At 41.9% G+C, this 142,142-nt stretch overlaps 2 protein-coding genes and 1 long non-coding RNA gene across 14 annotated transcripts in view; all 3 read right to left on the reverse strand.

Annotated features, from left to right (window-relative positions):
• Positions 1-280: 280 nt before the first annotated feature.
• On the reverse strand, positions 281-73,429 carry LOC133613256 (uncharacterized). 10 transcript variants are annotated; one of them, XM_072914432.1, is made up of 7 exons: positions 73,284-73,429; positions 60,658-60,948; positions 53,520-53,768; positions 53,320-53,415; positions 53,067-53,084; positions 7,758-7,994; positions 7,506-7,681 (listed from the first exon to the last, which is right to left on the reverse strand). In XM_072914432.1, exons 1-7 carry the CDS (start codon positions 73,324-73,326, stop codon positions 7,644-7,646), a joined length of 972 nt encoding a protein of 323 aa, XP_072770533.1. In that variant the 5' UTR covers positions 73,327-73,429; the 3' UTR covers positions 7,506-7,643. The 10 variants fall into 10 exon arrangements, with proteins under 10 accessions (XP_072770529.1, XP_072770526.1, XP_072770530.1 ...); XM_072914424.1 differs by lacking the exons at positions 7,506-7,681; positions 7,758-7,994 and adding exons at positions 44,209-44,914; positions 48,710-49,209; XM_072914433.1 differs by lacking the exons at positions 7,506-7,681; positions 7,758-7,994 and adding exons at positions 48,721-48,896; positions 48,973-49,209.
• A 21,697-nt stretch (positions 73,430-95,126) lies between these two features.
• LOC133614007 (uncharacterized) overlaps positions 95,127-142,142 on the reverse strand; it is a 65,699-nt gene continuing 18,683 nt past the window's right edge. For all 3 annotated transcript variants that reach the window (XM_072914434.1, XM_072914436.1, XM_072914435.1), the window contains exons 6-7: positions 99,527-99,713; positions 95,127-95,864 (exon numbers count right to left, since the gene is read on the reverse strand). In XM_072914434.1, the coding sequence (XP_072770535.1) occupies positions 99,676-99,713 (38 nt within the window). In that variant the 3' untranslated portion in view covers positions 95,127-95,864; positions 99,527-99,675. The remainder of the gene's footprint in view (positions 95,865-99,526; positions 99,714-142,142) is intronic.
• LOC140679318 (uncharacterized) lies at positions 103,134-104,353 on the reverse strand. The gene is made up of 3 exons (XR_012050761.1): positions 103,587-104,353; positions 103,387-103,482; positions 103,134-103,151 (listed from the first exon to the last, which is right to left on the reverse strand). It is a non-coding gene; the product is annotated as an uncharacterized lncRNA (long non-coding RNA).

Genomic DNA, 142,142 nt, shown 5'->3' on the forward strand with positions numbered 1-142,142 from the left:
AAGCCATAGTCCAAGTCATGACACACTTGGGGCAAGATCTCTAACCCAACCCGGAGATGGCACTCCACCCTTTTACGGGCGATATAATTTTACTTTTTTTGAAGTCCATTAACATACATGTAATTGGGTTGCTCGTATATAACATGCCGCCATGAACTCCATACCAAAGAGCATTCAGTCTCCCATTCTCAGTTAACACCTTTGTACTCCCACTGCTTTCTGGGTATTCAAACGGCACCATGAGTCAAAGGAGCTTGGTATATATCTTTCAAAAGTTTTTATTCTGAACTGTGTAGCCTTTTAACATTAAAATTCATATTAAGTTTTTAGCTTTTGTTTCCCCCCAAAATGGTGCCTCCGTAGTGGCTGCTGGTGGCAGGAACTCTGTGCTCTTGTGTCATTCTTTGGTGTTCCTGGTGTTTCCCTCTTGTTTTCATGCGGTTTTTTTTTTGCCTTTCGGTTCAGGACCCTTTGGGACTGTGTGACAAGGGGTGGCACTTTTGTGACTTCTGTGGTGCTTTTTTTCTGGACTTCTGGTTCTGCCTCCCGGGTTTGGAGAGACTGGAGGAGATGCGGATGAAGAGACATGGCTGCGGAGCTGGCGCTGAGCGCCGGGGGGGGACACACTTCACAGTGTCTTGGCTGAATGAGCAGGTATCGGACACCTCAGTCTCCTTGGACGTATCCATGCGGACTGGACACTGGCCGAGAGTTGGTGGGCGGCCGAGGGTGGAGTCGACTCTATTGGTTGCTTTGTTGGGTCAGCTCCTGTCTCTGGCCATGCTCCCCCCACCCCAGCAGACGATGGCGTGGAACACCGCAGAGGCCACCACAGTGTATATGATTTTTTTGTGTTATTTTTGTTGTTTTACTTTTGTGGCTGTGTGTAAAAGTGGCTGGTTGCATCAGCTCTGCTCTTTTAATGTCTTTAATGTCCTTTGTGTTCTTTGATGCCCCCCCTTGTAAATGTGGTCTTGTTGTCAAACTGTTGTACACAGTTTATAGATTTGAGCAAACATGATATGAAATATGATCAATCATGCAACACAAATTTAAACAACTTATTTCCGCGTCCCCCTCTCGAGGTCGTCTATCCCAGCGGGATACACCCTGGAACAATCGCCACCTAGTCTTCATATAATACTATTTATGACAATCTGCCAAATGTATAAATATCTAATATGATTTATCAATTTTTAGCTACATTATATGGTAACAATTGTAATAACTAGAGGGTACGGTGTCTAACTTAAACTCCCCACCATGCTAATGTTATTATGCACATTTTTTTTTTTTTTTTTTTTTTTTTAGCTAATTTTTAACCTGAGAGTCAATTAACTTGGTACTTGATGCATGCCAACTTTAACAAAGCAGCAAAGAAACTTCCGGTTACGCCGGAAAACAGATGTTACTTCAAAATAAAACCACAGTTTATTTGCCAAAACAACAGTGCCACAAATGAAAACAACAAAGCGTTTTTTAGTTGAGCCGGAAAACAGGATGTTACTTCAAAATAAAAGCAAATGGGACCTGGAAATTTGACTCAAGTGTTCACTGAGAGTTGAAAACTATAAAGTGTTTTACAATCTATATTCACACATTTAATGAACTAGTAAAGTATACATATAGCAATGTTAATATTTGGTTACATGCCATGTTACAACCTGTAGAAAATGGATGGATCATTTGATAAAATCATTCATGTGGGTTAGCTTCCTTATTCTAACAAACCTGCCGCCTGTTCTTCCTCATCATTACATGTTTCCATCACAACTTCATCATCTTCATAAGTCTTCTTTCTTAAATCTAAATACAGTTTTCGAGCTGTACATTCGTCCACTGGAGCTTCCCAACCATTTTCAGTCCTAATGAGCTCCCAGCGCTTGAAGAGTGTTTCATCACAGGGGTACCTCCCTCTTGGGGTACACCACCACCTCCTGCACTCATCAATATCCTCTGGGAGAACAGTTTGGAGTTTGTCCTCTGCTGGTCCATCACGTTGTGACGTGAGTATGTTCCTATTGAATTCTCCAACAAACTCCTTCAGCTGATCCTACAAGACAAAACATGAGAATATTAGCAGACTTTTGGGAGAGGGGAAATGGATCGGATGGTTCTTGGGACTGGATCGCTGCTCCGCTGGCTTATGTATGGATTTGTTTGTTCATATATTGGTGTGTGTGTGTATGTATGTATGTGTGTGTGTGTGTGTGTGTGTACATGTGTATAGCTGTATATGTGTGTGTACGTGTGCGTGTATGTGTATGTATGTATGTGTGTGTACATGTGTATAGCTTTAAATGTGTGTGTGTGTGTGTGTGTGTGTGTGTGTGTGTGTGTTTGTGTGTGTGTGTGTACGTGATCGTGTGTGTATACATGCGTGTATATATTAATATGTGTATGGATGTATGTACATGTATATATGTGTGTGTGTGCGTGTGTGTGTATATACATGCACGTATATATGTATACATATATATATATATATATATATATATATATATATATATATATATATATATATATATATATATATATATATATATATATATATATACATACAGGTAAAAGCCAGTAAATTAGAATATTTTGAAAAACTTGATTTATTTCAGTAATTGCATTCAAAAGGTGTAACTTGTACATTATATTTATTCATTGCACACAGACTGATGCATTCAAATGTTTATTTCATTTAATTTTGATGATTTGAAGTGGCAACAAATGAAAATCCAAAATTCCGTGTGTCACAAAATTAGAATATTACTTAAGGCTAATACAAAAAAGGGATTTTTAGAAATGTTGGCCAACTGAAAAGTATGAAAATGAAAAATATGAGCATGTACAATACTCAATACTTGGTTGGAGCTCCTTTTGCCTCAATTACTGCGTTAATGCGGCGTGGCATGGAGTCGATGAGTTTCTGGCACTGCTCAGGTGTTATGAGAGCCCAGGTTGCTCTGATAGTGGCCTTCAATTCTTCTGCGTTTTTGGGTCTGGCATTCTGCATCTTCCTTTTCACAATACCCCACAGATTTTCTATGGGGCTAAGGTCAGGGGAGTTGGCGGGCCAATTTAGAACAGAAATACCATGGTCCGTAAACCAGGCATGGGTAGATTTTGCGCTGTGTGCAGGCGCCAAGTCCTGTTGGAACTTGAAATCTCCATCTCCATAGAGCAGGTCAGCAGCAGGAAGCATGAAGTGCTCTAAAACTTGCTGGTAGACGGCTGCGTTGACCCTGGATCTCAAGAAACAGAGTGGACCGACACCAGCAGATGACATGGCACCCCAAACCATCACTGATGAATGATTAGCAAATCCTTTTCAAGCCATATTCAGTTGAATATGCTACAAAGACAACATATTTCATGTTCAAATTCATAAACGTATTTTTTTTTTTTTTTTGCAAATAATCATTAACTTTGAATTTCATGGCTGCAACACGTGACAAAGTTGTTGGGAAAGGGCATGTTCACCACTGTGTTACATCACCTTTTCTTTTAACAACACTCAGTAAAGGTTTGGGAACTGAGGAGACACATTTTTGAAGCTTCTCAGGTGGAATTCTTTCCCATTATTGCTTGATGTACAGCTTAAGTTGTTCAACAGTCCGGGGGTCTCCGTTGTGCTATTTTAGGCTTCATAATGCGCCACACATTTTCAATGGGAGACAGGTCTGGACTACAGGCAGGCCAGTCTAGTACCCGCACTCTTTTACTATGAAGCCACGTTGATGTAACACGTGGCTTGGCATTGTCTTGCTGAAATAAGCAGGGGCGTCCATGGTAACGTTGCTTGGATGGCAACATATGTTGCTCCAAAACCTGTATGTACCTTTCAGCATTAATGGCGCCTTCACAGATGTGTAAGTTACCCATGTCTTGGGCACTAATACACCCCCATACCATCACACATGCTGCCTTTTACACTTTGCGCCTATAACAATCCGGATGGTTCTTTTCCTTTTTGGTCCAGAGGACACAACGTCCACAGTTTCCAAAAACAATTTGAAATGTGGACTTGACCTGAGAACACTTTTCCACTTTGTATCAGTCCATCTTAGATGAGCTCAGGCCCAGCGAAGCCGACGGTGTTTCTGGGTGTTGTTGATAAACGGTTTTCACTTTGTATAGGAGAGTTTTAACTTGCACTTACAGATGTAGCGACCAACTGTAGTTACTGACAGTGGGTTTCTGAAGAGTTCCTGAGCCCATGTGGTGATATCCTTTACACACTGATGTCGCTTGTTGATGAAGTACAGCCTGAGGGATGGAAGGTCACGGGCTTAGCTGCTTACGTGCAGTGATTTCTCCAGATTCTCTCAACCCTTTGATGATATTACGGACCGTAGATGGTGAAATCCCTAAATTCCTTGCAATAGCTGGTTGAGAAAGGTTTTTCTTAAACTGTTCAACAATTTGTTCACGCATTTGTTGACAAAGTAGTGACCCTTGCCCCAACCTTTCTTGTGAATGACTAAGCATTTCATGGAATCTACTTTTATGCCCAATCATGGCACCCACCTGTTCCCAATTTGCCTGTTCACCTGTGGGATGTTCCAAATAAGTCTTTGATGTGTGTGTGTGTGTGTGTGTGTGTGTGCGTTCCTGTGTGTATATATCCATGCATGTATATATATATACATATATATATATATATGTATGTGTGGGGAAAAAATCACAAGACTATTTCATCTCTACAGGCCTGTTTCATGAGGGGGGGTACCCTCAATCATCAGGAGATTTTAATGGGAGCATTCGCATACCATGGTTTATATAGGGCACAGAGTGGGTGGGTACAGGCTGGCCTAGGGGCGTGGTGATTGGCTCATGTGTTACCTAGGAGGTGTTTCCGTCTATGGCGGCATGTTGTTACAATTTCGCTGCGCTTGTTGAGGGATGACAGGTCTGGACGGTAAATAATAAACAGTTTCTCTTTCAAGCATAGGTTGCATCTTTTATTACCACTATTGTAAGGTGTGCTGGATGCAAGAATTTGCCATGTTATTAAATATTCAACATTATTGTCTTTGAGGTCCCAAATGTGTTTGCTGAGTTCTGTGGTATTTCGCAGGTTTTTGTTCCTGAAAGAAGCCTTGTGATTGTTCCATCTGGTTTTGAATTCTCCCTCGGTTAATCCTACATATGTGTCGGATGTGTTAATGTCCTTGCGTATTACCTTAGATTGGTAGACAACTGATGTTTGTAAGCACCCCCCGTTGAGAGGGCAATCAGGTTTCTTTCGACAGTTACATCCTTTGTTGGTTTTGGAGTCGCTCTGTCTGGGGGCCGACGGCTCATTTGCAATTGTTTTGTTGTGGTTTGAGATGATTTGTCGTATATTGTTCATGCAGCTGTAGCTCAATTTAATGTTGTTCTTGTTGAATACTTTTCTTAGGGTGTTGTCTTTGGGAAAGTGTTTGTCAATCAGATTGAGGAATTTGTGTCCAATGTTCGTTGAGACGTTTTTGCTGTATGGGGGGTTGTACCAGATGATGTCGTTTCGTTTTCTGTTCTTTTTTGGCTGGTTTCCTGGCGTGGGTTCATAGGTGAGGGTGAAATTGTATCCGCTTTCATCAAGGGCTTTTTGGTACGGGGGGGTTGCTTGGTCAAATTCAGCTTTGCTAGATGACAGCATCGATAGCCTTTTATTGATTCCGGTAGGTATTCTTTTCGTGGTGGTGGGTGGGTGGTTGCTGTCATGGTGCACGTATTGGAGTGTTGTGTTGGGTTTCGTGAATGGTTGGTAGCTGTTATTTCTCAGGTTGAAAGTGACGTCAAGGAAGTTGACGGTTTGCTTGTTGGCTTCAATCGTGATCCGTAGGCCGTTCTCTTTGAAAATTTGGCATATGCGCTTCTTGGTATTCTCGCTGCTCCTTGGCGAGGCGCGACACACTGCCAGTCCGTCATCACGGTAAATACCAAGGTTCAGATTGAGGCTAGCGAGCTGGGAGAGGAGGAAACTCCCAACGAGTTCACACGTTTCTGCTCCGTCAAAACTTCCCATAGTGACGTCAAATGTTGCATTGTTCTTTTTTTGCCATGGTGTGCTGTTGTGGATGAGAATGGAGTTTTTTGCGTGGATGATGATGTTTCTTTCGTTGCCTGTGATTGAGTCGTAGTCTGAGGCGAAGTCTAGTGCTTGAGTCAGTAGGTCTTGCGTGATGGAAGGGTAAAATTCCTCGATATCAAAGGAGATAAAGTTGTGCTGTTGTTTGTCTTGGATGTTGTTGAACCATTTGATTACTGCTGCTGTATTTCTCCATTGGTTGAGTGGTGTTTTGTCCTTGATTTTTGTGTTGACTCTGTCCAGGATTATTTTGCTGATTTTTCCTATTTCAGATTTAGTTGGGTTTATTAGTCGGCATGTTGGGTTATTTGCGAAGTTGGGTTTGTGGTCCTTCAATGTGATGAAGGCTTCCTTGTTGGCTGTGGCGTCCACCCTGTCCTCAATGTCCAGTTCAACCGCGAACACCACACCTTACTGGACAGAAGCATCACCAAATCATACAAAAAAGCGCAACCCAACACCTTACAGAACATCCACCTGGAAAATAAAAGGATCGCGGCTGAACTGGACATTGAGGACAGGGTGGGGCGGTATAGCTCGGTTGGTAGAGCGGCCGTGCCAGCAACTTGAGGGTTGCAGGTTCGATCCCCGCTTCTGCCATCCTAGTCACTGCCGTTGTGTCCTTGGGCAAGACACTTTACCCACCTGCTCCCAGTGCCACCCACACTGGTTTAAATGTAACTTAGATACTGGGTTTCACAATGTAAAGCGCTTTGAGTCACTTGAGAAAAAGCGCTATATAAATGTAATTCACTTCACTTCACTTCACTTCTGTATAGGAAAATAAAATGCTGTACTTTAATCAAGTGATTCTTTGTTGTACCACTAAATGGAGCCTGCATACCACTAGCAGTGAACATACCACCATTTGAAAATCAATGCTCATTTGCATGTTTGTTGTTGTTGTTGTTGTTGTTGTTGCACGTGCCGTTCACAAGTAGCGTGTTTTTCAAAAAAAAACTATAATGTCAATATTGTGTAAGTGCTGAAAGATTATATATATTATGATATTACTGTAAATGGAAAAACGGTACTATAGTTTTTTTATTTTAACTGTAAAATCCTGTCAACTGAGCTGTCAGCTTTTTTACTGTACAATCTATTGTCATTTCTACTGTGTACACTTTGATGAATAACTTGCTTTGATATAACTCAAACAGATACTTATTTTGTTTTACTATTAAAAAGTTTGAAATGAATGATAGTATTATATTTGTTGCATTATTAGTTAATAAAGTTTAAAATATACTCAATAGCATGCAATACATGTTTTTTTCTGTCCGTCACAATGAAAAGATTACATTTAGTAAATGATCAAATGTTTTGACTCGTATTATTTCAGGGTTTAATGAAGTGTTAAATGACGTGGCGGGCCCCCGGGCTTTGAGTTTGACAGCTGTGTTGGAAGACATTTATTTTATATTTACCTGGATGATGTGGAGGAAGCAGAACTGTATGAGCTTCTTGTCCGAATCTTTTCCTGTGAAATGTCCTAATTCTCTGAGATCTGCAAAACAGGACTTCCATGGCATCCCTGTGTGTAACCACCTGCGACGTCTCACGCTGAATTCCTCCATCACACTGTCCTCCCCAGCATAACAGTCTGTATGATTCCTACGCAGGAAAGTTTGTGCTGTTATGATGTGTCTATTTTCTCTACTTGGTTTGAACAGCAGTCGCTGTGGACAACCTCCAATACGAGTCACTGTGTCCAGGAAGTGGTTGAGAAATACTGCAGGATCACCGTCATTATTGTGTGCTTCAATCCACAATATGGTGCCACTAAATATGTCAGTGCAGGCACTAATTGTAATACCATACGGCTTCAGTTCCTCCTCATATGACTCCAAAAACCATAACCTGTTGGAATTCTTCATGTTGTATAACTCCATCCTTCTCTTTTTACTTTGTAAATATTCTTGATATGCTGTGGAAACAAAATGCATCAGTTAGTGTAATCACTGATCTACAAAAGCCAAAAGCAGTGAAGTTGTCACGTTGTGTAAATGGTAAATAAAAAGAGAATACAAAATTTGCAAATCATTTTCAACTTATATTCAACTGAATAGACTGCAAAGACAAGATATTTCATGTTCACACTGAGAAACTTCCATTTTTTGTTTAAAATAATCATGAACTTAGACTTTAATGGCAGCAACACATTGCAAAACAGTTGTCACAGTGGCATTTTTACCACTGTGTTACATGGCCTTTCCTTTTAACAACACTCAGTAAAGGTTTGGGAACTGAGGAGATACATTTTTTAAGTGGAATTATTTACCATTCTTGCTTGATGTACAGCTTAAGTTGCTCAACAGTCTCCATTTTGCTATTTTAGGCTTCATGTTGCACTACACATTTTCAATGGGAGACAGGTCTGGACTACAGGCAGGCCAGTCTAGTACCTGCACTCTTTTACTACAAAGCCACACTGTTGTAACACGTGGCTTGGCATTGTCTTGCTGAAATAAGCAGGGGCGTCCATGATAACGTTGCTTGGATGGCAACATATGTTGCTCCAAAACCTGTATGTACCTTTCAGCATTAATGGTGCCTTCAAAGATGGGTAAGTTACCCATGTCTTGGGCACTAATACACCCCCATATCATCACACATGCTGGCTTTTCAACTTTGACCCTATAACAATCCGGATGGTTCTTTTCCGACACGACGTCCACTGTTTCCAAAAACAATTTGAAATGTGGACTCATCAGACCACAGAACACTTGTCCAATTTGCATCAGTCCATCTTAGATGAGCTCAGTTCCAGCGAATCCGGCGGCATTCCTGGGTGTTGATGATAAATGTCTTTGGCTATGCATAGTAGAGTTTTAACTTGCACTTAAAGATGTAGCGACCAACTGTAGATACTGACAGTGGTTTTCTGAAGACTTCCTAAGCCCATGTGGTGATATCCTTTACACACTGATGTCGCTTTTTGATGCAGTACCGCCTGAGGCATCGAAGATCACAGGCATTCAATTTTGGTTTTCGGTTTTGCCGCTTACGTGCAGTGATTTCTCCAGATTCTCTGAACCTTTTGATGATATTACGGAGCGTAGATGGTGAAATCCCTGAATTCCTTGCAATAGCTGGTTGAGAAATGTTGTTCTTAAACAATTTGCTCAGGCATTTGTTGACAAAGTGGTGACCCTCGCCCCGTTCTTGTTTGTGAATGACTGAGCATTTCATGGAAGCTGCTTTTGTACCCAATCATGGCACCCACATGTTCCCAATAAACCTGTTCACCTGTAAGATGTTCCAAATAAGTCTTTGGTGAGCATTCCTTAACTTTCTCAGTCTTTTTTGCCACTTGTGCCAGCTTTTTTGAAACATGTTGCAGGCATCAAATTCCAAATGAGCTAATATTTGCAAAAAATAACAAAGTTTCTCAGTGTGAACATGAAATATCTTGTCTTTGCAGTCTATTCAATTGAATATAAGTTGAAAAGGATTTGCAAATCATTGTATTCTCTTTTTATTTACCATTTACACAACGTGACAACTTCACTGCTTTTGGCTTTTGTGTACAGATGTCTTTAAATAACGACAAAGTAATTCTGACATTTTATTAAAATTATTTGAACACATTTGAATGCCATTAACTTGTTTGTTAATATTAACAATACTTTATTACATTATAGTGAATTGATTGGGATGATATCATCTGTTTAGGTGAAAGTTAGATAGGAGATGGATTATAGGCTGACTACAAAGAACACATTTGATTTTGGTGTGGATAAAAGGTGCTCCACTGAATTTCTTACTGTATGATTTTAATAATTACATTTTTCTGTCTTCTAATACAGTGGGAGAAATACTTATCTGATCCCCGGCTGATTGTGTAAGTTTATCCCCTAACAAAGATGTCAACACTCCAGAATGTTGTCTATAATACTTCATCAGAGAGATTGATATCAACAAAACATCCAAAAAGAAGAAAAATAAAAGTACAGTAAGATTTATTGCCATTAAAATTATACTGTGCATATATTTGTAATTAAATACATTTACAAAATCAGGACAGTATCTAGTCTTGGACTTAGATTGGTCAGATTTAGTCTTAGACTTAGATTAGTCATATCGAGTCTTAGACTAAGATTGGTCACATCTAGTCTTAGACTTAGATTGGTCACATCTGGTTCAGATTTATATTGGTCACATCTAGTCTTAGACTTAAATGGGTCACATCTAGTCTTAGACTTATATTGGTCACATCTAGTCTTAGACTTAGATTGGTCACATCTGGTTCAGATTTATATTGGTCACATCTAGTCTTAGACTTAGATTGGTCACATCTGGTTCAGATTTATATTGGTCACATCTAGTCTTATACTTAGATTGGTCACATCTGGTTTAGATTTACATTGGTCACATCTAGTCTTAGACTTAGATTGGTCACATCTAGTCTTAGACTTAGATTGGTCATATCTAGTCTTAGACTTAGATGGGTCACATTTAGTCTTAGACTTAGATTAGTAACATCTAGTCTTAGACTTACATTGGTCACATCTAGTCTTAGACTTAGATGGGTCACATCCAGATTTAGACTTAGATTGGTCACATCTAGTTTTAGGCTTAAGTTGGTCACATCTCGTCTTAAATATTTATTTTCTTACCGTATTATGGATTTCAGATGATCATACATGATATCTAACATGTTGTATTACTAACAAGTTAACTCAGTATGGAAACTACTAACATTGCAGTAAACAAATAAAAGAAGAAGAAATAAGGTAGATTTCAACCAAAATAATTCATAGGATTAATTGTTAACAATCACCAAGACACTGCATGCAGATCTACAACCAGATCTTACCTACTCTTTTACGGCGTTCTGCAAGAGCAAAGAGAGAAATTTGTTTTTTTGTACAATGTTCATGAAAATGTTTGCACAAAAACGAGGAGAGAAAAGTTTGATGTTGCAGTTGATGAATTAGCTTTGATTGCACCAAGAGATCAGCAGATCATCATCACTTTAATCTCCCTCATGGGGACAAGAGTGTTACATTTCACTAATCATTTTTGTGAATTTGTGTTTTTAGAGTGTGACTTTTTTTTTCTTTTCTTACCTTGACGTTTTATGTAGAATCCCAAAAAGATGCAGAGCCCAATAAACACAACCATGGAAGTCATGATGACAACAATTTCAGCAACAGTTAATTTGCCTGAAAAGGAACACAAAAGTCATAGAAACATTTCTGTGTGCATTCATATCAAAATAACGTTGACATTTCAATATATCACTTTCATTATTATTGATTATGTTTACCAGATAAGCAGTCCTTAGCAGTGAATGTAGCCATTTCAACGGTCAGAGGGTTGCTGACCTCACAAATATAAACTTGATGATTAAGAAACTTCCTGAGAGTTATTGTTAAAATTGGTCCAGTTTGCTCATTTCCACCTGATCTCCACTTAAACTTTAATAAAGGAGAAAGTTTGGACTCTGTTGAGCACATGAGCATCGCCTGGTATGTGTCAATCATCACACAACTTATGTTCGGTTTGGATATTTTGTCTGAAAACACAATAAAGAAAATGGATCAGAGTACAAAAACAGAATTCTATAAAACATTCTGTCCCCTTTTGATTTGGAGTGTAATAGACTTAGACTTAGACAAACTTTATTGATCCACCAGGGACATTTTTCAACACAGTAACTCAGTTGCAAAGGGTAAGGATGGAAAGGATAATACAGGTATAAGGTAGACTAAAAATTTACCATAGTAGCAATATAAAATATAACATATATGTAATATTTACATATTATATATACAGTATATGATGTATACCATCTATCCATCCATCCATCTTCTTCCGCTTATCCGAGGTCAGGTCGCGGGTGCAGCAGCTTCAGCAGAGAAACCCAGACTTCCCTCTCCCCAGCCACTTCGTCCAGCTCCTCCCGGGGTATCCCAAGGCGTTCCCAGGCCAGCCGGGAGACATAGTCTTCCCAACGTGTCCTGGGTCTTCCCCGTGGCCTCCTACCAGTCGGACGTGCCCTAAACACTTCCCTTGGGAGGCGTTTGGGTGGCATCCTAACAAGATACCCGAACCACCTCATCTGGCTCCTCTCGATGTGGAGGAGCAGCGGCTTTACTTTGAGCTCCTCCCGGATGACAGAGCTTCTCACTCTATCTCTAAGGGAGAGCCCCGTCATCCGGCGGAGGAAATTGATTTCAGCCGCTTGTACCCGTAATCTTGTCTTTTCGGTTATAAACCCAAAGTTCATGACCATAGGTGAGGATGGGAACATATATCGACCGATAAATTGAGAGCTTTTCCTTCCGGCTCAGCTCATTTTTCACCACAAGGGATCAATACAGCATCCGCATTACTGAAGACACCACACCGATCCGCTTTTCGATCTCACGATCCACTCTTTCCTCACTCCTGAACAAGACTCCGAGGTACTTGAGGTATACCGATATATTATATTATTATATTATATTATATTTTTAAATAATATATCCAATATAGAACAAATCCCAATTACCATGTACAATATTATAGTATATGTAACAGCTGCAGCAAAAAAAGGGCAGCATAAAATAGAGAGTAGATCCAGCAGAAAATGTACATTATAAATAAAGAGAGGTAGCTAACATGTCAGGTGTCAGGTAATAGACAGATATCATCTATTGCTATATGGCGAGTGATTATACAGCTGGATGGAGAGCGGAATGAAGGAGTTATTGAATGGAACACTGTGAGAACGTAGATGAAGGAGCCTGTTGGAGTATGAACTCCGCTGTCCCTCAATTGTCTGGTGGAGTGGCTGGGCAGGATTGTCCATGATGGCGAGCAGTTTGTCCCTCATTCACACAAACGCTTCCAATTGCGTGCCAATAGTTTGGCCAGCTTTCCGGATCAGTTTGTCCATCCGGTTTTAGTCCCTTTTGCTGGTGCTGCTCCCCCAACAAACCACTGCAAAGTACAGAGCACTGGCCACAACAGACTGAAAAAGATCTCCAACAGCTTGCTGCACGCATTAACTTATTCAGGAAAAAGAGTCTGCTCATGCCCTTCTTGTATACAGCTTTGCTGTTGTCCTTCCAGTCCAGTCTGCTGTTCAAGTGGACTCCCAGGTAATTGTACTTCCCCACTGCTGCCACCTCCCGGCCCTGGATGTTGATGGGTTCCACGAGGGTAATTTTCTTCTTGAAGTCGATGACCAGCTCGTTGGTCTTGTCCACATTCAGGAGCATTTGGTTTGCCTGAGACCACTTCACAAAGTCAGCGTTCCGTGTCCTGAACTCCAAAATCTGTCCCTCTCCAGCAGAGTCATCAGAGTATTTCTGCAGGTGGCAGGACCTGGAACAATACTGGAAGTCTGAGGTGTGCAGGGTGAACAGGAAAGGAGACAGGACAGTCCCCTGTGGAGCACCTACACCACTGGCCAAAGTATCCGACAGGGAGCTCCCCAGTCGCACACATTGGGGCCTATCAGACAAGTAATCAGTGATCCAGGAGACAATGGATGAACTGACACCCATCCTGAGCAACTTGTCACTCATCAGAATTGGTGTTAAAGGCACTGGAGAAATCAAAGAGCATGATCCTCACAGTGCCCCTCCCACCATCCAGGTGAGAGTGAGCACGATGCAGCAGGTAGATGACAGCATCATCCACTCCTACATGGGGCATATACGCAAACTGTAGAGGGTACAGAGAAGGAGCCACCAGGGGTCTCAGCTGAGCCAGCACAAGTCTCTCGAGGACATTCATGAGATGAGACGTCAGGGCAACCGGTCTGAAGTCATTCAAGCCCGATGGGATGGGCTTTATGGGCACCGGCACTATAGAGGATGTTTTCCATAGCGCTGGTATCCTTTGTAACTTCAGACTTAGGTTGAAGATGAAGTGCAGAATCTCAGTCAACTGAGCAGCACAAGTCTTCAGGACCCAGGGGTTGACTCGGTCAGGGCCTGCTGGCTTGGCTTGGTTGACTCTCTCCAGCTGTCGTCTCTCGTGGCCAGGTGTCGGACACACCGTGCTGGCCTTCTCAGTAGGGGTGGAAGTGGGAATGAGAAACAGCAGCGGCAGGCAACAGTGAAAGAGTTTGTGGATTGATGGTCAGGGGAGGTGTGACGACCGGAGTAGTGGGGGGAGGGCCAGTAAGGAGTGCATTGCTAAATCTATTGAAAAACAAATTCAGCTCGTTGGCTCTTAACCTGCTGGTCCAGAGTTGTATTGTCCCGTGTTGCACTATGTACATATTGGTAGAAAGTGGGAAAAATTGAGTCCAAAGAAGCATGATTAAAGTCACCCAAAATGAGAGCGAGGGCATCGTGGTGTTTGGCCTGTTGCCTGAATGGTAACACATTCCCATGTACACTCCGATGAAGATTACAGAAGTAAATATGGTCAAATTCTAACCGTCAGAAGTTCGAAGTCCGGCATACAAAAACACTGCTTTACAGTCATATGTCCAGGATTACACCACCTCTCGTTCACCAAGATGGCAATCCCATCGCCTTTCTTCCTCCTGCTCAGGAGTGTGTCTCTATCCGCCCGTGAGGTTGTGAAGCCGGGTAGAGACGCGTGTAGCCAAGTCTCCGTCAAAGACCGCTTCTCTGCTCCTTCATCTTTGTGCCAGCACGGCATCCCCGGCGCTTTTTCTGTAGTTCCACGGCAGTGTCCAGCCGCAATCCCCATAGCGCTGGCAAGGAAAGCGCTAACAACTCTTTGCATGTGTAAACAAAGGGCCGGCTGCTCAACTGATCAAAGCCAAACACAAAACGGCCCAAAAAGAAAAAGAAAAGTAATGAAAACACACAAAAGCACCCAAGAACCATTAGTGGTTTATAGAAAAGATAAGTAATAAAAAAAAGCAAAGAAAGTTGAGAAAAATACCAAAAATAAAGCAATATGAAGGACGTTAAAGAAGCTACTCTGATGTGCTGCCACTCTTTCAAGCGCATCAAACATTGTCAGAATAACTTCATAATCAGGAAGACACATCTATCCATCCATCATTCAACCGCTTATCCGGAATCGGGTCGCGGGGACAACAGCTCCAGCAGAGACCCCAAGACTTTCCTCTCCAGAGCTACATTGGCAACTTCCTCCTGGGGAATCCCGAAGCGTTCCCAGGCCAGAGAGGAGATGTAATCCCCGCATCTGGTCCTTGCCCTGCCCCGGGGTCTCCTCCCAGTGGGACGTGCAACGAGGACTTCCCTAGGGAGACACTCGTGAGGCATCCGCACGAGATGCCCGAACAACCTAAGCTGGCTCCTTTCCAAGTGAAGGAGCAGCGGCTCTACTCGGAGTCTCTCTCGGGTGACTGAACTTCTCACCCAATCTCTAAGGGACATGTCAGCCACCCTTCTGAGGAAACTCATTTTGGTTGCTTGTATCCGTGATCTTTTTCTTTCAGTCATGACCCACACTTCATGACCATAGGTGAGGGTAGGAGTGTAGATACCTCGGTAGACCGAAAGCTTTGCCTTCTGGCTCAGCTCTCGTTTTGTCACAACAGTGCGGCAGTGAGACTGCAATACTGCCCCAGCTGCTCCGATTCTCCGGCTGATTTCCTTCTCCATCTTTCCCTCACTCGTGGACAAGACCCCGAGATACTTCAACTCCTCCACCTGGGACAGAGTCTTGTTCTCTACCTGGACTGTACAAACCATCGGATTTCTGCTGAGAACCATTGCCTCAGATTTGGAGATGCTGATGTTACGGCGCGTGCACAGTCTGCTGCTTTTTTGTCAGCACGCCCCAGAGGACACGCCCATACACGCTCTGCTTCTGCTGCCACGCGCCGGCACAGCTGTGCGCAATCATCAATCGACACACCTGCTGCTGATGACACCACTCCCCATAAAAGCCAGCGTGTCCAGAGAACCAACGCTGGAACGTAGTCTCTGCTTGCAGTAAGCTTTCCACTCTGGCTCCTCACCTTTGTTTGCTTGCTCCAAGTGACATTCCGACCTTGTGCTCATTTTGTCCTTGTCACTTCTCTTGTTTTCCCCAGAATTCCCTCCGTCGCCTTGGAAGTGAGCTGTGCGCCTCACTTCTCTGGATCCCTCTGGATTCTGACTGCCTCCCTCGATCCTTGTAACCCACTTTGGACTCGGACCTCTTGACGCCCCTCTCAGCCCCACGGATCTCCGCTTGTTTCACGGATTCTCCTACCTGCCTCGCCCTACTGGACTGGTCGCCTTCTCACTCAACACGCACTTACAACAACCACTGGTAAATAATCATTGTAACGCTTCACATAGTCCTGCAAACATACACCGTAGCATACACACTCCACCGCATCATCAAGCTCACATACAAACCCTGTTTCCATATGAGTTGGAAAATTGTGTTAGATGTAAATATAAACGGAATACAATGATTTACAAATCATTTTCAACCCATATTCAGTTGAATATGCTACAAAGACAACATATTTGATGTTCAAACTCATAAACATTTTTTTTTTTGCAAATAATCATTAACTTTAGAATTTGATGGCAGCAACACATGACAAAGAAGTTGGGAAAGGTGGCAATAAATACTGATAAAGTTGAGGAATTCTCATCAAACACTTATTTGGAACATCCCACAGGTGAACAGGCAAATTGGGAACAGGTGGGTGCCATGATTGGGTATAAAAGTAGATTCCATGAAATGCTCAGTCATTCACAAACAAGGATGGGGCGAGGGTCACCACTTTGTCAACTTTTTATTTTATTTTTTTATTTTTTTTTATTATTATTTTTTTTTTCATGTTTATATTCATTTCACACCATATTCATTGCACTTCTACATTTTTTATATTTTTATATATTTGCACATTGTTTTTCTAGCATGCACACATCGCACTGTATGGAATGGCCTCAATCTCGTTACCTTGCGTAATGACAATAAAGCTGATTCTGATTCTGATTCTGAAATGCGTGAGCAAATTGTTGAACAGTTTAAGAAAAACCTTTCTCAGCCAGCTATTGCAAGGAATTCAGGGATTTCACCATCTACGGTCCATAATATCATCAAAGGGTTCAGAGAATCTGGAGAAATCACTGCACGTAAGCAGCTAAGCCTGTGATCTTCGATCCCTCAGGCTGTACTGCATCAACAAGCAACGTTAGCGTGTAAAGGATATCACCACATGGGCTCAGGAACACTTCAGAAACCCACTGTCAGTATCTACAGTTGGTCGCTACATCTGGAAGTGCAAGTTAAAACTCTCCTATGAGAGGCGAAAAACGTTTATCAACAACACCCAGAAACGCCATCTGCTTCACTGGGCCTGAGCTCATCTAAGATGGACTGATACAAAGTGGAAAAGTGTTCTGTGGTCTGACGAGTCCACATTTCAAATTGTTTTTGGAAACTGTGGACGTCGTGTCCTCCGGACCAAAGAGGAAAATAACCATCCGGATTGTTATAGGCGCAAAGTTGAAAAGCCAGCATCTGTGATGGTATGGGGGTGTATTAGTGCCCAAGACATGGGTGACTTACACATCTGTGAAGGCGCCATTAATGCTGAAAGATACATACAGGTTTTGGAGCAACATATGTTGCCATCCAAGCAACGTTACCATGGACGCCCCTGCTTATTTCAGCAAGACAATGCCAAGCCACGTGTTACATCAACGTGGCTTCATAGAAAAGGAGTGCGGGTACTAGACTGGCCTGCCTGTAGCACAGACCTGTCTACCATTGAAAATGTGTGGTGCTTTATGAAGCCTAAAATAGCACAACGGAGACCCCCGGACTGTTGAACAACTTAAGCTGTACATCAAGCAAGAATGGGAAAGAATTCCACCTGAGAAGCTTAAAAAATGTGTCTCCTCAGTTCCCAAACGTTTGCTGAGTGTTGTTAAAAGGAAAGGCCATGTAACACAGTGGTGAACATGCCCTTTCCCAACTACTTTGGCACGTGTTGCAGCCATGAAATTCTAAGTTAAGTATTATTTGCAAAAAATAAATAAAGTTTATGAATTTGAACATCAAATATGTTGTCTTTGTAGTGCATTCAATTGAATATGGGTTGAAAATGATTTGCAAATCATTGTATTTCGTTTATATTTACATCTAACACAATTTCCCAACTCATATGGAAACGGGGTTTGTAAAACTGTTGAGCTTTACGCCTGTTGCTGTGTCGTCTCCTTCCCCGCCGAACATAACAGCTGAGCCTCATTCCAGCCTGCTGAACACTTGGCTGCGAACCGATCCAGCATCATCTCGTTTTTGTTATTCAGAATTACATATTGATTTGTGTAAGCACAATATTTCTGTTTCATGGATGAAAAGATAAACTTACCTATAACCTCAATTTTATACGCATTGTGATAGACCTTCTTGTTGACTGTGACTTCCTGGTCATAGTTTCCACTGTCTTCATAAGTGGCCTGTTTGATGGTGAGTACTGCAGAGTTCCTGTCCAGAAGGATTTTGTTCTCATATGCAGGGGCCACAGTCTCCATGGTGCCATCAAAAGATACAATGTTGTAGACATGATGTGTCCAGTATATTTCAGTTGGCTGTCGATAACTTGAAGGTCCCAAGGTTATCTCCTGACCCTTCAGTACATATTTCACATCCCCTGCAGAAACTGGGAAAGATGCATAAATAAATGGATGAACATTTTTTCACACATTGAAACATGGACATTAGATCTACATTTTAACAAAAATTTTAGATCAAGGTATTATAAAACATTCATTTTGGAAAGTAATTTGTAAAATGTGTGCAGTCAGGGGGAAAATGAAATTATTACTACTGTGGAATATTATTATTACTGTGAAATATTAATACTACTGTAGAATATTATTATTACTGTAGAATATTATTACTACTGTCGAATATCATTATTATTGTAGAATATTCTCAGGACATATAATCCATCGCAACTGGACTGTTTGGTTTGTAGACTTAGATTGGTCAGATCTAGTCTTTGACTTAGATTGGTCAAATCTAGTCTTAGACTTAGATTGGTCAGATCTAGTCTTTGACTTAGATTGGTCAAATCTAGTCTTAGACTTAGATTGGTCAGATCTAGTCTTTGACTTAGATTGGTCAAGTCCAGTCTTAGACTTGGATTGGTCGGATCTAGTGCAAAAATTAGATTGGTCACATCTAGTATTAGACTTAGATTGGTCAGATTTAGTATTCAACTTAGACTGGTCACATCTAGTTTTAGATTTAGATTGGTCACATCTAGTCATAGACTTAGATTGGTCACATCTAGTTAGACTTAGATTGGTCGGATCTAGTCTTGGACTTAGATTGGTCAGGTGTAGTCTTAATCTTAGATTGGTCAAATCTAGTCTTAGATTTAGATTGGTCTGGTGCTGTCTTAAACTTAGATTGGTCAAATCTAGTATTAGACTTAAATTGGTCAGGTGTAGTCTTAGACTTACATAGGCTACATATAGACTTAGACTTAGATTGTTCAAATCGAGTCTTGGACTTAGATTGGTCTCATCTAGTCTTAAACTTACTTTAGTCACATCTAGTCTTAGACTTAGTTTTGGCACCGCTAGTCTTAGACTTAGATTTGTCACATCTAGTCTTAGACTTAGATTGGTCAGGTGCAGTCTTAAACTTAGATTGGTCAAATCTAGTCTTAGACGAACATTGGTCAGGTGTAGTCTTAGACTTACATTGGTCACATCTAGTCTTAGACATAGGTTGGTCACATCGAGTTTTGGACTTATATTGGTCACATCTTATCTTAGACTTAATTTGGTCACAACTAGTCTTAAACTTATATTGGTCACATCGAGTCTTAGACTTCGATTGGTCACATCTGGTATTAGACTTAGATTGGTCAGGTGTAGTCTTAAACTTAGATTGGTCAAATTTAGTCTTAGACCTACATTGGTCACATCTAGTCTTAGACTTAGATTGGTCATTTCGAGTCTTGGTTTTAGATTGGTCACATCTCGTCTTCGACTTAATTTGGTCAAATTTTTTCTTAGCCTTAGATTGGTCACATCTAGTCTTCGACTTAATTTGGTCAAATGTTTTCTTAGCGTTAGATTGGTCACATATATTCTTATACTTAGATTGGTCACATCTTGTCTTAGACTTAGATTGGTCATATATAGTCTTAGGCTTAGATTGGTCCAATCTAGTCTTAGACTTTGCTTGGTCGGATCTAGTCTTAGACAAAGATTGGTCCCATGTAGTCTTAGACTTAGATTGGTCACATTTAGTATTAAACTTAGATTGACTTTAACGGATGCAGACAGGACAATGTTTTAACCATCTTTCGAACAGTATGTGGACATTCCAACAAGAAGGGGAAACATATTGGACTTATGCTACCGGAACTTTACCGATGCCTTCCGTGCCTGTTCATACCCTCTGCTCGGAGCTGCTGACCACAACGTCATCTGTTTACTTCCGTCATACAAACAGGAACTAAAGCACCACAAACCACACTGCAGCAGTTCCCTCCAGTGGACGGAGGACGCCATCGCTCAACTCCAAGGCTCCCTAGCTTGTACTGATTGGGCCATTGTTGATGGTAGTCTGAATGACAGGGTCTTTCTCTGTCATTACAGACTACATCAAATTCTCCATCAGCTCCACAATACTATCCAAAACAATACATATTTATCCCAACTCCAAACCATGGATTACCCCACAATTAAAAAAGAGCCTGAGGGAAAAACATAAATCCTTCAGGCAACAGGACTGGGCCAGCCTCAAGGCAAAAAATAGGAATTTAAAAAACGAGGTATTTAAAGCAAAACTGAAGTACAAAAAGTGACTGGAAACTGAATTCAGCAACATGAACACCAAGCAGGTCTTTCAGAAGGTGAAAACCCTGACAGGATGTCAACCCAAAACATCATGCACTGTCACTGACCCAGAAACCCTCTCTAAAGACCTGAATACATTTTTTACCCGTTTTGATAATTTTGACTTCTCACCAGAGTGTCAGGGCCTGCTGAGAGCCCTCCCACCACCAGACCCCGAGGAACCGGCCCCCTTCACAGAGGAGGAAGTACGCCACCAGCTGAGCCGCAGCAAGCCAGGCAAGGCACCAGGGCCTGATGGCATTTCAGCCAGGGTTATCAGGGACTGTGCCATAGAGCTCTCCCCTATCCTACAGTCACTCTTCTGTCAATGCTACTGGACTCCAACAATACCTACACTGTGGAAAACTGCAACCATCATCCCAGTACTGAAGAAATCCAGACCCACAGAACTCAACCATTACCGCCCCATAGCCCTCACATCCATAATTATGAAGTGCCTGGAGAAACTGCTGCTTTACATCATCCTTCCAGTTGTCACCCCACACCTGGACCCCCTCCAATTTGCCTACAGGGCCAGGAGGGGCACAGAGGAGGCTGTGGCCTGCCTGCTGCATCTCCTCCTCCAGCATCTGGACTCCCCAGGCAACTTTGCCAGGATCCTCTTTGTGGACTTCAGCTCCGCCTTCAACTCCCTACAGAAGCATCTACTGATCCGAAACTACACCAGCTCAACATCCCCCCTCAGCTGATCACCTCACCCACAACTTCTTCACCGACCGACTGCAAGCAGTAAGGGTGGGCTCAAACACATCCCCGATGCTTACCATCAACACCGGGGTCTGTACACACTCTACACCAATGACTGCCGTAGATCTCACCCACCACAACATACCGTATTTTCCGCACTATAAGGCGCACCGGATTATTAGCCGCACCTTCTATGAATTACATATTTCATAATTTTGTCCACCAATAAGCCGCCCCGGACTATAAGCCGCGCCTACGCTGCGCTAAAGTGAATGTCAAAAAAACGCTGCGCTAAAGTGAATGTCAAAAAAACAGTCAGATAGTTCAGTCAAACTTTAATAATATATTGAAAACCAGCGTTCTAACAACTCTGTCCCAAAATGTACGCAAATGTGCAATCACAAACATAGTAAAATTCAAAATGGTGTAGAGCAATAGCAACATAATGTTGCTCGAACGTTAATGTCACAACACACAAAATAAACATAGCGCTCACCTTCTGAAGTTATTCTTCATTCGTAAATCCTTCGAATTCTTCGTCTTCGGTGTCCGAATTGAAAAGTTGCGCAAGCGTGGTATCCAAAATGGCCGGTTCCGTCTCATCGAAGTCATCGGGAGTCAGTGTCGCTGTTGTTCTGTGAATCCTGCCTTCCGGAAAGCTCGGACCACAGTTGTGACCGAAATATCTGCCCAGGCATTTACGATCCACTGGCAAATGTTGGCGTATGTCGTCCGGTGCTGTCTGCCCGTCTTAGTGAAGGTGTGTTCGCCTTCGGAGCTGTGTGAAAAAAGCCACCCGGCCTCTTCGCGTAAACTTCCCTTAACCACTCGCTCATCTTTTCTTCATCCATCCATCCCTTCGAGTTAGCTTTTATGATGACGCCGGCTGGAAAGGTCTCTTTTGGCAAGGTCTTCCTTTTGAATATCACCATGGGTGGAAGTTAGCATGGCAAGCTAGAACCACAGTGAAGGATGACTTCTCATTCCCTGTGGTGCGAATATTCACCGTACGTGCTCCCGTTCCACAGTGCGGTTCACAGGAATATCAGTTGCTGTGAAATACGGTAGTAATCCGTGTGCGGATGGAGAGATTGCGTCTTTTTATGAACCGGATCCTTTTCGCTTAGTAGGAGCCATTTTGTGGTCTTTACAGATGTAAACAGGAAATGAAACGTACGGTGATATCCGCGCGTTTTTTCTTCTTCTTCCGGGGGCGGGCGGTAGCTTACAGTAGAAGAAGAAGCGCTTCCTGTTCTATGGGGGCGGGTGCTTACCTTGGCGGTTGCTTGCGTAGAAGAAGAAGCGCTTCCTGTTCTACCGGGAAAAAAGATGGCGGCTGTTTACCGAAGTTGCGAGATCGAAACTTTATGAAAATGAATCGTAATAAAGCGCACCGGGTTATAAGGCGCACTGTTAGCTTTTGAGAAAATTTGTGGTTTTTAGGTGCGCCTTATAGTGCGGAAAATACGGTACTTCAAATACTCAGATGACACAGCCATTCTCGCACTCCTCTCCAAGAGTCAATACACCCTGGACTATCATAACACAGTCAAACATTTCACAGAGTCATGCACAGCCAGTTATCTGGAAATCAATGTCAATAAAACAGAAGAAGAATGGTTCAACCCCCCCTCACCTCAGCACCCCATCATCATAAACATACAAACAGTTAAAACAGTTGACACTTTTAAATACCTGGGCGTAACCTTGGACAATAAACTCACCTTTGATCAGCACACCACGGACATTCAAAAAAGAAGTCAACAAAGACTGTCAGCCATCCGATAACTTAAAGGACTATACGTTGCACCTCACTTCCTGTTATTACTTTACCAAAGCATTGTTCAACCCATCCTTATGTACTGTTCCACATGTTTGTTCACCATGCTTTCTGTAACCAACAGGACCAAACTCACCCGCATTACAAACATAGCAGCTAAAATCATCGGCCTACCCACACCCAACATTTCAGATTTAAACCACAGGTTCATCATTCGACTGGCAAACACGATAGTCCAGGATATCAGTCACCCACTACACCAATACATCATCCCACTACCATCAGGGCGCGGGTACAGAACTATCAAATTCCGGAGGGCCCACCTCAGGAAAAGCCTTATCCCTGCAGCTGTAGCCGCCCTTAACAGCAGGCCCGGCCGACCTGTCTGACAAGCCTGTAAATGTGTTTCTCATGTATGACGTCTTTTTGTTATTTTTGTTTTGTGATGTGTAATGTCTAGTGTTTAAATGTACGGCAGTGAAAATTAATTTCCCCAATGGGGACCAATGAATCTATATCTAATCTAGATTGGTCACATTTAGTCTTAGACTTAAATTGGTCACATCTAGTTTTACATTTAGATTGGTCACATCTAGTCTTAGACATAGATTGGTCACATCTAGTCTTAGACTTAGATTGGTCACATCTAGTCTTAGACTCAGATTGGTCACATCTAGTCTTAGACTTAAATTGGTCACATCTAGTGATACACTTAGATTGGTCACATCTAGTCTTAGACTGAGATTGGTCAAATCTTGTCTTAGATTTAAATTAGTCACATCTAATCTTATACTTGGAATTTTCACATCTAGTCTTAGACTTTGAATGGTCACATCTAGTCTTAGGTTTATATTGGTCACATCTAGTCTTAGACTTAGATTGGCCATATCTAGTCTTAGACTTATAGATTGGTCACATTTAGTCTTAGACTTAGATTGGTCATATCTAGTCTAAGACTTATAGATTGGTCACATCTAGTCTTAGACTTAGATTGGTCATATTTAGTCTTAGACTTATAGATTTGTCACATCTAGTCTTAGACTTAGATTTGTCACATCTAGTCTGAGACTTAGATTGGTCACATCTAGTCTTAGGCTTAGATTGGTCGCAGACACGATTTAGGTTTAGATTCAACATATATTTTTATATTTAACATATAGATTTATAATTAAGATTTAGGTTTAGAATAATCATATAGATTTATATTTAACGTACAGATTTATAATTCATATTTAAGTTTATATTAAACATATAGATTTATAATTAGCATTTAGGTTTAGATTCAACATATATATGTATATTTAACTTATAGATTCATAATTAAGATTTATATTTACATTCAACATATAGATTTATAATTAAGATTTAGGTTTAGATTCAACATATATATTTATATTTAACATATAGATTTATAATTAAGATTTAGGTTTAGATTCAACATATAGATTTATCATTAAGATTTAAGTTTATATTTAACATATAGATTTAAATGTAACATATAGATTTATAATTAAGATTCAAGTTTAGATTCAACATATAGGTTTATATTTAACATGAAGATTTATCATTAAGATTTCAGTTTAGATTCAACATATAGATTTATATTTAAAATTTAGATTTAAATTTAACATTTAGATATAATATTTAGAGTCAACATGTAATTCAAACTCTAATGTAATGAAAATGAGCTACATTTGAGAAAAGTGAGTTAAATCTGAGAAATAAATCAGAAAGAGTGAAAAAGTTCAGGTGAAACAAGAGGCAGCAGGTACAGGTCAGACCAGCCTAGCAAGTTCAGGCAAGAGAAGAATGTCACCCTTCCTCTTTTAGTCAAAGGTAAAAACTAGCTATGGTTCCACCTGACTTTATGCCTCATCATAAATATCAAATATACTTTAGTGAAATGAGTGAATAAATACTGCACTGTATTTACAAATGTATACTGTACTGTAAATGATGCAATAGTCTACCCAACAATTATGTACACATGCAACAAAACATGTTAACATGGCATCCTATTTAGTTCTAACCTGCAGTTTTCAACACTACATAAACAACAATATATATTTTTAAGTAAGAATAAAACTTACCTAAACTGCAAGTAAAAATGAAAAAGATGTGTTGGTAGTCCATTATAGTCCTTAAATATTCACTTTCAGCAATATTAATACACTATTTGATGATAACATGACATGACTGAAGACAAATGTAATGCCCTAACACCTGCTAACCTCTTCAAGCAAGACAATGAAAGTGAAAGCAAGGACATGTCCATTATAGTAGAGCAGAAGATTTTCACATTAAGAGCGCAAGCTGAGCATTCCCACTTCAACAAAAATAATCAAGTATATAAAAAGGGTGATCTAGTTATGTACGGACTAGAGTTGTGCGGTATAGTATTGTATTAGTATAGTACTGCAATACTAATGAATCATATTCGATACTATACCGCCTCTAAAAAGTACTGGTCCACCACCCCCCGCACCCTCTGTCGTCATCACGTGGTGACATTGCTGCTTTTACGAGCAGAGGAGCATGTTTGGCAGCGCACACACACAGAGTACTTACAAGCAGACACAGTGTGTGGACAGAAAAGGGAGAACGGACGCATTTTAGTGTAAAAAGTAAAGATAAAGGTGAAGTTATAACACCCTCAGGAAGAGGTGCTGCAGTGTTTTAGCTACTTCTAAATCACTAATCCTGGCCGCCATGGCGACAAATAAAGTAAGTTTCTTACAACTTGCATTATCACTGGAGGACGAGGAATAGCTAAACATGCTTCACTACACACAGTAGGAGGATACAATAGCTCACGGGTGTCACAATGTAAACAAACGCCATGGTTGGATCTACACTTAACATCCACTGTAATGATACCAAGTACAGGAGCGTATCTAGTCCATACGACTATGACTACATGGATATTTTTTAGCATCAGAAAATCTTCTTCCGTTTTTTTTTTATTCATATTATGTTTATAAAGTCAGTAAATATGTCCGTGTACACACGAGGACTTTGAATATGACCAATGTATGATCCTGTAACTACTTGGTATCGTATCGATACCTAAATGTGTGGTATCATCCAAAACTAATGTCAAGTATCAAAGAAGAGAAGAATAAGTGATTATTACATTTTAACAGAAGTGTAGATAGAACATGTTAAAACAGAAAATAAGCAGATATTAACAGTAAATGAACAAGTAGATTAATAATCCATTTTTACAGTTTGTCCTTTATAATGTTGACAAAATAGTAGAATGATAAATGACACAATATGTTACTGCATACATCAGCAGACTAATTAGGAGTCTTTGTTTGTTTACTTACTACTAAAAGACAAGTTGTCTAGTATCTTCACTATTTTATTTAAGGACTAAATTACAATAATAAACATTTGTTTCATGTACTTTAAGATTTTTTGTTAAAATAAAGCCAGTAATGACATTTTTTGTGGTCCGCTTTATTTAGAAAAGTACTGAAAAGAATCGAAATAAATTTTGGTACCGGTACCAAAATATTGGTATCAGGACAATACTAGTAGGGAGTCAAGTTGTGTACATGTGCCTTACTACCATTTGACATATTCTGTTTGTGGCCTGTCAGGTTCAAACACTGATGACATCTATTAAACAGACAAGAAGCAAGGAATCATGCAGAGACAGAGTTCAATTTGGCTCAATGAGGAGAGACGTTTGGGGCTGCACACTCAGTTACAATCTCCCACCACGCTCTAAGGTCCAGTCCCACGTGCTCCTCTCTTTATTTGGGAGGTCCCTGGTTACATCACTGAGGCTGCTTCTGAAGGAAGGAGGTCATTTTAGCAGCCTCAGTTAGACACAATATGATTATTCAGAAATGCAAATATGCTGACACTCATGATATCGCCCTGTCTCTGCTTTCAACTTGTCAACCGCACATCCTATTTTATTTTTATTTCACAGAATGCTGCTTCAGCTTCTGAATCCCACTCTACATGTGATGACATTTTTTATCTTTTTCATACATTAATTCACTAAATGGAGCTACTATTTCAGCGTCATTTGGTGTCCAATTTCTACATTTATTAGTTAATCCTAGAAATGACAACATTTGCTTCTTTGTTAGTGGTTTTGGTGCTTGTACTACTACTGTTTTTCTGCTTTCCACAATAGTACGTCCATCTTTGTTTAGAGAATGTCCTGGATACTTTACTTTTGTTTTGCATAACTGGACTTCTGTTTTGCTTACTTTGTCCTTCACTATGTAGATGATTTAATAACACTAATCTATCTTTTCTACCAGTTACCTTATCCGGTGATGCTAATAATGTGTCATCTACATATATCAGGACTTGACTTCCTCCTTCATAGTTTGATACTATCCTGCATATGATGTTTCAAATCACAGCATTACTTGTCCTAATAAACGCTAAATCAAAATTCCTAATTCAAATGTTGTATGTATTACTTTATATAATTTTAAGTAACATTTTAAACTCACTTAAAACTGTCTATACACATATTAAACTATAACTTTACACTCAGGATTGACATTCTTCCAATTCTTTATATTTCTTATTTGCAATTATTATTCAACAATATTCAAAGCAAACAGTTGTCTATCGCTAACTGATAGCTGTCATGATTGCTATGCCTCCTTATTTATTCTATGTTATACCTTTATCTTATCTTAGCTCGTATGGTGTACTGCAAATGTCTGAAACATAATCTCACCTAAGAATGTTATACTACGCTTTAAAGTTAAACCTACTTTAATCGTACATGTAATACATTCATTTTCACACCTCCACTCCCAATGCGCCACACACACACACACACACACACACACACACACACACACACACACACACACACACACAAAGTTGTGTGTGAGTACGTGTGTGCACTCAAAGAGTGTTTTTCTTTTTTCCCTCAGATTATAAACATGTAACTTATTTTATCACTTTATCATGCTATACATATCTACTCTTATTATAGTTATTAATCTAGGTTTGTATTTTTTCATTATTTTAATATATATATATATATATACGGTATATATATATATATATATATATATATATATATATCATCATCATTGGGTCCCTTATAAAAGTGCTATTTATATATATATATATATAAATATATATGTATATCTTGTTGCGTTCTGGACCAGTTGTTCTTCCCAGGGAATTCAAGTCACAAGTCGCTCCCAAGCTCTTTACGACACTTAAAGCTGAGTTGAAAAAACACCAGAGACAGAATAGGTATTTTTTAATATATTTGCAAAGCTTTGCATATACATTCAGACCAGTCCAGCATAGAACATTCTATCGCGCCGCCAAGATGGTCTGCCCTCCTGTCAAAACCCTCTCCCCTCTTAAGTCTCTCTAGTCAAAACACATGCACATTATCTCTCTTTCTTACATTCCAAAGCTTCAAGGTTAACACACACAGTTTACTTGCAGACAAACAGAAAGAGAACAAACGGAAAAACACGAGCTGTTTTCAAATATGACTATGAAATAAAGAAGTAACACTTAAATTCGGATATATGTAAATATATGCCTCCGAAAATCTTCAGTCTACATTTCTTCACATCGTATTTCAATACCCCCACATTATCTGTCGTAGGCATTAGTTTATTCCATTTTGCATTAATTATTCTTATTGATTTCTTCCCATTTCTTCATCTATTTTTACTTTTCTCTCACTTTAGCACTTTGAAATTTTAACCTATTTTTATTTTTATTTTAACCTATTTTTGTTTTATTTGATCTTATTTTTATTTGAACCCCCGGGGTTTTTACACACTTTGTACCTGGAAAGATACACACTTAAACACACACAAACAAACAAACAAACAAACAAACAAACAAACAAACAAACTTGCAGAGATCTACCACCAATGGCATACGCTGACAAAACAAAAACCATGTTTTTCCACAAGCGCCTATATTTGTCACTTTCTCATCTTTTCTTCAACTTGCTTTTTCCCTTACACACATCCTCTATCCATCTCTTCCTTACACTGCAACACAATGTTTCTATGTCTATTCTCCTCTCCTAGAAACCATTCACGTAAGGTTATAACTGCCCTTTTTCCATGTTTTTCCCAAATCCATTCTCTTCACCTTCCCTTCAAAACCTCTCCTACTTGCTTTTCTCTCTCTCTCTCTCTCTCTCTCTCTCTCTCTCTCTCTCTCTCTCTCTCTCTCTCTCTCTCTCTCTCTCTCTCTCTCTCTCTCTCTCTCTCTCAACTCACAATCTCAAATGTACCATCCATTTTTCAATTGTTCTCCTTTTCAACAACACATCAATCCAACAATAAATCAGTCTTATAAAATACAGCAAGGTCAACAACAATCCAAAACCATATAATGTCATACGTCTCTCTTTATCTCTTATTGTCTTTCTAATTGCTGTCATCTTTTAACAGTCATGATGAGTTACCTTGATTGTTGTCTCTCTCTTTTTTTTCTCTTTTTCTTTTTCAGCACAGTCTCGTGCGAAATGTCCTCCTGTGCCACAACACCAACATCTAGTAGGGTGTAACCGCTGTTGTTGTTGTTGTCTTCTATTTTGGTTGTAATAGATTGTAATAGACCATTTCAGTTCTGCGTTTCTTTTGGTACCTCTTTCCATTTTGAGAATTTGGAGTAATATGTCGTCCCCTACAGAGCCGAACTTATAAGGATTACTTTTGTCTTTGTTGTAAGATAGTGGTTTAATTTATTATTGTGGTACACATCGCTTCTACTGGAGATTATTCCACAGTGGAGGTGTCTTGCCTAGAGCTTCCACAATAACCCACTATTACTTCTCACAACTTTAATATGGAGTGATAGCCTAATAACGATTACTCACACACACTCTCATGTTCACACCTTTCACACTTGTTTTACGGATTTTTCAATTTTCTTATGGACTCCGTTGCCCTTCAGTATATTGATTTACAGATGTTTACATTTTTCATGTGGACTCCGCCGCCCTCCAGGATATTGGTTTTATGGGTTTTTCAGTTTTCGTGTGGACTCCGCCGCCCGTCAGGATATTGGTTTATGGATTTTTAAGTTTTTGTGTACTCCGCTGTCCTTAATTTAGCTTATTTTCAATTTTTAATTTTTACAGAATTTTCTGGTTTTTCTTCGTGGACTCCGCCACCCTTCTTATTTTTGGCCTTTTTACCTGTTAGAGCCTAGGATTTACAGGGTTTGTCCATGCGTCGTAACCCTTACTCACCCGCTCTTTCTTTGTAATTCAAAACATACTCACTGAACTCTGCGTTCCTTCCTTTTGTTCTCGGTTTTCCGTCAATCTTCAGATTCCAGCCGGAGTGAAGAAAAGCGGTTCCTCAATCAGGAGATGTTTGCCAAGGTCCTCTGGTTTAACTCACCCTGCTGGAATGGTCAGACATGTTGGAATCCGGCTTGAAAGACCAAGAAGAGGTCAGGTTCAAACACTGATGACATCTATTAAACAAGACAAGAAGCAAGGATTTAAACAGCGACAGATTTAAATTTGGCCAAACTGAGGAGAGCGCCTACACCTGTACCCTTGAACAGTCTTACACCACGCTCTGACGAAAGATTGTACGCCTCCTCTTTTATTTGGACTTTCCCTGATTACATGGCAACAGCAGTTTCTAAAGGAAAGGGGTCGTAAACAGCCGCTGCCTTGTTCACAGAACAGTTAAAAGAAAAGGTGCATAGAAAAAGATCAGGCCCTGCCTCCTCTCCGCTTTGTAGATCTCGGCAACCAAATCCAGGCCCAGCTTTATACAACATCAGTACTCCTGATGAATTTAGTGCTAGGTCAGGTCTTGGTTTAAGTCATTCAAATATTAGAAGTCTACTGCCAAAATTAGACATTATCAAAATCTGGATTCAAACAACCAATGCAGATATATTTATCTTATCAGAAACCTGGCTAAGTAAAGCAGTCTCTGACAAGGACATTGCTATAAATGGATATAATGTCTTCCGTTGCGATCGTCCTCGAAAAGGTGGAGGAGTGGCTATGTATATAAAAAACAAATTTAATGATACCTTATTATCATCACTGTCAATCACTAAACAATTTGAATTCCTTGCCCTGCAACTTGAATTCTCGCATGGCCAACCTCTTGCAATTGTAGGGTGTTATAGACCTCCCTCTGCCTCCACTGAATCCCTTGCCTCTCTTGAATCCTTTTTGAGTGGGTTAAATACTAGTGAACTTCTCTTGGTTGGTGATTTAAATTTTGACTGGTTGACTTCCTCTTCTGATAACCTTAAAGCTGTATGCAACTCACTAAATTTAACTCAATTAATCACTTCCCCAACTTGACTCAATACTAAAAACTCTTCAAAATCATCTTTACTTGATCTAATTCTAACCAACGCTCCCCATAAGTACACTAGTACTGGGGTGTTTGTCAATGACTTGAGTGATCATTGTACAATTGCAGCTGTAAGAAACTGCAAACTACCAAAATCAGAACCCATTATTACATGCAAAAGAGATATTAAAAACTTTTGCCTCCTTTTATATGCAACTTAGCTGCCTTTCTGTGGAACAGAGTTGCTTTAATTGATGGTATTGAGATAGTGTTGAAATACCTTTATAACGAATTTCAACGCATAGTCAATAAATATACTACCTTTTGAAAATTTTGAGTTAAAGGTCGAAATAATCCCTGGTTTTCCTCTGCAATTGGAAACCTTCTCAAAGAGATAGACGTTGCTTGGGCCAGGGCTCGAAAAACAAAGACAGAGGTTGACTGGCTTAGCTTTCCCCAGCTTAGAAATAAATATACTTTTCTTGTTAAGAGAGCCAAGTCTGATTTTTACCTGCATGAATGCAAAAAAGCATATAAATGACCCCAAAAAGTTTTGGCAAACCATAAAAGCTTCTTTAAATCATGTGACAACAAATGACTTTCCAAGTCCTTTAATTACTCAATCTGGTACTTTGTCTGATAAGACAATTAAATCAAATTGTTTTAATGAGTATCTTGTTTCTGCCGGATCCTTGTTTGAGTCGTTGAATCCTCAATTGTCAAATGTTGGTTTAACTAATGTTAATATACGAAATACACCACGGGCTGTAAATAGACGCAGCACCTGCACTTTTGAGTTCACACCTGTATCAGTATCTGAGGTAAACAATGCACTAAAGAGCCTGGACACAACTAAAGCAGCAGGACCTTACCAAATTGAACCCCTTTTCTTAAAATTGGCTGCTGATTTTATTGCTGAGCCTCTCTCGCATGTTTTTAACCTAAGTCTAACAAGTAAAAGCATTCCAAAAATCTGGAAATCGGCCTTTGTTCTTCCCCTGCTAAAAGAGGGCGAACCCACAAATATGAATAATTACAGACCAATTTCTAAATTATGCATTTTAGCAAAATTGTTTGAGAAGATCATCAGTAACCAGCTAAAGGATTTTTTAGAATCAAACAATATTTTATCTCCATTTCAATCTGGTTTTAGAAAACAGCATAGCACTATTACAGCTGCTTTTAAGGTCCTAAATGATTTAATCGAGGCTGTAGACAACAATAAATATTGTGTCGCCCTATTTATTGATTTGTCAAAAGCATTTGACACAGTAGACAACAGTCTGTTAATTCAAGCCCTTCATCACGTTGGATTATCTAAAAATGCAGCTGCTTGCTTTACAGACTATCTTTCCAGCAGAACACAAGGTGTGCAGGTGGCTGGGACCACCTCTTCATTACTGGACATTACCAAAGGAGTTCCACAAGGCTCCCTGCTGGGGCCCATTTTATTTTCTATCTACTTAAATAATCTTTGCAAAAATTTGTCAAATGAGATGTACCATTTTTATGCGGACGACACCATTATTTATTGCTGTTCAACCTCTATCACTCCGGCTTTTGAGTTTTTACAAGCTGCTTTTGATGTCATCCAGGCTCGCTTATTTGATCTTAAATTGGTTTTAAATATAGATAAAAGTAAGGTAATGTTTTTTTCTCATTCAAGGGTGCTACTGGAAAATATTCCAAATATTGTAACATCAAATGGAAACCCTATAGAGCAGGTCTTAAATTAAAAGTACTTGGGTTTTACTCTTGATCAGGAGCTTTCATTTAAAGCCCATATTAACAACTAGGTCTCTAAGCTTAGGGTAAAGCTTGGTTTCTTTTTTAGAAATAAAAACTGCTTCTCTCCTAAAGTCAGAAAGAAATTGGTGACAGCGAATATATTGCCCGTAATTGATTATGGATGAAGCTTTATTTTAGTGCTTCATCTAAATGCCTCCAGTCCTTTGACACTGTTTTTCACTCAGCACTAAGATTTGTTACTGGCTGTCGTAGTCTCACCCACCACTGTCAACTGTATATGAAGTCAGACTTATCTTCATTGAGTGCACACAGATAGTCTCACCCACCACTGTCACCTGTATATGAAGTCAGACTTATCTTCATTGAGTGCACACAGATACACACATTGGCTGACTATCATTTATAAGGTTCTTTTAGGTTTAATACCTCCATATTTGTGTACTTTGTTACAAAGAAAAACAGCTCTTATGCATTACGTTCTAACAATGTGTATGTTTTAACTGTTCCCCATGTACGGACTGAATTTGGCAAAACAGCTTTTGACATTGCTGCCCCCATGGCATAGAATGCATTGCAGACGAAACTGAAACTCACTGAACTACTTCCATTTGGAGCCTTCCATTCTGTCCTGAGGGACAGACAGCAAGAGACTTTTGCAGAGTGTCTGTGTTTTTAAAAGGTGTAAATCTTTATTGTTTTACACTTCTCTTTTATGTATTTTAAAATGTATGTCTTAACGTATTACTTTTTTGAAACTGCTCTGTGACAAGTGCTGTTGACCTCTTAGCCAGGTCACCCTTGTGAACGAGATCTTGATCTGAATGGGTTTCTTATCTGGTTAAATAAAGGTTCTTAAAAAGACCAGCAGGTGGCAGCACTACACACAAGAGACCAGCAGGTGGCAGCACTACACACAAGAGACCAGAAGGTGGCAGCACTACACACAAGAGACCAGCAGGTGGCAGCACTACACACAAGAGACCAGCAGGTGGCAGCACTACACGCAAGAGACCAGCAGGTGGCAGCACTACACACAGGAGACCAGCAGGTGGCAGTACTACGTATAAGAGACCAGCAGGTGGCAGCACTACATACAAAAGACCAGCAGGTGGCAGCACTACATACAATCAATCAATCAATCAATGTTTATTTATATAGCCCTAAATCACAAGTGTCTAGACACCAGCAGGTGGCAGCACTACATACAAAAGACCAGCAGGTGGCAGCACTACATACAAAAGACCAGCAGGTGGCAGCACTACATACAAGACACCAGCAGGTGGCAGCACTGCATACAAGAGACCAGCAGGTGGCAGCACTACACACAAGAGACCAGCAGGTGGCAGCACTACATACAAGAGACCAGCAGGTGGCAGCACTACACACAAGAGACCAGCAGGTGGCAGCACTACATACAAGAGACCAGCAGGTGGCAGCACTACATACAAGAGACCAGCAGGTGGCAGCACTTTATACAAGAGACCAGCAGGTAAAAGCACTACACACAAGAGACCAGCAGGTGGCAGCACTACACACAAGCAGGTGTGTGCCATCAGGGCCAGCAAGAACTTCTCTACTGGCCTAACATAACCAGAAATTATGATCATAATTAAAAATACAATTATTTTAAAATTTACTTTCCCTAATTATCTAAAAGTATTCAAATCCTCTTCATATCTTATTATGTTACTTCCAGTGCTGTTGTTTTTTTAGGTTCTAGTTTTTATCCAATCAGAATTCAGCTAGCTTCTGTTGCCATGCTGTACCAAATCTTCCCGGGTTCTTCAGAATCAACCATGTATGTGCACTGTAAGTGACCCGACACATACAGTTGATAGATAATTGCGACAGCCAATCAGATCACAAGTTGTTGTCAGTAAGGTCTTCTCGCTGGCCTCACGGTGAACGTGACATTTACGCGTCCTGTGATTGGATACTCACTTGTCACTCCCAAGTGAGTATCCAATCAGAAGTTGCACTTTACGAAAGCAGGAAGTGTTGCCCCACAAAGAAGGAGAGCAAAAATGTTGATTAGGTGGCAGATATATATTTGCAAGGCCATTTTCAAGAAGGATATTTAAAGAGAAACTACATCTTGTGAGACAAGGTCCGCCAGCCCATGGAGGTAGCTGAGCTATCCCAGGGATGGAATGGGGAAATGCCTGCCACTTCCACTCGAATCAACCGACTTTGAGCGGTACCACTGGCTTGTATGGTATCGGGTGGGTGATACCAATTGTGAGTTCAAATATTTTATTTCTCTATTTTGTCAACTTTAATATGTTTTTTTTTTTTTTTACAATTATTGTAATTTTGACAGTACCACATAAGGTATGTTTTAATTGCTGATGCTGGTTTTGTCAGGACTAGGACTATGGTGTGGTTTGTTTTCCAGTGGTGCAAAGCGACTTGACTGGACACGACGTGAAGGTAATGACATCTTTATTTGGACACTAACAAAAGGAATAAACAAAAGGCGCGCACAAAGGCGGATGTACAAACTTAGCTAATCAAAACAAAATACTAGCACAAAGGCATAACTATGGACGTAAAACAAAACTTGCAAACTATGGCATGAATAAAGAAAACTTACTTGGAACGAGAAAAGAGCATGAAAAAGAGCAGCATGGATCATCAGCATGAATAACAAGGGTGTGTAGAGGGTGATGTCGCCAGATAGACTGCCTGGCAACTGGAAGCTTAAATAATACCGACATGATTAGTGAAAACAGGTGCGTGACTCAAAATGGGAAACAGGTGAAACTAATGGTTGCTATGGTGACAAAACAAGGGAGTGAAAGAGCAGGAACTAAGTGTCCAAAACCCAAACAGAACATAACTTAAACAAAACATGATCACAGACATGACAGGTTTTATTTTTAAATGCGCCGGAAAATAACCCGTTTCAAAGCTCAGTAGTGTGCAAGTGTGTTTTTGTATAGTAATCATGAGAATCAGCACCTCCAAGTCCGAGTCCATGGTTCTCGCACGAAAGAAGGGTTGAGTGCCATCTCCGGGTTGGGGAAGAAAACTTGCTCCAAGTGGAGGAGTTCAAGTACCTCGGAGTCTTGTTCATGAGTGAGGGAAGAGTGGATCGTGAGATCGACAGGCGGATCGGTGCGGCGTCTTCAGTAATGCGGACGCTGTATCGATCCGTTGTGGTGAAGAAGGAGCTGAGCCGGAAGGCAAAGCTCTTAATTTACCGGTCGATCTACGTTCCCATCCTCACCTATGGTCATGAGCTTTGGTTTATGACTGAAAGGACAAGATCACGGGTACAAGCGGCCCAAATGAGTTCCCCGGCTGGATGGCGGGGCTCTCCCTTAGAGATAGGGTGAGAAGATATGTCATCCAGGAGGAGCTCAAAGTAAAGCCGCTGCTCCTCCACATGGCGAGGAGCCAGATGAGGTTTGATTGATTGATTGGGACTTTTATTAGTAGGTTGCACAGTGAAGTACATATTCCGTACATTTGACCACTAAATGGTAACACCTGAATAAGTTTTACAACTTGTTTAAGTCGGGGTCCAAAAGATGTAGTGTCAGAAGTGGTTCGGGCATCTGGTCAGGATGCCACCCGAACACCTAAACAGGTGTTTAGGGCATGTCCGACCGGCAGGAGGCCACGGGGAAGACTCAGGACACTTTGGGAAGACTATGTGTCCCGGCTGGCCTGGGAACGCCTCGGGATCCCCCGGGAGGAGCTGGACCAAGTGGCTGGGGAGAGGGAATTCTGGAGTTTTCTGCTTAGGCTGCTGTGCCCGCGACCCGACATTGGACAAGCGGAAGAAGATGGATGGATGGATGGAGAGGTAATCATTTAAGTGGGACATCACCCAAGGCCTAGGTGGTTAACGCACAGCCCGCCACTGCTATATTTATTTGTAAAACAAGGGGGGTGAGGCCAAAGAAAATGAGCACCTTGTATTAAAGAGTGCACAATTACTATTTTCCTCTGGCAAAATTGGCCAAATATGAGATTTAACTGACTTTTAAAATAAAATAAATAATTTAAAATAAGCTACAGTAATTAAAATATTTTCATGTTATTTTCTTTCTACAGAAAAGCGACATGGACGTGGAAGAAAAATATTATGATTTCAAACTTTTTTCAATGATGGAGAGGCAAGGCACAGCTTTTGTTTTGATGTTTAAAATGTCACGGCCCGGGCGCACTCCAATGTGCATTCATCTGTGCGCTGCACTGAGCGCACCTCCAAGCGTGCAGCACTTCTGCAGCAGCGGCGCCGGTGCACAGCTGCAATCAATCAGCACTCTACATATCTGTCACTGATGAGCTCCCTGGGCTTCTTAAGCCAGAGCAGACCTGCGTTCCGGGCCAGAACGTAGTTTCCTGTTTCGTATAGTAAGCCAACTCGTGTCAAGCTCTGTGCTCTCTCTCCCTCTCTCTCTCTCTTTCTCGCTCTCTCTCTCTCTCTCTCTCTCTCTCTCTCTCTCTCTCTGTGTGTTTTCGCCTCCTCTGTGTTTCATTTGTCTCGTGTTCCCGTGTCGTTCCAGCAGCATTCCTCCATTGCCCTGACGACGAGATGTGTGTCTCGTCTCCCCGTATTCCCTCTGGTTCCCCTGGCTGCCTCTTTGGATCTCGACCTCCCGCCTGGTAACAGACTTTGACGCCTCGCTCTTGCCCCAGACCTCCTGCCTCTCTCTGGATCTCAGAGCTTGCCATGCCCCCTTGGACTTCCGCTTCTCGCTCAACACTCCTGGTAACACTCATCAAATAATCACTACACATAGTCACACACATACACATTTTGGATTCGTTTCACACTCCATACTATTGTAAATATTAATAAATATAGATAAAACTATGTCCCTGCATTCTGTGCCGTCTTCTTCCCCCCCGTACCGTAACATAACACTTTGAAATGAAGCTTTTTGCATGAATGGATTGACAATCAATGATATTTGCCACAGCTGTGGGAGGCGGAGTGTTTGCAGTGCACTTTATTTGCACTTTGACTGACTCGTGATGATCGGTGATACAGCCTGCAGTCTGAGCAAATTTCTCTGTTTTAAGGACTTCATTTTTTTTTTTTCTCTCCACACCTTTTTAACCCCCGTGTCCTACCAAGTCTGACTGTGGGAGAGCAGGTTCCTACCTTGTGAAAATGTTTCACTTGTGACCAGCGCATTTGTTTTTTTTGCTTAAATCTGACGCTTTAGTTACGCTCCAAACTGTTCCCACAAGGTTGGAAGCATGGAATTGTCCGAAATGTTTTGATATCCTGGAGCATTCAAAGTTCCTTTCACTGGAACTAAGGGACCAAGCCCAACTCCTGAAAAGCAACCCCACACCATAATTCCTCCTCCACCAAATTTCACAGTCGGCACAATGCAGTCCAAAATGTACCGTTCTAGAAAAAAAAGACAGCGACAGGTGAGTGGATGGCCCAGGTGAGTCTTGTTATCTAATCACCTGTCACCTTTATTAGCAGCAGCCGGGACGAGACACGGGGTTGGAGTTGGAGGTGCCGATGAGCGGACGCAGGAGGAAAAGACATTGTGCTGGAAAGCAGAAGCCTATTGATATTTATGAAAATAAAACAGTGTTATACACTGAATTCCGGACTCTCCTGGCAGTGTGTGGTGGTCCGAAGAACCCACTAGAGGGCAACCTCTACACTACCATTCTCAGTTACGGTTTTGTTATGATCTTTGTACCCCCACTTCTATCTGGGTATTTAAACAGTACCATGAGTCAGAGTAGCCTTGTTGTAAAGCCTAATATTTGTTTTATTGTTTACACTGTATAAATGTGGTGGATAAAATGTAACTTTAAAGTGCCAGAGATAAGATAATATAGGATTTGTTAGGAATGAACAACTTCATTTTTTATCTTATCCAAGGTCGGGGCGCGGGGGCAGCAGCCTAAGCAGAGAAGCACAGACTTCCCTCTCCTCAGCCACTTCTTCCAGCTCCTCCCGGGGGATCCCGAGGCGTTCCCAGGCCAGCCGGGAGACGAAGTCTTCCCAACGTGTCCTGGGTCTTCCCTGTGGCCTCTTACCGGTCAGACGTGTCCTAAACACCTCCCCAGGGAGGCGTTCGTCTGGCTCCTCTACATGTGGAGGAGCAGTGCCTTTACTTTGAGCTCCCCCCATATGACGGAGCTTCTCACCCTATCTTTAAGGGAGAGCCCCGCCACCCGGTGGAGGAAACTCATTTAACTTTGGTAACAACCCAAAGCTCATGACCATAGGTGAGGATGGGAACGTAGATCGGCCGGTAAATTGAGAGCTTATCCGTCCGGCTCAGCTCCTTCTTCACCACAACGGATCGATGCAGCGTCCGCATTACTGAAGACGCCGCACCGATCCTCCTGTCGATCTCACGATCCACTCTTCCCTCACTCGTGAACAAGACTCCGAGGTACTTGAACTCCTCCACTTTGTCATGTCTGTGTAATCATGTTTTGTTTTAAGTCATGTTTAGTTTCTGGCTTTTCACTCCCTTGTCTTGTTTGCATGATTACCCATTAGTTTCACCTGTTCCACGTTTGGACTCATTGTGCACTCTTGTTTGTCACCATAGCAACCATTAGTTTTCACCTGTCACGTCACGCACCTGTTTCACGTTTTGAGTCACGCACCTGTTTTCGTTAATCATGTCTTTGTTATTTAAGCTTTTCATTTTCTGTTGTTCGTCCTGACGACATCCCCGCATTCTTACCCCTGTCACACTCTATGTACCTCTGTGCACTTCATGCCATGTCAAGTAAGTTTTGTTTCGATTCATGCCACAGTTAGTGTTTTGTTTAATTGTTCATAGTTTCTGCCAATGTGCAAGTTTTGTGTTTATAGTCTAGTTTTGTACCTCCGCCCCTGTGCGCGCCTTTTGTTTGATCCTTTCTTTGTAGTTATAGTGTTAAATAAATCATGTATTTACCTTCACGCCATGACCAGTCCAATTCACTTGCACCTCGGGAGAACAAACCAAGCCATAGTCCAAGTCATGACAGATGTCGTCAGCTAAAAAGTTCTCCCGCAAGATTGGACGAAGGAACGTGGGAGGTCCTGCGCGCCATGGAAGCTGAGACGCTCCGCTATTCCCCCCACGGAGCGCAAGGAACTCATGTGGGGTCCGACCGGCAAACTGGTGCCGATCAGCTCCGTTTGGCCCGGGGACATTGGCGCGTCATCCCAGCCACGGAAGCGCCGCCAAAGGAGAGGGACGTCAGGTAGAACTTCCGCGAGCCAGCAGGTCGCGCCGCTCCCACAAGCCCCGCCCCCTCCGGGCGGAAGCAAGCACAGTCTGCCCGGCTTCCTCAGGATGACATCACAGCCCAGAATTTTTTTTTCAACTCTTTTTCTTTTGAACACCCACCTCCAACAAAAGACTCTAATGCCATGACTTTGATAAAACATTATCAAAACATGTTTTTAGAAATCAGGTCTAATCAGTCCAAGCCACGTCCCAAATTTCATGCCCCGCCCCCCAAGACTCAAGTCCTGCCCCCGTCACAATTTTTTTCTTTTTTTCCGCCCACACAACCCCAGGTGGGGGATAAAAAAACCCATTGTGGACAACTTAAAGGGGAAGTTTCAGCCCCCATCCAGACCTCCCTCCGCCCACCCCTAGAGAGAGTTCCAGACCGCAGGGAGCGCGTCTGGTATCCGCCCCTTGAGGGGGGGGCTGGGGTCGGGAGCTGTGTTGGTGGGGTGGCTCGGCATCACCATGCCAAGCCACAGCCTCCAGCACGGCCGCCACCACCAGTCTTCCGACCTGCCAAGCCACAGCCTCCAGCACGGCCACCACCACCGGTCTTTCACCATGCCAAGCCGCAACCCCACGCTAGGCCACCTCCACCTGCACCAAGGCTAGCACCAGTAGCTGCACCACGGCTAGCACCAAGGCTAGCACCAGAGCCAAGGCTAGCCCCTGTCACAGCACCACGGCTAGCACCTGTCGCAGCTCCACGGCTAGCACCTGTCGCCGCACCAAGGCTAGCACCAGCTCCACAACGCCAAGACCAAGACCCTCCACGCCAAGTCCAAGACCCTCCACGCCAAGTCCAAGACCCTCCACGCCAAGTCCAAGACCCTCCACGCCAAGTCCAAGACCAAGACCCTCCACGCCAAGTCCAAGACCAAGACCCTCCACGCCAAGTCCAAGACCAAGACACTCCACGCCAAGTCCAAGACAAAGACCCACCACGCCAATTCCAAGACCAAGACCCACCACGCCAAGTGCCGCCAGTCGCAGCTCCACGACGCCAAGTGCCGCCAGTCGCAGCTCCACGACGCCAAGTTCCGCCAGTCGCAGCTCCACGACGCCAAGTGCCGCCAGTCGCAGCTCCACGACGGCAAGTGCCGCCATGCCAAGAGCAAGACCCGCCATGCCAAGAGCAAGACCCGCCATACCAAGAGCAAGACCCGCCATGCCAAGAGCAAGACCCGCCATGCCAAGACCAAGACCCACGCCTAGGCCAAGACCAAGACGCGCCACACCGAGCTTCACCGCCTGACGTGCCACGCCGAGCTTCGCTGACTGCATCATCTGCTGCTTCCACGCCTGCCACGATGACGACGCGCCTTCCTTCTCGTCGGCCACGGATATGGCCACTACCTGGTCGCCCGCCACGCCAAGTGCGCCCACCTCCCAGTCGGCCACGAATGTGGCCATTCCCTGGGCGCCCGCCTCGACTGCTGCAGCGGCGTTCCACTCGCCGCCGCCACCTAACTCTGCCCCGGTGGATACGGGGATACGTGGTCTGGCGACCCACCGCCATGTCCCCCTCCCGCCCTCCCATGACTCTTGTTAATTTTTTTATGGACATCTGGTATCTGTCCTTAAGGGAGGGGCTCTGTCATGTCTGTGTAATCATGTTTTGTTTTAAGTCATGTTTAGTTTCTGGCTTTTCACTCCCTTGTCTTGTTTGCATGATTACCCATTAGTTTCACCTGTTCCACGTTTGGACTCATTGTGCACTCTTGTTTGTCACCATAGCAACCATTAGTTTTCACCTGTCACGTCACGCACCTGTTTCACGTTTTGAGTCACGCACCTGTTTTCGTTAATCATGTCTGTGTTATTTAAGCTTTTCATTTTCTGTTGTTCGTCCTGACGACATCCCCGCATTCTTACCCCTGTCACACTCTATGTACCTCTGCGCACTTCATGCCATGTCAAGTAAGTTTTGTTTCGATTCATGCCACAGTTAGTGTTTTGTTTAATTGTTCATAGTTTCTGCCAATGTGCAAGTTTTGTGTTTATAGTCTAGTTTTGTACCTCCGCCCCTGTGCGCGCCTTTTGTTTGATCCTTTCTTTGTAGTTATAGTGTTAAATAAATCATGTATTTACCTTCACGCCATGACCAGTCCAATTCACTTGCACCTCGGGGAGAACAAACCAAGCCATAGTCCAAGTCATGACACACTTGGGGCAAGATCTCTAACCCAACCCGGAGATGGCACTCCACCCTTTTACGGGCGATATAATTTTACTTTTTTTGAAGTCCATTAACATACATGTAATTGGGTTGCTCGTATATAACATGCCGCCATGAACTCCATACCAAAGAGCATTCAGTCTCCCATTCTCAGTTAACACCTTTGTACTCCCACTGCTTTCTGGGTATTCAAACGGCACCATGAGTCAAAGGACCTTGGTATATATCTTTAAAAAGTTTTTATTCTGAACTGTGTAGCCTTTTAACATTAAAATTCATATTAAGTTTTTAGCTTTTGTTTCCCCCCAAAATGGTGCCTCCGTAGTGGCTGCTGGTGGCAGGAACTCTGTGCTCTTGTGTCATTCTTTGGTGTTCCTGGTGTTTACCTCTTGTTTTCATGCGTTTTTTTTTGCCTTTCGGTTCAGGACCCTTTGGGACTGTGTGACAAGGGGTGGCACTTTTGTGACTTCTGTGGTGCTTTTTTCTGGACTTCTGGTTCTGCCTCCCGGGAGTCTTTTGGCCATGGAGACCAGCTGTTGGGTTTCTGCCACACCAGAGTCCGTTTGGAGAGACTGGAGGAGATGCGGATGAAGAGACATGGCTGCGGAGCTGGCGCTGAGCGCCGGGGGGCACACGCTTCACAGTGTCTTGGCTGAATGAGCAGGTATCGGACACCTCAGTCTCCTTGGACGTATCCATGCGGACTGGACACTGGCCGAGAGTTGGTGGGCGGCCGAGGGTGGAGTCGACTCTATTGGTTGCTTTGCTGGGTCTGCTCCTGTCTCTGGCCATGCTCCCCCCACCCCAGCAGACGATGGCGTGGAACACCGCAGAGGCCACCACAGTGTATATGATTTTTTTGTGTTATTTTTGTTGTTTTACTTTTGTGGCTGTGTGTAGAAGTGGCTGGTTGCATCAGCTCTGCTCTTTTAATGTCTTTAATGTCGTTTGTGTTCTTTGATGCCCCCCTTTGTAAATGTGGTCTTGTTGTCAAACTGTTGTACACAGTTTATAGATTTGAGCAAACATGATATGAAATATGATCAATCATGCAACACAAATTTAAACAACTTATTTCCGCGTCCCCCTCTCGAGGTCGTCTATCCCAGCGGGATACACCCTGGAACAATCGCCACCTAGTCTTCATATAATACTATTTATGACAATCTGCCAAATGTATAAATATCTAATATGATTTATCAATTTTTTGCTACATTATATGGTAACAATTGTACAAACTAGAGGGTACGGTGTCTAACTTAAATTCCCCACCATGCTAATGTTAGTATGCAAACTTTTATTTATTTTTTTTTTAGCTAATTTTTAACCTGAGAGTACTTGATACATGCTAACTTTAACAAAGCAGCAAAGAAGCTTCCGGTTACGCCGGATGTTACCTCAAAATAAAACCACAGTTTATTTGCCAAAACAACATTGCCACAAATGAAAACAACAAAGCGTTTTTTAGTTGAGCCGGAAAACAGGATGTTACTTCAAAATAAAAGCACAAATTGTGAGCCAAAACAGCGCCACATATCAAAACCAGAACACAACAACAAATCAGCAAAGCAGCTTGTAGTTGCGCCAGGAAACAGGATGTTACTTCAAAATAAAAGCAAATGGGACCTGGAAATTTGACTCAAGTGTTCACTGAGAGTTGAAAACTATAAAGTGTTTTACAATCTATATTCACACATTTAATGAACTAGTAAAGTATACATATAGCAATGTTAATATTTGGTTACATGCCATGTTACAAGCTGTAGAAAATGGATGGATCATTTAATAAAATCATTCATGTGGGTTAACTTCCTTATTCTAACAAACCTGCCACCTGTTCTTCCTCATCACTACATGTTTCCATCACAACTTCATCATCTTCACGAGTCTCCTTTCTTAAATCTAAATACAGTTTTCGAGCTGTTAATCTGTCCACTGGAGCTTCCCAACCATTTTCAGTCCTAATGAGCTCCCAGCGCTTGAAGAGTGTTTCATCACAGGGGTACCGCCCTCTTGGGGTACACCACCACCTCCTGCACTCATCAATATCCTCTGGGAGAACAGTTTGGAGTTTGTCCTCTGCTGGTCCATCACGTTGTGACGTGAGTATGTTCCTATTGAATTCTCCAACAAACTCCTTCAGCTGATCCTACAAGACAAAACATGAGAATATTAGCAGACTTTTGGGAGAGGGGAAATGGATCGGATGGTTCTTGGGACTGGATCGCTGCTCCGCTGGCTTATGTATGGATTTGTTTGTTCATATATTGGTGTGTGTGTGTATGTATGTATGTGTGTGTATGTGTGTGTGTGTGTGTACATGTGTATAGCTGTATATGTGTGTGTACGTGTACGTGTATGTGTATGTGTATGTATGCATGTGTGTGTACATGTGTATAGCTTTAAATGTGTGTGTGTGTGTGTGTGTGTGTGTGTGTGTGTGTGTGTGTGTGTGTGTGTGTGTGTGTGTGTGTGTGTGTGTGTGTGTGTGTGTGTGTGTGTGTGTGTACGTGATCGTGTGTGTATACATGCGTGTATATATTAATATGTGTATGGATGTGTGTACATGTATATATGTGTGTGTGTGCGTGTGTGTATATATACATGCACGTATATATATATATATATATATATATATATATATATATATATATATATATATATATATACAGGTAAAAGCCAGTAAATTAGAATATTTTGAAAAACTTGATTTATTTCAGTAATTGCATTCAAAAGGTGTAACTTGTACATTATATTTATTCATTGCACACAGACTGATGCATTCAAATGTTTATTTCATTTAATTTTGATGATTTGAAGTGGCAACAAATGAAAATCCAAAATTCCGTGTGTCACAAAATTAGAATATTACTTAAGGCTAATACAAAAAAGGGATTTTTAGAAATGTTGGCCAACTGAAAAGTATGAAAATGAAAAATATGAGCATTTACAATACTCAATACTTGGTTGGAGCTCCTTTTGCCTCAATTACTGCGTTAATGCGGCGTGGCATGGAGTCGATGAGTTTCTGGCTCTGCTCAGGTGTTATGAGAGCCCAGGTTGCTCTGATAGTGGCCTTCAACTCTTCTGCGTTTTTGGGTCTGGCATTCTGCATCTTCCTTTTCACAATACCCCACAGATTTTCTATGGGGCTAAGGTCAGGGGAGTTGGCGGGCCAATTTAGAACAGAAATACCATGGTCCGTAAACCAGGCACGGGTAGATTTTGCGCTGTGTGCAGGCGCCAAGTCCTGTTGGAACTTGAAATCTCCATCTCCATAGAGCAGGTCAGCAGCAGGAAGCATGAAGTGCTCTAAAACTTGCTGGTAGACGGCTGCGTTGACCCTGGATTTCAGGAAACAGAGTGGACCGACACCAGCAGATGACATGGCACCCCAAACCATCACTGATGAATGATTAGCAAATCCTTTTCAAGCCATATTCAGTTGAATATGCTACAAAGACAACATATTTCATGTTCAAACTCATAAACGTTTTTTTTTTTTTTTTTTGCAAATAATCATTAACTTAGAATTTCATGGCTGCAACACGCGACAAAGTTGTTGGGAAAGGGCATGTTCACCACTGTGTTACATGGCCTTTTCTTTTAACAACACTCAGTAAAGGTTTGGGAACTGAGGAGACACATTTTTGAAGCTTCTCAGGTGGAATTCTTTCCCATTCTTGCTTGATGTACAGCTTAAGTTGTTCAACAGTCCGAGGGTCTCCGTTTTGCTATTTTAGGCTTCATAATGCGCCACACATTTTCAATGGGAGACAGGTCTGGACTACAGGCAGGCCAGTCTAGTACCCGCACTCTTTTACTATGAAGCCACGTTGATGTAACACGTGGCTTGGCATTGTCTTGCTGAAATAAGCAGGGGCGTCCATGGTAACGTTGCTTGGATGGCAACATATGTTGCTCCAAAACCTGTATGTACCTTTCAGCATTAATGGTGCCTTCACAGATGTGTAAGTTACCCATGTCTTGGGCACTAATACACCCCCATACCATCACACATGTTGCCTTTTACACTTTGCGCCTATAACAATCCGGATGGTTCTTTTCCTTTTTGGTCCAGAGGACACAACGTCCACAGTTTCCAAAAACAATTTGAAATGTGGACTTGACCTGAGAACACTTTTCCACTTTGTATCAGTCCATCTTAGATGAGCTCAGGCCCAGCGAAGCCGACGGCGTTTCTGGGTGTTGTTGATAAACGGTTTTCACTTTGTATAGGAGAGTTTTAACTTGCACTTACAGATGTAGCGACCAACTGTAGTTACTGACAGTGGGTTTCTGAAGAGTTCCTGAGCCCATGTGGTGATATCCTTTACACACTGATGTCGCTTGTTGATGAAGTACAGCCTGAGGGATCGAAGGTCACGGGCTTAGCTGCTTACGTGCAGTGATTTCTCCAGATTCTCTCAACCCTTTGATGATATTACGGACCGTAGATGGTGAAATCCCTAAATTCCTTGCAATAGCTGGTTGAGAAAGGTTTTTCTTAAACTTTTCAACAATTTGTTCACGCATTTGTTGACAAAGTAGTGACCCTTGCCCCAACCTTTCTTGTGAATGACTGAGCATTTCATGGAATCTACTTTTATGCCCAATCATGGCACCCACCTGTTCCCAATTAGCCTGTTCACCTGTGGGATGTTCCAAATAAGTCTTTGATGAGAATTCCTCAACTTTATCAGTATTTATTGCCACCTTTCCCAACTTCTTTGTCACGTGTTGCTGCCATCAAATTCTAAAGTTAATGATTATTTTATTCCGTTTATATTTATATCTAACATAATTTCACAACTCAAATGGAAACGGGGTTTTATATATATATATATATATATATATATATATATATATATATATATATACCGTACACACGTCTGTATATGTGTATAGCTGTAAATGTGTGTGTGTGTGTGTGTGTGTGTGTGTGTGTGTGCGTTTGTGTGTGTATATATCCATGCATGTATATATATATATATATATATATATATGTATATATATATATATATATATATATATATATATATATATATATATATATATATATATATATATATATATATATATATATATATATATATATATATATATGTATATATATATATATATATATATATATATATATATAAATACGCGGTAATTTGGTGAAAAACAACACGATTGACTCTGGTGGAAAAATCACCTTATGTAGAATGTCGCGTTATATTTGACTGTCTTGTATCGAACTTTGAGGGCAGTTTGAACAGTAACATTGTGTTTCTGTATAGGAAAATAAAATGCTGTACTTTAATCAAGTGATTCTTTGTTGTACCACTAAATGGAGCCTGCATACCACTAGCAGTACACATACCACCATTTGAAAATCAATGTTCATTTGCATGTTTGTTGTTGTTGTTGTTGTTGTTGTTGTTGTTGTTGTTGTTGTTGCACGTGCCGTTCACAAGTAGCGTGTTTTTCAAAATAAAACTATAGCTGTCAACATTGTGTAAGTGCTGAAAGATTATATATATTATGATATTACTGTAAATGGAAAAACGGTACTATAGTTTTTTTTTAACTGTAAAATCCTGTCAACTGAGCTGTCAGCTTTTTTACTGTACAATCTATTGTCATTTCTACTGTGTACACTTTGATGAATAACTTGCTTTGATATAACTCAAACAGATATTCATTTTGTTTTATTATTAAAAAGTTTGAAATGAATGATAGTATTATATTTGTTGCATTATTAGTTAATAAAGTTTAAAATATACTCAATAGCATGCAATACATGTTTTTCTGTCCGTCACAATGAAAAGATTACATTTAGTAAATGATCAAATGTTTTGACTCGTATTATTTCAGGGTTTAATGAAGCGTTAAATGATGTGGCGGGCCCCCGGGCTTTGAGTTTGACAGCTGTGTTGGAAGACATTTATTTTATATTTACCTGGATGATGTGGAGGAAGCAGAACTGTATGAGCTTCTTGTCCGAATCGTTTCCTGAGAAATGTCCTAATTCTCTGAGATCTGCAAAACAGGACTTCCATGGCGTACATTTGTGTAACCACATGTCACGTTTGACGCTGAATTCATCCATCACACTGTTCTCCCCAGCATAACAGTCTGTATGATTCCTACGCAGGAAAGTTTGTGCTGTTATGATGTGTCTATTTTCTCTACTTGGTGTGAACTGCAGTCGCTGTGGACAACCTCCAATACGAGTCACTGTGTCCAGGAAGTGGTTGAGAAATACTGCAGGATCACCGTCATTATTGTCTGCTTCAATCCACAATATGGTGCCACTAAATATGTCAGTGCAGGCACTAATTGTAATACCATACGGCTTCAGTTCCTCCTCATATGACTCCAAAAACCATAACCTGTTGGAATTCTTCATGTTGTATAAGTCCATCATTATATTTCTACTTTGTAAATATTCTTGATGTGCTGTGGAAACAAAATGCATCAGTTAGTGTAATCACTGATCTACAAAAGCCAAAAGCAGTCAAGTTGTCACGTTGTGTAAATGGTAAATAAAAAGAGAATACAATGATTTGCAAATCATTTTCAACTTATATTCAACTGAATAGACTGCAAAGACAAGATATTTCATGTTCACACTGAGAAACTTCCATTTTTTGTTTAAAATAATCATGAACTTAGACTTTAATGGCAGCAACACATTGCAAAACAGTTGTCACAGTGGCATTTTTACCACTGTGTTACATGGCTTTTCCTTTTAACAACACTCAGTAAAGGTTTGGGAACTGAGGAGACACATTTTTTAAGTGGAATTATTTACCATTCTTGCTTGATGTACAGCTTAAGTTGCTCAACAGTCTCCATTTTGCTATTTTAGGCTTCATGTTGCACTACACATTTTCAATGGGAGACAGGTCTGGACTACAGGCAGGCCAGTCTAGTACCTGCACTCTTTTACTACAAAGCCACACTGTTGTAACACGTGGCTTGGCATTGTCTTGCTGAAATAAGCAGGGGCGTCCATGATAACGTTGCTTGGATGGCAACATATGTTGCTCCAAAACCTGTATGTACCTTTCAGCATTAATGGTGCCTTCAAAGATGGGTAAGTTACCCATGTCTTGGGCACTAATACACCCCCATACCATCACACATGCTGGCTTTTCAACTTTGACCCTATAACAATCCGGATGGTTCTTTTCCGACACGACGTCCACTGTTTCCAAAAACAATTTGAAATGTGGACTCATCAGACCACAGAACACTTGTCCAATTTGCATCAGTCCATCTTAGATGAGCTCAGTTCCAGCGAATCCGGCGGCATTCCTGGGTGTTGATGATAAATGTCTTTGGCTATGCATAGTAGAGTTTTAACTTGCACTTAAAGATGTAGCGACCAACTGTAGATACTGACAGTGGTTTTCTGAAGACTTCCTAAGCCCATGTGGTGATATCCTTTACACACTGATGTCGCTTTTTGATGCAGTACCGCCTGAGGCATCGAAGGTCACAGGCATTCAATTTTGGTTTTCGGTTTTGCCGCTTACGTGCAGTGATTTCTCCAGATTCTCTGAACCTTTTGATGATATTACGGAGCGTAGATGGTGAAATCCCTGAATTCCTTGCAATAGCTGGTTGAGAAATGTTGTTCTTAAACAATTTGCTCAGGCATTTGTTGACAAAGTGGTGACCCTCGCCCCGTTCTTGTTTGTGAATGACTGAGCATTTCATGGAAGCTGCTTTTGTACCCAATCATGGCACCCACATGTTCCCAATAAGCCTGTTCACCTGTAAGATGTTCCAAATAAGTCTTTGGTGAGCATTCCTTAACTTTCTCAGTCTTTTTTGCCACTTGTGCCAGCTTTTTTGAAACATGTTGCAGGCATCAAATTCCAAATGAGCTAATATTTGCAAAAAATAACAAAGTTTCTCAGTGTGAACATGAAATATCTTGTCTTTGCAGTCTATTCAATTGAATATAAGTTGAAAAGGATTTGCAAATCATTTTATTCTCTTTTTATTTACCATTTACACAACGTAACAACTTCACTGCTTTTGGCTTTTGTGTACAGATGTCTTTAAATAACGACAAAGTAATTCTGACATTTTATTAAAATTATTTGAACACATTTGAATGCCATTAACTTGTTTGTTAATATTAACAATACTTTATTACATTATAGTGAATTGATTGGGATGATGTCATCTGTTTAGGTGAAAGTTAGATAGGAGATGGATTATAGGCTGACTACAAAGAACACATTTGATTTTGGTGTGGATAAAAGGTGCTCCACTGAATTTCTTACTTTATGATTTTAATAATTACATTTTTCTGTCTTCTAATACAGTGGGAGAAATACTTATCTGATCCCCGGCTGATTGTGTAAGTTTATCCCCTAACAAAGATGTCAACACTCCAGAATGTTGTCTATAATACTTCATCAGAGAGATTGATATCAACAAAACATCCAAAAAGAAGAAAAATAAAAGTACAGTAAGATTTATTGCCATTAAAATTATACTGTGCATATATTTGTAATTAAATACATTTACAAAATCAGGACAGTATCTAGTCTTGGACTTAGATTGGTCAGATTTAGTCTTAGACTTAGATTAGTCATATCGAGTCTTAGACTAAGATTGGTCACATCTAGTCTTAGACTTAGATGGGTCACATCTAGTCTTAGACTTATGATTGGTCACATCTAGTCATAGACTTAGATTGATCACATCTAGTCTTAGACTTATATTGGTCACATCTAGTCTTAGACTTAGATTGGTCACATCTGGTTCAGATTTATATTGGTCACATCTAGTCTTAGACTTATATTGGTCACATCTAGTCTTAGACTTAGATTGGTCACATCTGGTTCAGATTTATATTGGTCACATCTAGTCTTAGACTTAAATGGGTCACATCTAGTCTTAGACTTATATTGGTCACATCTAGTCTTAGACTTAGATTGGTCACATCTGGTTCAGATTTATATTGGTCACATCTAGTCTTAGACTTAAATTGGTCACATCTAGTCTTAGACTTAGATTGGTCACATTTGGTTCAGATTTATATTGGTCACATCTAGTCTTAGACTTAAATTGGTCACATCTAGTCTTAGACTTAGATTGGTCACATCTAGTCTTATACTTAGATTAGTAACATCTGGTTTAGATTTACATTGGTCACATCTAGCTTAGACTTAGATTGGTCACATCTAGTCTTAGACTTAGATTGGTTATATCTAGTCTTAGACTTAGATGGGTCACATTTAGTCTTAGACTTAGATTAGTAACATCTAGTCTTAGACTTACATTGGTCACATCTAGTCTTAGACTTAGATTGGTCACATCTAGTCTTATACTTAGATTAGTAACATCTGGTTTAGATTTACATTGGTCACATCTAGCTTAGACTTAGATTGGTCACATCTAGTCTTAGACTTAGATTGGTTATATCTAGTCTTAGACTTAGATGGGTCACATTTAGTCTTAGACTTAGATTAGTAACATCTAGTCTTAGACTTACATTGGTCACATCTAGTCTTAGACTTAGATGGGTCACATCCAGATTTAGACTTAGATTGGTCAATCTGGTTCAGATTTATATTGGTCACATCTAGTCTTAGACTTATATTGGTCACATCTAGTCTTAGACTTAGATTGGTCACATCTGGTTCAGATTTATATTGGTCACATCTAGTCTTAAACTTAAATGGGTCACATCTAGTCTTAGACTTATATTGGTCACATCTAGTCTTAGACTTAGATTGGTCACATCTGGTTCAGATTTATATTGGTCACATCTAGTCTTAGACTTAAATTGGTCACATCTAGTCTTAGACTTAAATTGGTCACATCTAGTCTTATACTTAGATTGGTCACATCTGGTTTAGATTTACATTGGTCACATCTAGTCTTAGACTTAGATTGGTCATATCTACTCTTAGACTTAGATGGGTCACATTTAGTCTTAGTCTTAGATTAGTAACATCCAGTCTTGGACTTACATTGGTCACATCTAGTCTTAGACTTAGATGGGTCACATCCAGATTTAGATTTAGATTGGTCACATCTAGTTTTAGGCTTAAATTGGTCACATCTCGTCTTAAATATTTATTTTCTTACCGTATTATGGATTTCAGATGATCATACATGATATCTAACATGTTGTATTACTAACAAGTTAACTCAGTATGGAAACTACTAACTTTGCAGTAAACAAATAAAAGAAGAAGAAATAAGGTAGATTTCAACCAAAATAATTCATAGCATTAATTGTTAACAATCACCAAGACACTGCATGCAGATCTACAACCAGATCTTACCTTCTCTTTTACGGCGTTCTGCAAGAGCAAAGAGAGAAATTTGTTTTTTTGTACAATGTTCATGAAAATGTTTGCACAAAAACGAGGAGAGAAAAGTTTGATGTTGCAGTTGATGAATTAGCTTTGATTGCACCAAGAGATCAGTAGATCATCATCACTTTAATCTCCCTCATGGGGACAAGAGTGTTACATTTCACTAATCATTTTTGTGAATTTGTGTTTTTAGAGTGTGACTTTTTTTTTCTTTTCTTACCTTGACATTTTATGTAGAATCCCAAAAAGATGCAGAGCCCAATAAACACAACCATAGAAGTCATGATGACAACAATTTCAGCAACAGTTAATTTGCCTGAAAAGGAACACAAAAGTCATAGAAACATTTCTGTGTGCATTCATATCAAAATAACGTTGACATTTCAATATCTCACTTTCATTATTATTGATTATGTTTACCAGATAAGCAGTCCTTAGCAGTGAATGTAGCCATCTCAACGGTCAGAGGGTTGCTGACCTCACAAATATAAACTTGATGATTAAGAAACTTCCTGAGAGTTATTGTTAAATTTGGTCCAGTTTGCTCATTTCCACCTGATCTCCACTTAAACTTTAATAAAGGAGAAAGTTTGGACTCTGTTGAGCACATGAGCGTCGCCTGGTATGTGTCAATCATCTCACAACTTATTTTCGGTTTGGATTTTTTGTCTGAAAACACAATAAAGAAAATGGATCAGAGTACAAAAACAGAATTCTATAAAACATTCTGCCCCCTATTGATTTGGAGTGTAATAGACTTAGACTTAGACAAACTTTATTGATCCACCAGGGACATTTTTCAACACAGTAACTCAGTTGCAAAGGGTAAGGATGGAAAGGATAATACAGGTATAAGGTAGACTAAAAATGTACCATAGTAGCAATATAAAATATAACATATATGTAATATTTACATATTATATATACAGTATATGATGTATACCATCTATCCATCCATCCATCTTCTTCCGCTTATCCGAGGTCAGGTCGCGGGTGCAGCAGCTTCAGCAGAGAAACCCAGACTTCCCTCTCCCCAGCCACTTCGTCCAGCTCCTCCCGGGGTATCCCAAGGCGTTCCCAGGCCAGCCGGGAGACATAGTCTTCCCAACGTGTCCTGGGTCTTCCCCGTGGCCTCCTACCAGTCGGACGTGCCCTAAACACTTCCCTTGGGAGGCGTTTGGGTGGCATCCTAACAAGATACCCGAACCACCTCATCTGGCTCCTCTCGATGTGGAGGAGCAGCGGCTCTACTTTGAGCTCCTCCCGGATGACAGAGCTTCTCACTCTATCTCTAAGGGAGAGCCCCGTCATCCGGCGGAGGAAATTGATTTCGGCCGCTTGTACCCGTAATCTTGTCTTTTCGGTTATAAACCCAAAGTTCATGACCATAGGTGAGGATGGGAACATATATCGACCGATAAATTGAGAGCTTTTCCTTCCGGCTCAGCTCATTTTTCACCACAACGGATCAATACAGCATCCGCATTACTAAAGACACCACACCGATCCGCTTTTCGATCTCACGATCCACTCTTTCCTCACTCCTGAACAAGACTCCGAGGTACTTGAGGTATACCGATATATTATATTATTATATTATATTATATTTTTAAATAATATATCCAATATAGAACAAATCCCAATTACCTTGTACAATATTATAGTATATGTAACAGCTGCAGCAAAAAAAGGGCAGCATAAAATAGAGAGTAGATCCAGCAGAAAATGTACATTATAAATAAAGAGAGGTAGCTAACATGTCAGGTGTCAGGTAATAGACAGATATCATCTATTGCTGTATGGCGAGTGATTATACAGCTGGATGGAGAGCGGAATGAAGGAGTTATTGAATGGAACACTGTGAGAACGTATATGAAGGAGCCTGTTGGAGTATGAACTCCGCTGTCCCTCAATTGTCTGGTGGAGTGGGTGGGAAGGATTGTCCATGATGGCGAGCAGTTTGTCCCTCATTCACACAAACGCTTCCAACTGCGTGCCAATAGTTTGGCCGGCTTTCCGGATCAGTTTGTCCATCCGGTTTTAGTCCCTTTTGCTGGTGCTGCTCTCCCAACAAACCACTGCAAAGTACAGAGCACTGGCCACAACAGACTGAAAAAGATCTCCAACAGCTTGCTGCACGCATTAACTTATTCAGGAAAAAGAGTCTGCTCATGCCCTTCTTGTATACAGCTTTGCTGTTGTCCTTCCAGTCCAGTCTGCTGTTCAAGTGGACTCCCAGGTAATTGTACTTCCCCACTGCTGCCACCTCCTGGCCCTGGATGTTGATGGGTTCCACGAGGGTAATGTTCTTCTTGAAGTCGATGACCAGCTCCTTGGTCTTGTCCACATTCAGGAGCCTTTGGTTTGCCTGAGACCACTTCACAAAGTCAGCGTTCCGTGTCCTGAACTCCAAAATCTGTCCCTCTCCAGCAGAGTCATCAGAGTATTTCTGCAGGTGGCAGGACCTGGAACAATACTGGAAGTCTGAGGTGTGCAGGGTGAACAGGAAAGGAGACAGGACAGTCCCCTGTGGAGCACCTACACCACTGGCCAAAGTATCCGACAGGGAGCTCCCCAGTCGCACAAATTGGGGCCTATCAGACAAGTAATCAGTGATCCAGGAGACAATGGATGAACTGACACCCATCCTGAGCAACTTGTCACTCATCAGAATTGGTGTTAAAGGCACTGGAGAAATCAAAGAGCATGATCCTCACAGTGCCCCTCCCACCATCCAGGTGAGAGTGAGCACGATGCAGCAGGTAGATGACAGCATCATCCACTCCTACATGGGGCATATACGCAAACTGTAGAGGGTCCAGAGAAGGAGCCACCAGGGGTCTCAGCTGAGCCAGCACAAGTCTCTCGAGGACATTCATGAGATGAGACGTCAGGGCAACCGGTCTGAAGTCATTCAAGCCCGATGGGATGGGCTTTATGGGCACCGGCACTATAGAGGATGTTTTCCATAGCGCTGGTATCCTTTGTAACTTCAGACTTAGGTTGAAGATGAAGTGCAGAATCTCAGTCAACTGAGCAGCACAAGTCTTCAGGACCCAGGGGTTGACTCGGTCAGGGCCTGCTGGCTTGGCTTGGTTGACTCTCTCCAGCTGCCGTCTCTCGTGGCCAGGTGTCGGACACACCGTGCTGGCCTTCTCAGTAGGGGTGGAAGTGGGAATGAGAAACAGCAGCGGCAGGCAACAGTGAAAGAGTTTGTGGATTGATGGTCAGGGGAGGTGTGACGACCGGAGTAGTGGGGGGAGGGCCAGTAAGGAGTGCATTGCTAAATCTATTGAAAAACAAATTCAGCTCGTTGGCTCTTAACCTGCTGGTCCAGAGTTGTATTGTCCCGTGTTGCACAATGTACATATTGGTAGAAAGTGGGTAAAATTGAGTCCAAAGAAGCATGATTAAAGTCACCCAAAATGAGAGCGAGGGCATCGTGGTGTTTGGCCTGTTGCCTGAATGGTAACACATTCCCATGTACACTCCGATGAAGATTACAGAAGTAAATATGGTCAAATTCTAACCGTCAGAAGTTCGAAGTCCGGCATATAAAAACACTGCTTTACAGTCATATGTCCAGGATTACACCACCTCTCGTTCACCAAGATGGCAATCCCATCGCCTTTCTTCTTCCTGCTCAGGAGTGTGTCTCTATCCGCCCGTAAGGTTGTGAAGCCGGGTAGAGACGCGTGTAGCCAAGTCTCCGTAAAGCACATGATACTGCACACGCCGTACTCCTTTTGAGTTCGGACGAGCCCGAACAATTCGTCCATTTTATTCGCCAAAGATCGCTTCTCCGCTCCTTCATCTTTGTGCCAGCACGGCATCCCCGGCGCTTTTTCTGTAGTTCCACGGCAGTGTCCAGCCGCAATCCCCATAGCGCTGGCAAGGAAAGCGCTAACAACTCTTTGCATGTGTAAACAAAGGGCCGGCTGCTCAACTGATCAAAGCCAAACACAAAACGGCCCAAAAAGAAAAAGAAAAGTAATGAAAACACACAAAAGCACCCAAGAACCATTAGTGGTTTATAGAAAAGATAAGTAATAAAAAAAAGCAAAGAAAGTTGAGAAAAATACCAAAAATAAAGCAATATGAAGGACGTTAAAGAAGCTACTCTGATGTGCTGCCACTCTTTCAAGCGCATCAAACATTGTCAGAATAACTTCATAATCAGGAAGACACATCTATCCATCCATCATTCAACCGCTTATCCGGAATCAGGTCGCGGGGACAACAGCTCCAGCAGAGACCCCAAGACTTTCCTCTCCAGAGCTACATTGGCAACTTCCTCCTGGGGGATCCCAAAGCGTTCCCAGGCCAGAGAGGAGATGTAATCCCCGCATCTGGTCCTTGCCCTGCCCCGGGGTCTCCTCCCAGTGGGACGTGCAACGAGGACTTCCCTAGGGAGACACTCGTGAGGCATCCGCACGAGATGCCCGAACAACCTAAGCTGGCTCCTTTCCAAGTGAAGGAGCAGCGGCTCTACTCGGAGTCTCTCTCGGGTGACTGAACTTCTCACCCAATCTCTAAGGGACATGTCAGCCACCCTTCTGAGGAAGCTCATTTTGGTTGCTTGTATCCGCGATCTTTTTCTTTCAGTCATGACCCACACTTCATGACCATAGGTGAGGGTAGGAGTGTAGATACCTCGGTAGACCGAAAGCTTTGCCTTCTGGCTCAGCTCTCGTTTTGTCACAACAGTGCGGCAGTGAGACTGCAATACTGCCCCAGCTGCTCCGATTCTCCGGCTGATTTCCTTCTCCATCTTTCCCTCACTCGTGGACAAGACCCCGAGATACTTAAACTCCTCCACCTGGGACAGAGTCTTGTTCTCTACCTGGACTGTACAAACCATCGGTTTTCTGCTGAGAACCATTGCCTCAGATTTGGAGATGCTGATGTTACGGCGCGTGCAGAGTCTGCTGCTTTTTTGTCAGCACGCCCCACAGGACACGCCCATACACGCTCTGCTTCTGCTGCCACGCGCCGGCACAGCTGTGCGCAATCATCAATCGACACACCTGCTGCTGATGACACCACTCCCCATAAAAGCCAGCGTGTCCAGAGAACCAACGCTGGAACGTAGTCTCTGCTTGCAGTAAGCTTTCCACTCTGGCTCCTCACCTTTGTTTGCTTGCTCCAAGTGACATTCCGACCTTGTGCTCATTTTGTCCTTGTCACTTCTCTTGTTTTCCCCAGAATTCCCTCCGTCGCCTTGGAAGTGAGCTGTGCGCCTCACTTCTCTGGATCCCTCTGGATTCTGACTGCCTCCCTCGATCCTTGTAACCCACTTTGGACTCGGACCTACTCAGTGGCCTAGTACCTACTCAGTGGCCTAGTGGTTAGAGTGTCCGTCCTGAGATCGGTAGGTTGGGAGTTCAAATCCCGGCCGAGTCATACCAAAGACTATAAAAATGGGACCCATTACCTCCCTGCTTGGCACTCAGCATCAAGGGTTGGAATTGGGGGTTAAATCACCAAAATGATTCCCGGGCGCAGCCACCGCTGCTGCCCACTGCTCCCCTCACCTCCCAGGGGGTGATCAAGGGTGATGGGTCAAATGCAGAGAATAATTTTGCCACACCTAGTGTGTGTGTGACAATCATTGGTACTTTGACTTTAACTTTAACCTCTTGACGCCCCTCTCAGCCCCACGGATCTCCGCTTGTTTCACGGATTCTCCTACCTGCCTCGCCCTACTGGACTGGTCGCCTTCTCACTCAACACGCACTTACAACAACCACTGTTAAATAATCATTGTAACGCTTCACATAGTCCTGCAAACATACACCGTAGCATACACACTCCACCGCATCATCAAGCTCACATACAAACCCTGTTTCCATATGAGTTGGAAAATTGTGTTAGATGTAAATATAAACGGAATACAATGATTTGCAAATCCTTTTCAACCCATATTCAGTTGAATATGCTACAAAGACAACATTAACTTTAGAATTTGATGGCAGCAACACGTGACAAAGACGTTGGGAAAGGTGGCAATAAATACTGATAAAGTTGAGGAATTCTCATCAAACACTTATTTGGAACATCCCACAGGTGAACAGGCAAATTGGGAACAGGTGGGTGCCATGATTGGGTATAAAAGTAGATTCCATGAAATGCTCAGTCATTCACAAACAAGGATGGGGCGAGGGTCACCACTTTCTCAAAAAATGCGTGAGCAAATTGTTGAACAGTTTAAGAAAAATCTTTCTCAGCCAGCTATTGCAAGGAATTCAGGGATTTCACCATCTACGGTCCATAATATCATCAAAGGGTTCAGAGAATCTGGAGAAATCACTGCACGTAAGCAGCTAAGCCTGTGATCTTCGATCCCTCAGGCTGTACTGCATCAACAAGCGACGTTAGCGTGTAAAGGATATCACCACATGGGCTCAGGAACACTTCAGAAACCCACTGTCAGTATCTACAGTTGGTCGCTACATCTGTAAGTGCAAGTTAAAACTCTCCTATACAAAGTGAAAACCGTTTATCAACAACACCCAGAAACGCCGTCGGCTTCGCTGGGCCTGAGCTCATCTAAGATGGACTGATGCAAAGTAGAAAAGTGTTCTCTGGTCTGACAAGTCCACATTTCAAATTGTTTTTGGAAACTGTGGGTGTTGTGTCCTCCGGACCAAAGAGGAAAAGAACCATCCAGATTGTTCTAGGGTCAAAGTGTAAAAGCCAGCATCTGTGATGGTATGGGGTGTATTAGTGCCCAAGACATGGGTAACTTACACATCTGTGAAGGCGCCATTAATGCTGAAAGGTACATACAGGTTTTGGAGCAACATATGTTGCCATCCAAGCAACGTTACCATGGACACCCCTGCTTATTTCAGCAAGACAATGCCAAGCCACGTGTTACATCAACGTGGCTTCATAGTAAAGGAGTGTGGGTACTAGACTGGCCTGCCTGTAGTACAGACCTGTCTACCATTGAAAATGTGTGGTGCTTTATGAAGCCTAAAATAGCACAATGGAGACCTCCGGACTGTTGAACAACTTAAGCTGTACATCGAGCAAGAATGGGAAAGAATTCCACCTGAGAAGCTTAAAAAATGTGTCTCCTCAGTTCCCAAACGTTTGCTGAGTGTTGTTAAAAGGAAAGGCCATGTAACACAGTGGTGAACATGCCCTTTCCCAACTACTTTGGCACGTGTTGCAGCCATGAAATTCTAAGTTAAGTATTATTTGCAAAAAATAAATAAAGTTTATGAATTTGAACATCAAATATGTTGTCTTTGTAGTGCATTCAATTGAATATGGGTTGAAAATGATTTGCAAATCATTGTATTTCGTTTATATTTACATCTAACACAATTTCCCAACTCATATGGAAACGGGGTTTGTAAAACTGTTGAGCTTTACTCCTGTTGCTGTGTCGTCTCCTTCCCCGCCGAACATAACAGCTGATCCTCATTCCAGCCTGCTGAACACTTGGCTGCGAACCGATCCAGCATCATCTCGTTTTTGTTATTCAGAATTACATATTGATTTGTGTAAGCACAATATTTCTGTTTCATGGATGAAAAGATAAACTTACCTATAACCTCAATTTTATACGCATTGTGATAGACCTTCTTGTTGACTGTGACTTCCTGGTCATAGTTTCCACTGTCTTCATAAGTGGCCTGTTTGATGGTGAGTACTGCAGAGTTCCTGTCCAGAAGGATTTTGTTCTCATATGCAGGGGCCACAGTCTCCATGGTGCCATCAAAAGATACAATGTCGTAGACATGATGTGTCCAGTATATTTCAGTTGGCTGTCGATAACTTGAAGGTCCCAAGGTTATCTCCTGACCCTTCAGTACATATTTCACATCCCGTGCAGAAACTGGGAAAGATGCATAAATAAATGGATGAACATTTTTTCACACATTGAAGCATGGACATTAGATCTACATTTTAACAAAAATTGTAGATCAAGGTATTATAAAACATTCATTTTGGAAAGTAATTTGTAAAATGTGTGCAGTCAGGGGGAAAATGAAATTATTACTACTGTGGAATATTATTATTACTGTGAAATATTAATACTACTGTAGAATATTATTATTACTGTAGAATATTATTACTACTGTCGAATATCATTATTATTGTAGAATATTCTCAGGACATATAATCCATCACAACTGGACTGTTTGGTTTGTAGACTTAGATTGGTCAAATCTAGTCTTAAACTTAGATTGGTCAGATCTAGTCTTTGACTTAGATTGGTCAAATCTAGTCTTAGACTTAGATTGGTCAGATCTAGTCTTTGACTTAGATTGGTCAAATCTAGTCTTAGACTTACATTGGTCAGATCTAGTCTTTGACTTAGATTGGTCAAGTCCAGTCTTAGACTTGGATTGGTCGGATCTAGTGCAAAAATTAGATTGGTCACATCTAGTATTAGACTTAGATTGGTCAGATTTAGTATTCAACTTAGACTGGTCACATCTAGTTTTAGATTTAGATTGGTCACATCTAGTCATAGACTTAGATTGGTCACATCTAGTTAGACTTAGATTGGTCGGATCTAGTCTTGGACTTAGATTGGTCAGGTGTAGTCTTAATCTTAGATTGGTCAAATCTAGTCTTAGATTTAGATTGGTCTGGTGCTGTCTTAAACTTAGATTGGTCAAATCTAGTATTAGACTTAAATTGGTCAGGTGTAATCTTAGACTTACATAGGCTACATATAGACTTAGACTTAGATTGTTCAAATCGAGTCTTGGACTTAGATTGGTCTCATCTAGTCTTAAACTTACTTTAGTCACATCTAGTCTTAGACTTAGTTTTGGCACCGCTAGTCTTAGACTTAGATTTGTCACATCTAGTCTTAGACTTAGATTGGTCAGGTGTAGTCTTAAACTTAGATTGGTCAAATCTAGTCTTAGACTAACATTGGTCAGGAGTAGTCTTAGACTTACATTGGTCACATCTAGTCTTAGACATAGGTTGGTCACATCGAGTTTTGGACTTATATTGGTCACATCTTATCTTAGACTTAATTTGGTCACAACTAGTCTTAAACTTATATTGGTCACATCGAGTCTTAGACTTCGATTGGTCACATCTGGTATTAGACTTAGATTGGTCAGGTGTAGTCTTAAACTTAGATTGGTCAAATTTAGTCTTAGACCTACATTGGTCACATCTAGTCTTAGACTTAGATTGGTCATTTCGAGTCTTGGTTTTAGATTGGTCACATCTCGTCTTCGACTTAATTTGGTCAAATTTTTTCTTAGCCTTAGATTGGTCACATCTAGTCTTCGACTTAATTTGGTCAAATGTTTTCTTAGCGTTAGATTGGTCACATATATTCTTATACTTAGATTGGTCACATCTTGTCTTAGACTTAGATTGGTCATATATAGTCTTAGGCTTAGATTGGTCCAATCTAGTCTTAGACTTTGCTTGGTCAGATCTAGTCTTAGACAAAGATTGGTCCCATGTAGTCTTAGACTTAGATTGGTCACATTTAGTATTAAACTTAGATTGACTTTAACGGATGCAGACAGGACAATGTTTTAACCATCTTTCGAACAGTATGTGGACATTCCAACAAGAAGGGGAAACATATTGGACTTATGCTACCGGAACTTTACCGATGCCTTCCGTGCCTGTTCATACCCTCTGCTCGGAGCTGCTGACCACAACGTCATCTGTTTACTTCCGTCATACAAACAGGAACTAAAGCACCACAAACCACACTGCAGCAGTTCCCTCCAGTGGACGGAGGACGCCATCGCTCAACTCCAAGGCTCCCTAGCTTGTACTGATTGGGCCAATGTTGATGGTAGTCTGAATGACAGGGTCTTTCTCTGTCATTACAGACTACATCAAATTCTCCATCAGCTCCACAATACTATCCAAAACAATACATATTTATCCCAACTCCAAACCATGGATTACCCCACAATTAAAAAAGAGCCTGAGGGAAAAACATAAATCCTTCAGGCAACAGGACTGGGCCAGCCTCAAGGCAAAAAATAGGAATTTAAAAAACGAGGTATTTAAAGCAAAACTGAAGTACAAAAACTGACTGGAAACTGAATTCAGCAACATGAACACCAAGCAGGTCTTTCAGAAGGTGAAAACCCTGACAGGATGTCAACCCAAAACATCATGCACTGTCACTGACCCAGAAACCCTCTCTAAAGACCTGAATACATTTTTTACCCGTTTTGATAATTTTGACTTCTCACCAGAGTGTCAGGGCCTGCTGAGAGCCCTCCCACCACCAGACCCCGAGGAACCGGCCCCCTTCACAGAGGAGGAAGTACGCCACCAGCTGAGCCGCAGCAAGCCAGGCAAGGCACCAGGGCCTGATGGCATTTCAGCCAGGGTGATCAGGGACTGTGCCATAGAGCTCTCCCCTATCCTACAGTCACTCTTCTGTCAATGCTACTGGACTCCAACAATACCTACACTGTGGAAAACTGCAACCATCATCCCAGTACTGAAGAAATCCAGACCCACAGAACTCAACCATTACCGCCCCATAGCCCTCACATCCATAATTATGAAGTGCCTGGAGAAACTGCTGCTTTACATCATCCTTCCAGTTGTCACCCCACACCTGGACCCCCTCCAATTTGCCTACAGGGCCAGGAGGGGCACAGAGGAGGCTGTGGCCTGCCTGCTGCATCTCATCCTCCAGCATCTGGACTCCCCAGGCAACTTTGCCAGGATCCTCTTTGTGGACTTCAGCTCCGCCTTCAACTCCCTACAGAAGCATCTACTGATCCGAAACTACACCAGCTCAACATCCCCCCTCAGCTGATCACCTCACCCACAACTTCTTCACCGACCGACTGCAAGCAGTAAGGGTGGGCTCAAACACATCCCCGATGCTTACCATCAACACCGGGGTCTGTACACACTCTACACCAATGAATGCCGTAGCATCTCACCCACCACAACATACTTCAAATACTCAGATGACACAGCCATTCTCGCACTCCTCTCCAAGAGTCAATACACCCTGGACTATCATAACACAGTCAAACATTTCACAGAGTCATGCACAGCCAGTTATCTGGAAATCAATGTCAATAAAACAGAAGAAGAATGGTTCAACCCCCCCTCACCTCAGCACCCCATCATCATAAACATACAAACAGTTAAAACAGTTGACACTTTTAAATACCTGGGCGTAACCTTGGACAATAAACTCACCTTTGATCAGCACACCACGGACATTCAAAAAAGAAGTCAACAAAGACTGTCAGCCATCCGATAACTTAAAGGACTATACGTTGCACCTCACTTCCTGTTATTACTTTACCAAAGCATTGTTCAACCCATCCTTATGTACTGTTCCACATGTTTGTTCACCATGCTTTCTGTAACCAACAGGACCAAACTCACACGCATTACAAACATAGCATCTAAAATCATCGGCCTACCCACACCCAACATTTCAGATTTCAACCATAGGTCCATCATTCGACTGGCAAACACGATAGTCCAGGATATCAGTCACCCACTACACCAAGACATCATCCCACTACCATCAGGGCACAGGTACAGAACTATCAAATTCCGGAGGGCCCACCTCAGGAAAAGCCTTATCCCTGCAGCTGTAGCCGCCCTTAACAGCAGGCCCGGCCGACCTGTCTGACAAGCCTGTAAATGTGTTTGTCATGTATGACGTCTTTTTGTTATTTTTGTTTTGTGATGTGTAATGTCTAGTGTTTAAATGTACGGCAGTGGAAATTAATTTCCCCAACGGGGACCAATGAATCTATATCTAATCTAGATTGGTCACATTTAGTCTTAGACTTAAATTGGTCACATCTAGTTTTACATTTAGATTGGTCACATCTAGTCTTAGACATAGATTGGTCACATCTAGTCTTAGACTTAGATTGGTCACATCTAGTCTTAGACTCAGATTGGTCACATCTAGTCTTAGACTTAAATTGGTCACATCTAGTCTTACACTTAGATTGGTCACATCTAGTCTTAGACTGAGATTGGTCAAATCTTGTCTTAGATTTAAATTAGTCACATCTAATCTTATACTTAGAATTTTCACTTCTAGTCTTAGACTTTGAATGGTCACATCTAGTCTTAGGTTTATATTGGTCACATCTAGTCTTAGACTTAGATTGGCCATATCTAGTCATAGACAGGGGCGGATTAAGAAATGTTGGCCCCCTGGGCCTGACATGGTCTTGGCCCCTCAACCCCACGTGTGCACGCGCACACACACGCACGCACTATGCAAGAAATACTGTATACTGTGAACAGACATGCACACTGTACTGTACAGAAGAGTGCACATACTGCACACACACTATTAGGTATACCACACAGACAAGCACAGGTTTCACACAGACACAGGTAGGGGGAGGGGATAAATGGCCTAAAAATAAAAATTTTGGAAAATGATTACGCCCACTTCAGTGATGGTGCATTGGGTCATTTGAGAGATATTATGTATTGGAAGTTGGTACCTATCATGAAATAAACCCCCCACCCCACCCAAAAAACTAAATTGGACATGATTTTTGCCCCCTTTTCCTCCCTTCTATCATTAAAAATAAAATAATATCTTAGGAAAACACTTTGGCATAACGGCAGCTGTGCAGCAAATTGACGCTCAAAGTCTGTATCTATTTTGTGGGAAAGCTTGAGGAGGAGAAGGAGAAAGGTAAAATGATAACACATGCATCGGAGAGCACCACAAAGAAAGGTGTAGGCCAGTTCATGGTACAAGGGCTGCATGCAGGTCAAGATAGCCCATTTCCTCTGCCTGTCTTACCCATTCACCGAGAGACCACTGAGGACATAGAAATGCAAGTGGATATGGGGTTCGAAATACTGGCGTCGGTCAGAGGAGTCAATGTGGAGGATGTTTATAAACTTGTAGATGCACATATGACTGACAGCACAGAGCACAACAAAGGCTTTTCAAAGCTGTTGGCAGAGATGAACAACTTGGAAAAACCAGCAGGGCAGATCTTTTGTGGCACCCACACTACACTGGGCTTCAGCAGTGCCATGAATAAAGTGATGCGGTTGGCGGAGGCCGATATGAAGATGGAGCAAGTGCTACAGAGTTTCATGGTGGATCTGGATGTAGACAGCAAGAATGCTATAGTGGCTGGACAGGCACTGGACATGTCCTGAACTCAGTGTCAGACGTGGCTGCTGAATACTTGGATGAAGTGAAGCAGCTGACAGATCTCATGCTGCCCCATCTGAAGACTGTCCTGGCCAGGCAGAGGATGGACTATGGGATGGATGAGGAGACCTTCCCAATGGACCCTGTCAGTGAACAGGCTAGTAACATTGATGGCACCCCTGTGCACAACATTGGGATGGAGAGACAATGTGGCAAGGTGGACTACAGACTGAAGAAGTTGGGCACACTGAACGCAGTCAATAGGTCAATAATTTTACAGAAGAGCCAGGAGCTTCAGAGGTTTCAAGGCAGTGACACAAGCAAAAAGAGAGGTTGAACTCAACTGGAGTAAACTCATGAAGGCAAAATTCGAGAGTTGGGCTGACGAGAAACAAGAGATGGCTCAAAGACAGGAGAAGAAGAGACTAGACATGCTGGACACACTGAAATCTTTTGGTGGCCCCTTCACGATAGTGGGGAAGTTGAAAAGTTCCTTGTCGATGAAAGTCTGAACAAGAATGCAAAGCTGCAGAGAATGAAGCTTAAGGTTCAGTTTGCCAGAGAAAGCACAAAGCTTCTGCCTAAAGTCAATCCTATCTTCAGAATCCAGGTGACAGACAGTTCCCAGAAATGGCGAAAGTGCAATTCTCCCAGTCATAATGGATACTTAGAATTTTATGGTGGTGGTAAGTATTCATGAAAACAGGTAGCCTAACATTAGTGAATGGGTGAATTCTGGAAATAACAACCTAAAAATCTTACACAGTGCACCTTTAAGCAAGGGGTTTCTTTCGTGCTTTCAATTTCGCAAAATCATCCACCACATCATTGAAGTCCAACTCTCTTGTCAGCTCACTCTCAATTGCCATTAGAGATAACGCATTTAATCTTTTCTGAGTCATTCTTGTGCGCAGCTCATTTTTGACTCTTGACAAAAGAGAGAATGAGCGTTCTCCCTCACAGTTACTGACCGGTAGAGTGAGAAAAATCTGTAGCGCAATGTATGTATTAGGAAACGTAGGCTGTAGTCCAAAATGTATTATTGTTTTGAGCAGTCCTGAAGGGGTCCTCTCCTCATCAGTGTTGTTGAGCTGTATAAAAGATTTGAACTGTATAAGCTCCTGTCCAAGACTTTCATTGAGGTCAGATGAGTATGATTCAGTGAGAATCTTGGCCTTGTGAAGGACTGAAGCATTGGACTCTGTATCCAAAGAGAAAAGGACACTGAACAAATTGTTCAGATGTTTGTAGGCCTCCAGACGGTGATTAAGGCTTGAACTCAGTTGATCAATAGAGGCAATAAATGTCTCTATTTGAAACAGTTGCCTTCCCTCAAGCACAACATCTGGGGATGCTGATTCATCAGCAAACTTTTTACGTTTCTTCGTCCGTTCAGCCCTGTAAGATGGGGTGCCACCCAACATGTTTAAGGCTTTCTGCTCAAAATGATCAAATAGATCTCTTTGGGAGAGAACAAAGGTGCGCAGAGATTCCAGCAATCTAACTGCTGTACCAAGGTCCATGTCTGCTTTTTGAAGTTGCAGACTTGTGGCCTGAAATCTGGACAGAACAGTGTCCCAAAAGCCTGCCATGAAGGCCATCTCAAGTGAATCCAGCTTCCGCACTAGACTGTCAGCTTCAGTTTGTGTGTCTCGTTTCTCTGTGTCATCAGTGGAAATACCCTGTAGTGCTGCTCTTATTTTACTGTAGTTCTGCCACAGTGCTTTGGTAGATTCTGCACGGCAACTCCAACGCGTGTTGGATAAAGCTTTAAGTGTGAGATCTATGTTGGAATTGCCAAATACCCTGTCCCATCGGTGTGTGGATGCAGTTGTGAAGTTGTAAATAGACTGAATCAAGTCAAAATACTTAGAGACTTCATTTCCACATCTGTCAATGCTGTTGACTCCCACCAAATTCAAAGAGTGAGCTGCACATGGAATATAGTGTATTAATGGGTTGCTTTTCTTTAAGTGAGCCTGCAACCCATTATACCTCCCTGACATGTTGCTGGCATTATCATAAGCCTGCCCCCTGCAATTTGACAGCTCTAACCCTAGATTTTCCAACACAGACATGACACAGTTAGCCAAACTTTCACCTGTATGGCTACTAATGGGCTCAAAACCTACAAAGCATTCAACAACACTGCCCTCTTTGCTAACAAAACGGAATATGAATGTCAATTGGTCCACATGAGATAAATCTGGGGTTGAATCCACAATGATAGAGTAGTATTTGCTTGCTTGCAGTTCATCTGCTATAGCCTGTTTGGTTTTTGCACCCATCAATTCAATGAATTCCTCACAAATGGTGGAGGACAGATATGAGGTATTACCTCGACCCATCTGCCCAAACTTTCTGATGTGATCCTTTAGAAAGGGATAAAATTCAGCCAGGACCTCCAGAATACCAAGGTAGTTCCCATTGAGAGGAGACCCTAACGATTCATTTTTACCCCTAAATGCAAGGCCCCTTTCTGCAAGGAATTTAATGACTGCAACAACTCTTTGTAACACCTGCCTCCAATAGCTGCTCTCTGCCTGAAACTGTTTGAACAGGTCTGCATCAACTGTGGCACCTGTGGCGCGGTTCAAGACTGCTTGCATGCAGGTTATGTGCTCAGCACTTCGCTCATGTTCACCAAATCTTTCTGAGTGTTTCCAATCACAATAGCCTGTCACAAAAGAATGCGTTTTTGGGGAAAACAGTTTGCATGCAAAGCAGTAAACATTACCAGTAGAGGGAGAGTACATCATCCACTCTCTTTGTACTCGTTGTCCATTGGGCAGGTGTGAAGTAAAATGTTCATTGTTTAGGCATCGGGTTTTGCCTCCTAGCCCACTGTTCCTCACAGAAGCTGGATAATGGCTGTGACGGTTGTGAAATGATTTTGCACCTCTTTGAATAAGAACTTCCTTCATTGACTCAGTGAGGGTATCAGCCCATTTAGCGGGATCACTAGGTAGAGTTGTCACTGTAGATGGTGTTGAAGAAAGATTCAACTCATTTTCTATGCTGTCCAGAGGTGCAGTGACCTCACATTAATCCGAGCAACTGGCTACTGCTGAGTTGGTTGAATCATTAGCATCCGAAGCATTTGGTTCAGTGCGTACACTTGTAGTGGTCTCAGGATCTTGGGAGCTACATGCTAGCTCAGGTGCATTGCTAACCTTAGCTGAATTTGCAGTAGCATTTATAGAATTGCTTTCAGCAGATGTCTTTGTACTGAAGAAGCTGGAGATATTTGGAACACTCTCAAGTAAAACTGATTCCTTTTTTTCTTTTCTTGCTGAATTTTTTTTCTAGCTCCTCCACTTAGACGTTTATGATCCATATTTCCCTTCTTTCTGTGCACATTGGCTCTTTGCCTATCACAACAGCTTAACCAACAATGTGTGTGTGCGTGTGTGTGTGTGTGTGTGTGTGTGTGTGTGTGTGTGTGTGTGTGTGTGTGTGTGTGTGTGTGTGTGTGTGTGTGTGTGAGTGATGCAATTTTCAAAACTAGCAATCTAGCATTAACAGTCAAAAGCAGAAATCAGCTGATTTCTATAAGAACTGATAACAGATTTCCAATCAATGCTAAACTCAGACAGCGAAAATCACTAGATGACGTTTTGAGTCGCCAGTCATGTATGGCCAAAAGTCTCTAAATCGAATGCCAACGTTGCTTAATCGCCAACACACTGGGACTCACTGAAGGACTGACAGTGAATAAAAAAAGATGATTAAGATAATTGTGTACTTTTCTCTTCTGATATTTTCACTAAGGACCCCAAGCTATCTGCATGCAGCAACAATGTCTGACAGACAGGAGAGCGGAGTGGTCAGTGATGAATGGCAAGGGAACAGACTGATTTGTACTGAGGAGAAAGAGAGAGCCAATTACAGTGAAATAAATTCCAAAAGAGCCAAGTGACTAGCTGAAGGCAGGGACAAATGCCTTGGAGTGACCAACAAGAGTGCAAAGTACCAAATGGCAAAATGTGGGAAGACCAACAGGCAGATCTGCTTTTACCACTTATCTTCACAACCAAAAAGTCGCTAAATGATGTTTTCAGTCGCTAGCCAGGTATGGCCAAAAGACGCGAAATCTAGCGGTAAAGTCGCTCAATCACACTGACAGTGAAACAAATAATTTAAAAAAAGATAGTAATCGTACAATGTCTTGTACTTTTGTCTTCTTTCTTAATATTTCTCAAAGGACACCAAAATGTCGCTATCTGCAGGCAGCTTGCTAGCTATGATGGCAGCAACAATGTACCTTAGAGTGACTGACCAACAAGAGCTCAAAGTACCTAATGGCAAAATGTGGAGAGACAGACACAATAAATTGCATTAAGATGAAGAGAACTGTTGCTAATATTAATTTTAACAACAACCAGAAAGTCGCTAAATGTCACCAGCCAGGTATGGCCAAAAGTCGCTTAATTGGCCACATACAGTAACAGAGAAACAAACAAACAAACAAAAAGATCATAAAGATAATAGTTGTACAACTTTGTGTACTTTTGTCTACTTTCTAAATATTTTCACAAAGGACACCAAAATGTTGCTATCTGCAGGCAGCTTGCTGGCTATGATGGCAGCAACGATGTCTGCCAGACAGGAGAGAGTGGTCAGTGACGATCGAATCGAGAAAATGACAAAATGGGTCAAAGACCAAAAAGTTATTAACTGACAGCAGTGACAAATGTCAGACTGTAAACTTTTTTGAAAGAAAAGGACAAAATGGGAAGATGCTGATAATAACAGCAAAATGGACAATATAAGAATTTCCAAGTAATGCTCAACTCAAGTGTGTGTGTGTCGTGTGTGTGTGCGTGTTAAACTTCTTGTGGAATGATTTCAAATTATCTCTGAGTCTGAACTGAGGGAAAGGAAACCAAATTTTGAGCAGTCACTCACGAGTTCAAAGTACCAAATGAGGAGATTCTAAAAGAACAGTCCGGTTTATGAAAGACTCGATGGGGGAGGGGCACAGCTAAGAATACTTGAGTGAGATTCTGTGATCCAAATTCGAGATAGAGCTTTTTGATAATGATAATTTGTCAGAGTAAGGTTGTGTAATCAAAATTTGAGAATGAGCTTTGCCAATCAATCAAGAATATTTGCATTAAGTTCTGTGATCAAAATTCAGAAACAACCTTTAATAATTGATAAAGAATATGTGAGTGAGGTTGTGTGATCCAATTTGAGAATTAGCTTTGATAATAATGATTGAGAGCCTCTGGCCCTCTGTGGATCGTGGCCGCGGGGCCAAGTTGGCCTGGCCCCTTGGGGCCTCTGACCCTCTATGGATCGGGGCCAAGTTGGCATGACCCCTCGGGGCCTCTGGCCCTCTATGGATCGTGGCCGCGGGGCCAAGTTGGCCTGACCCCTTGGGGCCTCAGGCCCTCTGTGGGTCGCGGCCGCGGGGCCAAGTTGACCTGGCCCGTTGGGACCTCTTACCCTCTATGGATCGTGGCCGCGGGGCCAAGTTGACCTGGCCCCTTGGGGCCTCTGGCCTTCTGTGGGTCGCAGCCGCGGGGCCAAGTTGGCCTGGCCCTTTGGGGCCTATGACCCTCTGTGGGTCGTGGCCGCGGGGCCAAGTTGACCTGGCCCCTTGGGGCCTCTGACCGTCTATGGATCATGGCCGCGGGGCCATGTTGGCCTGGCCCCTTGGGGCCTAAGATTATTATTTTTGCAAAAGTAGTATTGCATGCGTCGCGGCCGCGGGGCCAAGTTGGCCTGGCCCCTTGGGGCCTCTGGCCCCCTGGGCCTGGGCCCGGTAGGCCCGTTCATTAATCCACCTATGGTCATAGACTTATAGATTGGTCACATTTAGTCTTAGACTTAGATTGGTCATATCTAGTCTTAGACTTATAGATTGGTCACATCTAGTCTTAGACTTAGATTGGTCATATTTAGTCTTAGAATTATAGATTTGTCACATCTAGTCTTAGACTTAGATTTGTCACATCTAGTCTGAGACTTAGATTGGTCACATCTAGTCATAGGCTTAGATTGGTCGCAGACACGATTTAGGTTTAGATTCAACATATATTTTTATATTTAGCATATAGATTTATAATTAAGATGTAGGTTTAGAATAATCATATAGATTTATATTTAACGTACAGATTTATAATTCATATTTAAGTTTATATTAAACATATAGATTTATAATTAGCATTTAGGTTTAGATTCAACATATATATGTATATTTAACATATAGATTCATAATTAAGATTTAGATTTACATTCAACATATAGATTTATAATTAAGATTTAGGTTTAGATTCAACATATATATTTATATTTAACATATAGATTTATAATTAAGATTTAGGTTTAGATTCAACATATATATTTATATTTAACATATAGATTTATAATGAAGATATAGGTTTAGATTCAACATATAGATTTATCATTAAGATTTAAGTTTATATTTAACATATAGATTTAAATGTAACATATAGATTTATAATTAAGATTCAAGTTTAGATTCAACATATAGGTTTATATTTAACATGAAGATTTATCATTAAGATTTCAGTTTAGATTCAACATATAGATTTATATTTAAAATTTAGATTTAAATTTAACATTTAGATATAATATTTAGAGTCAACATGTAATTCAAACTCTAATGTAATGAAAATGAGCTACATTTGAGAAAAGTGAGTTAAATCTGAGAAATAAATCAGAAAGAGTGAAAAAGTTCAGGTGAAACAAGAGGCAGCAGGTACAGGTCAGACCAGCTTAGCAAGTTCAGGCAAGAGAAGAATGTCACCCTGCCTCTTTTAGTCAAAGGTAAAAACTAGCTATGGTTCCACCTGACTTTATGCCTCATCATAAATATCAAATATACTTTAGTGAAATGAGTGAATAAATACTGCACTGTATTTACAAATGTATACTGTACTGTAAATGATGCAATAGTCTACCCAACAATTATGTACACATGCAACAAAACATGTTAACATGGCATCCTATTTAGTTCTAACCTGCAGTTTTCAACACCACATAAACAACAATATATATTTTTAAGTAAGAATAAAACTTACCTAAACTGCAAGTAAAAATGAAAAAGATGTGTTGGTAGTCCATTATAGTCCTTAAATATTCACTTTCAGCAATATTAATACACTATTTGATGATAACATGACATGACTGAAGACAAATGTAATGCCCTAACACCTGCTCACCTCTTCAAGCAAGACAATGAAAGTGAAAGCAAGTACATGTCCATTATAGTAGAGCAGAAGATTTTCACATTAAGAGCGCAAGCTGAGCATTCCCACTTCAACAAAAATAATCAAGTATATAAAAAGGGTGATCTAGTTATGTACGGACTAGAGTTGTGCGGTATAGTATTGTATTAGTATAGTACTGCAATACTAATGAATCATATTCGATACTATACCGCCTCTAAAAAGTACTGGTCCACCACCCCCCGCACCCTCTGTCGTCGTCACGTGGTGACATTGCTGCTTTTACGAGCAGAGGAGCATTTTTGGCAGCGCACACACACAGAGTACTTACAAGCAGACACAGTGTGTGGACAGAAAAGGGAGAACGGACGCATTTTGGTGTAAAAAGTAAAGATAAAGGTGAAGTTATAACACTGAAACACCCTCAGGAAGAGGTGCTGCAGTGTTTTAGCTACTTCTAAATCACTAATCCTGGCCGCCATGGCGACAAATAAAGTAAGTTTCTTACAAGTAACATTATCACTGGAGGACGAGGAATAGCTAAACATGCTTCACTACACACAGTAGGAGGATACAATAGCTCACGGGTGTCACAATGTAAACAAACGCCATGGTTGGATCTACACTTAACATCCACTGTAATGATACCAAGTACAGGAGCGTATCTAGTCCATACGACTATGACTACATGGATATTTTTTAGCATCAGAAAATCTTCTTCCGTTTTTTTTAAATTCATATTATGTTTATAAAGTCAGTAAATACGTCCGTGGACACACGAGGACTTTGAATATGACCAATGTATGATCCTGTAACTACTTGGTATCGGATCGATACCTAAATGTGTGGTATCATCCAAAACTAATGTCAAGTATCAAAGAAGAGAAGAATAAGTGATTATTACATTTTAACAGAAGTGTAGATAGAACATGTTAAAACAGAAAATAAGCAGATATTAACAGTAAATGAACAAGTAGATTAATAATCCATTTTTACAGTTTGTCCTTTATAATGTTGACAAAATAGTAGAATGATAAATGACACAATATGTTGCTGCATACGTCAGCAGACTAATTAGGAGACTTTGTTTGTTTACTTACTACTAAAAGACAAGTTGTTTAGTATGTTCACTATTTTATTTAAGGACTAAATTACAATAATAAACATATGTTTCATGTACTTTAAGATTTTTTGTTAAAATAAAGCCAGTAATGACATTTTTTGTGGTCCGCTTTATTTAGAAAAGTACCGAAAAGAATCAAAATAAATTTTGGTACCGGTACCAAAATATTGGTATCGGGACAATACTAGTAGGGAGTCAAGTTGTGTACATGTGCCTTACTACCATTTGACATATTCTGTTTGTGGCCTGTCAGGTTCAAACACTGATGACATCTATTAAACAGACAAGAAGCAAGGAATCATGCAGAGACAGAGTTCAATTTGGCTCAATGAGGAGAGACGTTTGGGGCTGCACACTCAGTTACAATCTCCCACCACGCTCTAAGGTCCAGTCCCACGTGCTCCTCTCTTTATTTGGGAGGTCCCTGGTTACATCACTGAGGCTGCTTCTGAAGGAAGGATGTCATTTTAGCAGCCTCAGTTAGACACAATTGTAACGACCTGGTCGCATAGTGATGCGTGGCTGTTCTCCCAGGGATGCAGACGGCTTCGGACACAGCTTGCAGGTAGGAAATTATTTATTTTAAGATATAAATCATACGGTGAACAAACAAAAGACATGCACATAGCACAAAGGGCAAAAACAAAAGGGCTAGCGTGGGAGCTAGCAAGCCAAAATAGCCTAGCGTGAAAACTAGCAGCTAAAGAACAATAAATAAACGTCGTCATCAGTTGTGTAAAACAAACTAGGAAGCCAGACCGAGTGAGGCCAGCGCATTGACTAAATAGCCCTCTGATTAACGCCCGGGCAACAGGTGCGCGTCCCGAACACTAACCAGAGGCAGGTGTGTACAATCTGCCGTCATGGCAACTGAAACAAACAAAACTCAAGGTGCTGAAAACACATGTGACTCAAAAACATAAACAAACTATGATCCGGGCAGCGGATGATAACGGTACCCCCCCCCCCCCCCCTTAAAGGACAGATTCCAGATGTCCCTTGACAAAAAAAAAAAATACTAGAACCCAAAACACAAGAAATAGTTCAAGAGTCATGGGAGGGCGGAGGGAGGACTTGGTGGTGGGTCGCCAGGCCACATGTCCCCGAATCCACCGGGGAAGAGTCAGGTGGCGGCGGCGAATGGAACGCCGCTGCCGCAGGCGAGGCGGCCGACCACGGAAAGGCCACCTTTGTGTCCTCCAAGAAGGAGGTCGCGAGTGGCGCCAAAAGTTCATCAGCCGGAGAGTTCTCCGACAACGTCTTGGGTGTCGCTGCTGTTTGCGCCACTGGCGTCCATTCACTGACCTCTAGAGCTGAATGCGGGCCCCTGATTTCCGCTTGCGCAGCCGGACAGCTCGAGGTCGCAGAGACGACGACGCCGTAGAAGCAGGAAGAGACGTTGTCGTCGCCGTGGAAGCAGAAAGGGACGTCGTCGCCGTGGAAGCAGGAAGAGACGTCTTCGCCGTGGAAGCAGGAAGCGTTGTCGTCGCGGCAGCTGGTGCAGGTTCTGGTGCTAGCCTTGGAGCCGCGACTCGTGCTAGCCTCAGAGCAGGGACAGGGGCTGGTCTTGGAGCCGGTGCGAGAACCAGTCTTGGAGCCGGTGCTGGTGTGGGAACCAGTCTTGGAGCCGGTGCTGGAACCAGTCTTGGAGACGGTGCTGGTGTGGGAACCAGTCTTGGAGCCGGTGCCGGTGTGAGAACCAGCCAAGGAGCCGGTGCCGATGTGAGAACCAGCTGAGGAGCCGGTGCCGGTGTGAGAACCAGCCGAGGAGCCGGTGCTGGTGTGAGAACCAGCCGAGGTGCCGGTACAGGAACCTGCCGTGGAACTTGGCGTGGTGCAGGTACAGGAGACGAAGCTTGGCGTGTCAGCCGAGGTGTAAGAACAGGTGCAGATGCTAGCCAAGGTGCAGCTGAAGGTGGCCTAACTGGCGGTTGTGGCTTAGCACGCCGAAGGACTGGTGGCGGTGGCCGGGCAGGAGGTTGCGGCTTAGCACGCCGAAAGACTGGTGGCGGTGGCCGTGCCGGGGGTTGCGGCTTGGCTGAGCGCAGTTGTGCCACCCCACTAGCACAGCTCCCAGCACTAGCCCCCCCACCCTCTCAAGACGCGGATACCAGACGCGCTCCTTGCGGTTTGGACCCGTCTTCAAGGGTGGGTGGAGGGAGGTCAGGAGGAGGGCAGAATCCTCCCCTCTAAATAGTCTATTCTTACCCCCCACTTGAGACTGGGTGGGGGCACAGGAGGAAAAAATATGTGCAGTGGGCGGAGCAATAGTCACTGGAGGTAGGGCTTGAAAATCAGAAAGTGACCGGGACTGACTAGAACTACATTTAACAAAAATGTCCTGATAATGTTTTATCTTGGAATTAAAGTCATTTGGAAGTGGCTGACTGAAATAATTAGAAGAGGGGAAAAAAAATATTGCTCAATGACGTCATCAGAAGTGGGCAGAGTTACGTCTTCGGGGGGCGCCAATTAAATGATGTCATTGTTGCCGCTGTCCATGTGACTGACAGCCCAATCGGAGAAATGTTTGGCGATCGATTGGGTCGATTGGGTTGCCAAACATCTGAGGAGGGGAAGCTTGGGCTGCATGTAGCTTGCTTCGGTCCGGGGGAGGAGCTTGCGGGAGGGCATTGCGGGAGCGGCGCGTCTTGACGGCGAGGGAAAGACCTTCTGGCCGGCTTCCGTCTTTGCCGGCGCGTCCGGTACTGCGGTGTAGCGGCGATGTCTTCCGACCAGAGGGAGTCGATGGGGATAAGAGAGCCTCCAGCTCCCCACATGAGATTCGACCTCTCCTCCGTCAAATAGCGAAGCGTCTCGGCTTCCATCGCTCGCAACACCATGAGCGTACCTTCATCCATCTCCTAAATAGCCGTTGCGGGAAAATTGTATTCTGCTGGCTTCCTACTGTAACGACCTGGTCGCATAGTGATGCGTGGTTGTTCTCCCAGGGATGTAGACGGCTTCGGACACAGCTTGCAGGTAGGAAATTATTTATTTTAAGACATAAATCATACGGTGAACAAACAAAAGACATGCACATAGCACAAAAGGCAAAAACAAAAGGGCTAGCGTGGGAGCTAGCAAGCCAAAAGAGCCTAGCGTGAAAACTAGCAGCTAAAGAACAAGAAATAAACGTCGTCATCAGTTGTGTAAAACAAACTAGGAAGCCAGACCGAGTGAGGCCAGCGCATAGACTAAATAGCCCTCTGATTAGCACCCAGGCAACAGGTGCGCGTCCCGAACACTAACCAGAGGCAGGTGTGTACAATCTGCCGTCATGGCAACTGAAACAAACAAAACTCAAGGTGCTGAAAACACATGTGACTCAAAAACATAAACAAACTATGATCTGGGCAGCGGATCATAACAACAATATGATTATTCAGAAATGCAAATGTGCTAACACTCATGATATCGCCCTGTCTCTGCTTTCAAAATGTCAACCGCACATCCTATTCTATTTTTATTTCACAGAATGCTGCTTCAGCTTTTGAATTCCACTCTACAGGTGATGACATTTTTGATCTTTTTCATACATTAATTTACTAAATGGAGCTACTATTTAAGCGTAATTTGGTGTCCAATTTCTACAGAAATTACTTAATCCTAGAAATGACATAATTTGCTTCTTTGTTTGTGGTTTTGGTGCTTGTACTACTGCTGTTTTTCTGCTTTCCACAATAGTACGTCCATCTTTGTTTAGAGAATGTCCTGGATACTTTCCTTCTGTTTTGCATAACTGGACTTCTGTTTTGCTTACTTTGTCCTTCACTATGTAGATGATTTAATAACACTAATGTATCTTTTCTACCGGTTACCTTATCCTGTGATGCTAATAATGTGTCATCTACGTATATCAGGACTTGACTTCCTCCTTCATAGTTTGATACTATCCTGCATATGATGTTTCAAATCACAGCATTACTTGTCCTAATAAACGCTAAATCAAAATTCCCAATTCAAATGTTATACGTATTACTTTATGTAATTTTAAGGAACATTTTAAACTCACTTAAAACTGTCTATATGCAAATTCAACTATAATGTTACACTCAGGATTGACATTCTTCCAATTCTTTATATTTCTTATTTGCAATTAATATTCAACAATATTCAAAGCAAACAGTTGTCTATCGCTAACTGATAGCTGTCATGATTGCCATGCCTCCTTATTTATTCTATGTTATACCTTTATCTTATCTTAGCTCGTATGGTGTACTGCAAATGTCTGAAACATAATCTCACCTAAGAATGTTATACTACACTTTAAAGTTAAACCTGCTTTAAACGTACATGTAATACATTCATTTTCACACCTCCACTCCCAACGCACACACACACACACACACACACACACACACACACACACACACACACACACACACACACACACAAAGTTGTGTGTGAGTGCGTGTGTGCACTCGAAGAGTGTTTTTCTTTTTTCCCTCAGCTTATAAACATGTAACTTATTTTATCACATTATCATGCTATACATATCTACTCTTATTATAGTTATTAATCTAGGTTTTTATTTGTTTCATTATTTTAATATATATATATATATATATATATATATATATCATCATTGGGTCCCTTATAAAAGCACTGTCTATATATATAAATATATATGTATATCTTCAGTCTACATTTCTTCACATCTTATTTCAATACCCCCACATTATCTGTCGTAGGCATTAGTTTATTCCATTTTGCATTAATTATTCTTATTGATTTCTTCCCATTTCTTCATCTATTTTTAATTTTCTCTTATTTTAGCACTTTGAGACTTTAACCTATTTTTATTATAATTTGAACCTATTTTTATTTGATTTGATCTTATTTTTATTTGAACCCCCAGGGTTTTTACACACTTTGTACCTGGAAAGATACACACTTAAACACACACAAACAAGCAAACAAACAAACAAACAAACAAACAAACTTGCAGAGATCTACCACCAATGGCATACGCTGACAAAACGAAAACCATGTTTTTCCACATGCACCTACATTTGTCACTTTCTCATCTTTTCTTCAACTTGCTTTTTCCCTTACACACATCCTCTATCCATCTCTTCCTTACACTGCAACACAATGTTTCTATGTCTATTCTCCTCTTCTAGAAACCATTCACGTTAGGTTATAAACGTCCCTTTTTCCATGTTTTTCCCAAATCCATTCTCTCCACCTTCCCTTCAAAACCTCTCCTACTTGCTTTTATCTCTCTCTCTCTCTCTCCCTCTACTCACAATCTCAAATGTACCATCCATTTTTTAATTGTTCTCCTTTTCAACAAAACATCAATCCAACAATAAATCAGTCTTATAAAATACAGCAAGGTCAACAACAATCCAAAACCATATAATGTCATACGTCTCTCTTTATCTCTTATTGTCTTTCTAATTGGTGTCGTCTTTTAACAGTCATGCTGAGTTACCTTGATTGTTGTCTCTCTCTTTTTTTTCTCTTTTTCTTTTTCAGGACAGTCTCGTGCGGAATGTCCTTCTTTGCCACAACACCAACATGCAGTAGGGTGTAACCGCTGTTGTTGTTGTCTTCTATTTAGGTTGTAATAAATTGTAATAGACCATTTCAGGTCTGCGTTTCTTTTGGTACCCCTTTCCATTTTGAGAATTTGAAGTAATCTGTCGTCCCCTACAGAGCCGAACTTATAAGGATTACTTTGGTCTTTGTTGTAAGATAGTGGTTTAATTTATTAATGTGGTACACGTCGCTTTTACTGGAGATTATTCCACAGTGGAGGTGTCTTGCCTAGAGCGTCCACAATAACCCACTATTACTTCTCACAACTTTAATATGGAGTGATAGCCTAATGACGATTACTCACACACACTCTCACGTTCACACCTTTCACACTTGTTTTACAGATTTTTCAATTTTCTTATGAACGCTGTTGCCCTTCAGTATATTGATTTACGGATGTTTAAATTTTTCGTGTGGACTCCTCCGCCCTCCAGGATATTGGTTTTACGGATTTTTCAGTTTTCGTGTGGACTCCGCCGCCCCTCAGGATATTGGTTTATGGATTTTTCAGTTTTTGTGTACTCCGCTGTCCTTAATTTAGCTTATTTTCAATGTTGAATTTTACAGAATTTTTTGTTTTTTCTTCGTGGACTCCGCCACCCTTCTTATTTTTGGCCTTTTTACCTGTTAGAGCCTAGGATTTACAGGGTTTGTCCATGCGTCGTAACCCTTACTCACCCGCTCTTTCTTTGTAATTCAAAACATACTCACTGAACTCTGCGTTCCTTCCTTTTGTCCTCGGTTTTCCGTCAATCTTCAGATTCCAGCCGGAGTGAAGAAAAGCGGTTCCTCAATCAAGAGATGTTTGCCAAGGTCCTCTGGTTTAACTCACCCTGCTGGAATGGTCAGACATGTTGGAATCCGGCTTGAAGGACCAAGAAGATGTCAGGTTCAAACACTGATGACATCTATTAAACAAGACAAGAAGCAAGGAATTAAACAGCGACAGATTTAAATTTGGCTAAATGAGGAGAGCGCGTACACCTGTATCCTTGTACAGTCTTACACCACGCTCTGACGAAAGATTGTACGCCTCCTCTTTTATTTGGACTTTCCCTGATGACATGGCAACAGCAGTTTCTAAAGGAAAGGGGTCGTAAACAGCCGCTGCCTTGTTCACAGAACAGTTAAAAGAAAAGGTGCATAGAAAAAGATCAGGCCCTGCCTCCTCTCCGCTTTGTAGATCTCGGCAACCAAATCCAGGCCCAGCTTTATACAACATCAGTACTCCTGATGAATTTAGTGCTAGGTCAGGTCTTGGTTTAAGTCATTCAAATATTAGAAGTCTACTGCCAAAATTAGACATTATCAAAATCTGGATTCAAACAACCAATGCAGATATATTTATCTTATCAGAAACCTGGCTAAGTAAAGCAGTCTCTGACAAGGACATTGCTATAAATGGATATAATGTCTTCCGTTGCGATCGTCCTCGAAAAGGTGGAGGAGTGGCTATGTATATAAAAAACAAATTTAATGATACCTTATTATCATCACTGTCAATCACTAAACAATTTGAATTCCTTGCCCTGCAGCTTGAATTCTCGCATGGCCAACCTCTCGCAAATGTATGGTGTTATAGACCTCCCTCTGCCTCCACTGAAGCCCTTGCCTCTCTTGAATTTTTTTTTGAGTGGGTTAAATACTAGTGAACTTCTCTTGGTTGGTGATTTAAATTTTGACTGGTTGACTTCCTCTTCTGATAACCTTAAAGCTGTATGCAACTCACTAAATTTAACTCAATTAATCACTTCCCCAACTTGACTACTAAAAACTCTTCAAAATCATCTTTACTTGATCTAATTCTAACCAACGCTCCCCATAAGTACACTAGTACTGGGGTGTTTGTCAATGACTTGAGTGATCATTGTACAATTGCAGCTGTAAGAAACTGCAAACTACCAAAATCAGAACCCATTATTACATGCAAAAGAGATATTTAAAACTTTTGCCTCCTTTTATATGCAACTTAGCTGCCTTTTTGTGGAACAGAGTTGTTTTAATTGATGGTATTGAGATAGTGTTGAAATACCTTTATAACGAATTTCAACGCATAGTCAATAAATATACTACCTTTTGAAAATTTTGAGTTAAAGGTCGAAATAATCCCTGGTTTTCCTCTGCAATTGGAAACCTTTTCAAAGAGATAGACGTTGCTTGGGCCAGGGCTCGAAAAACAAAGACAGAGGTTGACTGGCTTAGCTTTCCCCAGCTTAGAAATAAATATACTTTTCTTGTTAAGAGAGCCAAGTCTGATTTTTACCTGCATGAATGCAAAAAAGCAAATAAATGACCCCAAAAAGTTTTGGCAAACCATAAAAGCTTCTTTAAATCATGTGACAACAAATGACTTTTCAAGTCCTTTAATTACTCAATCTGGTACTTTGTCTGATAAGACAATTATATCAAATTGTTTTAATGAGTATCTTGTTTCTGCCGGATCCTTGTTTGAGTCGTTGAATCCTCAATTGTCAAATGTTGGTTTAACTAATGTTAATATACGAAATACACCACAGGCTGTAAATAGACGCAGCACCTGCACTTTTGAGTTCACACCTGTATCAGTATCTGAGGTAAACAATGCACTAAAGAGCCTGGACACAACTAAAGCAGCAGGACCTTACCAAATTGAACCCCTTTTCTTAAAATTGGCTGCTGATTTTATTGCTGAGCCTCTCTCGCATGTTTTTAACCTAAGTCTAACAAGTAAAAGCATTCCAAAAATCTGGAAATCGGCCTTTGTTCTTCCCCTGCTAAAAGGGGGCGAACCCACAAATATGAATAATTACAGACCAATTTCTAAATTATGCATTTTAGCAAAATTGTTTGAGAAGATCATCAGTAACCAGCTAAAGGATTTTTTAGAATCAAACAATATTTTATCTCCATTTCAATCTGGTTTTAGAAAACAGCATAGCACTATTACAGCTGCTCTTAAGGTCCTAAATGATTTAATCGAGGCTGTAGACGACAATAAATATTGTGTCGCCCTATTTATTGATTTGTCAAAAGCATTTGACACAGTAGACAGTCTGTTAGATTAAGCCCTTCATCACGTTGGATTATCTAAAAATGCAGCTGCTTGCTTTACAGACTATCTTTCCAGCAGAACACAAGGTGTGCAGGTGGCTGGGACCACCTCTTCATTACTGGACATTACCAAAGGAGTTCCACAAGGCTCCCTGCTGGGGCCCATTTTATTTACTATCTACTTAAATAATCTTTGCAAAAATTTGTCAAATGAGATGTACCATTTTTATGCGGACGACACCATTATTTATTGCTGTTCAACCTCTATCACTCCGGCTTTTGAGTTTTTACAAGCTGCTTTTGATGTCACCCAGGCTCGCTTATTTGATCTTAAATTGGTTTTAAATATAGATAAAAGTAAGGTAATGTTTTTTTCTCATTCAAGGGTGCTACTGGAAAATATTCCAAATATTGTAACATCAAATGGAAACCCTATCGAGCAGGTCTTAAATTAAAAGTACTTGGGTTTTACTCTTGATCAGGAGCTTTCATTTAAAGCCCATATTAACAACTTGGTCTCTAAGCTTAGGGTAAAGCTTGGTTTCTTTTTTAGAAATAAAAACTGCTTCTCTCCTAAAGACAGAAGGTAATGTTTTTTTCTCATTCAAGGGTGCTACTGGAAAATATTCCAAATATTGTAACATCAAATGGAAACCCTATCGAGCAGGTCTTAAATTAAAAGTACTTGGGTTTTACTCTTGATCAGGAGCTTTCATTTAAAGCCCATATTAACAACTTGGTCTCTAAGCTTAGGGTAAAGCTTGGTTTCTTTTTTAGAAATAAAAACTGCTTCTCTCCTAAAGTCAGAAGGTAATGTTTTTTTCTCATTCAAGGGTGCTACTGGAAAATATTCCAAATATTGTAACATCAAATGGAAACCCTATCGAGCAGGTCTTAAATTAAAAGTACTTGGGTTTTACTCTTGATCAGGAGCTTTCATTTAAAGCCCATATTAACAACTTGGTCTCTAAGCTTAGGGTAAAGCTTTGTTTCTTTTTTAGAAATAAAAACTGCTTCTCTCCTAAAGTCAGAAAGAAATTGGTGACAGCGAATATATTGCCCGTAATTGATTATGGATGAAGCTTTATTTTAGTGCTTCATCTAAATGCCTCCAGTCCTTTGACACTGTTTTTCACTCAGCACTAAGATTTGTTACTGGCTGTCGTAGTCTCACCCACCACTGTCAACTGTATATGAAGTCAGACTTATCTTCATTGAGTGCACACAGATAGTCTCACCCACCACTGTCACCTGTATATGAAGTCAGACTTATCTTCATTGAGTGCACACAGATACACACATTGGCTGACTATCATTTATAAGGTTCTTTTAGGTTTAATACCTCCATACTTGTGTACTTTGTTACAAACAAAAACAGCTCTTATGCATTATGTTCTAACAATGTGTATGTTTTAACTGTTCCCCATGTACGGACTGAATTTGGCAAAATAGCTTTTGACATTGCTGCCCCCATGGCATAGAATGCATTGCAGACGAAACTGAAACTCACTGAACTACTTCCATTTGGAGCCTTCCATTCTGTCCTGAAGGACAGACAGCAAGAGACTTTTGCAGAGTGTCTGTGTTTTTAAAAGGTGTAAATCTTTATTGTTTTACACTTCTCTTGTGTGAATGGGTAAATGTGGAAGTAGTGTCAAAGCGCTTTGAGTACCTTGAAGGTAGAAAAGCGCTATACAAGTACAACCCATTTATCATTTATTTATTTATGTATTTTAAAATGTATGTCTTAACGTATTACTTTTTTGAAACTGCTCTGTGACAAGTGCTGTTGACCTCTTAGCCAGGTCACCCTTGTGAACGAGATCTTGATCTGAATGGGTTTCTTATCTGGTTAAATAAAGGTTCTTAAAAAGACCAACAGGTGGCAGCACTACACACAAGAGACCAGCAGGTGGCAGCACTACACACAAGAGACCAGAAGGTGGCAGCACTACACACAAGAGACCAGCAGGTGGCAGCACTACACACAAGAGACCAGCAGGTGGCAGCACTACACACAGGAGACCAGCAGGTGGCAGTACTACGTATAAGAGACCAGCAGGTGGCAGCACTACATACAAAAGACCAGCAGGTGGCAGCACTACATACAAGACACCAGCAGGTGGCAGCACTACATACAAAAGACCAGCAGGTGGCAGCACTACATACAAAAGACCAGCAGGTGGCAGCACTACATACAAGACACCAGCAGGTGGCAGCACTGCATACAAGAGACCAGCAGGTGGCAGCACTACACACAAGAGACCAGCAGGTGGCAGCACTACATACAAGAGACCAGCAGGTGGCAGCACTACACACAAGAGACCAGCAGGTGGCAGCACTACATACAAGAGACCAGCAGGTGGCAGCACTACATACAAGAGACCAGCAGGTGGCAGCACTTTATACAAGAGACCAGCAGGTAAAAGCACTACACACAAGAGACCAGCAGGTGGCAGCACTACACACAAGCAGGTGTGTGCCATCAGGGCCAGCAAGAACTTCTCTACTGGCCTAACATAACCAGAAATTATGATCATAATTAAAAATACAATTATTTTAAAATTTACTTTCCCTAATTATCTAAAAGTATTCAAATCCTCTTCATATCTTATTATGTTACTTCCAGTGCTGTTGTTTTTTTAGGTTCTAGTTTTTATCCAATCAGAATTCAGCTAGCTTATGTTGCCATGCTGTACCAAATCTTCCCGGGTTCTTCAGAATCAACCATGTATGTGCACTGTAAGTGACCCGACACATACTGTTGATAGATAATTGCGACAGCCAATCAGATCACAAGTTGTTGTCAGTAAGGTCTTCTCGCTGGCCTCACGGTGAACGTGACATTTACGCGTCCTGTGATTGGATACTCACTTGTCACTCCCAAGTGAGTATCCAATCAGAAGTTGCACTTTACGAAAGCAGGAAGTGTTGCCCCACAAAGAAGGAGAGCAAAAATGTTGATTAGGTGGCAGATATATATTTGCAAGGCCATTTTCAAGAAGGATATTTAAAGAGAAACTACATCCTGTGAGACGAGGTCCGCCAGCCCATGGAGGTAGCTGAGCTATCCCAGGGATGGAATGGGGAAATGCCTGCCACTTCCACTCGAATCAACCGACTTTGAGCGGTACCACTGTCTTGTATGGTATCGGGTGGGTGATACCAATTGTGAGTTCAAATATTTTATTTTTCTATTTTGTCAACTTTAATATGTTTTTTTTTTTTTTTACAATTATTGTAATTTTGACAGTACCACATAAGGTATGTTTTAATTGCTGATGCTGGTTTTGTCAGGACTAGGACTATGGTGTGGTTTGTTTTCCAGTGGTGCAAAGCGACTTGACTGGACACGACGTGAAGGTAATGACATCTTTATTTGAACACTAACAAAAGGAATAAACAAAAGGCGCGCACAAAGGCGGATGTACAAACTTAGCTAATGAAAACAAAATACTAGCACAAAGGCATAACTATGGACATAAAACAAAACTTGCAAACTATGGCATGAATAAAGAAAACTTACTTGGAACGAGAAAAGAGCATGAAAAAGAGCAGCATGGATCATCAGCATGAATAACAAGGGTGTGTAGAGGGTGATGTCGCCAGATAGACTGCCTGGCAACTGGAAGCTTAAATAATACCGACATGATTAGTGAAAACAGGTGCGTGACTCAAAATGTGAAACAGGTGAAACTAATGGTTGCTATGGTGACAAAACAAGGGAGTGAAAAAGCAGGAACTAAGTGTCCAAAACCCAAACAGAACAAAACTTAAACAAAACATGATAAATATAAATGGGTTGTACTTGTATAGCGCTTTTCTACCTTCAAGGTACTCAAAGCGCTTTGACACTACTTCCACATTTACCCATTCACACACACATTCACACACTGATGGAGGGAGCTGCCATGCAAGGCGCTAACCAGCACCCATCAGGAGCAAGGGTGAAGTGTCTTGCTCAGGACACAACGGACATGACGAGGTTGGTACTAGGTTGGAATTGAACCAGGGACCCTCGGGTCGCGCACGGCCACTCTTCCACTGCGCCACGCCGTCCCTATGATCATAGGGACGACAGACATCACAGACATGACAGGTTTTATTTTTAAATGCGCCGGAAAATAACCCGTTTCAAAGCTCAGTAGTGTGCAAGTGTGTTTTTGTATAGTAATCATGAGAATCAGCACCTCCAAGTCCGAGTCCATGGTTCTCGCACGAAAAAAGGGTTGAGTGCCATCTCCGGGTTGGGGAAGAAAACTTGCTCCAAGTGGAGGAGTTCAAGTACCTCGGAGTCTTGTTCATGAGTGAGGGAAGAGTGGATCGTGAGATCGACAGGCGGATCGGTGCGGCGTCTTCAGTAATGCGGACGCTGTATCGATCCGTTGTGGCGAAGACGGAGCTGAGCCGGAAGGCAAAGCTCTTAATTTACCGGTCGATCTACGTTCCCATCCTCACCTATGGTCATGAGCTTTGGTTTATGACTGAAAGGACAAGATCACGGGTACAAGCGGCCCAAATGAGTTTCCCCGGCTGGATGGCGGGGCTCTCCCTTAGAGATAGGGTGAGAAGATATGTCATCCAGGAGGAGCTCAAAGTAAAGCCGCTGCTCCTCCACATGGCGAGGAGCCAGATGAGGTTTGATTGATTGATTGGGACTTTTATTAGTAGGTTGCACAGTGAAGTACATATTCCGTACATTTGACCACTAAATGGTAACACCTGAATAAGTTTTACAACTTGTTTAAGTCGGGGTCCAAAAGATGTAGTGTCAGAAGTGGTTCGGGCATCTGGTCAGGATGCCACCCGAACACCTAAACAGGTGTTTAGGGCATGTCCGACCGGCAGGAGGCCACGGGGAAGACTCAGGACACTTTGGGAAGACTATGTGTCCCGGCTGGCCTGGGAACGCCTCGGGATCCCCCGGGAGGAGCTGGACCAAGTGGCTGGGGAGAGGGAATTCTGGAGTTTTCTGCTTAGGCTGCTGTGCCCGCGACCCGACATTGGACAAGCGGAAGAAGATGGATGGATGGATGGAGAGGTAATCATTTAAGTGGGACATCACCCAAGGCCTAGGTGGTTAACGCACAGCCCGCCACTGCTATATTTATTTGTAAAACAAGGGGGGTGAGGCCAAAGAAAATGAGCACCTTGTATTAAAGAGTGCACAATTACTATTTTCCTCTGGCAAAATTGGCCAAATATGAGATTTAACTGACTTTTAAAATAAAATAAATAATTTAAAATAAGCTACAGTAATTAAAATATTTTCATGTTATTTTCTTTCTACAGAAAAGCGACATGGACGTGGAAGAAAAATATTATGATTTCAAACTTTTTTCAATGATGGAGGCAAGGCACAGCTTTTGTTTTGATGTTTAAAATGTCACGGCCCGGGCGCACTCCAATGTGCATTCATCTGTGCGCTGCACTGAGCGCACCTCCAAGCGTGCAGCACTTCTGCAGCAGCGGCGCCGGTGCACAGCTGCAATCAATCAGCACTCTACATACCTGTCACTGATGAGCTCCCTGGGCTTCTTAAGCCAGAGCAGACCTGCGTTCCGGGCCAGAACGTAGTTTCCTGTTTCGTACAGTAAGCCAACTCGTGTCAAGCTCTGTGCTCTCTCTCCCTCTCTCTCTCTCTTTCTCGCTCTCTCTCTCTCTCTCTCTCTCTCTCTCTCTCTCTCTCTCTGTGTGTTTTCGCCTCCTCTGTGTTTCATTTGTCTCGTGTTCCCGTGTCGTTCCAGCAGCATTCCTCCATTGCCCTGACGACGAGATGTGTGTCTCGTCTCCCCGTATTCCCTCTGGTTCCCCTGGCTGCCTCTTTGGATCTCGACCTCCCGCCTGGTAACAGACTTTGACGCCTCGCTCTTGCCCCAGACCTCCTGCCTCTCTCTGGATCTCAGAGCTTGCCATGCCCCCTTGGACTTCCGCTTCTCGCTCAACACTCCTGGTAACACTCATCAAATAATCACTACACATAGTCACACACATACACATTTTGGATTCGTTTCACACTCCATACTATTGTAAATATTAATAAATATAGATAAAACTATGTCCCTGCATTCTGTGCCGTCTTCTTCCCCCCTGTACCGTAACATAACACTTTGAAATGAAGCTTTTTGCATGAATGGATTGACAATCAATGATATTTGCCACAGCTGTGGGAGGCGGAGTGTTTGCAGTGCACTTTATTTGCACTTTGACTGACTCGTGATGATCGGTGATACAGCCTGCAGTCTGAGCAAATTTCTCTGTTTTAAGGACTTCATTTTTTTTTTTTCTCTCCACACCTTTTTAACCCCCGTGTCCTACCAAGTCTGACTGTGGGAGAGCAGGTTCCTACCTTGTGAAAATGTTTCACTTGTGACCAGCGCATTTGTTTTTTTTGCTTAAATCTGACGCTTTAGTTACGCTCCAAACTGTTCCCACAAGGTTGGAAGCATGGAATTGTCCGAAATGTTTTGGTATCCTGGAGCATTCAAAGTTCCTTTCACTGGAACTAAGGGACCAAGCCCAACTCCTGAAAAGCAACCCCACACCATAATTCCTCCTCCACCAAATTTCACAGTCGGCACAATGCAGTCCAAAATGTACCGTTCTAGAAAAAAAAGACAGCGACAGGTGAGTGGATGGCCCAGGTGAGTCTTGTTATCTAATCACCTGTCACCTTTATTAGCAGCAGCCGGAACGAGACACGGGGTTGGAGTTGGAGGTGCCGATGAGCGGACGCAGGAGGAAAAGACATTGTGCTGGAAAGCAGAAGCCTATTGATATTTATGAAAATAAAACAGTGTTATACCCTGAATTCCGGACTCTCCTGGCAGTGTGTGGTGGTCCGAAGAACCCACTAGAGGGCAACCTCTACACTACCATTCTCAGTTACGGTTTTGTTATGATCTTTGTACCCCCACTTCTATCTGGGTATTTAAACAGTACCATGAGTCAGAGTAGCCTTGTTGTAAAGCCTAATATTTGTTTTATTGTTTACACTGTATAAATGTGGTGGATAAAATGTAACTTTAAAGTGCCAGAGATAAGATAATATAAGATTTGTTAGGAATGAACAACTTCATTTTTTATCTTATCCAAGGTCGGGGCGCGGGGGCAGCAGCCTAAGCAGAGAAGCACAGACTTCCCTCTCCTCAGCCACTTCTTCCAGCTCCTCCCGGGGGATCCCGAGGCGTTCCCAGGCCAGCCGGGAGACAAAGTCTTCCCAACGTGTCCTGGGTCTTCCCTGTGGCCTCTTACCGGTCAGACGTGTCCTAAACACCTCCCCAGGGAGGCGTTCGTCTGGCTCCTCTCCATGTGGAGGAGCAGTGCCTTTACTTTGAGCTCCCCCCATATGACGGAGCTTCTCACCCTATCTTTAAGGGAGAGCCCCGCCACCCGGCGGAGGAAACTCATTTAACTTTGGTAACAACCCAAAGCTCATGACCATAGGTGAGGATGGGAACGTAGATCGGCCGGTAAATTGAGAGCTTATCCGTCCGGCTCAGCTCCTTCTTCACCACAACGGATCGATGCAGCGTCCGCATTACTGAAGACGCCGCACCGATCCTCCTGTCGATCTCACGATCCACTCTTCCCTCACTCGTGAACAAGACTCCGAGGTACTTGAACTCCTCCACTTTGTCATGTCTGTGTAATCATGTTTTGTTTTAAGTCATGTTTAGTTTCTGGCTTTTCACTCCCTTGTCTTGTTTGCATGATTACCCATTAGTTTCACCTGTTCCACGTTTGGACTCATTGTGCACTCTTGTTTGTCACCATAGCAACCATTAGTTTTCACCTGTCACGTCACGCACCTGTTTCACGTTTTGAGTCACGCACCTGTTTTCGTTAATCATGTCTTTGTTATTTAAGCTTTTCATTTTCTGTTGTTCGTCCTGACGACATCCCCGCATTCTTACCCCTGTCACACTCTATGTACCTCTGTGCACTTCATGCCATGTCAAGTAAGTTTTGTTTCGATTCATGCCACAGTTAGTGTTTTGTTTAATTGTTCATAGTTTCTGCCAATGTGCAAGTTTTGTGTTTATAGTCTAGTTTTGTACCTCCGCCCCTGTGCGCGCCTTTTGTTTGATCCTTTCTTTGTAGTTATAGTGTTAAATAAATCATGTATTTACCTTCACGCCATGACCAGTCCAATTCACTTGCACCTCGGGAGAACAAACCAAGCCATAGTCCAAGTCATGACAGATGTCGTCAGCTAAAAAGTTCTCCCGCAAGATTGGACGAAGGAACGTGGGAGGTCCTGCGCGCCATGGAAGCTGAGACGCTCCGCTATTCCCCCCACGGAGCGCAAGGAACTCATGTGGGGTCCGACCGGCAAACTGGTGCCGATCAGCTCCGTTTGGCCCGGGGACATTGGCGCGTCATCCCAGCCACGGAAGCGCCGCCAAAGGAGAGGGACGTCAGGTAGAACTTCCGCAAGCCAGCAGGTCGCGCCGCTCCCACAAGCCCCGCCCCCTCCGGGCGGAAGCAAGCACAGTCTGCCCGGCTTCCTCAGGATGACATCACAGCCCAGAATTTTTTTTTCAACTCTTTTTCTTTTGAACACCCACCTCCAACAAAAGACTCTAATGCCATGACTTTGATAAAACATTATCAAAACATGTTTTTAGAAATCAGGTCTAATCAGTCCAAGCCACGTCCCAAATTTCATGCCCCGCCCCCCAAGACTCAAGTCCTGCCCCCGTCACAATTTTTTTCTTTTTTCCGCCCACACAACCCCAGGTGGGGGATAAAAAAAACCATTGTGGACAACTTAAAGGGGAAGTTTCAGCCCCCATCCAGACCTCCCTCCGCCCACCCCTAGAGAGAGTTCCAGACCGCAGGGAGCGCGTCTGGTAGCCGCCCCTTGAGGGGGGGGCTGGGGTCGGGAGCTGTGTTGGTGGGGTGGCTCGGCATCACCATGCCAAGCCACAGCCTCCAGCACGGCCGCCACCACCAGTCTTCCGACCTGCCAAGCCACAGCCTCCAGCACGGCCACCACCACCGGTCTTTCACCATGCCAAGCCGCAACCCCACGCTAGGCCACCTCCACCTGCACCAAGGCTAGCACCAGTAGCTGCACCACGGCTAGCACCAAGGCTAGCACCAGAGCCAAGGCTAGCCCCTGTCACAGCACCACGGCTAGCACCTGTCGCAGCTCCACGGCTAGCACCTGTCGCCGCACCAAGGCTAGCACCAGCTCCACAACGCCAAGACTAAGACCCTCCACGCCAAGTCCAAGACCCTCCACGCCAAGTCCAAGACCCTCCACGCCAAGTCCAAGACCAAGACCCTCCACGCCAAGTCCAAGACCAAGACCCTCCACGCCAAATCCAAGACCAAGACACTCCACGCCAAGTCCAAGACCAAGACCCACCACGCCAAGTCCAAGACCAAGACCCACCACGCCAAGTGCCGCCAGTCGCAGCTCCACGACGCCAAGTGCCGCCAGTCGCAGCTCCACGACGCCAAGTTCCGCCAGTCGCAGCTCCACGACGCCAAGTGCCGCCAGTCGCAGCTCCACGACGGCAAGTGCCGCCATGCCAAGAGCAAGACCCGCCATGCCAAGAGCAAGACCCGCCATACCAAGAGCAAGACCCGCCATGCCAAGAGCAAGACCCGCCATGCCAAGACCAAGACCCACGCCTAGGCCAAGACCAAGACCGCCTGACGTGCCACGCCGAGCTTCGCTGACTGCATCATCTGCTGCTTCCACGCCTGCCACGATGACGACGCGCCTTCCTTCTCGTCGGCCACGGATATGGCCACTACCTGGTCGCCCGCCACGCCAAGTGCGCCCACCTCCCAGTCGGCCACGAATGTGGCCATTCCCTGGGCGCCCGCCTCGACTGCTGCAGCGGCGTTCCACTCGCCGCCGCCACCTAACTCTGCCCCGGTGGATACGGGGATACGTGGTCTGGCGACCCACCGCCATGTCCCCCTCCCGCCCTCCCATGACTCTTGTTAATTTTTTTATGGACATCTGGTATCTGTCCTTAAGGGAGGGGCTCTGTCATGTCTGTGTAATCATGTTTTGTTTTAAGTCATGTTTAGTTTCTGGCTTTTCACTCCCTTGTCTTGTTTGCATGATTACCCATTAGTTTCACCTGTTCCACGTTTGGACTCATTGTGCACTCTTGTTTGTCACCATAGCAACCATTAGTTTTCACCTGTCACGTCACGCACCTGTTTCACGTTTTGAGTCACGCACCTGTTTTCGTTAATCATGTCTGTGTTATTTAAGCTTTTCATTTTCTGTTGTTCGTCCTGACGACATCCCCGCATTCTTACCCCTGTCACACTCTATGTACCTCTGCGCACTTCATGCCATGTCAAGTAAGTTTTGTTTCGATTCATGCCACAGTTAGTGTTTTGTTTAATTGTTCATAGTTTCTGCCAATGTGCAAGTTTTGTGTTTATAGTCTAGTTTTGTACCTCCGCCCCTGTGCGCGCCTTTTGTTTGATCCTTTCTTTGTAGTTATAGTGTTAAATAAATCATGTATTTACCTTCACGCCATGACCAGTCCAATTCACTTGCACCTCGGGGAGAACAAACCAAGCCATAGTCCAAGTCATGACACACTTGGGGCAAGATCTCTAACCCAACCCGGAGATGGCACTCCACCCTTTTACGGGCGATATAATTTTACTTTTTTTGAAGTCCATTAACATACATGTAATTGGGTTGCTCGTATATAACATGCCGCCATGAACTCCATACCAAAGAGCATTCAGTCTCCCATTCTCAGTTAACACCTTTGTACTCCCACTGCTTTCTGGGTATTCAAACGGCACCATGAGTCAAAGGAGCTTGGTATATATCTTTCAAAAGTTTTTATTCTGAACTGTGTAGCCTTTTAACATTAAAATTCATATTAAGTTTTTAGCTTTTGTTTCCCCCCAAAATGGTGCCTCCGTAGTGGCTGCTGGTGGCAGGAACTCTGTGCTCTTGTGTCATTCTTTGGTGTTCCTGGTGTTTACCTCTTGTTTTCATGCGGTTTTTTTTGCCTTTCGGTTCAGGACCCTTTGGGACTGTGTGACAAGGGGTGGCACTTTTGTGACTTCTGTGGTGCTTTTTTCTGGACTTCTGGTTCTGCCTCCCGGGAGTCTTTTGGCCATGGAGACCAGCTGTTGGGTTTCTGCCACACCAGAGTCCGTTTGGAGAGACTGGAGGAGATGCGGATGAAGAGACATGGCTGCGGAGCTGGCGCTGAGCGCCGGGGGGCACACGCTTCACAGTGTCTTGGCTGAATGAGCAGGTATCGGACACCTCAGTCTCCTTGGACGTATCCATGCGGACTGGACACTGGCCGAGAGTTGGTGGGCAGCCGAGGGTGGAGTCGACTCTATTGGTTGCTTTGCTGGGTCTGCTCCTGTCTCTGGCCATGCTCCCCCCACCCCAGCAGACGATGGCGTGGAACACCGCAGAGGCCACCACAGTGTATATGATTTTTTTGTGTTATTTTTGTTGTTTTACTTTTGTGGCTGTGTGTAGAAGTGGCTGGTTGCATCAGCTCTGCTCTTTTAATGTCCTTTGTGTTCTTTGATGCCCCCCTTTGTAAATGTGGTCTTGTTGTCAAACTGTTGTACACAGTTTATAGATTTGAGCAAACATGATATGAAATATGATCAATCATGCAACACAAATTTAAACAACTTATTTCCGCGTCCCCCTCTCGAGGTCGTCTATCCCAGCGGGATACACCCTGGAACAATCGCCACCTAGTCTTCATATAATACTATTTATGACAATCTGCCAAATGTATAAATATCTAATATGATTTATCAATTTTTTGCTACATTATATGGTAACAATTGTAAAAACTAGAGGGTACGGTGTCTAACTTAAATTCCCCACCATGCTAATGTTAGTATGCAAACTTTTATTTATTTTTTTTTTAGCTAATTTTTAACCTGAGAGTACTTGATACATGCTAACTTTAACAAAGCAGCAAAGAAGCTTCCGGTTACGCCGGATGTTACCTCAAAATAAAACCACAGTTTATTTGCCAAAACAACAGTGCCACAAATGAAAACAACAAAGCGTTTTTTAGTTGAGCCGGAAAACAGGATGTTACTTCAAAATAAAAGCACAAATTGTGAGCCAAAACAGCGCCACATATCAAAACCAGAACACAACAACAAATCAGCAAAGCAGCTTGTAGTTGCGCCAGGAAACAGGATGTTACTTCAAAATAAAAGCAAATGGGACCTGGAAATTTGACTCAAGTGTTCACTGAGAGTTGAAAACTATAAAGTGTTTTACAATCTATATTCACACATTTAATGAACTAGTAAAGTATACATATAGCAATGTTAATATTTGGTTACATGCCATGTTACAAGCTGTAGAAAATGGATGGATCATTTAATAAAATCATTCATGTGGGTTAACTTCCTTATTCTAACAAACCTGCCACCTGTTCTTCCTCATCACTACATGTTTCCATCACAACTTCATCATCTTCACGAGTCTCCTTTCTTAAATCTAAATACAGTTTTCGAGCTGTTAATCTGTCCACTGGAGCTTCCCAACCATTTTCAGTCCTAATGAGCTCCCAGCGCTTGAAGAGTGTTTCATCACAGGGGTACCACCCTCTTGGGGTACACCACCACCTCCTGCACTCATCAATATCCTCTGGGAGAACAGTTTGGAGTTTGTCCTCTGCTGGTCCATCACGTTGTGACGTGAGTATGTTCCTATTGAATTCTCCAACAAACTCCTTCAGCTGATCCTACAAGACAAAACATGAGAATATTAGCAGACTTTTGGGAGAGGGGAAATGGATCGGATGGTTCTTGGGACTGGATCGCTGCTCCGCTGGCTTATGTATGGATTTGTTTGTTCATATATTGGTGTGTGTGTGTATGTATGTATGTTTGTGTATGTGTGTGGGTGTGTGTACATGTGTATAGCTGTATATGTGTGTGTACGTGTACGTGTATGTGTATGTGTATGTATGTATGTGTGTGTACATGTGTATAGCTTTAAATGTGTGTGTGTGTGTGTGTGTGTGTGTGTGTGTGTGTGTGTGTGTGTGTGTGTGTGTGTGTGTGTGTGTACGTGATCGTGTGTGTATACATGCGTGTATATATTAATATGTGTATGGATGTGTGTACATGTATATATGTGTGTGTGCGTGTGTGTATATATACATGCACGTATATATATATATATATATATATATATATATATATATTTTGAAAAACTTGATTTATTTCAGTAATTGCATTCAAAAGGTGTAACTTGTACATTATATTTATTCATTGCACACAGACTGATGCATTCAAATGTTTATTTCATTTAATTTTGATGATTTGAAGTGGCAACAAATGAAAATCCAAAATTCCGTGTGTCACAAAATTTGAATATTACTTAAGGCTAATACAAAAAAGGGATTTTTAGAAATGTTGGCCAACTGAAAAGTATGAAAATGAAAAATATGAGCATTTACAATACTCAATACTTGGTTGGAGCTCCTTTTGCCTCAATTACTGCGTTAATGCGGCGTGGCATGGAGTCGATGAGTTTCTGGCTCTGCTCAGGTGTTATGAGAGCCCAGGTTGCTCTGATAGTGGCCTTCAACTCTTCTGCGTTTTTGGGTCTGGCATTCTGCATCTTCCTTTTCACAATACCCCACAGATTTTCTATGGGGCTAAGGTCAGGGGAGTTGGCGGGCCAATTTAGAACAGAAATACCATGGTCCGTAAACCAGGCACGGGTAGATTTTGCGCTGTGTGCAGGCGCCAAGTCCTGTTGGAACTTGAAATCTCCATCTCCATAGAGCAGGTCAGCAGCAGGAAGCATGAAGTGCTCTAAAACTTGCTGGTAGACGGCTGCGTTGACCCTGGATTTCAGGAAACAGAGTGGACCGACACCAGCAGATGACATGGCACCCCAAACCATCACTGATGAATGATTAGCAAATCCTTTTTTAAGCCATATTCAGTTGAATATGCTACAAAGACAACATATTTCATGTTCAAACTCATAAACGTTTTTTTTTTTTTTTTTTGCAAATAATCATTAACTTAGAATTTCATGGCTGCAACACGCGACAAAGTTGTTGGGAAAGGGCATGTTCACCACTGTGTTACATGGCCTTTTCTTTTAACAACACTCAGTAAAGGTTTGGGAACTGAGGAGACACATTTTTGAAGCTTCTCAGGTGGAATTCTTTCCCATTCTTGCTTGATGTACAGCTTAAGTTGTTCAACAGTCCGAGGGTCTCCGTTGTGCTATTTTAGGCTTCATAATGCGCCACACATTTTCAATGGGAGACAGGTCTGGACTACAGGCAGGCCAGTCTAGTACCCGCACTCTTTTACTATGAAGCCACGTTGATGTAACACGTGGCTTGGCATTGTCTTGCTGAAATAAGCAGGGGCGTCCATGGTAACGTTGCTTGGATGGCAACATATGTTGCTCCAAAACCTGTATGTACCTTTCAGCATTAATGGCGCCTTCACAGATGTGTAAGTTACCCATGTCTTGGGCACTAATACACCCCCATACCATCACACATGTTGCCTTTTACACTTTGCGCCTATAACAATCCGGATGGTTCTTTTCCTTTTTGGTCCAGAGGACACAACGTCCACAGTTTCCAAAAACAATTTGAAATGTGGACTTGACCTGAGAACACTTTTCCACTTTGTATCAGTCCATCTTAGATGAGCTCAGGCCCAGCGAAGCCGACGGCGTTTCTGGGTGTTGTTGATAAACGGTTTTCACTTTGTATAGGAGAGTTTTAACTTGCACTTACAGATGTAGCGACCAACTGTAGTTACTGACAGTGGGTTTCTGAAGAGTTCCTGAGCCCATGTGGTGATATCCTTTACACACTGATGTCGCTTGTTGATGAAGTACAGCCTGAGGGATCGAAGGTCACGGGCTTAGCTGCTTACGTGCAGTGATTTCTCCAGATTCTCTCAACCCTTTGATGATATTACGGACCGTAGATGGTGAAATCCCTAAATTCCTTGCAATAGCTGGTTGAGAAAGGTTTTTCTTAAACTGTTCAACAATTTGTTCACGCATTTGTTGACAAAGTAGTGACCCTTGCCCCAACCTTTCTTGTGAATGACTGAGCATTTCATGGAATCTACTTTTATGCCCAATCATGGCACCCACCTGTTCCCAATTTGCCTGTTCACCTGTGGGATGTTCCAAATAAGTGTTTGATGAGAATTCCTCAACTTTATCAGTATTTATTGCCACCTTTCCCAACTTCTTTGTCACGTGTTGCTGGCATCAAATTCTAAAGTTAATGATTATTTTATTCCGTTTATATTTATATCTAACATAATTTCACAACTCAAATGGAAACGGGGTTTTATATATATATATATATACCGTACACACGTCTGTATATGTGTATAGCTGTAAATGTGTGTGTGTGTGTGTGTGTGTGCGTTTGTGTGTGTATATATCCATGCATGTATATATATATATATATATATATATATATATATGTATATATATATATATATATATATATATATATATATATATATATATATATATATATATATATATATATATATATATATATGTATATATATATATATATATATATATATATATATATATATATATAAATACGCGGTAATTTGGTGAAAAACAACACGATTGACTCTGGTGGAAAAATCAGGTTATGTAGAATGTCGCGTTATATTTGACCGTCTTGTATCGAACTTTGAGGGCAGTTTGAACAGTAACATTGTGTTTCTGTATAGGAAAATAAAATGCTGTACTTTAATCAAGTGATTCTTTGTTGTACCACTAAATGGAGCCTGCATACCACTAGCAGTACACATACCACCATTTGAAAATCAATGTTCATTTGCATGTTTGTTGTTGTTGTTGTTGTTGTTGTTGTTGTTGTTGTTGCACGTGCCGTTCACAAGTAGCGTGTTTTTCAAAATAAAACTATAGCTGTCAACATTGTGTAAGTGCTGAAAGATTATATATATTATGATATTACTGTAAATGGAAAAACGGTACTATAGTTTTATTTTAACTGTAAAATCCTGTCAACTGAGCTGTCAGCTTTTTTACTGTACAATCTATTGTCATTTCTACTGTGTACACTTTGATGAATAACTTGCTTTGATATAACTCAAACAGATACTTATTTTGTTTTACTATTAAAAAGTTTGAAATGAATGATAGTATTATATTTGTTGCATTATTAGTTAATAAAGTTTAAAATATACTCAATAGCATGCAATACATGTTTTTTTCTGTCCGTCACAATGAAAAGATTACATTTAGTAAATGATCAAATGTTTTGACTCGTATTATTTCAGGGTTTAATGAAGCGTTAAATGATGTGGCGGGCCCCCGGGCTTTGAGTTTGACAGCTGTGTTGTAAGACATTTATTTTATATTTACCTGGATGATGTGGAGGAAGCAGAACTGTATGAGCTTCTTGTCCGAATCTTTTCCTGTGAAATGTCCTAATTCTCTGAGATCTGCAAAACAGGACTTCCATGGCGTACATGTGTGTAACCACCTGCGACGTCTCAAGCTGAATTCCTCCATCACACTGTCCTCCCCAGCATAACAGTCTGTATGATTCCTACGCAGGAAAGTTTGTGCTGTTATGATGTGTTTATTTTCTCTACTTGGTTTGAACAGCAGTCGCTGTGGACAACCTCCAATACGAGTCACTGTGTCCAGGAAGTGGTTGAGAAATACTGCAGGATCACCGTCATTATTGTCTGCTGTCATCCACAATATGGTGTTTCTAAATAAGTCAGTGCAGGCACTAATTGCAACACCATACGGCTTCAGTTCCTCATATGGCTCCAAAAACCATAACTTGTTGGAATTCTTGATGTTGTATAACCCCATCATCATATTTCTTCTTTTTAAACATTCATAATATGCTGTGGAAACAAAATGCATCAGTTAGTGTAATCACTGATCTACAAAAGCCAAAAGCAGTCAAGTTGTCACGTTGTGTAAATGGTAAATAAAAAGAGAATACAATGATTTGCAAATCATTTTCAACTTATATTCAACTGAATAGACTGCAAAGACAAGATATTTCATGTTCACACTGAGAAACTTCCATTTTTTGTTTAAAATAATCATGAACTTAGACTTTAATGGCAGCAACACATTGCAAAACAGTTGTCACAGTGGCATTTTTACCACTGTGTTACATGGCCTTTCCTTTTAACAACACTCAGTAAAGGTTTGGGAACTGAGGAGACACATTTTTTAAGTGGAATTATTTCCCATTCTTGCTTGATGTACAGCTTAAGTTGCTCAACAGTCTCCATTTTGCTATTTTAGGCTTCATATTGCACCACACATTTTCAATGGGAGACAGGTCTGGACTACAGGCAGGCCAGTCTAGTACCTGCACTCTTTTACTACAAAGCCACACTGTTGTAACACGTGGCTTGGCATTGTCTTGCTGAAATAAGCAGGGGCGTCCATGATAACGTTGCTTGGATGGCAACATATGTTGCTCCAAAACCTGTATGTACCTTTCAGCATTAATGGCACCTTCACAGATGTGTAAGTTACCCATGTCTTGGGCACTAATACACCCCCATACCATCACACATGCTGGCTTTTACACTTTGACCCTATAACAATCCGGATGGTTCTTTTCCGACACGACGTCCACTGTTTCCAAAAACAATTTGAAATGTGGACTCATCAGACCACAGAACACTTGTCCACTTTGCATCAGTCCATCTTAGATGAGCTCAGTTCCAGCGAATCCGGCGGCATTCCTGGGTGTTGATGATAAATGTCTTTGGCTTTGCATAGTAGAGTTTTAACTTGCACTTAAAGATGTAGCGACCAACTGTAGTTACTGAGAGTGGTTTTCTGAAGAATTCCTAAGCCCATGTGGTGATATCCTTTACACATTGATGTCGCTTTTTGATGCAGTACCGCCTGAGGCATCGAAGGTCACAGGCATTCAATTTTGGTTTTCGGTTTTGCCGCTTACGTGCAGTGATTTCTCCAGATTCTCTGAACCTTTTGATGATATTACGGAGCGTAGACGGTGAAATCCCTGTATTCCTTGCAATAGCTGGTTGAGAAATGTTGTTCTTAAACAATTTGCTCAGGCATTTGTTGACAAAGTGGTGACCCTCGCCCCGTTCTTGTTTGTGAATGACTGAGCATTTCATGGAAGCTGCTTTTATACCCAGTCATGGCACCCACCTGTTCCCAATAAGCCTGTTCACCTGTGAGATGTTCCAAATAAGTCTTTGGTGAGCATTCCTTAACTTTCTCAGTCTTTTTTGCCACTTGTGCCAGCTTTTTTGAAACATGTTGCAGGCATCAAATTCCAAATGAGCTAATATTTGCAAACAAATACAAAGTTTCTCAGTGTGAACATGAAATATCTTGTCTTTGCAGTCTATTCAATTGAATATAAGTTGAAAAGGATTTGCAAATCATTTTATTCTCTTTTTATTTACCATTTACACAACGTGACAACTTCACTGCTTTTGGGTTTTGTGTACAGATGTCTTTAAATAACGACAAAGTAATTCTGACATTTTATTAAAATTATTTGAACACATTTTAATGCCATTAACTTGTTTGTTAATATTAACAATACTTTATTACATTATAGTGAATTGATTGGGATGATGTCATCTGTTCAGGTGAAAGTTAGATAGGAGATGGATTATAGGCTGACTACAAAGAACACATTTGATTTTGGTGTGGATAAAAGGTGCTCCACTGAATTTCTTACTTGATGATTTTAATAATTACATTTTTCTGTCTTCTAATACAGTGGGAGAAATACTTATCTGATCCCCGGCTGATTGTGTAAGTTTATCCCCTAACAAAGATGTCAACACTCCAGAATGTTGTCTATAATACTTCATCAGAGAGATTGATATCAACAAAACATCCAAAAAGAAGAAAAATAAAAGTACAGTAAGATTTATTGCCATTAAAATTATACTGTGCATATATTTGTAATTAAATACATTTACAAAATCAGGACAGTATCTAGTCTTGGACTTAGATTGGTCAGATTTAGTCTTAGACTTAGATTAGTCATATCGAGTCTTAGACTAAGATTGGTCACATCTAGTCTTAGACTTAGATGGGTCACATCTAGTCTTAGACTTATGATTGGTCACATCTAGTCTTAGACTTAGATTGGTCACATCTAGTCTTAGACTTAGATTGATCACATCTAGTCTTAGACTTATATTGGTCACATCTAGTCTTAGACTTAGATTGGTCACATCTGGTTCAGATTTATATTGGTCACATCTAGTCTTAGACTTATATTGGTCACATCTAGTCTTAGACTTAGATTGGTCACATCTGGTTCAGATTTATATTGGTCACATCTAGTCTTAGACTTAAATGGGTCACATCTAGTCTTAGACTTATATTGGTCACATCTAGTCTTAGACTTAGATTGGTCACATCTGGTTCAGATTTATATTGGTCACATCTAGTCTTAGACTTAAATTGGTCACATCTAGTCTTAGACTTAGATTGGTCACATCTAGTCTTATACTTAGATTGGTCACATCTGGTTTAGATTTACATTGGTCACATCTAGTCTTAGACTTAGATTGGTCACATCTAGTTTTAGACTTAGATTGGTCATATCTAGTCTTAGACTTAGATGGGTCACATTTAGTCTTAGTCTTAGATTAGTAACATCCAGTCTTGGACTTACATTGGTCACATCTAGTCTTAGACTTAGATGGGTCACATCCAGATTTAGATTTAGATTGGTCACATCTAGTTTTAGGCTTAAATTGGTCACATCTCGTCTTAAATATTTATTTTCTTACCGTATTATGGATTTCAGATGATCATACATGATATCTAACATGTTGTATTACTAACAAGTTAACTCAGTATGGAAACTACTAACATTGCAGTAAACAAATAAAAGAAGAAGAAATAAGGTAGATTTCAACCAAAATAATTCATAGGATTAATTGTTAACAATCACCAAGACACTGCATGCAGATCTACAACCAGATCTTACCTTCTCTTTTACGGCGTTCTGCAAGAGCAAAGAGAGAAATTTGTTTTTTTGTACAATGTTCATGAAAATGTTTGCACAAAAACGAGGAGAGAAAAGTTTGATGTTGCAGTTGATGAATTAGCTTTGATTGCACCAAGAGATCAGTAGACCATCATCACTTTAATCTCCCTCATGGGGACAAGAGTGTTACATTTCACTAATCATTTTTGTGAATTTGTGTTTTTAGAGTGTGACTTTTTTTTTCTTTTCTTACCTTGACGTTTTATGTAGAATCCCAAAAAGATGCAGAGCCCAATAAACACAACCATGGAAGTCATGATGACAACAATTTCAGCAACAGTTAATTTGCCTGCAAAGGAACACAAAAGTCTTAGAAACTTTTCTGTGTGCATTCATATCAAAATAACGTTGACATTTCAATATCTCACTTTCATTATTATTGATTATTTTTACCAGATAAGCAGTCCTTAGCAGTGAATGTAGCCATCTCAACGGTCAGAGGGTTGCTGACCTCACAAATATAAACTTGATGATTAAGAAACTTCCTGAGAGTTATTGTTAAATTTGGTCCAGTTTGCTCATTTCCACCTGATCTCCACTTAAACTTTAATAAAGGAGAAAGTTTGGACTCTGTTGAGCACACGAGCGTCGCCTGGTATGTGTCAATCATCTCACAACTTATGTTCAGTTTGGATATTTTGTCTGAAAACACAATAAAGAAAATGGATCAGAGTACAAAAACAGAATTCTATAAAACATTCTGCCCCCTATTGATTTGGAGTGTAATAGACTTAGACTTAGACAAACTTTATTGATCCACCAGGGACATTTTTCAACACAGTAACTCAGTTGCAAAGGGTAAGGATGGAAAGGATAATACAGGTATAAGGTAGACTAAAAATGTACCATAGTAGCAATATAAAATATAACATATATGTAATATTTACATATTATATATACAGTATATGATGTATACCATCTATCCATCCATCCATCTTCTTCCGCTTATCCGAGGTCAGGTCGCGGGTGCAGCAGCTTCAGCAGAGAAACCCAGACTTCCCTCTCCCCAGCCACTTCGTCCAGCTCCTCCCGGGGTATCCCAAGGCGTTCCCAGGCCAGCCGGGAGACATAGTCTTCCCAACGTGTCCTGGGTCTTCCCCGTGGCCTCCTACCAGTCGGACGTGCCCTAAACACTTCCCTTGGGAGGCGTTTGGGTGGCATCCTAACAAGATACCCGAACCACCTCATCTGGCTCCTCTCGATGTGGAGGAGCAGCGGCTCTACTTTGAGCTCCTCCCGGATGACAGAGCTTCTCACTCTATCTCTAAGGGAGAGCCCCGTCATCCGGCGGACGAAATTGATTTCGGCCGCTTGTACCCGTAATCTTGTCTTTTCGGTTATAAACCCAAAGTTCATGACCATAGGTGAGGATGGGAACATATATCAACCAATAAATTGAGAGCTTTTCCTTCCGGCTCAGCTCATTTTTCACCACAACGGATCAATACAGCATCCGCATTACTGAAGACACCACACCGATCCGCTTTTCGATCTCACGATCCACTCTTTCCTCACTCCTGAACAAGACTCCGAGGTACTTGAGGTATACCGATGTATTATATTATTATATTATATTATATTTTTAAATAATATATCCAATATAGAACAAATCCCAATTACCATGTACAATATTATAGTATATGTAACAGCTGCAGCAAAAAAAGGGCAGCATAAAATAGAGAGTAGATCCAGCAGAAAATGTACATTATAAATAAAGAGAGGTAGCTAACATGTCAGGTGTCAGGTAATAGACAGATATCATCTATTGCTATATGGCGAGTGATTATACATCTGGATGGAGAGCGGAATGAAGGAGTTATTGAATGGAACACTGTGAGAACGTAGATGAAGGAGCCTGTTGGAGTATGAACTCCGCTGTCCCTCAATTGTCTGGTGGAGTGGGTGGGAAGGATTGTCCATGATGGCGAGCAGTTTGTCCCTCATTCACACAAACGCTTCCAACTGCGTGCCAATAGTTTGGCCGGCTTTCCGGATCAGTTTGTCCATCCGGTTTTAGTCCCTTTTGCTGGTGCTGCTCCCCCAACAAACCACTGCAAAGTACAGAGCACTGGCCACAACAGACTGAAAAATATCTCCAACAGCTTGCTGCACGCATTAACTTATTCAGGAAAAAGAGTCTGCTCATGCCCTTCTTGTATACAGCTTTGCTGTTGTCCTTCCAGTCCAGTCTGCTGTTCAAGTGGACTCCCAGGTAATTGTACTTCCCCACTGCTGCCACCTCCTGGCCCCTGGATGTTGATGGGTTCCACGAGGGTAATTTTCTTCTTGAAGTCGATGACCAGCTCCTTGGTCTTGTCCACATTCAGGAGCATTTGGTTTGCCTGAGACCACTTCACAAAGTCAGCGTTCCGTGTCCTGAACTCCAAAATCTGTCCCTCTCCAGCAGAGTCATCAGAGTATTTCTGCAGGTGGCAGGACCTTGAACAATACTGGAAGTCTGAGGTGTGCAGGGTGAACAGGAAAGGAGACAGGACAGTCCCCTGTGGAGCACCTACACCACTGGCCAAAGTATCCGACAGGGAGCTCCCCAGTCGCACAAATTGGGGCCTATCAGACAAGTAATCAGTGATCCAGGAGACAATGGATGAACTGACACCCATCCTGAGCAACTTGTCACTCATCAGAATTGGTGTTAAAGGCACTGGAGAAATCAAAGAGCATGATCCTCACAGTGCCCCTCCCACCATCCAGGTGAGAGTGAGCACGATGCAGCAGGTAGATGACAGCATCATCCACTCCTACATGGGGCATATACGCAAACTGTAGAGGGTCCAGAGAAGGAGCCACCAGGGGTCTCAGCTGAGCCAGCACAAGTCTCTCGAGGACATTCATGAGATGAGACGTCAGGGCAACCGGTCTGAAGTCATTCAAGCCCGATGGGATGGGCTTTATGGGCACCGGCACTATAGAGGATGTTTTCCATAGCGCTGGTATCCTTTGTAACTTCAGACTTAGGTTGAAGATGAAGTGCAGAATCTCAGTCAACTGAGCAGCACAAGTCTTCAGGACCCAGGGGTTGACTCGGTCAGGGCCTGCTGGCTTGGCTTGGTTGACTCTCTCCAGCTGCCGTCTCTCGTGGCCAGGTGTCGGACACACCGTGCTGGCCTTCTCAGTAGGGGTGGAAGTGGGAATGAGAAACAGCAGCGGCAGGCAACAGTGAAAGAGTTTGTGGATTGATGGTCAGGGGAGGTGTGACGACCAGAGTAGTGGGGGGAGGGCCAGTAAGGAGTGCATTGCTAAATCTATTGAAAAACAAATTCAGCTCGTTGGCTCGTAACCTGCTGGTCCAGAGTTGTATTGTCCCGTGTTGCACAATGTACATATTGGTAGAAAGTGGGTAAAATTGAGTCCAAAGAAGCATGATTAAAGTCACCCAAAATGAGAGCGAGGGCATCGTGGTGTTTGGCCTGTTGCCTGAATGGTAACACATTCCCATGTACACTCCGATGAAGATTACAGAAGTAAATATGGTCAAATTCTAACCGTCAGAAGTTCGAAGTCCGGCATACAAAAACACTGCTTTACAGTCATATGTCCAGGATTGCACCACCTCTCGTTCACCAAGATGGCAATCCCATCGCCTTTCTTCTTCCTGCTCAGGAGTGTGTCTCTATCCGCCCGTAAGGTTGTGAAGCCGGGTAGAGACGCGTGTAGCCAAGTCTCCGTAAAGCACATGATACTGCACACGCCGTACTCCTTTTGAGTTCGGACGAGCCCGAACAATTCGTCCATTTTATTCGCCAAAGACCGCTTCTCCGCTCCTTCATCTTTGTGCCAGCACGGCATCCCCGGCGCTCTTTCTGTAGTTCCACGGCAGTGTCCAGCCGCAATCCCCATAGCGCTGGCAAGGAAAGCGCTAACAACTCTTTGCATGTGTAAACAAAGGGCCGGCTGCTCAACTGATCAAAGCCAAACACAAAACGGCCCAAAAAGAAAAAGAAAAGTAATGAAAACACACAAAAGCACCCAAGAATCATTAGTGGTTTATAGAAAAGATAAGTAATAAAAAAAAGCAAAGAAAGTTGAGAAAAATACCAAAAATAAAGCAATATGAAGGACGTTAAAGAAGCTACTCTGATGTGCTGCCACTCTTTCAAGCGCATCAAACATTGTCAGAATAAATTCATAATCAGGAAGACACATCTATCCATCCATCATTCAACCGCTTATCCGGAATCGGGTCGCGGGGACAACAGCTCCAGCAGAGACCCCAAGACTTCCCTCTCCAGAGCTACATTGGCAACTTCCTCCTTGGGGATCCCGAAGCGTTCCCAGGCCAGAGAGGAGATGTAATCCCCGCATCTGGTCCTTGCCCTGCCCCGGGGTCTCCTCCCAGTGGGACGTGCAACGAGGATTTCCCTAGGGAGACACTCGTGAGGCATCCGCACGAGATGCCCGAACAACCTAAGCTGGCTCCTTTCCAAGTGAAGGAGCAGCGGCTCTACTCGGAGTCTCTCTCGGGTGACTGAACTTCTCACCCAATCTCTAAGGGACATGTCAGCCACCCTTCTGAGGAAACTCATTTTGTTTGCTTGTATCCGCGATCTTTTTCTTTCAGTCATGACCCACACTTCATGACCATAGGTGAGGGTAGGAGTGTAGATACCTCGGTAGACCGAAAGCTTTGCCTTCTGGCTCAGCTCTCGTTTTGTCACAACAGTGCGGCAGTGAGACTGCAATACTGCCCCAGCTGCTCCGATTCTCCGGCTGATTTCCTTCTCCATCTTTCCCTCACTCGTGCACAAGACCCCGAGATACTTAAACTCCTCCACCTGGGACAGAGTCTTGTTCTCTACCTGGACTGTACAAACCATCGGTTTTCTGCTGAGAACCATTGCCTCAGATTTGGAGATGCTGATGTTACGCGCGTGCACAGTCTGCTGCTTTTTTGTCAGCACGCCCCAGAGGACACGCCCATACACGCTCTGCTTCTGCTGCCACGCTCCGGCACAGCTGTGCGCAATCATCAATCGACACACCTGCTGCTGATGACACCACTCCCAATAAAAACCAGCGTGTCCAGAGAACCAACGCTGGAACGTAGTCTCTGCTTGCAGTAAGCTTTCCACTGTGGCTCCTCACCTTTGTTTGCTTGCTCCAAGTGACATTCCGACCTTGTGCTCATTTTGTCCTTGTCACTTCTCTTGTTTCCCCCAGAATTCCCTCCGTCGCCTTGGAAGTGAGCTGTGCGCCTCACTTCTCTGGATCCCTCTGGATTCTGACTGCCTCCCTCGATCATTGTAACCCACTTTGGACTCGGACCTCTTGACGCCCCTCTCAGCCCAACGGATCTCCGCTTGTTTCACGGATTCTCCTACCTGCCTCGCCCTACTGGACTGGTCGCCTTCTCACTCAACACGCACTTACAACAACCACTGGTAAATAATCATTGTAACGCTTCACATAGTCCTGCAAACATACACCGTAGCATACACACTCCACCGCATCATCAAGCTCACATACAAACCCTGTTTCCATATGAGTTGGAAAATTGTGTTAGATGTAAATATAAACGGAATACAATGATTTACAAATCATTTTCAACCCATATTCAGTTGAATATGCTACAAAGACAACATATTTGATGTTCAAACTCATAAACATTTTTTTTTTTGCAAATAATCATTAACTTTAGAATTTGATGGCAGCAACACGTGACAAAGAAGTTGGGAAAGGTGGCAATAAATACTGATAAAGTTGAGGAATTCTCATCAAACACTTATTTGGAACATCCCACAGGTGAACAGGCAAATTGGGAACAGGTGGGTGCCATGATTGGGTATAAAAGTAGATTCCATGAAATGCTCAGTCATTCACAAACAAGGATGGGCGAGGGTCACCACTTTGTCAACTTTTTTTTTCTTCTTTTTTTTTTTTTTTTCATTTTTTTTTTTCATGTATATATTCATTTCACACCATATTCATTGCACTTCTACATTTTTTATATTTTTATATATTTGCACATTGTTTTTCTAGCATGCACACATCGCACTGTATGTAATGGCCTCAATCTCTTTACCTTGCGTAATGACAAAGCTGATTCTGATTCTGAAATGCGTGAGCAAATTGTTGAACAGTTTAAGAAAAACCTTTCTCAGCCAGCTATTGCAAGGAATTCAGGGATTTCACCATCTACGGTCCATAATATCATCAAAGGGTTCAGAGAATCTGGAGAAATCACTGCACGTAAGCAGCTAAGCCTGTGATCTTCGATCCTTCAGGCTGTACTGCATCAACAAGCAACGTTAGCGTGTAAAGGATATCACCACATGGGCTCAGGAACACTTCAGAAACCCACTGTCAGTATCTACAGTTGGTTGCTACATCTGGAAGTGCAAGTTAAAACTCTCCTATGAGAGGCGAAAAACGTTTATCAACAACACCCAGAAACGCCATCTGCTTCGCTGGGCCTGAGCTCATCTAAGATGGACTGATACAAAGTGGAAAAGTGTTCTGTGGTCTGACGAGTCCACATTTCAAATTGTTTTTGGAAACTGTGGACGTCGTGTCCTCCGGACCAAAGAGGAAAATAACCATCCGGATTGTTATAGGCGCAAAGTTGAAAAGCCAGCATCTGTGATGGTATGGGGGTGTATTAGTGCCCAAGACATGGGTAACTTACACATCTGTGAAGGCACCATTAATGCTGAAAGGTACATACAGGTTTTGGAGCAACATATGTTGCCATCCAAGCAACGTTACCATGGACGCCCCTGCTTATTTCAGCAAGACAATGCCAAGCCACGTGTTACATCAACGTGGCTTCATAGTAAAGGAGTGCGGGTACTAGACTGGCCTGCCTGTAGTACAGACCTGTCTACCATTGAAAATGTGTGGTGCTTTATGAAGCCTAAAATAGCACAACGGAGACCCCCGGACTGTTGAACAACTTAAGCTGTACATCAAGCAAGAATGGGAAAGAATTCCACCTGAGAAGCTTACAAAATGTGTCTCCTCAGTTCCCAAACGTTTGCTGAGTGTTGTTAAAAGGAAAGGCCATGTAACACAGTGGTGAACATGCCCTTTCCCAACTACTTTGGCACGTGTTGCAGCCATGAAATTCTAAGTTAATTATTATTTGCAAAAAATAAATAAAGTTTATGAATTTGAACATCAAATATGTTGTCTTTGTAGTGCATTCAATTGAATATGGGTTGAAAATTATTTGCAAATCATTGTATTCCGTTTATATTTACATCTAACACAATTTCCCAACTCATATGGAAACGGGGTTTGTAAAACTGTTGAGCTTTACTCCTGTTGCTGTGTCGTCTCCTTCCCCGCCGAACATAACAGCTGAGCCTCATTCCAGCCTGCTGAACACTTGGCTGCGAACCGATCCAGCATCATCTCGTTTTTGTTATTCAGAATTACATATTGATTTGTGTAAGCACAATATTTCTGTTTCATGGATGAAAAGATAAACTTACCTATAACCTCAATTTTATACGCATTGTGATAGAGCTTCTTTTTGACTGTGACTTCCTGGTCATAGTTTCCACTGTCTTCATAAGTGGCCTGTTTGATGGTGAGTACTGCAGAGTTCCTGTCCAGAAGGATTTTGTTCTCATATGCAGGGGCCACAGTCTCCATGGTGCCATCAAAAGATACAATGTTGTAGACATGACGTGTCCAGTATATTTCAGTTGGCTGTCGATAACTTGAAGGTCCCAAGGTTATCTCCTGACCCTTCAGTACATATTTTACATCCCCTGCAGAAACTGGGAAAGATGCATAAATAAATGGATGAACATTTTTTCACACATTGAAACATGGACATTTGATCTCCATTATAACAAAAATTTTGGATCAAGGTATTAAAAAACATTCATTTTGGAAAGTAATTTGTAAAATGTGTGCAGTCAGGGGGAAAATGAAATTATTACTACTGTGGAATATTATTATTACTGTGAAATATTATTACTACTGTCGAATATTATTATTACTGTAGAATATTATTACTACTGTCGAATATCATTATTATTGTAGAATATTCTCAGGACATATAATCCATCACAACTGGACTGTTTGGTTTGTAGACTTAGATTGGTCAAATCTAGTCTTAAATTTAGATTGGTCAGATCTAGTCTTTGACTTAGATTGGTCAAATCTAGTCTTAGATTTAGATTGGTCAGATCTAGTCTTTGACTTAGATTGGTCAAGTCCAGTCTTAGACTTAGATTGGTCGGATTGAGTCCAAAAATTAGATTGGTCACATCTAGTATTAGACTTAGATTGGTCAGATTTAGTATTAAACTTAGATTGGTCACATCTAGTTTTAGATTTAGATTGGTCACATCTAGTCATAGACTTAGATTGGTCACATCTAGTTTTAGACTTAGATTGGTCGGATCTAGTCTTAGACTTAGATTGGTCAGGTGTAATCTTAAACTTAGATTGGTCAAATCTAGTATTAGACTTAGATTGGTCAGGTGTAGTCTTAGACTTACATTGGATACATATAGACTTAGACTTAGATTGCTCAAACCGAGTCTTGGACTTAGATTGGTCTCATCTAGTCTTAAACTTACTTTAGTCACATCTAGTCTTAGACTTAGATGGCTCAAATCGAGTCTTGGACTTAGATTGGTCTCATCTAGTCTTAAACTTACTTTGGTCACATCTAGTCTTAGACTTACTTTTGTCACCGCTAGTCTTAGACTTAGCTGAGTCACATCTAGTCTTAGTCTTTGATTGGTCACATCTAGTCTTAGACTTAGATTGGTCAGGTGTAGTCTTAAAATTAGATTGGTCACATCTAGTCTTAGACATAGGTTGGTCACATCTGGTCTTAGACTTAATTTTGGTCACAACTAGTCTTAAACTTAAATTGGTCACATCGATTCTTAGACTTCTATTGGTCACATCTGGTATTAGACTTAGATTGGTCAGGTGTAGTCTTAAACTTAGATTGGTCAAATTTAGTCTTAGACCTACATTGGTCACATCTAGTCTTAGACTTAGATTGGTCATTTCGAGTCTTGGTTTTTAATTGGTCACATATCGTCTTTTGATTTTAGATTGAGATTTAGATTTATTGGTCCCCTTGGGGAAATTCATTGTCACTGCCGTACATTTAAACACTAGACATTACACATCACACACAAAAAAAATAACAAAATGACTTAATTTGGTCAAATTTTTTGTTAGCCTTAGATTGGTCACATCTAGTCTTCGACTTAATTTAGTCAAATGTTTTCTTAGCCTTAGATTGGTCACATATATTCTTATACTTAGATTGGTCACATCTTGTCTTAGACTTAGATTGGTCATATATAGTCTTAGACTTAGATTGGTCCAATCTAGTCTTAGACTTTGCTTGGTCGGATCTAGTCAAAGACAAAGATTGGTCCCATGTAGTCTTAGACTTAGATTGGTCACATCTAGTATTAAACTTAGATTGACTTTAACGGATGCAGACAGGACAATGTTTTAACCATCTTTCGAACAGTATGTGCACATTCCAACAAGAAGGGGAAACATATTGGACTTATGCTACCGGAACTTTACCGATGCCCTCCGTGCCTGTTCATACCCTCTGCTCGGAGCTGCTGACCACAACGTCATCTGTTTACTTCCGTCATACAAACAGGAACTAAAGCACCACAAACTACACTGCAGCAGTTCCCTCCAGTGGACGGAGGAAGCCATCGCTCAACTCCAAGGCTCCCTAGCTTGAATGACAGGGTCTTTCTCTGTCATTACAGACTACATCAAATTCTGCATCAGCTCCACAATACTAACCAAAACAATACATATTTATCCCAACTCCAAACCATGGATTACCCCATAATTAAAAAAGAGCCTGAGGGAAAAACATAAATCCTTCAGGCAACAGGACTGGGCCAGCCTCAAGGCAAAAAATAGGAATTTAAAAAACGAGGTATTTAAAGCAAAACTGAAGTACAAAAACTGACTGGAAACTGAATTCAGCAACATGAACACCAAGCAGGTCTTTCAGAAGGTGAAAACCCTGACAGGATGTCAACCCAAAACATCATGCACTGTCACTGACCCAGAAACCCTCTCTAAAGACCTGAATACATTTTTTACCCGTTTTGATAATTTCCACTTCTCACCAGAGTGTTAGGAACTGCTGAGAGCCCTCCCACCACCAGACCCCGAGGAACCGGCCCCCTTCACAGAGGAGGAAGTACGCCGCCAGCTGAGCCGCAGCAAGCCAGACAAGGCACCAGGGCCTGATGGCATTTCAGCCAGGGTGATCAGGGACTGTGCCATAGAGCTCTCCCCTATCCTACAGTCACTCTTCTGTCAATGCTACTGGACTCCAACAATACCTACACTGTGGAAAACTGCAACCATCATCCCAGTACTGAAGAAATCCACACCCACAGAACTCAACCATTACCGCCCCATAGCTCTCACATCCATAATTATGAAGTGCCTGGAGAAACTGCTGCTTTAAATCATCCTTCCAGTTGTCACCCCACACCTGGACCCCCTCCAATTTGCCTACAGGGCCAGGAGGGGCACAGAGGAGGCTGTGGCCTGCCTGCTGTATCTCCTCCTCCAGCATCTGGACTCCCCAGGCAACTTTGCCAGGATCCTCTTTGTGGACTTCAGCTCCGCCTTCAACTCCCTACAGAAGCATCTACTGATCCGAAACTACACCAGCTCAACATCCCCCCTCAGCTGATCACCTCACCCACAACTTCCTCACCGACCGACTGCAAGCAGTAAGGGTGGGCTCAAACACATCCCCGATGCTTACCATCAACACCGGGGTCTGTACACACTCTACACCAATGACTGCCGTAGCATCTCACCCACCACAACATACTTAAAATACTCAGATGACACAGCCATTCTCGCACTCCTCTCCAAGAGTCAATACACCCTGGACTATCATAACACAGTCAAACATTTCACAGAGTCATGCACAGCCAGTTATCTGGAAATCAATGTCAATAAAACAGAAGAAGAATGGTTCAACCCCCCCTCACCTCAGCACCCCATCATCATAAACATACAAACAGTTAAAACAGTTGACACTTTTAAATACCTGGGCGTAACCTTGGACAATAAACTCACCTTTGATCAGCACACCACGGACATTCAAAAAAGAAGTCAACAAAGACTGTCAGCCATCCGAAATCTTAAAGGACTATACGTTGCACCTCACCTCCTGTTATTACTTTACCAAAGCATTGTTCAACCCATCCTTATGTACTGTTCCACATGTTTGTTCACCATGCTTTCTGTAACCAACAGGACCAAACTCACACGCATTACAAACATAGCAGCTAAAATCATCGGCCTACCCACACCTAACATTTCAGATTTCAACCATAGGTCCATCATTCGACTGGCAAACACGATAGTCCAGGATATCAGTCACCCACTACACCAAGACATCATCCCACTACCATCAGGGCGCAGGTACAGAACTATCAAATTCCGGAGGGCCCACCTCAGGAAAAGCCTTATCCCTGCAGCTGTAGCCGCCCTTAACAGCAGGCCCGGCCGACCTGTCTGACAAGCCTGTAAATGTGTTTGTCATGTATGACGTCTTTTTCTTATTTTTGTTTTGTGATGTGTAATGTCAATTGTTTAAATGTACGGCAGTGAAAATTAATTTCCCGAACGGGTACCAATGAATCTGTATCTAATCTAGATTGGTCACATTTAGTCTTGGACTTAAATTGGTCACATCTAGTTTTACATTTAGATTGGTCACATCTAGTCTTAGACATAGATTGGTCACATCTAGTCTTAGACTTAGATTGGTCACATCTAGTCTTAGACTCAGATTGGTCACATCTAGTCTTAGACTTAAATTGGTCACATCTAGTCTTACACTTAGATTGGTCACATCTAGTCTTAGACTGAGATTGGTCAAATCTTGTCTTAGATTTAAATTAGTCACATCTAATCTTATACTTAGAATTTTCACATCTAGTCTTAGACTTTGAATGGTCACATCTAGTCTTAGGTTTATATTGGTCACATCTAGTCTTAGACTTAGATTGGCCATATCTAGTCTTAGACTTATAGATTGGTCACATTTAGTCTTAGACTTAGATTGGTCATATCTAGTCTAAGACTTATAGATTGGTCACATCTAGTCTTAGACTTAGATTGGTCATATTTAGTCTTAGACTTATAGATTTGTCACATCTAGTCTTAGACTTAGATTTGTCACATCTAGTCTTAGACTTAGATTTGTCACATCTAGTCTGAGACTTAGATTGGTCACATCTAGTCTTAGGCTTAGATTGGTCGCAGACACGATTTAGGTTTAGATTCAACATATATTTTTATATTTAACATATAGATTTATAATTAAGATTTAGGTTTAGAATAATCATATAGATTTATATTTAACATATAGATTTATAATTAATATTTAAGTTTATATTTAACATATAGATTTATATTTAACATATAGATTTATAATTAGGATTTAGGTTAAGATTCAACATATAGATCTATATTTAACATATAAATTTATAATTAGGATTTAGGTTTAGATTTAACATATATATTTATATTTAAGATATAGATTTATAATTAAGATTTAGGTTTAGATTCAACATATATATTTACATTTAACATATAGATTTATCATTAAGATTTAAGTTTATATTTAACATATAGATTTATAATTAAGATATAAGTTTAGATTCAACATATAGATTTATATTTAACATGAAAATTTATCATTAAGATTTCAGTTTAGATTTAACATACAGATTTATATTTAAAATGTAGATTTAGATTTAACAATTAGATATAATATTTAGAGTCAACATTTAATTTAAACTCTAATGTAATGAAAATGAGCTAAATTTGAGAAAATTGAGTTAAATCTGAGAAACAAATCAGGAAGAGTGGATTGCAGAGAAATAGGAGGTGAGGTGAAACAAGAGGCAGCAGGTACAGGTCAGACCAGCCTAGCAAGTTCAGGCAAGAGAAGAATGTCACCCTTCCTCTTTTAGTCAAAGGTAAAAACTAGCTATGGTTCCACCTGACTTTATGCCTCATCATAAATATCAAATATACTTTAGTGAAATGAGTGAATAAATACTGCACTGTATTTACAAATGTATACTGTACTGTAAATGATGCAATAGTCTACCCAACAATTATGTACACATGCAACAAAACATGTTAACATGGCATCCTATTTAGTTCTAACCTGCAGTTTTCAACACCACATAAACAACAATATATATTTTTAAGTAAGAATAAAACTTACCTAAACTGCAAGTAAAAATGAAACAGATGTGTTGGTAGTCCATTATAGTCCTTAAATATTCACTTTCAGCAATATTAATACACTATTTGATGATAACATGACATGACAGAAGACAAATGTAATGCCCTAACACCTGCTCACCTCTTCAAGCAAGACAATGAAAGTGAAAGCAAGGACATGTCCATTATAGTAGAGCAGAAGATTTTCACATTAAGAGCGCAAGCTGAGCATTCCCACTTCAACAAAAATAATAAAGTATATAAAAAGGGTGATCTAGTTATGTATAGACTAGAGTTGTGCGGTATAGTATTGTATTAGTATAGTACTGCAATACTAATGAATCATATTCGATACTATACCGCCTCTAAAAAGTACAGGTCCACCACCCCCTGCACCCTCTGTCGTCATCACGTCATGACATTGCTGCTTTTACGAGCAGAGGAGCATGTTTGGCAGCGCACACACACAGAGTACTTACAAGCAGACACAGTGTGTAGACAGAAAAGGGAGAAAGGACGCATTTTGGTGTAAAAAGTAAAGATAAAGGTGAAGTTATAACACTGAAACACCCTCAGGAAGAGGTGCTGCAGTGTTTTAGCTACTTCTAAATCACTAATCCTGGCCGCCATGGCGACAAATAAAGTAATTTTCTTACAAGTAACATTATCACTGGAGGACGAGGAATAGCTAAACATGCTTCACTACACACAGTAGGAGGATACAATAGCTCACCGGCGTCACAATGTAAACAAACTCCATGGCTGGATCTACACCTGACATCCACTGTAATGATACCAAGTACAGGAGCGTATCTAGTCCATACGACTATGACTACATGGATATTTTTTAGCATCAGAAAATCTTCTTCCATTTTTTAAAAATTCATATTATGTTTATAAAGTGAGTAAATACGTCCCTGGATACATGAGGACTTTGAATATGACCAATGTATGATCCTGTAAGTACTTGGTATCGTATCGATACCTAAATGTGTGGTATCATCCAAAACTAATGTCAAATATCAAAGAAGAGAAGAATAAGTGATTATTACATTTTAACAGAAGTGTAGATAGAACATGTTAAAACAGAAAATAAGCAGATATTAACAGTAAATGAACAAGTAGATTAATAATCCATTTTTACAGTTTGTCCTTTATAATGTTGACAAAATAGTAGAATGATAAATGACACAATATGTTACTGCATACATCAGCAGACTAATTAGGAGTCTTTGTTTGTTTACTTACTACTAAAAGACAAGTTGTCTAGTATGTTCACTATTTTATTTAAGGACTAAATTACAATAATAAACATTTGTTTCATGTACTTTAAGATTTTTTGTTAAAATAAAGCCAGTAATGACATTTTTTGTGGTCCGCTTTATTTAGAAAAGTACTGAAAAGAATCGAAATAAATTTTGGTACCGGTACCAAAATATTGGTATCAGGACAATACTAGTAGGGAGTCAAGTTGTGTACATGTGCCTTACTACCATTTGACATATTCTGTTTGTGGCCTGTCAGGTTCAAACACTGATGACATCTATTAAACAGACAAGAAGCAAGGAATCATGCAGAGACAGAGTTCAATTTGGCTCAATGAGGAGAGACGTTTGGGGCTGCACACTCAGTTACAATCTCCCACCACGCTCTAAGGTCCAGTCCCACGTGCTCCTCTCTTTATTTGGGAGGTCCCTGGTTACATCACTGAGGCTGCTTCTGAAGGAAGGAGGTCATTTTAGCAGCCTCAGTTAGACACAATATGATTATTCAGAAATGCAAATATGCTGACACTCATGATATCGCCCTGTCTCTGCTTTCAACTTGTCAACCGCACATCCTATTTTATTTTTATTTCACAGAATGCTGCTTCAGCTTCTGAATTCCACTCTACAGGTGATGACATTTTTGATCTTTTTCATACATTAATTCACTAAATGGAGCTACTATTTCAGCGTCATTTGGTGTCCAATTTCTACATTTATTAGTTAATCCTAGAAATGACAACATTTGCTTCTTTGTTAGTGGTTTTGGTGCTTGTACTACTACTGTTTTTCTGCTTTCCACAATAGTACGTCCATCTTTGTTTAGAGAATGTCCTGGATACTTTACTTCTGTTTTGCATAACTGGACTTCTGTTTTGCTTACTTTGTCCTTCACTATGTAGATGATTTAATAAAACTAATCTATCTTTTCTACCGGTTACCTTATCCTGTGATGCTAATAATGTGTCATCTACGTATATCAGGACTTGACTTCCTCCTTCATAGTTTGATACTATCTTGCATATGATTTTTTAAATCACAGCATTACTTGTCCTAATAAACGCTAAATCAAAATTCCCAATTCAAATGTTATACGTATTACTTTATATAATTTTAAGTAACATTTTAAACTCACTTAAAACTGTCTATACGCATATTAAACTGTAACTTTACACTCAGGGTTGACATTCTTCCAATTCTTTATATTTCTTATTTGCAATTAATATTCAACAATATTCAAAGCAAACAGTTGTCTATCGCTAACTGATAGCTGTCATGATTGCCATGCCTCCTTATTTATTTTATGTTATACCTTTATCTTATCTTAGCTCGTATGGTGTACTGCAAATGTCTGAAACATAATCTCACCTAAGAATGTTATACTACACTTTAAAGTTAAACTTACTTTAAACGTACATGTAATACACTCATTTTCACACCTCCACCCCCAATGCGCCACACACACACACACACACACACACACACACACACACACACACACACACACACACACACACACACACACACACACACACACACACACACGCACACACAAAGTTGTGTGTGAGTGCGTGTGTGCACTTGAAGAGTGTTTTTCTTTCTTCCCTCAGATTATAAACATGTAACTTATTTTATCACTTTATCATGCTATACATATCTACTCTTATTATAGTTATTAATCTAGGTTTCTATTTGTTTCATTATTTTAATATATATATATATATATATATATATATATATATCATCATTGGGTCCCTTATAAAAGTGCTATTTATATATATATAAATATATATGTATATCTTGTTGCGTTCTGGACCAGTTGTTCCTCCCAGGGAATTCAAGTCACAAGTCGCTCCCAAGCTCTTTACGACACTTAAAGCTGAGTTGAAAAACCACCAGAGACAGAATAGGTATTTTGTAATATATTTGCAAAGCTTTGCATATACATTCAGACCAGTCCAGCATAGAACATTCTATCGCGCCGCCAAGATGGTCTGCCCTCCCGACAAAACCCTCTCCCCTCTTAAGTCTCTCTAGTCAAAACACATGCACATTATCTCTCTTTCTTACATTCCAAAGCTTCAAGATTAACACAGACAGTTTACTTGCAGACAAACAGTAAGAGAACAAATGGAAAAACACTAGCTGTTTTCAAATATGACTATGAAATAAAAGAAGTAACACTTAAATTCGGATATATGTAAATATCTGCCTCCGACAATTCCCCTTTCAGATCTTCTAGAAAGATCTTTATCACTAGTACAACACTTCTAAAATACGCCCCTCTTTGAGCAAGTTAGTAAAAAATTAAAAGCATAGTTACATAGGAGATAAACGGATGGAATCTATCTTAATGTTGTCACTGTCAGGGAAGGAAACTAGCATTTCTCGAAAGTCACCACTTTGTTTGACCCCCTTCAGTGACATAGCAAACCCAGAAATAGGTTGGTGTTGTCCTTCTACAGCTCTAAAAATGATGCGGGTGCATAAAGACCTAGCACAAGGGGCGATAAAGCAACCGCATGAGGCTATGATGGCCAAGAAAACTCCAACGGAGATCAGGGCAGACTTAATTAGGTCAGACCACCTTCCAAAGATGCTTTGAAGCCAATCTTTGAAGGGGTCAGACACCGGAAACTTCAGTAAGTTCCTTAGACAGGGCATGGAGGCCCTCCAGGGCCCTCTGGACCGAGCCATCGGGGGCGGTGTTGTTAGGAATGAAGGTACAGCATTGGTCACCAAACATTGCACACACACCTTCTTCCTTGGCTAGGATACGGTCAAGGGCTATGCGGTTCTGGACAGCTATGAGGGAAGTTGGGGCAAGTTGTTCAGCAAGCCCCTCAACAGCATCACGAGTCAGGTTGGTCAGTCTCAGCAGATTATAAAAAACATAGGTAATGCGATCTACATTTTTAGTAGCAGTCACAGGGAAAATAGCACCAATTATAGGAAGGTTCTCGAAACCTGCACAGGATTCACACCACAATTTATGTTGTGGTGGGACCCCCCTTGGTTGTCCAATTGCATCAAAGTAAACACCATCAGGGTTTCTCATCAAATCAAAGGAGCCCGTTACACTCCTCCGAGGTAAAACATGGCGTCTTCTGCGGGAAGTTAGAGAGGCCGCTGAAACAGGAGTTCCAAGGGGTGTTAATTTGGTACCCACTAGGGTGAGTGGGGTCACCAGTCTAACCATAGCACAAAGTCCAACGGCTGACGTCGGGATTCTAATGTACAATCTGTGCTCCCCACATTACCAGAATAAGTCAGCTCGTGCCCAAGGGCCTATCCTTGAGCCATCTATCAGGGTGGTGCACCAGGAGGGGTTAATGTCACCCAATTTGTAGGGGGATGTTGAGGGTCCTGTAAATTGAAAACGCGTGTATTTCAGCTTTTGGGCCACAAAGGGAAGAAGTCGGGTGAAATTGTCAACAGGAGGCTCGAAGGACCAAATTGTCAACAGGAGGGTACACACTAGCCAACAAATCACAACCTGGCGGTGTGGATTCAGAAAACAAAGAGATAAGACAGTTTGAGCCATTAGTGTCAGTCAACTTAAAAGGGGCGGGGTAAGTGTGGGGAAAGAGACATCCAGCGGAACAAGCAACACCGTCACCCAGGTTTTGGCTCTTAGCCATGCTAGTCATCCACCTAAGCCACAGGTTGCCTGCACCTGCTCCTAAGGTCAAAGCTACCAGATCTTCGGTGGTGATGTCATTAGTATACACAGATGTGAGAGCCTTTGTAACGTCACCGAGGTGGAGTGGCACTTTAGGTGCTACAGAGGGGGCAGAAGTAGTTAACGCCCTCTCAAGGACATTAATTTTAATAATTCCTTTAGGGTCTGTACCTGTCTGGTCAACCCCCAAAACAACATAAAAGGAACTAGGCATAACACCTGCTCTGGCAATTGTAAGGGAAAGGGGGTTCTGGGACCGATCAAAGTTCCTCTGAAAGGTCATCCCTCTCAGAATAACTTTGAATTGTGGAGGTATGTTGGCATATAAAGGGTCATGGTAGTCTAAGGGCCCTGTGTAGTGGGCTACCTGCTTCCACGAGGGGCACCACTTACCAGAGTATGTTGTCCGCATCCGACACCAATAGTTCAGGTTTGAGTCGTAACAAAGATAGAGGTTAATAGCACGGTAAGAACTATTTTTTCCCTCACACTTAATCACACTGCACAGGTCAAAAAAGTAAGTCTTGCTGTCCCCCTTGACCCAGTCTATTTCAAGTCCGCCGTACGTTCTAAGACACTTGTCAGTCACTGTCGTCGGGAAGGAAGAACTGAGACACAAGGTCAGTAGAGCAAGCCCAAACACCTGTCCGTCAGGGAATCCTACTGGGTATAACATCCTGCCTTTCATTTATCAAAATCAGAGTAATTCAGGTAACGAGACGGGGATAAACATCAAACTTTTCACTTAATGTAACAACACAAATAGTTATGCTGAAAACAAGCAAGAAAAACTAAGAAACATTTAGCCTATGGACTGGTCTCAAGCAATGGTATACAATATAGAAGTTGATCAGAGTAATGTAGGTAGAAAATCTGGAAGATCTACACGACGGTAGACGGCAGCTCAACGGAGGGAGGTGTCTCTCAGCGTCGTCTTCTGGGCCCCTTCCGTGGCAGGCTCCTCCTCGGGAGTGCGGAGGTAGAGGTGGTACCAGGTGTCCCCTGTACCAGCTAGTCGAAGGGCGTGGGACGTCCGTACCACGACCTTGAAGGGACCATTCCACCTGAGCTCCGTACACTTGCGTTTGATGACCTTGATCTTGACCCTCTCAGAGGACGGAAGGGAATCTGGAGTGGCGGGCTGTCATCCTCGAATCTGTACAGAAGAACTGGCACACAAATTCTGCATTTTGTGTAAAATACCATTTTGGTTTTACGCTGATTCCTTCTTCCAGGGGGGTGTTGATCCTGGGAAAGGGCTGACCTGTATGCAGTTCATAGGGTGAAAAACTCAAAGGGCAGTTAAACAGTTTTATTCACTGACATTCGAATGATCATTAACGCTAATGGCAACATGTCAATCCAATTCAATTTGGTCTGTGCACAGATTTTAGCCAATTCGTTTTTGATGTTCTGGTTCATCCTTTCAACCTTACCTTGGGACTTCGTATGGTACCCCGAACCGAACCTGTGTTCTAGTCCAAGAGCATTTTCAACCAAGGCTAAGTGAGTATTTTTAAAATGGGTGCCGTTGTCTGACCTAATCTTTTTGGGGAACCCATGTCGGGGAATTAGGTCCTTAACAAGCCATTTAATTACTGATTTTGTATCCTCTTTTGAGGTTGGGGTTGTTTCGGGCCAACCACTGTGATTGTCAACACAAGTCACCAAGTATCTTTTCCCTTTCACCGGATTGATCTTATCAATGAAGTCAAAAACTATACACGGTTCACCCTCACCTCGTCCATATTCCAAATTGATCTACTAAACTACTAGCGATGAGCAAAATGGCTATTTTCAAGTTAAATTTACAAACTTACAACAATTTAGTTATAACTTCTTACCCACAGGAATATTGTTAAAGCTATTTTGTTGTACGGAGTCTGAATCCAAGAGTCTGAAACCACCCTCCCCTCCCCCTTCTGTTTCTGAAAAAAGGACTGTGTCAGTAATACTATCACTTTCAGAAACATCTAAGAAAAAGGTCAGCTAATAGTCAAGTACAGCAAGAGCAGGGGCGGAGGACAGGTCATGTTTGAGGTCAATGAAAGTCATTTCAGTCTCTGTGGACCACTGGAGGGTGGTATTAGGGTAGGGGACCCCTTAGCGAAATCAGAAATAACTCAAACTCAACTAAACCCTAAATTTTATGTAACTTATTCAATATGGTGAAAGTTTAAAAAAATGCCTATATTTATATTGACACAAATACTAGAAAAACACTAACCTTATGGCGGATGCCTTTGCAGTCAAATGATGCGGACACGTTTGTTACTGAATACTTTCTATCAGACTTCTGTCATGGCGACTGTGTGTATGTAATAAGCAACTATAATTGTTTGATCTGCTTAAATGTAATGTGTCGTTTTAGCTCAGCTGTTGTGTAGCTTCTAGCTCCTCGTAGTCTACAGCCGGGGTGTCCAAAGTGCAGCCCCATAGCTATGTGTTTAACAGAAAACTTAAACAATAGAAAATGTGGTTTTGGGGTGTCGGTGCAATGAGTGACAGCTACGCCGTGTTTTATCATTGGACTTAAGTCTTTGGTTATGTAGGCGGGGCAAAGAGCAAGGGAACAATGTGGGACAGCAATTGTGTCCATCTTATACCATGCTAGTTGTAGCAAAGATATGTCAACATGAGCAGCCACACCTTGAGTTCCAACATATATAAATATAAAGGAGTCAAAGGCCTCCTGGCATGAACATGAGGCGAGTCGGGTGGCGGTACACACGGAAGCATCTCAGTCAGCCAGGGTTTTCACTGATAGAGCAGTTGGAGATGTCAGCCATTTCTGGTGTTTCAGGCTGTGGTATGAGCTCATGGAGGAGCTTTGGTAGTGGTGTCGCAGCTTGGTGGTTGAGCCGTCAGGTAACACCAGGAAGGTTCCTTCTGTGCGATATTGAATGTCAGGGTACAGTCTGTAAAGGAGGTCAATACCAATTAGGCAAGGTGTGTGCAGGTCAACCACGAAGGGGTGCTTCAGTGTGTGTCCAGCAATCTGAACCGGAAGAGGTTTGGTGACCGGTAACATTCTTGTGACCTCAGCGAAGCCTTCGACCTTCAAAAAGGAAGCACACAGTTTCTTTGGTACCTCTGCATTCAGAAATGAGTGGGTGGCACCAGTGTCAATCACAAACTGATAACATTGTCCGTTGACACTTATGTCCAGCAGGGGGCCTGTCTGTATTTCCTGCTGGGGCTTCTGCCTTGGGCATCCTTTGCCATGCCTGTATGATGTTTTGGCTGCAATTGGGAGCCTGTCTCGTTCAGAGGAGTTAGGACATTCACGTTGCCAGTGACCCGGCTGGTCACAGATGAAACAGTTTTCACCCTGTCTTGGCCTTAAAGCACCGTGTCCACCACCCGAGTCCAACCGTCTGGTCGCACGTCTGTTGAGGATTCTTTCCTCCACCTGCTGGGACTCAAAAGCAAGGTCCCCCACTGCTGAATATACGCTAGCTGATCTTTGACCTTTTGGTTCTTTTAACTTTTCATCTTCAGCGATCTGTAATTTAAGTAGTTGTTTCCTTGTTACTCTACCACCAGCCTTGTTGTTTTCATCCTGTTCTGTCCAATTTTGCATGTGATGAATAAGATTTCCCTGCCATGTGTTGTTTTTTGCACCGTGTATATCAGGGTTAGCTTTGTCCAAAGTGTTTAGCCAAAGGTTCCCTCCCTGAGGTACAGGTGGGAAAGCAAGGTCAACAATGGCTTGCATGTCTGTGACGGCAAAAGTCTTATATTGAAATTGGCCACTAATTTTAGGAAAAAGTGGATATGCATGTCCTTCTACCTTTTTGGAGCGTGTGTTGTATGCATGTGGGTCATGTGGTTGTTGGTCAATGTAGCCTTCCAGCGAGCCTTTAGCGGTTACAGGAGACCACAAAGTCTGCCTCTGTTGTGTATTATTCAAGAATGTCTGTTGTGCACATGAGAGGTTGTTATCTACTGGGGGAGGGCATTTGGTTATGTCAACAAAATTGTCTGGCGTGTAAAGTGAGGAGTTTGGCGTTGACTCATGTATTATCTGCTGTCTACTTAGGTTAGGCATATTAAGGAGGTTTTTCGCTGGGAGGCTGTCATTTTGAGGCGTAGGCACCAGAGGTGATTTACACTCAGGAGACAGCGTTAGTTTTGGAGGAGGATTCAATGTTAGAGGGGCTGTCAATGTTAGAGGGGCTTTGTGAGCACCGCCCTCTCTTGGCACCGGAGAAAGGGGTGGACCAGAGAGCTTAGTTTCTGTTTCGACCACCAGGGCTCCTCCTGTGACCGTCAAAAGTGGGTATAAGGACGCTTCCGGCTTTACGTCATAGGGCGGTGGCTTAGTCAAAGTCTGGGTGGGTCGTTTGAATAGTCTCGCGCATGCGCGACATGCTCGAGTCATGTCCTTATCTAATTCGCCTTGTTCCCCCCCTCCGTCTCTCCCCGCGGACTCCACCGTCACCAATAGTAACACACACACACACAAGCGAGCGCACACACACACACACAAGCACGTGTATGCTCTCAGCACACACACACACACACACACAACCAGCAGCACACACACACACCCACAAGCACGTGTATGCTCTCAGCAGACACACACACACACACACAACCAGCAGCACACCCACACACCCACAAGCACGTGTATGCTCTCAGCAGACACACACAAGCACACGTACACACACACACACACACACACAAGGAAAAAACAGCACGAAAGCTCTTTCTCTGCATTTCACTTTACCATAAAACTTCCAGTTACTTTTCTTAATTTACCAAACGTTTGAGCTCAGGACTTTTCGAGTATTGTAAACTCCCTCTTAACCCTTTCAAGAAACGTTCTCTTTTTTTTCCATTTTTTTTCTTTTTTCTTTTTCTTTTTTTTTCTTTTTCTTTTTTTTTCTTTTTAAACTCTACCTGCTAATTTCATTGTTGACAACAGTACATTCATCACACTTTCTCCCCAACCGCCATCACATTCTTATTTGTCACACTCCGTGGCCATTGTGTCTTTGTCTCAGAATTTATCGTCCCAGACGAAGGGCCTCGAACCCGTTACTTCAGAATTTATCGTACTGTACGAAGGGTCTCGAACCCGTTACTTCAGAAATTTCCATACCATACGAAGGGCCTCGAACCCGTTACTCGTTTAGACGACGACCAATGACCCAGGGTGAGCTACACCCAACTATTAGTTTATTCGTCAATGAAACTGCCCGTCACGGTAGTCGAAACACAATGACACGAGTTGACCACTTATTTACAACTTTTTATGTAATTACGGACAAGGCAAAAATGCAATCAATCCATCAAAATGTCCATTCTGTGTCTGGGGTACAAACAGTGTTTGACTTACATACTTCAAGACAGACTCCTAAAGCAGATTTGAGAAAAAGGCTCTGCTTACCTTGTTTTATGTTTGGCCACTAGTGAGTCTGTCCAGAAGAAAGCAAGAGGTGTCCAATTCTCAGCATGTCGCACCGGACGAGGCCCCCAAATTGTTGCGTTCTGGACCAGTTGTTCCTCCCAGGGAATTCAAGTCACAAGTCGCTCCCAAGTTCTTTACGACACTTAAAGCTGAATTGAAAAACCACCAGAGACAGAATAGGTATTTTGTAATATATTTGCAAAGCTTTGCATATACATTCAGACCAGTCCAGCATAGAACATTCTATCGCGTCACCAAGATGGTCTGCCCTCCCGACAAAACCCTCTCCCCTCCTAAGTCTCTCTAGTCAAAACACATGCACATTATCTCTCTTTCTTACATTCCAAAGCTTCAAGGTTAACACACACAGTTTACTTGCAGACAAACAGAAAGAGAACGAATGGAAAAACACGAGCTGTTTTCAAATATGACTATGAAATAAAAGAAGTAACACTTAAATTCGGATATATGTAAATATATGCCTCCGACAATCTTCAGTCTACACTTCTTCACATCGTATTTCAATACCCCCACATTATCTGTCGTAGGCATTAGTTTATTCCATTTTGCATTAATTATTCTTATTGATTTCTTCCCATTTCTTCATCTATTTTTACTTTTCTCTCACTTTAGCACTTTGAAATTTTAACCTATTTTTATTTTTATTTTAACCTATTTTTGTTTTATTTGATCTTATTTTTATTTGAACCCCCGGGGTTTTTACACACTTTGTACCTGGAAAGATACACACTTAAACACACACAAACAAACAAACAAACAAACAAACAAACAAACAAACTTGCAGAGATCTACCACCAATGGCATACGCTGACAAAACGAAAACCATGTTTTTCCACAAGCACCTATATTTGTCACTTTCTCATCTTTTCTTCAACTTGCTTTTTCCCCTACACACATCCTCTATCAATTGCTTCCTTACACTGCAACACAATGTTTCTATGTCTATTCTCCTCTCCTAGAAACCATTCACGTAAGGTTATAACTGCCCTTTTTCCATGTTTTTCCCAAATCCATTCTCTTCACCTTCCCTTCAAAACCTCTCCTACTTGCTTTTCTCTCTCTCTCTCTCTCCCTCTCTCTCTCTCTCTCTCTCTCTCTCTCTCTCTCTCTCTCTCTCTCAACTCACAATCTCAAATGTACCATCCATTTTTCAATCGTTCTCCTTTTCAACAACACATCAATCCAACAATAAATCAGTCTTATAAAATACAGCAAGGTCAACAACAATCCAAAACCATATAATGTCATACGTCTCTCTTTATCTCTTATTGTCTTTCTAATTGCTGTAATCTTTTAACAGTCATGCTGAGTTACCTTGATTGTTGTCTCTCTCTTTTTTTTCTCTTTTTCTTTTTCAGCACAGTCTTGTGCGAAATGTCCTCCTTTGCCACAACACCAACATGCAGTAGGGTGTAACCGCTGTTGTTGTTGTTGTTGTTGTCTTCTATTTTGGTTGTAATAGATTGTAATAGACCATTTCAGTTATGCGTTTCTTTTGGTATCTCTTTCCATTTTGAGAATTTGGAGTAATCTGTCGTCCCCTACAGAGCCGAACTTATAAGGATTACTTTTGTCTTTGTTGTAAGATAGTGGTTTAATTTATATTGTGGTACACGTCGCTTCTACTGGAGATTATTCCACAGTGGAGGTGTCTTGCCTAGAGCTTCCACAATAACCCACTATTACTTCTCACAACTTTAATATGGAGTGATAGCCTAATAACGATTACTCACACACACTCTCATGTTCACACCTTTCACACTTGTTTTACGGATTTTTCAATTTTCTTATGGACTCCGTTGCCCTTCAGTATATTGATTTACGGATGTTTACATTTTTCGTGTGGACTCCGCCGCCCTCCAGGATATTGGTTTTACGGGTTTTTCAGTTTTCGTGTGGACTCCGCCGCTCGTCAGGATATTGGTTTATGGGTTTTTCAGTTTTTGTGTACTCCGCTGTCCTTAATTTAGCTCATTTTCAATGTTGAATTTTACTGAATTTTCTGGTTTTTCTTCGTGGACTCCGCCACCCTTCTTATTTTTGGCCTTTTTACCTGTTAGAGCCTAGGATTTACAGGGTTTGTCCATGCGTCGTAACCCTTACTCACACGCTCTTTCTTTGTAATTCAAAACATACTCACTGAACTCTGCGTTCCTTCCTTTTGTCCTCGGTTTTCCGTCAATCTTCAGATTCCAGCCGGAGTGAAGAAAAGTGGTTCCTCAATCAGGAGATGTTTGCCAAGGTCCTCTGGTTTAACTCACCCTGCTGGAATGGTCAGACATGTTGGAATCCGGCTTGAAGGACCAAGAAGATGTCAGGTTCAAACACTGATGACATCTATTAAACAAGACAAGAAGCAAGGAATTAAAAAGCGACAGACTTAAATTTTGCTCAATGAGGAGAGCGCGTACACCTGTACCCTTGCACAGTCTTACACCACGCTCTGACGAAAGATTGTACACCTCCTCTTTTATTTGGACTTTCCCTGATTACATGGCAGCAGCAGTTTCTAAAGGAAAGGGGTAGTAAACAGCCGCTGCCTTGTTCACAGAACAGTTAAAAGAAAAGGTGCATGGAAAAGGTCAGGCCCTGCCTCCTCTCCGCTTTGTAGATCTCGGCAACCAAATCCAGGCCCAGCTTTATACAACATCAGTACTCCTGATGAATTTAGAGCTAGGTCAGGTCTTGGTTTAAGTCATTCAAATGATAGAAGTCTACTGCCAAAATTAGACATAGTCAAAATCTGGATTAAAACAACCAATGCAGATATATTTATCTTATCAGAAACCTGGCTAAGTAAAGCAGTCTCTGACAAGGACATTGCTATAAATGGATATAATGTCTTCCGTTGCGATCGTCCTCGAAAAGGTGGAGGAGTGGCTATGTATATAAAAAACAAATTTAATGTTACCTTATTATCATCACTGTCAATCACTAAACAATTTGAACTCCTTGCCCTGCAGCTTGAATTCTCGCATGGCCAACGTGTCGCAATTGTAGGGTGTTATAGACCTCCCTCTGCCTCCACTGAAGCCATTGCCTCTCTTGAATCCTTTTTGAGTGGGTTAAATACTAGTAAACTTCTCTTGGTTGGTTAAATTTTGACTGGTTGACTTCCTCTTCTGATAACCTTAAAGCTGTATGCAACTCACTAAATTTAACTCAATTAATCACTTACCCAACTTGACTCAATACTAAAACCCTTCAAAATAATTTTTACTTGATCTAATTCTAACCAACGCTCCCCATAAGTACACTAGTACTGGGGTGTTTGTCAATGACTTGAGTGATCATTGTACAATTGCAGCTGTAAGAAACTGCAAACTACCAAAATCAGAACCCATTATTACATGCAAAAGAGATATTAAAAACGTTTGCCTCCTTTTATATGCAACTTAGCTGCCTTTCTGTGGAACAGAGTTGCTTTAATTGATGATATTGAGATAGTGTTGAAATACTTTTATAATGAATTTCAATGCATAGTCAATAAATATACTCCCTTTTGAAAATTTAGAGTTAAAGGTCGAAATAATTCCTGGTTTTCCTCTGCAATTGGAAACCTTCTCAAAGAAAGAGATGTTGCTTGGGCCAGGGCTCGAAAAACAAAGACAAAGGTTGACTGGCTTAGCTGTCGCCAGCTTAGAAATACATATACTTTTCTTGTTAAGAGAGCCTAGTCTGATTTTTACCTGCATGAATGGAAAAAACATATAAATGACCCCAAAAAGTTTTGGCATACCATAAAAGCTTCTTTAAATCATGTGACAACAAATGACTTTCCAAGTCCTTTAATTACTCAATCTGGTACTTTGTCTGATAAGACAATTATATCAAATTGTTTTAATGAGTATCTTGTTTCTGCCGGATCCTTGTTTGAGTCGTTGAATCCTCAATTGTCAAATGTTGGTTTAACTAATGTTAATATACCAAATACACCACAGGCTGTAAATAGACGCAGCACCTGCACTTTTGAGTTCACACCTGTATCAGTATCTGAGGTAAACAATGCACTAAAGAGCCTGGACACAACTAAAGCAAGAGGACCTTACCAAATTGAACCCCTTTTCTTAAAATTGGCTGCTGATTTTATTGCTGAGCCTCTTTCGCATGTTTTTAACCTAAGTCTAACAAGTAAAAGCATTCCAAAAATCTGGAAATCGGCCTTTGTTCTTCCCCTGCTAAAAGGGGGCGAACCAACAAATATGAATAATTACAGACCAATTTCTAAATTATGCATTTAAGCAAAATTGTTTGAGAAGATCATCAGTAACCAGCTAAAGGATTTTTTAGAATCAAACAATATTTTATCTCCATTTCAATCTGGTTTTAGAAAACAGCATAGCACTAATACAGCTGCTCTTAAGGTCCTACATGATTTAATCGAGGCTGTAGACGGCAATAAATATTGTGTCGCCCTATTTATTGATTTGTCAAAAGCATTTGACACAGTAGACCACAGTCTGTTAATTCAAGCCCTTCATCACGTTGGATTATCTAAAAATGCAGCTGCTTGCTTTACAGACTATCTTTCCAGCAGAACACAAGGTGTGCAGGTGGCTGGGACCACCTCTTCATTACTGGACATTACCAAAGGAGTTCCACAAGGCTCCATGCTGGGGCCCATTTTATTTTCTATCTACTTAAATAATCTTTGCAAAAATTTGTCAAATGAGATGTACCATTTTTATGCGGACGACACCATTATTTATTGCTGTTCAACCTCCATCACTCCGGCTTTTGAGTTTTTACAAGCTGCTTTTGATGTCATCCAGGCTCGCTTATTTGATCTTAAATTGGTTTTAAATACAGATAAAAGTAAGGGAATGTTGTTTTCTCATTCAAGGGTGCTACTGGAAAATATTCCAAATATTGTAACATCAAATGGAAACCCTATAGAGCAGGTCTTAAATTACAAGTACTTGGGTTTTACTCTTGATCAGGAGCTTTCATTTAAAGCCCATATTAACAACTTGGTCTCTAAGCTTAGGGTAAAGCTTGGTTTCTTTTTTAGAAATAAAAACTGCTTCTCTCCTAAAGTCAGAAAGAAATTGGTGACAGCGAATATATTGCCCGTAATTGATTATGGATGAAGCTTTATTTTAGTGCTTCATCTAAATGCCTCCAGTCCTTTGACACTGTTTTACACTCAGCATTAAGATTTGTTACTGGCTGTCGTAGTCTCACCCACCACTGTCAACTGTATATGAAGTCAGACTTATCTTCATTGAGTGCACATAGATAGTCTCACCCACCACTGTCACCTGTATATGAAGTCAGACTTATCTTCATTGAGTGCACACAGATACACACATTGGCTGACTATCATTTATAAGGTTCTTTTAGGTTTAATACCTCCATACTTGTGTACTTTGTTACAAAGAAAAGCAGCTCTTATGCATTATGTTCTAACAATTTGTTTGTTTTAACTGTTCCCCATGTACGGACTGAATTTGGCAAAAGACCTTTTGGCATTGCTGCCCCCATGGCATAGAATGCATTGCAGACAAAACTGAAACTCACTGAACTACTTCCATTTGGAGCCTTCCATTCTGTCCTGAGGGACAGACAGCAAGAGACTTTTGCACAGTGTCTGTGTTTTTAAAAGGTGTAAATCTTTATTGTTTTACACTTCTCTTTTATGTATTTTAACATGTATGTCTTAACGTATTACTTTTTTGAAACTGCTCTGTGACAAGTGCTGTTGACCTCTTGGCCAGGTCACCCTTGTGAACGAGATCTTGATCTGAATGGGTTTCTTATCTGGTTAAATAAAGGTTCTTAAAAAGACCAGCAGGTGGCAGCACTACACACAAGAGACCAGCAGGTGGAAGCAATATATACAAGAGACCAGCAGGTGGCAGCACTACACACAAGAGACCAGCAGGTGGCAGCACTACACACAAGAGACCAGCAGGTGGCAGCACTACACACAAGAGACCAGCAGGTGGCAGTTCTACGTATAAGAGACCAGCAGGTGGCAGCACTACATACAAAAGATCAGCAGGTGGCAGCACTACATACAAGACACCAGCAGGTCGCAGCACTGCATACAAGAGACCAGCAGGTGGCAGCACTACACACAAGAGACCAGCAGAAGGCAGCACTACATACAAGAGACCAGCAGGTGTCAGCACTTTATACAAGAGACCAGCAGGTGGCAGCACTACATACAAGAGACCAGCAGGTGGCAGCACTACATACAAGAGACCAGCAGGTGGCAGCACTACACACAAGAGACCAGCAGGTGGCAGCACTACAAACAAGAGACCAGCAGGTGGCAGCACTACGTACAAAAGACTAGCAGGTGGCAGCACTACACACAAGAGACCAGCAGGTGGCAGCACTACATACAAGAGACCAGCAGGTGCCAGCACTACATACAAAAGACCAGCAGGTGGCAGCACTGCATACAAGAGACCAGCAGGTGGCAGCACTACACACAAAAGACCAGCAGGTGGCAGCACTACAAACAAGAGACCAGCAGGTGGCAGCACTACATACAAGAGACCAGTAGGTGGCAGCATTACATACAAGCGACCAGCAGGTGGCAGCACTACACACAAGAGACCAGCAGGTGGCAGCACTGCATGCAAGAGACCAGCAGGTGGCAGCACTACACACAAAAGACCAGCAGGTGGCAGCACTACAAACAAGAGACCAGCAGGTGGCAGCACTACATACAACAGACCAGCAGGTGGCAGCACTACATACAAGCGACCAGCAGGTGGCAGCACTACACACAAGAGACCAGCAGGTGGCAGCACTACAAACAAGAGACCAGCAGGTGGCAGTACTACACACAAGAGACCAGCAGGTGGCAGCACTACACACAAGAGACCAGCAGGTGGCAGCACTACATACAAGAGACCAGCAGGTGGCAGCACTACACACAAGAGACCAGCAGGTGGCAGCACTACATACAAGAGACCAGCAGGTGGCAGCACTACATACAAGAGACCAGCAGGTGGCAGCACTTTATACAAGAGACCAGCAGGTAAAATCACTACACACAAGAGACCAGCAGGTGGCAGCACTACACACAAGCAGGTGTGTGCCATCAGGGCCAGCAAGAACTTCTCTACTGGCCTAACATAACCAGAAATTATGATCATAATTAAAAATACAATTATTTTAAAATTTACTTTCCCTAATTATCTAAAAGTATTCAAATCCTCTTCATATCTTATTATGTTACTTCCAGTGCTGTTGTTTTTTTAGGTTCTAGTTTTTATCCAATCAGAATTCAGCTAGCTTCTGTTGCCATGCTGTACCAAATCTTCCCGGGTTCTTCAGAATCAACCATGTATGTGCACTGTAAGTGACCCGACACATACAGTTGATAGATAATTGCGACAGCCAATCAGATCACAAGTTGTTGTCAGTAAGGTCTTCTCGCTGGCCTCACGGTGAACGTGACATTTACGCGTCCTGTGATTGGATACTCACTTGTCACTCCCAAGTGAGTATCCAATCAGAAGTTGCACTTTACGAAAGCAGGAAGTGTTGCCCCACAAAGAAGGAGAGCAAAAATGTTGATTAGGTGGCAGATATATATTTGCAAGGCCATTTTCAAGAAGGATATTTAAAGAGAAACTACATCTTGTGAGACAAGGTCCGCCAGCCCATGGAGGTAGCTGAGCTATCCCAGGGATGGAATGGGGAAATGCCTGCCACTTCCACTCGAATCAACCGACTTTGAGCGGTACCACTGGCTTGTATGGTATCGGGTGGGTGATACCAATTGTGAGTTCAAATATTTTATTTCTCTATTTTGTCAACTTTAATATGTTTTTTTTTTTTTTTTACAATTATTGTAATTTTGACAGTACCACATAAGGTATGTTTTAATTGCTGATGCTGGTTTTGTCAGGACTAGGACTATGGTGTGGTTTGTTTTCCAGTGGTGCAAAGCGACTTGACTGGACACGACGTGAAGGTAATGACATCTTTATTTGGACACTAACAAAAGGAATAAACAAAAGGCGCGCACAAAGGCGGATGTACAAACTTAGCTAATGAAAACAAAATACTAGCACAAAGGCATAACTATGGACGTAAAACAAAACTTGCAAACTATGGCATGAATAAAGAAAACTTACTTGGAACGAGAAAAGAGCATGAAAAAGAGCAGCATGGATCATCAGCATGAATAACAAGGGTGTGTAGAGGGTGATGTCGCCAGATAGACTGCCTGGCAACTGGAAGCTTAAATAATACCGACATGATTAGTGAAAACAGGTGCGTGACTCAAAATGTGAAACAGGTGAAACTAATGGTTGCTATGGTGACAAAACAAGGGAGTGAAAGAGCAGGAACTAAGTGTCCAAAACCCAAACAAAACATAACTTAAACAAAACATGATCACAGACATGACAGGTTTTATTTTTAAATGCGCCGGAAAATAACCCGTTTCAAAGCTCAGTAGTGTGCAAGTGTGTTTTTGTATAGTAATCATGAGAATCAGCACCTCCAAGTCCGAGTCCATGGTTCTCGCACGAAAAAAGGGTTGAGTGCCATCTCCGGGTTGGGGAAGAAAACTTGCTCCAAGTGGAGGAGTTCAAGTACCTCGGAGTCTTGTTCATGAGTGAGGGAAGAGTGGATCGTGAGATCGACAGGCGGATCGGTGCGGCGTCTTCAGTAATGCGGACGCTGTATCGATCCGTTGTGGTAAAGAAGGAGCTGAGCCGGAAGGCAAAGCTCTTAATTTACCGGTCGATCTACGTTCCCATCCTCACCTATGGTCATGAGCTTTGGGTTATGACTGAAAGGACAAGATCACGGGTACAAGCGGCCGAAATGAGTTTCCCCGGCCGGATGGCGGGTCTCTCCCTTAGAGATAGGGTGAGAAGATATGTCATCCAGGAGGAGCTCAAAGTAAAGCCGCTGCTCCTCCACATGGAGAGGAGCCAGATGAGGTTTGATTGATTGATTGAGACTTTTATTAGTAGGTTGCACAGTGAAGTACATATTCCGTACAATTGACCACTAAATGGTACCACATGAATACGTTTTACAACTTGTTTAAGTTGTCCAAAAGATGTGGCGTCAGAAGTGGTTCGGGCATCTGGTCAGGATGCCACCCGAACACCTAAACAGGTGTTTAGGGCATGTCCGACCGGCAGGAGGCCACGGGGAAGACTCAGGACACTTTGGGAAGACTATGTGTCCCGGCTGGCCTGGGAACGCCTCGGGATCCCCCGGGAGGAGCTGGACCAAGTGGCTGGGGAGAGGGAATTCTGGAGTTTTCTGTTTAGGCTGCTGTCCCCGCGACCCGACATTAGACAAGCGGAAGAAGTTGGATGGATGGATGGAGAGGTAATCATTGAAGTGGGACATCACCCAAGGCCTAGGTGGTTAACGCACAGCCCGCCACTGCTATATTTATTTGTAAAACAAGGGGGGTGAGGCCAAAGAAAATGAGCACCTTGTATTAAAGAGTGCACAATTACTATTTTCCTCTGGCAAAATTGGCCAAATATGAGATTTAACTGACTCTTTTAAAATAAAATAAATAATTTAAAATAAGCTACAGTAATTAAAATATTTTCATGTTATTTTCTTTCTACAGAAAAGCGACATGGACGTGGAAGGAAAATATTATGATTTCAAACTTTTTTCAATGATGGAGGCAAGGCACAGCTTTTGTTTTGATGTTTAAAATGTCACGGCCCGGGCGCACTCCAATGTGCATTCATCTGTGCGCTGCACTGAGCGCACCTCCAAGCGTGCAGCACTTCTGCAGCAGCGGCGCCGGTGCACAGCTGCAATCAATCAGCACTCTACATACCTGTCGCTGATGAGCTCCCTGGGCTTCTTAAGCCAGAGCAGACCTGCGTTCCGGGCCAGAACGTAGTTTCCTGTTTCGTACAGTAAGCCAACTCGTGTCAAGCTCTGTGCTCTCTCTCTCTCTCTCTCTCTCTCTCTCTCTCTTTCTCTCTCTCTCTCTCTCTCTCTCTCTCTCTGTGTTTTCGCCTCCTCTGTGTTTCATTTGTCTCGTGTTCCCGTGTCGTTCCAGCGCAATTCCTCCATTGCCCTGACGACGAGATGTGTGTCTCGTCTCCCCGTATTCCCTCTGGTTCCCCTGGCTGCCTCTTTGGATCTCGACCTCCCGCCTGGTAACAGACTTTGACGCCTCGCTCTTGCCCAAGACCTCCTGCCTGTCTCTAGATCTCAGAGCTTGCCATGCCCCCTTGGACTTCCGCTTCTCGCTCAACACCCCTGGTAACACTCATCAAATAATCACTACACCTAGACACACACATACACATTTTGGATTAGTTTCACACTCCATACTATTGTAAATATTAATAAATATAGATAAAACTATGTCCCTGCATTCTGTGCCGTCTTCTTCCCCCCGTACCATAACATAAAACTTTGAAATGAAGCTTTTTGCATGAATGGATTGACAATCAATGATATTTGCCACAGCTGTGAGAGGCGGAGTGTTTGCAGTGCACTTTATTTGCACTTTGACTGACTCGTGATGATCGGTGATACAGCCTGCAGTCCGAGCAAATTTTCTGTTTTAAGGACTTCATTTTATTTTTTTCTCTCCACACCTTTTCAACCCCCGTGTCCTACCAAGTCTGACTGTGGGAGAGCAGGTTCCTACCTTGTGAAAATGTTTCACTTGTGACCACCGCATTTGTTGTTTTTGCTTAAATCTGACGCTTTAGTTACGCTCCAAACTGTTCCCACAAGGTTGGGAGCATGGAATTGTCCGAAATGTTTTGGTATCCTGGAGCATTCAAAGTTCCTTTCACTGGAACTAAGGGGCCAAGCCCAACTCCTGAAAAGCAACCCCACACCATAATTCCTCCTCCACCAAATTTCACACTCGGCACAATGCAGTCCAAAATGTATCACCTGTCACCTTTATTAGCAGCAGCCGGAACGAGACACGGGGTTGGAGTTGGAGGTGCCGATGAGCGGACGCAGGAGGAAAATACATCGTGCTGGAAAGCAGAAGCCTATTGATATTTATGAAAATAAAACAGTGTTATACCCTGAATTCCGGACTCTCCTGGCAGTGTGTGGTGGTCCGAAGAACCCACTAGAGGGCAACCTCTACACTACCATTCTCAGTTACGGTTTTGTTATGATCTTTGTACCCCCACTTCTATCTGGGTATTTAAACAGTACCATGAGTCAGAGTAGCCTTGTTGTAAAGCCTAATATTTGTTTTATTGTTTACACTGTATAAATGTGGTGGATAAAATTTAACTTTAAAGTGCCAAAGATAAGATAATATAGGATTTGTTAGGAATGAACAACTTCATTTTTTATCTTAACCAAGGTCGGGGCGCGGGGGCAGCAGCCTAAGCAGAGATGCACAGACTTCCCTCTCCTCAGCCACTTCGTCCAGCTCCTCCCGGGGGATCCCGAGGCGTTCCCAGGCCAGCCGGGAGACAAAGTCTTCCCAACGTGTCCTGGGTCTTCCCTGTGGCCTCTTACCGGTCAGACGTGCCCTAAACACCTCCCCAGGGAGGCGTTCGTCTGGCTCCTCTCCATGTGGAGGAGCAGTGCCTTTACTTTGAGCTCCCCCCAGATGACGGAGCTTCTCACCCTATCTTTAAGGGAGAGCCCCGCCACCCGGCGGAGGAAACTCATTTAACTTTGGTAACAACCCAAAGCTCATGACCATAGGTGAGGATGGGAACGTAGATCGGCCGGTAAATTGAGAGCTTATCCGTCCGGCTCAGCTCCTTCTTCACCACAACGGATCGATGCAGCGTCCGCATTACTGAAGACGCCGCACCGATCCTCCTGTCGATCTCACGATCCACTCTTCCCTCACTCGTGAACAAGACTCCGAGGTACTTGAACTCCTCCACTTTGTCATGTCTGTGTAATCATGTTTTGTTTTAAGTCATGTTTAGTTTCTGGCTTTCCACTCCCTTGTCTTGTTTGCATGATTACCCATTAGTTTCACCTGTTCCACGTTTGGACTCATTGTGCACTCTTGTTTGTCACCATAGCAACCATTAGTTTTCACCTGTCACGTCACGCACCTGTTTCATGTTTTGAGTCACGCACCTGTTCTCGTTAATCATGTCTGTGTTATTTAAGCTTTTCAATTTCTGTTGTTCGTCCTGACGACATCCCCGCATTCTTACCCCTGTCACACTCTATGTACCTCTGCGCACTTCATGCCATGTCAAGTAAGTTTTGTTTCGATTCATGCCACAGTTAGTGTTTTGTTTAATTGTTCATAGTTTCTGCCAATGTGCAAGTTTTGTGTTTATAGTCTAGTTTTGTACCTCCGCCCCTGTGCGCGCCTTTTGTTTGATCCTTTCTTTGTAGTTATAGTGTTAAATAAATCATGTATTTACCTTCACGCCATGACCAGTCCAATTCACTTGCACCTCGGGAGAACAAACCAAGCCATAGTCCAAGTCATGACACACTTGGGGCAAGATCTCTAACCCAACCCGGAGATGGCACTCCACCCTTTCCCGGGCGATATAATTTTACTTTTTTTGAAATCCATTAACATAGATGTAATTGGGTTGCTCGTATATAACATGCCGCCATGAACTCCATACCAAAGAGCATTCAGTCTCCCATTCTCAGTTATCACCTTTGTACTCCCACTGCTTTCTGGGTATTCAAACGGCACCATGAGTCAAAGGAGCTTGGTATATATCTTTAAAAAGTTTTTATTCTGAACTCTGTAGCCTTTTAACATTAAAATTCACTTTAAGCTTTTAGCTTTTGTTTTCCCCCAAGATGGTGCCTCTGTAGTGGCTGCTGGTGGCAGGAACTCTGTGCTCTTGTGTCATTCTTTGGTGTTCCTGGTGTTTCCCTCTTGTTTTCATGCGGTTTTTTTTTTTGCCTTTCGGTTCAGGACCCTTTGGGACTGTGTGACAAGGGGTGGCACTTTTGTGACTTCTGTGGTGCTTTTTTTCTGGACTTCTGGTTCTGCCTCCCGGGAGCCTTTTGGCCATGGAGACCAGCTGTTGGGTTTCTGCCACACCAGAGCCCGTTTGGAGAGACTGGAGGAGATGCGGATGAAGAGACATGGCTGCGGAGCTGGCGCTGAGCGCCGGGGGGGACACGCTTCACAGTGTCTTGGCTGAATGAGCAGGTATCGGACACCTCAGTCTCCTTGGACGAATCCATGCGGAATGGACACTGGCCGAGAGTTGGTGGGCGGCCGAGGGTGGAGTCGACTCTATTGGTTGCTTTGCTGGGTCTGCTCCTGTCTCTGGCCATGCTCCCCCCACCCCAGCAGACGATGGCGTGGAACACCGCAGAGGCCACCACAGTGTATATGATTTTTTTGTGTTATTTTTGTTGTTTTACTTTTGTGGCTGTGTGTAGAAGTGGCTGGTTGCATCAGCTCTGCTCTTTTAATGTCTTTAATGTCCTTTGTGTTCTTTGATGCCCCCCCCCCCTTGGAAATGTGGTCTTGTTGTCAAACTGTTGTACACAGTTTATAGATTTGAGCAAACATGATATGAAATATGATCAATCATGCAACACAAATTTAAACAACTTATTTCCGCGTCCCCCTCTCGAGGTCGTCTATCCCAGCGGGATACACCCTGGAACAATCGCCACCTAGTCTTCATATAATACTATTTATGACAATCTGCCAAATGTATAAATATCTAATATGATTTATAAATTTTTAGCTACATTATATGGTAACAATTGTAAAAACTAGAGGGTACGGTGTCTAACTTAAATTCCCCACCATGCTAATGTTAGTATGCACATTTTTATTTATTTATTTTTTTTTTAGCTAATTTTTAACCTGAGAGTCAATGAACTTGGTACTTGATGCATGCCAACTTTAACAAAGCAGCAAAGAAACTTCCGGTTACGCCGGAAAACAGATGTTACTTCAAAATAAAACCACAGTTTATTTGCCAAAACAGTGCCACATATCAAAACCAGAACAAAACAAGAAAGCAGCAAAGCAGCTTGTAGTTGCGCCAGGAAACAGGATGTTACTTCAAAATAAAAGCAAATGGGACCTGGAAATTTGACTCAAGTGTTCACTGAGAGTTGGAAACTATAAAGTGTTTTACAATCTATATTCACACATTTAATGAACTAGTAAAGTATACATATAGCAATGTTAATATTTGGTTACATGCCATGTTACAAGCTGTAGAAAATGGATGGATCATTTGATAAAATCATTCATGTGGGTTAACTTCCTTATTCTAACAAACCTGCCACCTGTTCTTCCTCATCAATAGATGTTTCCATCACAACTTCATCATCTTCACGAGTCTCCTTTCTTAAATCTAAATACAGTTTTCGAGCTGTACATTCGTCCACTGGAGCTTTCCAACCATTTTCAGTCCTAATGAGCTCCCAGCGCTTGAAGAGTGTTTCATCACAGGGGTACCGCCCTCTTGGGGTACACCACCTCCTCCTGCACTCATCAATATCCTCTGGGAGAACAGTTTGGAGTTCGTCCTCTGCTGGTCCATCACGTTGTGACCTGAGTATGTTCCTATTGATTTCTCCAACAAACTCCTTCAGCTGATCCTACAAGACAAAACATGAGAATATTAGCAGACTTTTGGGAGAGGGAAAATGGATCGGATGGTTCTTGGGACTGGATCGCTGCTCCGCTGGCTTATGTATGGATTTGTTTGTTCATATATTGGTGTGTGTGTGTGTATGTATGTATGTGTGTGTATGTGTGTGTGTGTGTGTACATGTGTATAGCTGTATAAGTGTGTGTACGTGTACGTGTATGTGTATGTGTATGTATGTATGTGTGTGTACATGTGTATAGCTTTAAATGTGTGTGTGCGTGTGTGTGTGTGTGTGTGTGTGTGTGTGTGTGTGTGTGTGTGTGTGTGTGTGTGTGTGTGTGTGTGTGTGTGTGTGTGCGTGCGTGCGCATGCGGTTTGTGTGTGTGTGTGTGTGTGTGTGTGTGTGTGTGTGTGTGTGTGTGTGTGTGTGTGTGTGTGTGTGTATGTGATCGTGTGTGTATACATGCGTGTATATATTAATATGTTTATGGATGTATGTACATGTATATATGTGTGTGTGTGCGTGTGTGTATATATACATGCACGTATATATGTATACATATATATATATATATATATATATATATATATATATATATATATATATATATATATATATATATACAAACCCCATTTCCATATGTGTTGGGAAATTGTGTTAGATGTAAATATAAACGGAATACAATGATTAGCAAATCCTTTTCAAGCCATATTCAGTTGAATATGCTACAAAGACAACATATTTCATGTTAAAACTCATAAACGTATTTTTTTTTTTTTTTTGCAAATAATCATTAACTTAGAATTTCATGGCTGCAACACGTG

This window comes from Nerophis lumbriciformis, linkage group LG13 (genome assembly GCF_033978685.3).
Source record: "Nerophis lumbriciformis linkage group LG13, RoL_Nlum_v2.1, whole genome shotgun sequence".
Taxonomy (NCBI): domain Eukaryota; kingdom Metazoa; phylum Chordata; class Actinopteri; order Syngnathiformes; family Syngnathidae; genus Nerophis; species Nerophis lumbriciformis.

What these genes read in the sequence shown, in the direction of transcription:
- LOC133613256 (XM_072914424.1), bottom strand. Translation starts at nt 73,326, where the DNA reads ATGGACTACCAACACATCTTTTTCATTTTTACTTGCAGTTTAG. An exon ending in TGCTAAGGACTGCTTATCTG is followed by an intron (nt 53,416 to 53,519) that starts GTAAACATAATC and finishes GTTCCTTTTCAG; the next exon opens with GCAAATTAACTGTTGCTGAA. An exon ending in GCTTCCTCCACATCATCCAG is followed by an intron (nt 44,915 to 48,709) that starts GTAAATATAAAA and finishes TTTGTCTTGTAG; the next exon opens with GATCAGCTGAAGGAGTTTGT.